General features: G+C 40.5%; 7 protein-coding genes, 1 long non-coding RNA gene and 3 other non-coding genes across 15 annotated transcripts; 7 read left to right on the top strand and 4 right to left on the bottom strand.

Annotated features, from left to right (window-relative positions):
* Positions 1-30,834: 30,834 nt before the first annotated feature.
* arf2a (ADP-ribosylation factor 2a) lies at positions 30,835-37,162 on the bottom strand. Its single transcript, XM_046036667.1, has 5 exons — positions 37,006-37,162; positions 33,690-33,844; positions 33,439-33,549; positions 33,199-33,323; positions 30,835-32,845 (listed from the first exon to the last, which is right to left on the bottom strand). The coding sequence occupies exons 2-5, from the start codon at positions 33,832-33,834 to the stop codon at positions 32,684-32,686; spliced, it is 543 nt and encodes a 180-aa protein (XP_045892623.1). The 5' UTR covers positions 33,835-33,844; positions 37,006-37,162; the 3' UTR covers positions 30,835-32,683.
* A 2,010-nt stretch (positions 37,163-39,172) lies between these two features.
* Positions 39,173-45,483, top strand: wnt9b (wingless-type MMTV integration site family, member 9B). The gene is made up of 4 exons (XM_046042179.1): positions 39,173-39,368; positions 39,888-40,141; positions 41,859-42,124; positions 43,459-45,483. The coding sequence occupies exons 1-4, from the start codon at positions 39,283-39,285 to the stop codon at positions 43,918-43,920; spliced, it is 1,068 nt and encodes a 355-aa protein (XP_045898135.1). The 5' UTR covers positions 39,173-39,282; the 3' UTR covers positions 43,921-45,483.
* LOC123965854 lies at positions 42,370-54,615 on the bottom strand. The gene is made up of 6 exons (XR_006823794.1): positions 54,386-54,615; positions 53,601-53,699; positions 52,756-52,874; positions 48,097-48,249; positions 43,485-43,904; positions 42,370-42,538 (listed from the first exon to the last, which is right to left on the bottom strand). It is a non-coding gene; the product is annotated as an uncharacterized LOC123965854 (long non-coding RNA).
* On the top strand, positions 54,449-58,124 carry gosr2 (golgi SNAP receptor complex member 2). Its single transcript, XM_046042188.1, has 6 exons — positions 54,449-54,647; positions 54,892-54,956; positions 55,523-55,631; positions 56,173-56,305; positions 56,572-56,712; positions 57,222-58,124. Exons 1-6 carry the CDS (start codon positions 54,619-54,621, stop codon positions 57,381-57,383), a joined length of 639 nt encoding a protein of 212 aa, XP_045898144.1. The 5' UTR covers positions 54,449-54,618; the 3' UTR covers positions 57,384-58,124.
* A 644-nt stretch (positions 58,125-58,768) lies between these two features.
* Positions 58,769-87,379, bottom strand: gpatch8 (G patch domain containing 8). Of its 3 annotated transcripts, XM_046033862.1 has the most exons (8): positions 87,237-87,379; positions 82,890-82,967; positions 75,668-75,740; positions 67,866-67,933; positions 65,697-65,783; positions 65,369-65,512; positions 65,097-65,227; positions 58,769-63,849 (listed from the first exon to the last, which is right to left on the bottom strand). In XM_046033862.1, exons 1-8 carry the CDS (start codon positions 87,279-87,281, stop codon positions 60,000-60,002), a joined length of 4,476 nt encoding a protein of 1,491 aa, XP_045889818.1. In that variant the 5' UTR covers positions 87,282-87,379; the 3' UTR covers positions 58,769-59,999. The 3 variants fall into 3 exon arrangements, with proteins under 3 accessions (XP_045889818.1, XP_045889826.1, XP_045889836.1); XM_046033870.1 differs by lacking the exons at positions 82,890-82,967; positions 87,237-87,379 and adding an exon at positions 78,765-79,641; XM_046033880.1 differs by lacking the exons at positions 82,890-82,967; positions 87,237-87,379 and adding an exon at positions 70,983-71,024 and having other exon boundaries at positions 75,668-75,736.
* Positions 87,380-91,537: 4,158 nt separating this feature from the next.
* map3k14a (mitogen-activated protein kinase kinase kinase 14a) lies at positions 91,538-104,218 on the top strand. 3 transcript variants are annotated; one of them, XM_046042828.1, is made up of 16 exons: positions 91,538-91,651; positions 96,764-97,033; positions 97,117-97,198; positions 97,403-97,625; positions 97,964-98,332; positions 98,428-98,562; positions 98,651-98,780; positions 99,237-99,365; positions 100,582-100,686; positions 100,785-100,942; positions 101,039-101,189; positions 101,761-102,081; positions 102,164-102,273; positions 103,004-103,142; positions 103,250-103,350; positions 103,477-104,218. In XM_046042828.1, exons 2-16 carry the CDS (start codon positions 96,778-96,780, stop codon positions 103,636-103,638), a joined length of 2,571 nt encoding a protein of 856 aa, XP_045898784.1. In that variant the 5' UTR covers positions 91,538-91,651; positions 96,764-96,777; the 3' UTR covers positions 103,639-104,218. The 3 variants fall into 3 exon arrangements, with proteins under 3 accessions (XP_045898784.1, XP_045898789.1, XP_045898776.1); XM_046042833.1 differs by lacking the exon at positions 91,538-91,651 and adding an exon at positions 91,682-91,806; XM_046042820.1 differs by lacking the exon at positions 91,538-91,651 and adding an exon at positions 95,206-95,335.
* Positions 104,219-105,003: 785 nt separating this feature from the next.
* LOC123967477 (apoptosis regulator BAX-like) lies at positions 105,004-108,100 on the bottom strand. The gene is made up of 6 exons (XM_046043585.1): positions 107,990-108,100; positions 107,238-107,286; positions 106,989-107,147; positions 106,748-106,883; positions 106,510-106,614; positions 105,004-106,391 (listed from the first exon to the last, which is right to left on the bottom strand). The coding sequence occupies exons 1-6, from the start codon at positions 108,018-108,020 to the stop codon at positions 106,287-106,289; spliced, it is 585 nt and encodes a 194-aa protein (XP_045899541.1). The 5' UTR covers positions 108,021-108,100; the 3' UTR covers positions 105,004-106,286.
* Positions 108,101-110,303: 2,203 nt separating this feature from the next.
* Positions 110,304-112,780, top strand: rps11 (ribosomal protein S11). Its single transcript, XM_046043573.1, has 5 exons — positions 110,304-110,420; positions 110,887-111,027; positions 111,251-111,326; positions 112,081-112,210; positions 112,594-112,780. The coding sequence occupies exons 1-5, from the start codon at positions 110,406-110,408 to the stop codon at positions 112,715-112,717; spliced, it is 486 nt and encodes a 161-aa protein (XP_045899529.1). The 5' UTR covers positions 110,304-110,405; the 3' UTR covers positions 112,718-112,780.
* LOC123967534 lies at positions 111,100-111,183 on the top strand. Its single transcript, XR_006824259.1, has one exon. It is a non-coding gene; the product is annotated as a small nucleolar RNA SNORD35 (small nucleolar RNA).
* On the top strand, positions 111,854-111,937 carry LOC123967535. The gene has a single exon (XR_006824260.1). It is a non-coding gene; the product is annotated as a small nucleolar RNA SNORD35 (small nucleolar RNA).
* Positions 112,424-112,507, top strand: LOC123967536. Its single transcript, XR_006824261.1, has one exon. It is a non-coding gene; the product is annotated as a small nucleolar RNA SNORD35 (small nucleolar RNA).
* Positions 112,781-116,294: the final 3,514 nt, after the last annotated feature.

Below are 116,294 nucleotides of genomic sequence, written 5' to 3'. Positions count from 1 at the left end.
ACACACACACACACACACACACACACACACACACACACACGTACGAATGCAAAGAGAATCCAAAAGCAAAAACTGTTTCACACTGCTGTGTGAAATGTTCTCTTAGGCTCCACTTGGCAGACAAAGTAGGCCTAAATGATTTATGAGAGGCAACAAAGCTGCCAAGCCAGTTGTTTGTTTTAGATAAATGCTACACAAAGCAGAAACTAACAACCTGATGATGGCAAAGAAAGAAAGATGAAAGTTTTTGGCCCTCAAAAGAAGCACCTATTTTTCATGAGCTCCACAAAGCTGTAGGCTATGCAAACCTCAGTGCAGACAGAGGTTTCTGTAATGTAAGTGCAAAAGATTTAAAAATGGTCAATCAATCAAAATCAATCAACAGAAGTGATTTATGTCGAATTTTAAGTGGGATGAATCCCTGGTTACCTCCTTCAGCAGGATCCCTGTGTCCTCGCACCAACACCTGGCCAACTGCCCGCCCATCAGATATGAACACCTGGGAGTCCTCACCAAACATCCCCTCCCCCTGCTCTACCAACAAACACTCTCTATCCATCCGTTCAACCTGCATAGCTTTACTCAGCTCAGCACGGCTAACTGAGTGATGCATCCCAGTAGTGTACTGTACTGTAATCTACTGTACAACACTATTTTTCTCCCACAGCAACATCACGCATCAGTGATTATGTTTATAAGAGACACAAAAGTTAGAATATAGCAGAGGCCTAAATAGGGTGACTTACAGGTTATACAGTGAACACACACAATAGGAGAGCTTCACTGACAGCACCTCTCACTCTTTTTCACACACACACACACACACACACACACACACACACGTTACTATTCAACATCTGCACTCTTCATCAGAAGCATGCTTATTCACAGTCAAGATTGGAGATGAGCGCTCGGGGCTGCAGAAGCACTTCCCTTCTCCTTGCCTCTGCACTCTCCATGTCTTTCTTTCTCTCTCCCCCCCTTGATCTCCCTCTTTCCATCTTTCTCAGTCTGAAAGGTTTCTGTGAAAGGCCCGAGATGAAAGGCTGCCCTCAATGGGAGCGTGATTGCAGAGACAGCGCTAGCGGCCCAAGGTGCTACCAGAAATGCTCACTCAGAGTCGCTCCACCCTACAAAGATGCGCGCTGCCATTGTCCACAGTTTGTGCATGTGCAACATCAGAGAGATGTTGCACATGCACAGTTTTATTACACAGATTTATTTTCCAGCAGCATGCAGACAGTATTTGTGCACAGGAAATCACAAAAGTATGAACGTCATGCCATATGGAGATGATGTAATGTGCAATGGCACACACCGGAGAAACACAATGAGATACATACCAACCACGCACAAGCAGTAAAATGTAGATATACACCTACTGCATAATACCTGGTGCTGTTATTGTCAATGTAATTAGTTTCAGCATATTCACACAAACACACTGTCAAGCATGCACACGCATTCTAAGAGATACACAAATACAACTTTTTTCTTATAATGAACCGCTTTTCTAATCTGCTAATCTACTAGCAAAATGCCTCGGGACTGGTGCAGAGAGCAGCCAGTAGGACACAAACGTCTGCTTACGTAAAGTTGAGTCCTTGGAGAGGAAGCAGGACAAACCAGACAATGGCCACTTGACTGACAAAACTGCCAAGAGGATTAGATTTTTTAGTCTGACAATGGCCAGAACTCCAGACAACAAAAATCTATATCCACCTCTCTCTGTGGCGAGTGGAAATGTTAACTTTTGTGGGCGAAAGCCACAAGAAAAGCAGATTTTGAAATCAATGCGGAGCACACTGTGATCTATGTCTGTACAGCTGGCCTGCAGCTGTCAAGAGTTCAGATACTGCACAGTGTGTTTGGTACTTTGGCACAGGATTGATCATGACAGGCTTACCACAGATAACAAACAAATCATATAAATCAGGAACATTCACTTCACTGTGACTTTCACATCGGACGCTTACATCGGTGGATGTGGTAACTGTAACAAGTAGCTTTTTCAGCCACACATGGTCTCAACCAATCAGAGACGGATACTTTACAAGTGGTTCTCCTCAAGCTGATGTGAGCAGTCCAGTTCTGGATTTTCTGTGAGATATTAAAGATAAAAACTGAAATGTAGAGTGCCCCAGTAGCTCACCATGTGGAGCGCGCACTAGGTATCAAGGCTAAATCTTTACCACTGTGTCCTGGGTACGAGTCATTCCCCATCTCTCTCCTGCTTTTACCATCTCTCTCTACTATCACTTTCAAATACAGCAGAAACGCCCAAAAAATAATAAAAACAACAAATATCTAAAATGTAATGATATCCTGCAGTCATATAACAGAACCGCATGGCAGCACAGAGAGTCCATGATATGTCTCGGTTATATTAATAGTGCACCCTTGTTTGTTCCATAATAAGCAAGGCTGCAGATCGATAATGCAGAGTGATGTTGCTGTAATATAACTACAAACTTACTTCTTCCAGCGTCAGGATGAATACAAAACACTGAAATGTACCAAAGATGCTACAGTGAAGTGATTCAATCCATCGGATGTGACTGCAATGAACTGACCGGCGTGCCAGATTCACAGCACATGTGTTTCTGTCATGAGACATGAGTTGTAGAGTGTAGTGAATTAGATTTCCAGAAGTGAGAGAGAAACGAGTACTCCAACACAACATGGCTACAGCAAAAGACTGTTGTCAAAAGTACAGAGGGACAATTGCTCCTCTTAATCCCAAAGATAACATGCAAACACACAGACACACATACATAACCCCTGAACCTATTCATATATTTGAGACAAAACAGAGGATTTTAAGCCCGGTTCTGCCAAATGCCTCTCTTATCTCCTATCCACCACAAATTGCCTCTTTTTTAGCTTCTGTCCAATTAAAGTGATTATGTGTCAGAAAAGGAAGCGTAATGTGATGATTATGATAATGACAGTGAAAACCAGACGTGACTCTTTGTGGATGAGGCACAGGTGCAAAGCTAGACCCAGGCAGTTATATCCCATGCGGAGGATTTAGCACGCAAGAGCCAGGAATATGTTGCCGTATGGGGCAAAGAGTCATGAGATAAAGCTGACCCGTGAACTCCCAGAGACAGTAATACACACCCGATGTAAAGAGGAGATACAGGTGTGACAGCCCAATAGCTCTTAATTGCTCTTAGGCTGATTTACAACTGAAGCTGTGGGAACTGGCGTCCATTTAAGTGGTCTGCAGGGTTTGAACAGTACATGGAATTTATTATGATAGTTGACTAATGTGATATTAATTTAAGCAAAAGTAAGAAAGTTTGAAAGAGAGTGAACCTTACCAATGGAGCATCTGATAAAATCCACAGCTGTGGTCTTACATCACTTAATATAAAATGTCATTTCAAAATTCCTATCAAAATTTCTTAGAGCCCCAATGTGACAGTTTTAAACAGACCTTGAGTTATACTGTATTATTTAGGCTTATATATGCCGATATATATATATATATATATATATTTGAGATTTTCTAAAATCTGCTCAAGTATTTATTTATTTTTTTTTTTTACCTAAACACATAACATGCACAAACAGTTTTGACAGAAGAACCCCCCCAGAAAAACTGTAACTACGATATTTTCTGAGCGGAACATTTTACATTTGAACAATTTGTCAGTGTCCTCTGGTGGACAATCTATGTCATGGTGACACTGTTTGCAAATTAATATAGATGTAATTTCTGTACTGCAATTTGTTGTCACTAATCAGGTGACATATACACAGATATGATATATCAGCAATAAATCAGACATCACACCAGACATCAGACAGGGCTGAATGACAGGTCGGGCTATAGTCTTAAACCTGGTGATTATAAAGTGATAGTTATCGAATATGCTCATGGATGGAACCGGCAAATGTCCATCATATTGAATGATAAATGAGTAATTGATTATCAAAACATATCTATCAGTAAATGAAAACAGATTTCACAGGGCTCTATCCATGGTCTGGTCATCCAGTATGTGAATGTAGTACAACTGTAGCAAGCTCCATCTGGAGGTAATAACTTTAGCGGTAAAAATGTCAAAGAAGAACGGAGATGGACACAAACCTAAATAGGCAAAAATTTGTGTACCATGTCTAGGACGACACCACAGATCAACGACAAGCCTGCTCTGCGACACTAGTAGTTGCAGGGGTCTACCACCTCACCTGAAAAAAAAATCCTAGGGGAAACACTACCTTTGTAATAATATATGTATGTAGTTTGTTCACCAATGAGCATTGACAGGGATTATAAAATAAGATATGCCTTTATTAATCCACTGTAAGGGAAATTCATAAGGGATTACAAAAAGAATGTTTGATTGTGTAATTAAAACATTGACCAATATATCGTTATATAACTATAATGTTGACATCAGTCTCTGCCTCAAATAATTATCAAGCTCTCCTAGACATATATTCACTACAAATTTAGAGTGACATAAATGATTCAAAATACAACCCTGAAGCATCACTTTTGTCACAGAGAAAATCACAGTGCCTCGCTGATTTCCTTACAGGAAATATAGCACTGTATATAAACAGTGTGTTGCCTGCTTGCACATACTGCTACCTACATTCTCCGTCTTGCAGTACTGACGTTTTTTATCTTTGTTATACCAGTAAATAGCACATTCTATGTACACTTGGCTCTAATTTTGATTCAAGTAACTGTATCAACAGCCATTTTAAACTCTTTTAGTCCACTGCTGAATTTTCACATTTTCAAACTGTTTAACATACATGGATTTCGAAGACGTTCTGGAATCAATCACTGGGATCTTTTCTTCACCATTTAAAGACACTGCAGAGATTTCAGTGCATCCTGCTGCTCAGGTGGAAAGTCCTGCAGGGCCAGTGGGCTCCAGACTATGACATAAGTACGGCCAACATTCAGAGGGGGTCATGTCAGGTGGGCGACACTCAGAGATAGGGCATTTTTGTGATGTATGAAAAGGCTGGACCAGAGTGAGGATGTGGAAAAGGAACAAAGGGCCACAACAAAGCCCAGCGTGTCCCTGAACTCCTGCGTCAAACACCCACCAAGTGCAGAGGAAAGAGAAATCAATACCAACCCATGCTATGCCCAGGCAGCATCAGGTATACTCAGCCGTGAAGACGAAACAAGAAAAGGGGGGGGGGGGGGGGGGGGGAGCGCAAAGGAAGAGATGAGGATAGGAAGAAAGCGATGAGGCACATTTTGAAGGCCAACACTGCTCCATATTGTTATTAGACAGCTCCCTAGCCTGCCTTCACTGCACAATACTGATGTTCTTTCCACCCATGACCTTCTTAGATCTTGTTGCGCTCTCTTCCAAAACAACTCATCTTTTGTAGAGCGTCTTCAGAAATGATTAATCTATTTCAATTTGCTCTTCATATTGCTTTCAATCATGTATGCATTGTGCAAGTGTCAGAAATTACCATAACAACACACAAAGTTAGAAAGGTTAAATTAAGTCTGGAAGAAATAGGAAATTAAGAACTTGCTGCACCAGTTGGCATTTTCCATGTAGCTTCTGTTCGGAATCGGAATCTGAGATGTGCAGGTGACCAACATCCCCGAGGGCTGAGTGACACCTAAAGGGCACAGCTTGGCTTCTTCGAGACATCTGCAGCATGTCTCATTAGTATTCAGCTATGAATCATTCAAACACAGCCGGCTGTCATTATCAGCAGAAGAAGGGGACTCACACACACACACACACACACACACTCACACTTGGGGGCACAAAAAAAAACTATACCAGAAAATGCTCAGACACAAATCTGCACAGATATGGAGGGAAAGGGTATACCAGTGCTGAAACAAGTCATTCTGCAGAAAATTATTCGTAAAGTCATTTAAAAATGCTGAACAATCACTGGTTCCAGCTTATCCAATGTGAGGATTTGCTGCTTTCCCCCATTTTATATAACTGTAAATTGAACATCTTTGGGTGTTGAACTGTTGGTTGGACAAAAGAGTCTGAAGATATCACCTGAAATTGTGATTTTCACTACACATTGCAGACTCAGATATGGACCAACCAAAAGATACATTTGAAAATCCCAAAAATATTTATTTTGGAAGAAAAAGAAGAGCAGCAAATGATCCCACACGAGAATCTAAAACCATCATGTTTAGCATTTTGGTTAAAAAATTAATTGGCTGTTTGATTCATTGACTAAACTTTGCAGCCCTTGCCTTCAGACATCTTGTTTTATCCAACCAAAACCAAATAATATTTACTTTACTGTCACTGAAGGCTAAGAAAACCAGCAAATATAGTTACATTATGGAACCAAAGAATACTGGGATTGAAAAAATCATAATAGTAGTCAATTAATTTTCTGTCAACTGACTAATCAATTATTTGACTAATCGTTGCAGCTGTAGCTGCTGCCCTAGTATATGCCGAATAAGACTTTTACAGAGTCTATGCAGACAGTAACACACTGGAGTGCAATGAAGAAACATTCAAGAAACACACATAAAAAGATGTTTATCTGCATGCACAAGGTGAGACCTCTCTCCTACAGATCTGCATTTGCATGCTGTGCAACAACTGTTTGTGGTTAGCGTGCTTACACACCAAGCCAGACCAGACTACTAATGCAGGAAAGATCAACTTCAAATAAAGATCCTTGTCTCCATCTCTCTTCGCCTCTCTCTGTGGGTTTGTCAGAATGCACATGCTCAGTGGAGATGCAGAACTACAATAAGGCACAACTTCGTGTTCTTGGCATTTCATCGGCATACTTGACATTGACCATCTATAGCACTGTGCTGTGACAAACAACAGTCAATGATAACTCACTGCAATTTCAAAGCTAATACTGGGTAGACACAAAGCAATAAAGAGAAGTCCATAGTGGCTTCAGCAACCTTTTTCTGGCATTTTTCACAGCTGAGAAACAGAATGTCTTAAGGAAACCAGTAAAATACAAACTTCCCCCAGAGCACACGATGCATTAATAATTCTGTAGAAGCTTTGTTTCTAGTGAGTGTCAGTGAAACTTGTGAATGCTGAAGAATATGAGGGATTAATGATAGTAAAACAAGTTGATGCCCTGACGCTGACTGCATAACGTGCCAGGCATCATATACGGACAGAGAAGCAATCTTGCAGGGAATGAATACAAATAAATACATAGTAATCTTCATAAAACTTATCTCTGGCACCACCCACATTTAGAAATGACATTCCTGCATTGATGGATTACTGAATGGGCCAACCGGACATAGGCCAAGGGACCTGCAAAGCGTCTCTGAGAGAGATGCAAAACATCCACAAAAGGGACACAAAATCAACACATCCATCCATCCATTGTCAACCGCTTATCCTGCGTACAGGGGGCTGGAGCCAATCCCAGCTGACATCCGGCGAAAGGCGGGGTACACCCTGGACAGGTCTCCAATCCATCGCAGGGCCACACATAGACAAACAACCACTCACATCCACACCTAAGGACAATTTTGGAGACACCAATTAACCTAGCCTTCATGTCTTTGGATGGTGGGAGGAAGCCGGAGCACCCGGAGAGAACCCACATGGACACGGGGAGAACATGCAACCTGTTGCTGTGAGGCGACAGTGCTAACTACTGCGCCACCCCAAAATCAACACAAAGAGATACAAAACAACTAAAGCCCAGCTGATAGATCGGCTGATAATAGCTCATTGCAGATATGTTGGTATGAGATGGGTATTATTAGACGCAAAACATCCACAAAGAAATGTTAAGAGTCACAAAATGCCTACTAAGAAACACAAAACGACTAAAAAGAGACTTTTCACAAAAAACAACTAAGAGAGACCACAATGAGAAGCAAAAACAACCACAGGTGACACAGCTTGCTCTTGTCTAGGACGTAGGTCTTTTTACATGCTGTGTCCAGAGGTCCGTTGTATTCCTAGCAATATTTAACTCAATGAACAAATATCATAGAGGTGGAATGACAGGCAGCAACCCATCTGTGTACGCTCCTCCATCTCCAGAGCATCTGTTTGGCAGTGGGAGGGAGTGGGCCGGGCTGGATAAGCCCCGCTGCCAAGCTTCTCACTGCAGCTCTGCAGCCGTCAGTACAACATTCCCGCTGCCATGTAGAAGGTGGAACTGATGTTTTACTGTGATGGCCCTTTGGCATCCTGGAGTGCCAAGAGGAAGGAGAGAATGCAGGACAAATAGCCAGTGCCCAGTTCCTGGCCAAGCAAAAACACATTTGCCAAATCAACATGAGCCTGAAGGAGCCACACCTACCTCTCTCCAGAGAGGAAAATAAAAGAGCTGAAGAAACACTAAAATCTTGCATTAGAACTAACTACAAAACAACAAAATAAAGGGAGGCAAGTACACATGCATTAAACATATAAACATGCACATGGGTTTCCACCAACACAGACAAAGATTGTAAGGTCAGGACTGCAGCACTTTGTTTCCAAACACTTGGAAGATCAGTTGCTTGATGTATGGCTGGCTGATACAGCATGCATGCACAATGAGTTTAATGCATCAGTGTGAAAGAACTGGTAAGTGGGGTCATTAGAGATATGCACACATTTATCACACCAGAGATAGCATGAACCTACAATGTGAGAGAGAGTTAAGGTGTGTTTTAGGGTACAAACTTAAGCAAATGCACAGGAAAAGTGACTGCAGAGTTTAAGAGCTAAGTAGCCAAGATGGCAGCCGTTGGGGGTGACAAGTGTCCAGCATTACGCACTCAACTTTTTGACCATTATGAGTACAACATCCAGGTACTGAGTGCAACTGTCAGTGTGACTGGATTTATGCACTCAAAAAAAACAAGTGTTAACTTATGTGTAAGTTATACTTATGTGTATGTGCAATGGTATGTTGATTCACTGTCTAAAACAGAGTGTTTTTTTAATGTACTGAGCATCTAGCATTTACAAAGCGTTTAACCCCAGAGCTTCCCTTCTTATTATCACGTTACCCCTCGCTGCTGGTCTGCCTTCTCTCCATACCTCCACAGCCTCAACAAGAGACTCTGTGAGCCTCTTGTTTCCTAGTAACTGTGGGAGGAATGTAGGGCTTTGTGATAGGATGTGCTTTTCTAATCAGTCAGTTGTGTGCATGCATGCATTGATTTCCAAATTATTACATATGAATGTATTGAATTATACCGTATTATATTCAGAAGTGTTACTAATATTTTGAACACAGAATTAATATCAATAAGGACAAACTAAATATTAGAAACTCCATTCAGTATAATACAATTCAGTTCAACAGCACCACAAACTACATCCTCCAAAATGTCTGTAAAGTTGATTCAACATCTTTCTAAACAAAAACAAAAACTGATTACAACGCAGTATTGTAATATTAGGATGCATTGTTGATAAACTGGCAACCTGTTTAATTAATTTTGCCATTTTGTAAAACAAATCTGCCAAACATTCCCTGGTTCCAGATTCTCAAATGTGAGGACTACATAATTGTAACTTCAGTCTTTGGACTGTTGGTTGGACAAAACAAGCAATGTTGGGCTCTGGGATTCAATAATTAATAAAAACAACAACAATAAAAGCCACTGATTATTAAAATAATCATTAGTTGCAGCTATAGAAAATGTTATAACACAAAATAAACAGAAACTAAACTCAAACAAAGCATCCATAGCATGACAACCTTCAGACGTCCTTGTTATAACCGACAGGCTGAGCTCAGGCTTTGGCAGTCATTACCTCTGCGTGCAGTCCTCACAGAGCTCTAGTTATTGAACAAGGTCAAACATTGGAAGGCAACTCCTTGCTGCTGAAATGATGACCACTGTGTGACTCACCACCACCAGCAACAATATCCAGGCAAACACATCCAGTTATACTCGGCACAGCCATTTTCCTCCCCCTTTCTCACCCACTACTCACTACAGTCAGAAAGCCAATCCATCCTGACACTTTCTCTGCTCATAATCTAAGAAAATATCAGCACAGTGTTGTCCAGCCTGTCGTGCATTTCTTGCACACTGGCCATGTTTCAGAAATGCCAATGTCATCCACTATGTTAGAGCCCGTGCTTTCCCATTAATGCCTTGAAGTGCGGAGATGGATGCCACCCAGGTAATCCATCAGGAGACACAAACACACGCAGCATTAGCTGAACCAGAGGGATACAGGTCTGTCTCAGAGGAAAACAGGGCTGACCTTTTCATACTCACCGCTCTAATAGTTTATGGCAGTGGGTTTGGGCTCATCTGTGGATTTCACATGCAATGTTTATGGCAGCAGTGGTTACAGAAAATCCATCTTTTAAGCTCGGCTGGACTGCCGTAAAATGCAAGTCCGTATCTGCTTCCCAGCCGGTTACAAGTCATTACATGTATATTAGTGGGCGATAAAGTGGGAATTGGTTTCCTTGTCAGGAAGGTAGCTCCTAGTGGGGAAAATGAGGAAGGAAATGAAAAGTAATCCACAAGGTTGCAGCAGGACACAGCCTTTCTTACTGCAGAGACTTGCAATGGCATGAAGAAGTGCAGCACCGAACACACACATACACACACAAACAAGGATATGGACCTACTGAAATGCATGAGTGATTTAAGAGATTCAGACTCTTACACAACTGACAGTACAGGTGATGGAGGTTTAAATGTTGACTGGGATCGAGCAAAGATGGAAATCTAAATTGCAGCCGAGCCCCGAGGCAGAGCAGGCATATTTGATGCTTCAATTCGCAAAGTGAGCAAGCTAAATCTCTCATTACAGTTTGATAAATCAACCTTTGGTATGGACGCAGTGTCAAGCAGAGAACAGGGGCAAAGAGGGAGATAGTGTAGGAGTGTATTGAGACAGAGACCAGAATGAGATGGGATATTTGGATCCAGTCAGGAGCAGAAGGAGGCTAATCTGCCCGAAATCATCAGAGCCTGCGCTGCCTGCTTTGTATTCCTGCCTGGGCATCTCGGGAATGAAAATCAGAAGTGATGGGAGGACGTAGGAGGAAACAGTTTGTGTGAGAAGAAAGAAGACCATTACTGCTTCTTCTAGCACCTCACTTACACCGCCATCCTCATTTCCTCTAATTCGTTCCCTTTTTTCCTTTCTCTCTTTCTTCTGGGGAAGTTTTAGGGAACAACTGTTTCCCTCTTTCAGGTTTCTCAGTTGCTTCACACTTAAATGTTACACAGATGCCAGAAATGAGTCTTTAGCCCAGAGGTGTCTGAAATGTAAGCTAAATGAGGTTGTCCCTAATATGAAATACACTCCATCCGACACTCAGGAGTCTACACGTTCATTAGTGATTCACCTCAACTCTCTCTGAACCTGTTTAAGCATTCACCTGACATTAAATGTTTAATAATAACCACAGAAACATGTCCACGTAACAAAACACAACCTTGCGGGAAAGAGAACAGTGCAACATGATCTGCATCTCCTATGTTTAGACTACTGCTGTCCCATGCAGAGAGGAAGCAGATGTATTTGGATCTGACACTGTGTGCCCCATTTCTACTGAATATTAAAAGCAGAGTGTCACGCTGCTATTTCAGGTACGACAAAACACCAGGTGAGGCTCAAATGGATGTTGGACTTCTTTGTTCCACAAAAAGAGATACCATTTAGTTCTAGAGGTGCACATGTTGCCTCCTTTCTTTTTGCATTCTACATTGGACAAATGATTTTAATAAACTGGAACAGGAACAAATTATGTTATACGTTCCATAAGGACAAATACAAATGAGTAGCCTTTTTAATCTCAAAACAAGCCCAAAACCTTTCATAACTACACTTCTGGATACACTCAGTGCCCACTTTTTACAGGTATACCTGTAAAATCTAAGGCAATCTATATGGTAATCTATAACTATATGTCTGTTACTGAGATTGTAGTATGCAGTGGTGTTGAACGGAACTGCATTAGATTAAGAGGTGTGTCTGATATTTTGCCCACAACAATTACAAACAAGAGGGGAGAAGAATATTAGAAAAAACATTTCAATATAATGCAGTTCAGTACAACACCACCACTAACTACGACCTCAACAATAAAGATCTAATTTAATTAACAAAAATTGAACATTAAAATCCAGGCAGTGTGCCTAAAGAGATCCTAATATTGCCTTGGGGTTGTATTTAATTTCCCCGTCTTTACGGATGTGTGTGTGAGTGAAGACAAAGCAACAGAGAAGGCAACTGATTTTTGACTGACTTGACAACTCAAAGGCTTACTTGCAATAAATAAACACAGTGATGATTGCTGTAACGTGTCTGAGGTAAAAAAAATTATATTATATATATATATATACATACACATACACACACACACACACATCACCATTAGCAACACTGTGTTAACACACACACACACACACACACACATCACCATTAGCAACACTGTGTTAAACAAGTGTTCAACATTTTGGGAAATGTGTTTACAAGAGTTAAATGATAAGATTGATCCAACTGTCACGTCTCTGCAGTAAAGATTTAGCTGGAATCAGCAGCCGGTTAGCATAGCTTAGCCTAAGGTAGGCAGAGTTACCTTTGGACAGAGCGAGGAAACCAGTTTCCCCTTGTTTTTTAGTCTCAGTGCTAAGCTAATTTAATGGGCTGCTTTTACCTTTGAGATATGAAGGTGGCATTGATCTCTTTCTGAGCATGAAAGAAAATCAGAGCATTTCCCAAAACGTCAGACCATTCCTTCAAACCACCCACATCAAGCAAAATGATTGAATTGATGATTAAAATATGATTAATATTGATTTTGGTCCCAATGGCTAAAAGTCAGATGGTTCGGTTATCTCCAGTTGAGAGCCTGCATTTTGTACAGCATCCAGTGAGCTCGTGTTGGAAACATCTGTTCATTTAATTACAACAAAAATAAACTGAAAACAAAATTTACATGCACACACCCACTCTTGCAGCACAATGATCGGCAGGTTTTATAAGTTGATGTCTAAATCAGCCAAAGTACACTGTGTAAGATGTCACGATCCTGAAAATAATGATAGGCTGGGTGGGAGGGAGAGGAGAGACTTACCTATTTTACCAAAATGAAAATGCTGTCATCTACTGTGAAGTCTGTATTTCAACTTAAAATTAAAAACTATTTTCTATTGAACTGGTTTCAATTCACTTTTAAGCAGAAAAACTGTTTTTAAAAAGTGTCCATTAATCACTGCAAAAGTAAACCTACTGCCTTCTGCCTACCACATTTGAATATTTACCTCATTAGCTACTACATTTTCACAATTTGATCTGCACTGTACCAACTGTCATTAAAGCAGAAAATAGATGCTGCCATCAAATACTGTCTTGAAGTATTGCAATTACTGGCAAGGTACAATCTAACCAGCTAATAAACTTTCAAATATCAAACAAATGGAAGTTGAATTTTTGAATCCGTAATATGCCAAGATGTGTTATCTCATTATATGACAAGTTTATATGCAATGACCTTTTACATACATACAAAACCACCTACATATATGGACCTTTTCTTCTTCTTTCTCCTGCAGCAGCACAAAGTAGCTCTGTACCACTCGGCCTCTCAAACAGTCAGCAGAAAGCTACTTTTGATTTAGGGTCCATTTTGTTATGTCTCGCTACGGAACTCCTTAATACACAACAAGTTGTTTTTATGACTCACAGGCTGCAGCTTTCAAGGAGCTTGAGACTGTGATCACTGTGGACCAACTAGAGCTATGTGAGCAGGGAAAAACTAGAGGATAATGAAGTAAATATTGGTCTCCTGGACCCACAGTGCAATCGCTTCAGGATCATGTTATACAAGCTGCTGTGGAGTCGTTTTACTGTAATTTTCGGCCCTTTTTGGAATCTAACCAACCAACTGCAGCCACCTCAGTTGTTTAAGCGAAGGATGACTTGAAGTTATACCATCTAACTTGATTTGTGTGCTAACACAAACATTACCAGCCGACAGGAAGTGATTGTTCCTGATTGTAATAGACATCAGTTTGAGGAAAGGCTTTATTCATGTTTTAGTAAGTTGAAAGTGATTCAAGGCTGCCATATAAATACTCTTCTAACATGTTTTTGTATGAGAAGAACAACAGTATCCACCATTTCAGCAAGTACCCAAAAAAACAGCATATGTAATGTAACGTTCACGTGACAAAGCCCACTAGGATCATAATAACTATGACAGGAGCAAAGGAGGGAGCCATGTGACTTTACGTTAAGGAGGCTGGGGTGGATGGATGGGTCAACAAGACATCGTACTTAACATGGGAAACTGCTGTTTGTTTCCGGATTCCAACTGACAGCCATAACCACGATCATTCCCTTAGCTTAACAAAGTACTTCATCATATGGCTGGTCGATATATTGGCATAATGAGGTATACGATATCATTTCAAAAGAGATATCAAATTAGACAATACCGCTCCAATATAGTTTGATGCTGAATTAATTAATATGTTTACGTAATGTCCTTTCAGCGTTTGCTCCCTTACCACGCAGCCCCGCCCCTCCCTCTGCATCTGCACACAGCCGTCTACTCATAATTGTACACTGTAGCATTTATCAGAGAAAAATAGAGTGATTATGTTACAACTCGCGACACGGTGGATTTTTTACAAGAGCGGACCAGGTAAAGCGAAGGTGAACACACCAGCCAGATGTCATTCGTTAGCTACCATGTTGGTTTTGTTTTGATAGACTACGTCGTTAACACACCTCCTCAACGTGCAGCGCAGCTGCTGCTGTGAACAGAATCGCACATAAAAAACCCCAGAAGACAAAGTTCTGTTTTTTCAGCGACTTTATACAACATAGCTTACTACTGATGGAGAAAGTCACCGGAGCATATATTCAGGGAGAAAGAGACCGTAAGAAGCGGGGCACGCTGACGTGTTTGCAGCAGAGGTACGTTAGGTCTGAGTGTGAAGAGAACTGAAGGAGGCAGATTCAATAAGTGAGTGACACTTAAGATGGAGAATGAAGTATAATTAAAACTGTGAAATATGAAAATAGCTAAGTTACTACAAATAGTAAAAACATGGCTGCTAAAACTGCTGCTAATCAGTAATGTATCCAAGCATGACGTTTTTGCCTTACTATTTTAGATACATAAGTGGGAAAAATAACTTTTACATTAACATTTAACAGAGTGACCAGTGTGCTTCTAGAAAACAGAACATTATAGGACTTCCTAGCAACTGTAACTGCTCAGTATCCCTCTTTTCAATTTTCTCTGAAAAGGTCAACATTAAATTAAACTAGACTTGAATGTTTCCTCATTCTATCAGAGGCCAAAAAATACAGTTCTACTGATTTTATTATAATTCATACATCCATCGGTCATAACAAGAATCTATGTGAATGGCTCGGATTATTCAGCCCATTTTGCACAGATATCAAACTCTGCCCTGCACACAAGTGTGGCAAGGAAACAAAGACTTTTGATAAATGCATGAAGTATTTAAACTCAATCATTAATGACCTTGAGAACTAACTAGTGTGCTTAATACCATGGCTGTGAGTGGCTCATCATATTGGCCACAAACCCAGGGAGTAAAAAGCACAAACCATTCGCAAAGAGTTAGATTTTTGACTTGCAACCTCAGTTGACATTAAAAATTCCCTCCTAAGTACAAAACTGGAAAAGTGCAAAAACAAAGAAAACTCTTGAATGAGATGTGAAACAGTCCGAGCTCCGAGGTTTTTCACCGAATAATTATTGAAGCATGCCTTAATCAATTTACTCCTTAAATCCAAAGATGTTGCATGTATATGATCACTCCACTGTACAGAACGTAAAGTACATATTTGCACACATGCATGCTGGTTCACATATGTGACAAGGACACTGCATGAAACAAACCTAACATAAGGACCAGCTTGCTGGTTTGAACAGAGAAGTCTGGCATTTTCCCACCCATCTCCCATCATTATGTGCTCAGCCCCTTTTATGCACTCGAGGTTGTGCCCCAGAATGTGTGCAGTCTGTATATCATGTTAATATTTTGTTTAGCACATTTACTTCAATATCAGTACAACTCTGGCAACGCTATTCCCAGCAGGGTCAATTACTTCGGAAATGCCCTCAAAACATGTAGCTCCTCTGCCATAAAACATTGCATCATCATCAGCCAATCACAAGGTGGCATTCATGGGGCTTTGTGTGGCACAGACCTAGGGAACAAGCAGGTGCATAAGTAAAAAAACAATGACTCCACAAACATACTGAGAGCCAGATGACTGCTTGCTGCTATAACAGATGCTTATAAGCTTTGAACTGAGTTTTTGGTCTTAGGTAAACATTCATACCAAAAACTCTTATTACTAGCGATCTGATCAGCAGTCAAATAGACTAAAACAAAGCCAAGTATATAACGTGGTTTAATTGAGGTTGTGTCCTTGCATGTTAGATAAATAGCTGACGGGACCGTAATGACATGACCCTCTACAGTCCACCTGTCTATTGCTGCCAATATTGTCCTCTGAAACAAAAAGATGGTAAACAGACCAGCAGAGCTCAGCTGGTTTCAAAACAAAATCTATTATCCTATATTATCTGCTTTTTTTCATTAATGCCATCTTTGTGCAGCTTATATTAGCTCTGTACTATGACGTAAATACGAATTTATTTCAGACTGAAATATAACGGAACTAAACAAAGTTAAAGTCTATCCTCCACCATCCATTTTCCTACAGCCACATTTATTGTGTCATGTTGCCGACATGTCAGTGCAAATGTCAAGACAAAATCCTCCTATATCAGAGAAAATACAGAAGGGTATTATGGCCAAGAGGTCATAAGATTACCTCATACTTTCAGTCTTAGGCCAAATGGTACTGGATACACTATGTTACCATACAAATACATCCTATTATTTTTACATTTATGCCATGTTTATGTCTTTGCCAGTATTTTCCTTTCATACAGTAGCATTGCTTCAGCATGTAGTATAACAACATCTCAGTCACTGCCAGCCCCTCCTAGACACCGTTCTGGCTTTGCCTCGCTAGAGAGGATCAGCAGATAGACAGACGTGTGTTGACATAAACCTCAGCTGAACATACTAGGTATAACATAGAGGCATAAAGCTACCAGGATCTGCTGTCTTTACACAATGGCAACATCACGATAATCATTAGCTCTCCGGCAGGCTAATACTGGACTTAATGCTTGACTCTGCTTAATCTATTCTTTACGGTTTAGTCTAGCAGTGTGAACTGGTACGTCTCTAATGGGCTTATAAAGATGCTTATATACAAACACATGCTGATATATTTGAGGTGACAGGCAGTGGTGGAGCAGTGACTAACAAGTGTAAATTATATACTTTACTGACCATATTGGTAAAACAAAGCTGATGTGTCAATTTGCTGGCTTGCTGGTGGCCTGAATGCACAGCTCAAACGTTAGCATGGTTTGTGGAAGAAGTCTTTGTCTGCATTAACTTAAATTAGTACCTCAAATTGCCACCAACAGCAATGGCAATCCTAAATACAATCCAGCTAGACATCGTTTGATTCAGCACATTAAAAACTGTTGTGAAAAAGAAATTTGTTGCTTTAACATTCAGCTGACTCAATTCGTTTTTAGAAAAAAAAAAGAAAGAAAAGAAAAAAAAAAAGACACCCATGGCTTAGTGTTCAGCCTAATCCATGTCAATCCCTCTAAAATAGACACTGACTACAGACAGAACTCCAAGGACAAGTTTTACAGTCATAAAGCAAAAAATCCAATAGACACACAGACATCTGGCAGGTGCAAAATGTCTCATGACACCGTAGCTTTTGTCTGCCATCACCTAAGCCTCAAATTTCCTCTGCGTTTGAAGTTTCAAATATCAACTTGGAGAAATGAGAAATGAAACTTTCCAAAGGTCATCCAGCCAAAAACTGACCACACAAGGTGAGGGTGTCAATATTCTACACCAAACACATCTGAGAAGAAGCTCACACTTTACTATTCAACAGCTGAGCCCTTGCAATCATCCAAGTAATGACCCACCGCAAGACCTTACCATCGCAACTTACCTGTCCATCTACGCAACAACCCCTTTTTTGTCTTTTGTTCTTTCAAACTTCCACTCATTCTTTCACCGTCTTTCATTTCTGCTATCTTTTGTCTTTTTCCCCTTCTCCCCACTAGCTACCACACTGTCCCTGGGGGAGAGGCAAGCAAAGGATGAAGAGGAGGGGAATAGGAAAGGAGGGAGAAATAAGTGAGGGAGAATGACGAGTTAGAGAGGAAAAAGAAGGTGGATGAATTCCCAGAGCTGTGCTGTGCTGCCCTTTTCTCTGAAAAGTGAGCATTTGCACCTTCGCCCTCTTCTGCCCTCTTTATTTCTTGGCATCTTGAATACTTTTGCTCTGTTGCCCCCACCCAGCCTTTCACTCCCAGGAGTGTTTTAACATGCCTCTAGTATATTTCCCTCAATTCTTTCTTACTTTAACCCCCACACCCTTTGCACTCTTTTCATATGGTTTGTCTCTACATTTTACCCTCCCTCTTCCTGAAACACAGGTTTCACACATGGACACAGATGAAAATCTACAGTATTCTGCATGCAGATATATACACACATTCACATCTAGAGGCAAATATGCCCACCTCTCACCAGGTATCAGAGACCTTCAGTTCATTTTCAAGCATAGCATTTTCAGGCTGCAAAGCTTTCAACTGGTAATTTACCAAAGGTATTGTAAAAGAAAGTCAAATAGAGATTTAAAAAAGAGAGCTAGAAGCCCGAAGGGAATAGAGAGAGCATCACATGAAGGAGTTGACCCACCCAATCATCTATTTACAATACCATCCCCCATTCACTCAAAGCAAAGCTGCCTAGCCCCCTCATTAAGCTATCTTCACATGCACCAATTCTTATATTTGTTGTATCAATATCTGTATTAAGACTAACATCTTATTGTCTTTCACACACACACACACCCTTAGGAGAGCTTCACTTCCAAGAGGTCATCCATCAGTTGCAACCACCACACACACACACACACACACACACACACACACACTTTGCACTCAACTACACACGACAAAAATCTCTCTTACTAGTCACCTCCTTCTCTCTTTCACACCACACACAGACTCACACCCACCAGCACCACCTGCTTCAGTGATTGTACTTCTGCTCTACACTAGCCCCCTCCCATTTTTCACTGCTCCCACAAATGGTGCCTCCACCCAGTGTTTCCAGCTCCTCCAGCACCTCATCCTCGTATTCAACATCCCTGCAAGCCTCTCCCGAGGCGCCTCACTTCTAACCTACTACCCATTAACTCATGCTACCTTACAGCATCACTTTCCTCAAGCGATGCCACGCTCCACAAGCCCTCAGCCCAACCCCCATCCTTTGCTTTCACAGAGTGTGACAGGAGGGCAGCCAGCTGGTTGGAAAGCACAACATGCAGAATCAAAAGATACCTGCAACACAAGTATGCATGGAGATAGGGTTGACATGCCTTGGGATGGTGCATTGCCCATGCTGCGACACGGACCGCTGCAGCTGAAAGTGATCGCGTTTCCTGTTCCCCCTCCTCTTTTTTCCTCTCTCCTCCTCCCTCCTCCTGTCGCTTGCTTTCCGTTCTTCACTAAGCGCTGAGTCTCTCCTTCCTTGTGCCGGTCCCAGCGCTCCTATTCGCTCCTCTCCTTCTACCGTCCTCCTTCCCTTTGTTTCGCTCTAGCTTTCTCTTCCCTCCGCTGGAACCTCCTTCACGAGATGGCTGTGGTCCACCAGCGGTGCTCCTGACAGCACTGCGCGTGTGTGACTGCGAGCACGTGTGTGTGTGTGAGAGGGAGAGCCTAAGTGTGTGTTTGTGTGTGTGTGTGTGAGAGTGAGTGAGTGAGTGAGTGAGTGAGTGAGAGAGAGGGGGGTTTACTCTTCAGCAGTATGAACCCTGGGAGACTGTGCATGCCGGTGCAGGGATGCTCAGCACACAGCTAAGAATGAAGCACAAATTTTTCTCATGATAAATTCACACTCCCTCACCCACTCTCTCTCACTTGCTCGCTTCATTCCTTATTTCCTCCCCATTACACATTATACTCGCTCTCTCACTCGCTCTCTTAAAGATACAGGCGGCACGCTGCATTGCTACACGCCTAGGGCGCATCTCATGATATGGTAATAAAGGGGAGTCCAGGGACATGGTCCTGTGTGGGGCTCAGCAGCTGAGCTAGCAGGGGGGACGAGTGGAAAAATGCTTGAAGCATCTACTGTACCAGGAATGGGGGAAGGTGGTGCTGGTGATGCGAGGAAGAGAGCGAGTAAGTGTAAGGGAGGGACAAGAGTGAACACTTGAAATATCCCCTAGTGACAACAGCAGCTAATGATGAAGCTGTGTTGGGCTTGAGGCGAGGTTGCAAATGATTGGCATGGCAACCAGAGCGCAATGGCAAGTGAGAATGATGAGAAGAACGCCACAGGAGGGCAAGCTCAGCATCGCTGTGGCCTGTGGCTCTGCCCTGCTGGATATTTGTTTGCAAGCATAAATTATTGCTCTTTTGAGTCCTGGCGACTGACACCTACACCACAGTCCAGAAGTAGGGTCCAGCATCATGTCAGCTATTCAAGAATGCCCTTGAAACACAATGGGGAAAGAATCCATACTGAAATCAATCATGTACAATACTGTATCTGATAGAGGACCAAAAGAATTCTATAAGTAGCTAAGCGAAGCAAACGGATGGAGTGAAATGAAGGACACATAATGAAGACTGGAGTGGAAACTGTCAGGTGTTGCGGATGAGAGAGATTCAGAGTACTGCTGTCAAACAGAGAGAGGCTTTAGTTGCTAATGGGTGCTGATGAATTAAGAAAGTAAGGCGAGAAGAGTGAGGGAGAGAAAGTAAAATGCCAAGAGATGGAGAGATAAAAGAGGAGGACCATGATGAGAGTGATGAATAATGTATGGACAGGCTGCACACTGGCCAGTCCGTCATGTCCAGCTGGCTCGCAGGCTCAGGGAGAGGATACATCAGCTTGTCAGCTGGCACCTGTCCACCTGAACTACAGACAAGCCAACAAAACCCTGCAACAGTACAAATGTACACATTATTTAAAGTTAAAGTAAGGGAAGTTTAAAAGACTCTTATTCTAGACATCAGTGTCTACAAACGGCTTTACAAATGGAAACATCCTTTACAAGAGTCATGAAATGCAAGAGATGGCCAATCGCAAATGCCGCAAACGCAAACGAATGCCAAGGAAAATAAAAGGTCATTCTGGTTTCGGTTTGGTGTCATTAAGAGCACAAATCTGTCAATGTGCGTTAACAGAGGTGTAACTATTGTTAATGTGTGTGTGTGCAGAGGAACGAGGTCACGCTAATGTACAATGTGCTTAACTACACTGAGTGAAAGACCTAAATTAAAGCCATGCTGTCCTGGGTGCTGCTACTGGTGCTGGTCTTGAAAATGATGTTGCCCAGTTGGTAACTATTTATAGCAAAAACATTGGGATTGGAACATTTCTGAAATCAAATTAGTTTTCAAGTAGGGCTGGACAATAAAAAAACGAAAAACAATAATTATCGCAATATAATTTTTTTCAATAACAATATAACAAATTTTCAATAAATATTCAATAAATGTTTGATTTTATTCCCTTGAACCATACACTAATTAGGACTTAATTTTTGTATTAAGATTTTTATTTTGTTGAGGACCTGATAAAAGCTTTTACTTAATTTTACTCACGCATATTTGTTGACAAAGATTTTATCATAATTGTTTTGAATGTTCTACCTCAGATTTGTGAAGTGATCCACTGTTTGGCCTGAAGTGATGACTATAAAGAAGAGTTTAAAACCACAATAACCATCAGGTTTCTTCAACTTTCACTCAGAAGCAAAAATCAGCCCTTAAACTCAAAAGAATTAACGATTTGATACTTATCGTGATAATTATCGATATCGAAAGATATGAAACTTTTTATCGTGATAACATTTTTGCCCATATCATCCAGCCCTATTTTCAAGTGGCAACAAGTCACATTTTACTTCCCTTAAAGCACATAATGACATGTCTTTATGAGGACTGATAGGTTCAGTATCTAGGCGATCAGTACCTTAATTACATCACTGATTCCATTTTAGCAGCTTGTATTCCCAAAGGCTCCAAAAAAAAGGATTGGAGGCTACGCTAGTGACAGGCCACTACTTATAAAATAGCAACTTAACAGGTGTTTGATTACATACTGCATTTAGATCTGCACTCAAATATCTGTTCAGGAACCTGATATCCCTGTGTTATCTATTCGTACTATCTTACAGCAGCACTCCAGCACACTTGCAGGAATATGGCACTCAGTCACAGTGGAAGGAGCCTTTGGCTTGGGGCTGCCTAGTTAACCATTTAAAGCATATCCTCTCAGAGAGAACAAAAGTGATGACGCCTCAGGTCAACCTGTTATAGGAATGTCCCGATCTGATCCCTTAATCCAATCCTTACTACTTACATAACAGCATAAGATAACCAATGTTGATTAATAATATCTAGACACAATAAGCTGTAGCCTACTGACTCTGTAGGTTGACTTTTTCTTGTAGGTTCTTATTTCACCATTTTGATTGTACTTCATTCTCCACATTATTTTAGTGTTTTAGTGTTTATTCACTACTTGAATCTGCTCATTTCTACACACGCACACACAGCTCTGGTCTGTTAATGCAAATACACCGGCTTGCCCCGCCTCTTTCTGTTTCTCTCTCCCTGATGTGTCCTGCTCTGCTGACTTTCTCTATCAGCAGTATGTTTTTTTAAAGTCGCTGAAAGACACAGAACTTGTCTTTTGGATTTTTCCATCCGCGATTCCGTTTTTACAACAGCAGGTTCGCCGTATGTGCAGGAGGCTTGTAATGACATAGCCTACCGAAATGATCAAAACCAACATGGTACCGAATGACATCTGCACAGCTGTGTTCACTGTTCATTCAGCGTGCTGCAACGCTGGCTGAGATGTCAAGACACTGTAAAGGATCGGTTATGATCAGCTTTATTCTAGTGGATACTGATCCTTTAAAATATGCCTATACTGGCCCCAATACTGATACTTGGAATCTGTATTTATCTGTAATATGCTGTTATTAATAACACAAGCGGGCTGCTGACAAGAACATGTATTTTATCCCTGGCTTCTATTATTTACATGCTGCTGTGGCTTTCTCATTGGTACATTTTGTGTAAAAACAGTATGTTGACGTAGAATACATCACACCAAACATGTGCACTTGGGACGTAATACGCAATGTATATGCCAATTTTAAATTTGATTACTCCTCATATACCACCGCTGTGACTATATTTCATGTTGTAAAGCTGCACACCATACCTAGCATACAGCTAGTAAACAAAGAAAAACAAAGCTGCTGCAATAGGTCTAATCAGTTATCAAGCCAAGGACATTGCACTTGTCATATTGATATAATTTCTTCCCAGACACATCAACAAGGCGCGGGACCCAAACACTGACAGGAACTCTTAACTCGCATGTGTACAAATGTGGCACATTCTCTGGTCAATAAACAGTACAGCTCTCTTATTTTAAATACTGATATACTGAACTTATTTGTTTCATATTTTTATTGTGGATTGTTCTATTTCAATTCATTTTCTGTCAATTGCAGTAGCCTACTTGCTTTTTGTTTTATATTTACTTACTATGTTTATTGTTATGCAGCAAACACAGAGGTAAATTCCTTGTATGCTACAACCTACTTCGAAAAAAAACTATTCTGATTGCTATAAACTGCATCAGCTTACCATATTACTTTCTGATACGTTTAAGAAAACAATATTGGAGATTATGTAGTGATGATGTCATTTTTTCAATATTTCACTGAGCAGAAAGCTATTCATTGCAGAGGTGCAACTTGCTGAGTAAGTAGCTCTAGGACTTCGTGCTCTGCCACTATAAAATTACATCTGCTGTTTTATTGTTGGCTGTGCAACTGACCATATTGCAGTGCAAATTATTAGGACGCTCAATCTAAAATACATTTTTGGTTGTCCCTAAGGAGTTAAAGGAACCAAGTTTGCCCTGGTTGTCCTCCTTACTCCTCTCCATCTCAGCTGTACGAGCTCATCGACCCAGAAACCCTTCAGCACATTCAGTGGCACAATACATCTGCCCTCGCTTCAGAGGAAACTGGCCATCTGAGGTTATTAGGTGGGGGGTGGGGAGGAATGTAAGAAGACAGGACAACCCGGACATGCAGGAGGCAGAGGTGTTCTTTCTGTATATGAGAAATAGAAAAGGTAACTGTCATAACACATCAATCATCTTTCAACCTTCCCTTCACAACATCAAGAAACACTCCATATGCACTCACATGCACTAATGCACACAGTTGCTTAGGTCTCAAGGCAACCTTCAGAGCATTATCCAATGATACTGTACAGTCAGAGCTAGTAGTGCAGCAGGTTGGATCCTCTGGGTACAAGGAGGACATGTGAGAGGCAATGTATTGGCCTAAATATCTATAATGATGGACATCACTCCATTTCATGTCCGCTAAACCTGCAATACACAGTGTACCAAGGCTGTTCCAATTATATACCAAATATTCATCATCTAACCATGTTAAACTTTGCAGAAATACAGCAGTGTTACTGCTCCTAAAGCATGTACAAAAAACTGTTGATTAGAGTCAATGAGCCATATTCAGTCAACCAACTCACACAGTGTGATAATTAAGATCTGCTAAAACTGCTTCAGATACAGAGCCTGAAACACTGAAGAGTGAGCATCAGCTGCCCGTTGAGATAGATCAGTAAAACACCTGAGGAACAGCAGCAGGCTTAGACACATCAGCCATGCTGAATCAGAATCACTTTTATCGGCAAAGTAAACACATACAAGGCTTTCACTCCGGATTCTATTGGCTCTCAATGTACTCAGACACAGTTCCAAGTATAAAGCACTATCGTTAAAACAAGAACAACTATATCTATATTGCACTGTAAACAGGAAAAAAAGAGAAAATATTAAATTACGGAATCCATACAATGGCTGCATGCAAGACAACAAACATGTTTATATCCCTTAAGTCAGCACACATCATTACCCTCTACCAGACACCAAAGTTTGCCAATGGGCATGCCCAAGAAAACCGCAACAACTGATGGGGAAACATACTGCAAAAGCACTAAAGCCCATAACCAGTGGTGAGATATAACTAGGAAAATGTACTCAAGTTTTGAAATTCTGTACTTGTTACTTGCATTCATTTTACAACTATACATTACTGGTTGCCAAATAAAATTTTACAGAAAATTTAGGATTATTAACATTTGATCCCTTGCTGGAGATTAAACTGCCTAACAACATTCAAATTAGCTCCACCTAGACCACCAACAACATTAAAATGCTGCATGTACACACATGTATGCATCAGTACAAACAATTCAATAATATAATAATAATATATCTCTGACCAGGGCTTTTCTGCTTCAAAATCAACACCTTTACTTTTGACATTTTAAGTAAGTTACACTTTGTTGATAATACTTACTTACTTCTATACTTTTGCTTGAATAAGATCTTGAATGCAGAGCTTCTACTGAGTATTTTTAACCTGCGGTATTGTTATTCTTACTTTATGTGCCAAACAACCACTGAAAAACAGCAACTACAAGAAATTAATTCACAATTGATATAAATGAAAGTATAAAGTAACTTACATTACAGCATAGGAGCAGAGATATTAGATATTAGTATCTGCCAGCTAGCAACTAACGTTAGCCTCATAGCTAGCTAATGTAGCCAAGCACAAGCCCGTTGTTAAAGTTAGTGTTAGCAGAAACAAATACTTACCTTAGGCCATGAGTACTCTGCCATTTGGCTTGAAGTGTGTTTGAGTCAACTGGCATGAAGAATAACCGAATTGAGCTGGGAACAAAGTTGTAAACAGAGGATGGAGCGTCCCGCCTTAACTAGACCGGCTCATCTCAAAGGGTACGTTGGATATATGTTACAGCGAGTACCGAATATAGGCTCAGGTGTGACTATTTCCTACTTTTGTCAAATTAATAATCCAACCTGTACACTGCAATTAGCGCACATGACATATTTCTATCCTCATGTATAGATTTCAGCTAATGGCATAATTGGTATGCTAGTGTATGTTGTAATATATTAGTACTGCTGTGTTTTTGTGCGTGTTTTGTTAAATTGGAAATAAAATGGTGAATGGACTGCATTTATATTTTTCACCTGAGTAGGTCAAAGCGTTTTATAACACCTCTCATTCAGCCATACACACACACACACACACACACACACACACACACACACACACACACAGCGATGGCCAGTGGGACAGTAAGCCACTCATATTTTTGTATTTAAGTAAAAATAGCAACACCTGTGAAGAAAAATACTCTGTTACAAGTCCTGCATTGAACATTTTACTTAAGTAAAAGTACATTAGCATCAAAATATACTCAAAGTACCAAAGTACTCATTATAGCCTACAGAATGGCAGATTTCTGAATCATATATAGCCTAGTATATAAAAATATTATTAGATTATAGTTATGGATGCATTAATATGCACTTTAATGTTGCAGCTGTTGGGGGTAAAGGTAAAGGTGGGGGTAATGTGGGTAAATTAAAAAGTTAATTAAAATGTACTATGTTTTGAGAGTCCTAACTACCACAATACAATGGTGACTGAATTTATTTGGCAGAGGTTTAAATGATCTAGGGTGGTCCTTTCTCCACACACAGCAGGCATCTTTCTTCAACTACAAGACTACAGATGTTGTGAAATCAAAGAGTTCTTGGCCTCGCGTTAGTCCACTGCCAATCAATTGCACAAATCTTGTGTTTCCATGGCGATGTGAAAGGCTAGAGGTGACTTGTCTTTATAGAGAAAGGTGCAGTCACTGGTGAACTCTGTTTCCTTTGGCATGTGTGGGTGGATGGGCAGAATTTAAAATACCAACCCAGCCACAAGCACACTGCTGAGCACCTTCTGTGACTTCTGCATGCCAAGAAATGCAACTGACCATTAATGTTACACATACATGCGTTGAGCACATAGAAAATGTTGCAGTGGATAGAAGAGCCACCCCAATAAACAGAAACATATTTATATTAACACACATAAAATGCACAGTCACACATGCATAGATCTACAACAATCTTTTTACACCTTTTGTTGTTTATTGTTGCATTCACACCAGGCAAAGATAAAACAGATGTGAGATGCTGGATGATGTATATGTGATTGCTTCTTCACCTACTCCCTCCTATCGTTTACACTTCATTATAATATCCTATCATTGATCTTTTAAGGTTTATCATTGATACAGCTGATCAGTGACAAACAATGATGCAGTGCCTCCACTCTCCTGGGACGGGAGTCATCAGTAGTACCTAGATCCTATGAAAGGAACAATACAATGTAAGTACTCCGCAAAGGTCCATTAAAAATCTTACAAGAGTAAAAGTATTATCAGCAGATTGTGCTGAAAGTACAAGTTCTGATAAAACAAAATGGCTAATATATTATTATAAATGACATAATATATAATTAGATTGCTAATTAATTAATAATGACAAGCAGTATCCAGTACATTCCTAACTACAGTTAGGTAATTTAATCCATTGGCCCCCAAGATAAGGGTGACGATAAAAATTGGAGGGATCGTGAGACAATTAATGTTGTTGGAAAGAAATAACAATGTTCTCTATGCAAATTTAAATTCATTTTTGGGGACTTTTCTCTAATCTTTGCTTTAAATTTCTCTTGCAACAATTCACAGACATCTAAGACATGACAAGGGGCCCCAACAAAAGCCCTCACAAAGTCAAAAAGATTGGGGAACCACTGGTTTAATAATCAACAACGCATTGAGTTTCATAAGCTCGTCTAATTTTCTTAATGTAATATCTCAGTCTTAATCAGTATCTGATTAATCTGCCAAATAAACTAGTAGAGTGAAAAAAAGTTCCCCTCTGAAATGTAGAGTAGCAGTCTAAAGCAGCTTAAAATGGAAATACTCAACCTTAAAACTGTCCTTCAGTACAGTTAAGTACTTGCCACCAAAGGAGGTCATGTAGATGTAGTAACAATGTTAGTACAAAGAGGTATGCTGATAAGTTGACATCATTGTGGGGTGAACGAAGGGTTAATGTGCTGGGAAATTAAAGTGTGATGTGACACATCAAGGTAAGATTTAAAGGATCCACAGAGAGCACTCGCCAAAGGTCAAGTGTCACGCAGTGTGTGCAATTCTACGTATCCAAGGTTTGAATTATTTAATTTCAGCTTTATTTGAGACTGAGGTACATTATGGTCGGAAAGATGGGATCTACTTCAGAGTAGGTGGTGCTGAAGCAGTGATAGTGATTCAGATCCACAACGCTGTAAGAAGATGATAATAACCTCAGCTCAACCTCAGTTACAAAGCAGGATCTTTCAAATAAAAATCAAGATCAGGTCAGCAAGCATCTTGTAATTCCAACATAAAGGGCAACCGGTAGCCGCTGAAAAAAAGAAAACCTGTATCACAGTGCATGTCTTGTCTCCTGCTCTCCCTTCTCCAAGTCTGCTCTATCGCTCTCTAAATACATAAGGTGCTGTTTCCAAGGTAACAACTCTATGGAGAATTAGCCACCTGAAATCAAGATGGAGTGGAAAAGGAGGGTGAGCAGTGGTCTGCAGGCTCTTGTCAGGAAAAGACCCTCATCTTCACTGTGTCACCATCTGTTTCTTTAGACTATCAGTCTTCATTAACCCAATACATCATCCCACAAGCTATATCCTAGACCAGAGCCAGAGAGAGGCATGTCTCAAAATGACTCCCATTAGCGTCAGGATATGTGTTTGGTGTTTGAGCTGTAGCTGGAGGGATCAATTGTATATCAATCTTGTTGTCTAACTCTCAGCCCAAAATATTCCTGTCTACATGGTCTTTTGCACATTTGCTGCAGTCCAGAGCAGGAGATCTCTCTTATAGACAGTGCACTTTGAGGCCATAAATGCCTACTTATTAGGAGATTTGAAAGTCAGACACCTTGCCAAAGTGCAATTTGGTATTAGTGTCACTATCACAAACAACAAAAGTAAAATCTAGTATTAGTAATAATTGTAACAATAAAGACCTGTTTTAATAACAGTTTTCTGGTGTGGAGATCATCAGGTCTATACCTGCTAATAGTGTTGTAGTACTTGAGACCGGTCTTAAGACCACTTTTTGATGGTCTTGGTCTCGTCTACGTCTCGACCGCATTTGTACTCGGTCTTGTCTCAGGCTCGGATATAGAGGACTCGGGATTTCATTTCAAGACCAGTCAAGGCTGTAACTTTGGGAATATCAATAAATTGCTTTTGCATTGTCAGATTTGTTAACATCCTAACTTTGATTGAAAGTAATACATATTGCTTCAAATGCAACCAATAATCCTAATTAACGACTGTCACCCCTCCCTGCGATGCTTACGTTGATTTCAGCTCTTAGTGTTTGTATTTGGGTGTTTTAATGGGAATGTGGATCTTTCAGATCAATTTGTGAACTACCTATGATCTCGTTCCACATTTTATTGCGTGCCATGCAATGCAGGGAACTGGTCTTGGTCTTGACTCGGTCTCGCCCTCCCTTGGTCTTGGTCTCGACTGCTCTCAGTCCCTAAAAGTCTTGGTCTTGTCTCGGTCTCGATAAACACTGGTTTTGTTCTTGACTTGGTCTCGGTTTGGGCGGTCTTGACTTCAATACTACCTGCTAATGATGTTCATACCTGCGTCTGGGCAGACATGATAGTCTAGTAACACTTCCGGTGAGTAGCCTACCTTGTCTGTTTTGACTGCTTTATTCTTAAAGTTTTGTAGCGTAAGCGGCTCTTGTCCACTTTACTCGAGTGTATTTATAATCATGAGATTTCAGTGCCCTCCAGTGGTCGCAGTAGGAATGCAACACTACATACATTTGTCAGTTCAAAAATATGCATATTTCTCATTCTAATTGGTTACGACATTTCTTAAAAATGTATTTATATAAATTATTTATTTATTCATTTTCAAAAGTTAAATCCTTGTTTGGGCAAGTAGCTTGAGTTAAGAAATGATGGTCAAATGATCCTGTTTATTGTTTTCCATTGGTCACAAAAAGTCTACAACTCTACATTCTTCAGTGTAAAACAGATCATTATAGCTGCTGATAATTATTATTGTGCAGAGGTATCAAATATTCATATAGAAATAAGGTCAGAGGTATCAGGATTTGTAATTATTGATTTGCTTCTGGTGTGGAGACCAGTCTACGTTCTTAACATGGTCATAGCAGAGGCGGACGTGAATGTTTTCAGTTGTTTTCAATTTTGCATTTTGCATTTCCAACAAGTTTTTATGTGTCTGCTTCTCCTGATTGACTTGGATACAAAGCATTGTTTAGTCAAGTGTCTGATGGCATCTCATACTGACCTACACACAATATTTGATTTGTCCAAGCAGAGCAGGCTTACACACAGAGCTTTAACAACAGCTGTTGGTCCACTATGTATTCATCTCATTGATGCCATATACGATGATAGCTCTTACTAGTATCTATTGACACTACTAGATCTTACTTTACTGATGCTTGTATGTTGTTCCTCAAATGTAAGTTGCTTTGGATAAGAGTCTGCCAAATGGGTAAACGTAAACATCTGTGTGATCCTGAATACACACCTATCCTATCCTTTATGTGAACTTCTACTTCAATGTTACTTTAAAAAAAAATATATATATATATATATATATATATATATTATGAAGAAATAAAAATTACATTCATAATTGTAAGGCATTTATTTCTCATATACCTAGAAATTCATTTTCCCCCAAAGTTAATCCAATGAAAAGGCCCGTAAAGGAGATGTACAATAGAGATCTCTTTATTATAGTGCATTTATCAGATGTTACAAGATGAGTTTAAAAAAGCGTAAAAGGTAATTAAGAAATACATATGCACATACCTTGTCATTTGTACAGAAACGATCTTGAAAATTAAAGCTTCACATCTGAACAAGGGTAGGTGGTGGATGATGTCAAGTTAAAATACTTTCTTAGAGATTATTTTATATACATTTGTATTTCTCGCTGTATACCAGATCAAGTCACTTATCCTATGAACTTTATAGATGCTTAGGAAATACCTTAATGTATGGACAAAGAAAGCCCAAAAGAATACTCGATCAGTTACTCAAACTTTCCAAGAAAACACCTAAATGTCCAGTTCTAGAAAAACAAATGAAATTTACTTTAGATGTCAGTGTGATATGACCGTAATCATCTTCACTCAGTAAGGGATGTGCACAGTTCAAGATTGGTTTCATATTATTTGCAGGAGCCTTTGGGATCAATGGATGTGTGGGAAACTATTTTGTTATTGGGTTAACAGGTGCCATTTGTATTTGCACATTTTCACTGTCTGCTGGTGTAGCGCAATGGAAAGGGTTACTGTCTATGGATTAGTTGCAAGGGCTGATGGATAAACTGCTGTGTTAACATAGACCAGTGTTGTGCAAGCTGATGAGGTATACTCCAGGGGAAGCGCCCTGGCTACATGCAGGAAAAACACCATAAAGCCTAAAGCACTGAGGAAGCATTTACAGTGCTTAGTCATACAGTAGGCCAGAGCAAACACTTCCAATTCAACTGTACCGCTTATCATCGCGCTGGCAATTTGTTCAAGAGTGTTGTGTCCTCTGGAGAACACGAGGGGACGACCTCACGCTCCGCAGGCAAATCCAAAACTGAACCAAACACAATGAGCCCTTTCTGAATCCAACCAATTGGTCCCAAGAGCATTTCACTCAAAAGACTGCACACCTGGCATGTCAGCTCATGCTAAAGTAAACCAGGTCATGCGTGCATTAACAGTAAAGTAAAAAAAAACAAAAAACAAAATTACACACAATACAATAGAAAACAGACCCTAACCCAAAGAACTACATACAAGACAAGACGACCAGTAAATAAAAAGCCAGAGTGGGAGCAACTCTAGAAAGGCCTCACCATTCCAGTTGACTGGATGTAGCTGAAACCCTCACAGCACCCGAGGATACACACATTAGAAAATAAATACCATGTGTAATGGCCATGAGAGGGATAACGTTCAGAGGTGGGACTAAATTGAATTTAAAAACTGAATTATTTAACAAATGGGAAAACTGATCTCCAGGAACACATGCTGACTGAACCTATTCAGTGTTCACTGCAGTAATCAAAACTCACTTTCAAAAGAATGTGAATTCATTTGGGATGTCAAGTATTTTATTGTCTCAAATATGACAGTTACACTGTGGTATACTGTGTTGTGTACCTGGCTTTTAAGGGTGAATAAACAGTCATCACAAAAGCCTTAATGTTACCAGCAGAAGTTAAGACTGAATTATTGTTAATTTGTAACAAATATCCTGGACAGATAACACGCTGGGCTCAGCATCATGTGTCACTTTGTGGAGACCAGTGCAGTTGGATGAGGTGCTTGAGAGTTAACTGATCAAGGCACAGCAGGGCTGCTCCCACTCAGCTCACACACATTCATTCATCCAAAAATATTCATCCAAACACACACACATACAGTACACAGATGTAGGGGAGCACTGGCCAAAGGTCCAACACTTCAGATGAAAGAGGAAAGGAGAGGAGAGAGTGAGACCAGGACCAGTGCAGTCTCCCATCACACTGCAGACAGAGATGACAGACAGCAGATGGGTGATGGATCATTTTGCGTTCTTTAGCTGGTTTGAAAGCCAGTCGAGACCCTCATAGAGACCATCTCCACTAGTGGCACACGTGGCTTGGATATACCAGCTACGCTGGCGCAGCGAGTGCAAACCCAGCTTGTCTGTGATCTCAGCTGCATTCATGGCATTGGGCAGGTCCTGAGAGTAGAAAACAACACTTTATTAACGAGAAATAGAACAAGTAACTGACATTCACTGTTCAGGTTTGCACAGATTATTTTTTTCAGGTCAGTTGCAATCACCAATTGGTTTTTCAATATAATTAGCAGACAATACTAATATTGACTTCAATGCTGATTGAATAGTATCTGACATGCAGAACAACTGTAGCTACTAAATCTGACACTTAAGTATTTCTAGTAGCACCAGAAAAATAAATGGTCCTACATTTAAATGCTGAAATTATTGATATAGTATGAATGAAAGTTGGGAGAACGTGAGGTGATAATTTTGAGTGAATATGTATCACTGTTGGAAAAAACAAAAATTACCTGTTTGTTGGCAAACACAAGCAGCACAGCATCCCTCAGCTCATCCTCAGCCAGCATTCGCATCAGCTCGTCCTTTGCCTCACCAACTCGCTCCCTGTCATTACTGTCCACTACAAAGATGAGGCCTGAAAATGGAAAAGAGGTTTGTATGAAGGAATCTCCATGTCTCCAGATGTAATAGAGGATTGTACTGACCTTTGGCTAATGCATGTACAACAGACTTTAAGAAACAATGCTCACCTTGTGTGTTTTGGAAGTAATGCCTCCAGAGTGGCCTGATCTTGTCCTGACCACCGACATCCCACACTGTAAAACTGATGTTCTTGTATTCTACTGTCTCAACATTAAAACCTGCAGATGAAAGGAAAAACAAGAGAGATTAACAAGAGAAATGTCTGAGTTATCGCACAGCATGGTGGTCTTAGCAATGGCAAGATATCAGTCACTGTAGGTGTTAAGTTGTGAATTTCTCATGAAGATGCAGGACTCACCGATGGTAGGGATTGTGGTAACAATTTCTCCCAGTTTGAGCTTGTACAGGATAGTGGTCTTTCCAGCAGCATCCAGTCCCACCATCAGAATCCTCATTTCTTTCTTGCCAAACAGTTTACCAAACAGGCTAGCAAAATTCCCCATCTTGGCTCACCTGCAGAAGGAAAAACAATATTGAGTCGTCAGGTCTTGTGTGTTCACGTTCCACATTTATACACTGATGTTGTTGCCGGACCTGTCCCGGCCTATAAAGTGGAGGTGTCTCAATTAAGTTTTTGATCCCGAACCTTTGCTATTATACAATATATTATACAGTCGAACCTGATACTAATATTTACATAAATGCTGATTAAATATATCTAACAAACAACAGCTGCAGCCTCCTAAAGCTGACACATCTCATTCTTTACAAGCTACTTGATCCAAATACTGGAAGTACTCATTCAAAAATATTAACTTTATAAGCTTAAATTCTTAATATAAACCAAAGTTTAATTGGGTATGCAACTCCTGAAATTGACAGGAAGTGAACAGCTGGAGAGAAGACCAGTCCTTTGAAATATGCTCGTCTGGACCCAGCTCCTATCTTTAGGACAAGCTCGGGACATCTCTACCATAAAGCCATTCAAAACCAAGAAAGGTGTAATATTTCCTATTTTAATTAAAAACAAAACAAATCAGATCTTTGTTTACTTCTATTAAACAGGTTTCTGCAGCAGGGAAAATATAGCTTAGAATTATCTATTTACATATCAATTTCTTTAGTAGGATAGAACAATCATTTCTAATGAGATATTTAATTAAAGGAATGCAAACTAGACTTGGATATGTGGCAGAAAATAGATGGATTAACCAATTAAAAAATTTAAGTTGTTTCTAAATGACACATTATGAGTTGATGAGCATCTTAGCTGTAGTTAGCTGCAGTGACAGTGTGAGGTCTGCTGGTTCTGACAGAAGCCCCACAAAATAAAGACTGAACAGCCTCCTGCAGCACAATGCACTGCTGCAACAAGATGTAGACAAGATGAACCATACTTGAGTAAAACCTGCACCCACTGTATCTGTCTGAAAGGTGTTTCACGTACACTGAACAGTCAGGTTAAGCTAGTTTATGACCAAGTGAGACCAGACAGGCTTTGCTTGCCATGTTTGAATGTAGAAAAACAGATTTTGTCTATAAAACCCCAGAATTGACAAATAGCTATCACAAAATTTAAAATGCCTACATGTCAGAAACATCAAGTATTTATTGTACAAATACGTTAAACTGAGAAATGAATGCTATTCTCCACACTGGAGAATTTGATTGCAACTCATGTTTATCTTCATTATCAGTTAATCTGCCAATTATTTTCTCAACTAATCTTTTAACCGTTAGGTCTATAGACCATCATAAAACAAGTGAAAAATAGATTCCACGGTTTCCTATAGCCCACAGCAAGCGATGTAATCAAATCGTCATGTTTTGTCCCACCAACAGTCCAAAACCTATAGTAGTAAGGAACCATCAAATGTTTGGCCTATCAGTTGACATTGTTTGTAGTAGCCGACAACGAAGTTGTAACTCCACACAGTGGAAAATAGAAACCCCACCGCCAACTAGCATTTTGCCGGTGTAATTGCAGCGCTACAGCCATAACAAAGCATAGGTATAAATTGGCCTTTAAATGTGAAGGTGAAGAGTAACAGAAATAAGCCTAGGAAGTAAAAGAGAGCACATCGTTCCAGTTCAGAAACAGCAAGTGAGTAACTACAAAAACAATGTGTTGTCGGGCAGATTGGATTCTGGACAACTGCATCTATTGTCAGTGAAGGCAGTGAGCCTGTATGATTGTTGGTTGACCCTGCAAATGCCCAGTCTAGAAAAAAAAAGCCGACACCTGAAGGGCTGACACCAAGACCTGCTGTTTACAATTGTTTTGGATAGGCAGACATTCTCTTGAAATTACACTCCACTGTGGCTGTATCAGAAAAACTGGCATTACATCACACTGTCCAGTGTCCACTGTAGGGCTGCAACTAACGATTATTTTCATTATCGATTTATAGTGAAAATTCATGGCAGACCAATCGATAAAACGAACCAGAACAGACTTGGTATCAGTTTAGAAGGTGCAAAAAATAAATAAATATATATATATATACACATACATATACACACACACACACACACACACACACACACACAGAAAGTGATGAATGGGTATTTTCTTAATATTTTCAGATTTTTTATTTTTTTACATCATTGATTAATCAGTTTAGTAAAACAAGACAGATAGATGGTTGAAATTAATCAATACTTCTTGCTTAGTATTAGAATAATTTTCAATATCGATATCTTGAATCATTCATCTAGCATTAGGGTAGTATCCAGCCTCTCAGAAAAATGTACTGGTAAATAGCTCCTTTGAGTAAACAGGACTGACAGGTTTTTGTTAACGCAATAAGAAACAATGTGTTATTTTTTGAGGTTTTTGGACAACACTAAAAAAAAAAAAAATAGTATTAAAAGTCTGGTAGTGTCTAACAGATTATTTAAATCTAACGAGATAATTTTGTGAAAACACACTGCTCCATGTAAAGGTTAGGTTACCTTGTGGACTATTAGCTTAGAGCAGATACCGTCAAGTACAGCACATATCTCACTTTAGTTACCCAATACCTTCGGATAGACGTCTGGGACGCTGATATGTAACGTACATAGTCAAATAAAAAAAATGTTATTTCTCTGCCGCTCGGTCTGTTGACTCCAACGCCCTTAAAATAAAATGCTAACGTCAACGTATATAATATCCATTTGTTGACACTTGTACTCTGAATTAAGTTGAACTGATATCACAAGGTAACGTTAAATTACCCTCGATAAAGTACTTAATCTCAGATTATTGATGAGCAAACGTAAACTATAAAGCAGGAAGAGGAGTTAACCCAAGAGCAAGCTCGTTCATGTTAGCTAGCTGGCCTAGCCAACGTATAGGAATAATAGATTAACAGTAACATTAATTAATAATGAATTAATAACCCTGTGCGTAAAATCATGACAATTACTGATAAAATCGCTGTTTAAAAGGTAGGCGGAGTTTATATTTAGAGATAAAATTACTAAAAACTTCCTGAGCAAACACAGTCGCGCTAAAGTTAAACTGCTAAGGAAACCGCTAGCGAACTTCAAGAGTCCGGCTCCGAGCTTCCACAACTTCCAGCAAGCTGTAACACTGAATACGTTAACGCATTCTCGGTCTCCCTCCTTATTTTAATGAACATCATATCTATAACATACTAATGTTAAATGTTTCCAAATAATATTTGTACCTTTTCTATTGCTTCTCGAGCCTTCCTTCTGGTCCGGTTCAACAACAAAATGGCGTTTTCCGGCGTCGTCGTCTTCTTCGCCGTCGTCATCATCTTGCCTTTCATCTTCTTCTTCTTGGTAATTTATGGCGGTAACAAACGTCGAAACGCTACATTAGCGCCGCCAAATGGTATGGAGTGTGGATAGGAATTATAAACTTCGGATAGTACAGAGAAACTGTAATTTTCAATCAACATAGTTCGTCAATAATGTAAATAACACTGATCTCCCGAACTTCTCAGCAAAATATTTTTAAAAACTAACATCAACAAATGTATCCCATTAAGAAGTTACAACGTATACAAGTAACAACAAAAAGTAGCTAAAAGAAAAACATCTAGTCGAGAACATTTGATTAAAGTTCAAAGGTGCTTATTCCAGGTCAGACCAGTGTTTTCGAGTCATAAAACACCTGCAGGAGGAGAGGAGAGGGAGGGAGAGAGACAGATAGAGAGAGAGAGAGTGAGAGATATTTTACTAGGTGGTTTTTAATGCCAAACATCACACAACAAAGAAATGTGGGCCTGTTCCTACATAAATCATTTGTCAGTGGGTGGAAAAACTGATCCAACATAAGATCCATCTGACAATAAAACACTGATATTAGAGAAGAAGCCTAGAGCAACTTTTATGTCCTGTCTGATCATCAGATTACATACTTGCACTCACACACAAACCTTGATTTTTTTTTACATAGGCTACTGTATTAAGAATAATGTACAAAGCTTCCCCCTTCATTTATGTGCACAGCCAAAGCCAACATATGTTTTATATGTGTAATGAAGTGTCACACTTAAGTTGGCTCTATTTCTCTATTGTCAAACGACAAAAGGTGGTCCCCAATTATTTAATATGTAGGCCTAGTAGGTGATTACAAAAGTACTACAAAATACTGATCTATCTATACTATCGAGTATATACAAAATATTTACACTGAACTCTATAGCATCTTTTCTTATCTGGATTTTGGTGGACGGAAAGTCACAGGAAAATCAGGATTAAGTTTACTTACGTAAATTACTAAATTATTCAGACAAAACAAGATATCAGAAGAGTTTAGGAAATTTTGATGTGAATTTTCTGATATTTTATTAACCAAATCATTAGTCAAGAAAATAATCTGCACATAAATCAATAATGAAAATAATTTGTTTGCACCCCAGTGACAACTATATGGTGTATTCTTAATTTTACATCACCTGGGCTTTGGTCTGACTTTGGTCAGCCTTTACAAACTTTAAAGCCATAAATCCATTCATGATCCCAGATTTAATTTTTATACTGAATCCACCAGATGGGGCTCAATCCATGGTTGGTTTTTCTTTTAAGGACCAATGAATTTTGAAAGAACATGGTGGTGCAGTTTGATTGGAAGAACAGGCTTTAGAGCCTTTAATTATATACTTTTTAGTTTTGTCCTTTAATCTCAGACTTCGTGTTCTTCTCATCCATAGAGTTCTCTTGAATGCTGTGCTTTAATTTCCAAGATTGATGGATTTATGCTGCCTAATCACAATTATTATAATGTAATAACCAAAATGTAGAGATTTTCTATTGCTTTCTCTTCTTCATGGCCACAGATCCAACCTGTTGGCTAAGGACACTTCAGAGTGAATGTATGCTGCCCTTGTGGGTTAAACTTGGGGTTTGGTAGAACTTCAAACTCTGATCATGAAACCACCATGCTGCTTTTAAAGATTCTGAATATAATTTGTAAGACTTCTTACACTATTCACACAACTCGGAAATTTATGCAAAAATAAAGTCTTATAGGAAATAGTTAGTGGATATGTAAGGAATTGAAACAGACCGACATCAAAGAAAATAATTTTTTTAATGCCCTGCCCATAAAAATGTACTCGATTTAAGTTTTGATTCCGGTGCGTTCCCACGATGGCTGGAGACCTGAACATCCTAGTGATAGGTACCCAGGTGTATTCGAGATTTCTACATCACAGCAGGTAAACCCAGTCATTTTGCAGCTCCGACCACCTGGGTGGCGTTACAGTGGGAGGGAGCCTACAGTAACAATATTGAGAGAATCCAATGAGGACGCAGCAAGACATATAACACCCCCACTCCCAAGGGCCCTGCCTCCCAGCGGACCACTGGGCCTGGCATACTGGATTGAAAGTCTGTGTGCATGTGGGGCCCCTTAAAGAGGTGCGCCGACCCGACGGCACAGACTTTCTCCGTTGAAGAATCAGCGAGATGAAGAGCAGCGCCAACCCGGCACCATGCGCTCCAGGCTCCCACGGACCGCCTGCTTATTGCGAATCATTGCACTCTGCATCCTTCTCTCGCACACTGCAGCTTATTTTGGGTCAGCCGATTTCCTTTTTACTTCTGCCCATCACATTAATTGAGACCTTTGTTATTTTAATCCCTAGAAGAGATCATAACAACAACCTTCACAAACCGTAGCCAAATTTCGCACGTGTAATTGTGCACAAACTAATGCGGCAAATTGTTATTGCGTTGTTCGTTGTTATTTGGTTAGTTTAATTTTAATTTCCGATTTGTTGAATTGATTTGATTTTCCTGTATATGGATTTCTAATGTTTACAGTATTGACATCAATCAAATTAAAATAATACTCAATGTTTTCGATTAAATTAAATTACAGAGAAATTAACACTTTCAGGTGCTAAGACTGAGTAAACAGCGTAAAACAAAATAACTACAGCACACAAATTCATCATTGCAACATATTTTTATTAAGTCTAATAATAATGGCGGTAGACTTATAGTTTATTTCAAAGAAAGAACATTGCATTGCCTTTGTGTACGGATTACTTACAAATGCAACTCACTTGAATATGTTTTTTCTTTCCACTCCAAGGCTGACAGGTCGGGAACCCTTGGTGTTTTTACCGGGTCCGTTTTCCAATGAACCCCCGACAGGCAAGGCCCACCTGAAGCAGTGCGAGCAGATGACTCTGACCAGGCGGCAGAAGAGACTGTGTCGCAGGGAGCCTGGTTTGGCCGAGACGCTACGGGAGTCTGTGCGCCTCAGCCTCCTGGAGTGTCGGTATCAGTTCAGAAATGAGCGCTGGAACTGCAGTTTGGACGGCCGGGGAAGTCTTCTGAAAAGAGGTAAGCCATTAATTCAGCCTATAACTTCACCGCGTTTTACAGTTTTAATTTACCTGTTTTGGGTGCAAAGCAGCTAGTGCTGAGTTCTAACCTTGGACAACCCAGTTACTCAGTCTCATTGATCTTTATTTGCCTTTATTCTTTTTAACCTCAAGTGAGACAGGTGCATAGCTGCAGGACTTGCAGTATGCTTTACAGGTAAGCATCTGTGAGTAAGTAAAGTGTCTCTAAGCAGGAGGTCTCCGAGCCATATCTGTCTGCATGGCCCTGAAGCTGATGGCTACATCAATATCTCTTAAAATCAAGTAATTATCTGAGAAGCGGATATATGTGACAGCACTACAGCAGAAGAAGTGAGGAAAAAGTAGGAGAAACAAATTGTTAATCTCTAGCTCCAACTGGGGCCAAGAATGGACACAGCAACCAAATATGTCCAACTTTAATAAAATATTTACCTTGAAAGTTTTTATTAAAGGTGTGACTCATACACAGTCTGATCACAGTTACCTTTCCAATTTTTCAAATAAACATTCTTATATAAAATAATGTTAGTTATCACAGAATAGTATTACATTAACATCAATTAATTTATTATGTCTGACTCTTTAAGAATAAAATGCAAACAAAACAGTTTTTAAACTATAAATCTTTTTTCCATTGGTTGTTGCTGCCTTATGATCACACAATCTTTAAAGTAAGAACCAAATTCATCTACAATTTCCTTGATTTTACAACATAGAAATGAGCAACTACTACTACTATTTATCTGGAGAGACTGCTAAATTTGTGATAAAGCAACTGTGCTGTATGTAATTTAAAGTCACATTTACAGTCTTTCTCGCGCACGTCTAGCAACTATAATCCCAAAGCATTTGTAACCAAAACACCAGGTGACACTTCTAAACTATTTTGTGTTACTTAAGATTTCTTGACATATCATGCCTCTTCATTTGTATAAAAATCCCTGAAAAAGCTTTCCAAAAGTTTTCTGGTTGAATCCTTTTTCTAGGAACTGATACAACAATTGATTAGATGCACTTGGAAAAAAAGATATGCCAATACTAAATCACCATATTACATATAGCTCAAGTTCACTGCTGGTCTGCTGTGCAGTAAAAATGCTTAAGGATTCCAGGCTTTATGCATATGGATATCAGTGTGTGGGAGAACATGAACAGGTCAGCATGGAGGTAATGAGGGAGTGGAAAGCCAAGAAATGTGGTGCGGTGGAGAGTGTTCAAGCCCGTTGTTATTTTTATCTCAGGAAAGCGCCCATTCCCAGAGGAAAAGGGTGGCATGATTACTCACTTTCATCTGGGAAAATCCTTCCTAGTCAAAATAATAATTAATTGGATCAAAATATACCCTGGTGATGGCTCTGGGTGAAGCAAATAACAGTGTGTAACCAAAAGAACAGGTCAGAAGAGGATTTTTGACACAAGAAAACTTGCAGAATAATGCTGAGGTTGTAGTAAACCATGACAACGTACTGAGCTCTGTGTAAACATTCTGGCTTATAGGCTTACTCAGTGGCACAAAAGATGTTTTCATGATCGCAAACTATGAATTAATCCCTTAAACTATAAACAGTTTGCACTCACTTTTTTAATACCACAAATCAGTCTTGCATTCAAAGCTGTGTAAATTTGGCTCTGATGTACATTTAAATTTTTACACAAAGTGATTCCACCTCTCATGTCTTTTGCATCTATCCCAGCATTCAAGGAGACTGCCTTCCTGCTGGCAGTGTCCTCTGCGGCGCTGACCCATGCACTCGCCAAAGCATGCAGCTCAGGCCGAATGGAGAGGTGCACATGTGACGACTCCCCCGGCATCCAGCATCGAGAAGCGTGGCAGTGGGGGGTCTGCGGTGACAACTTGAAATATAGCACCAAGTTTCTCAAGAAGTTCCTCGGCCAAAAGAGGGTCAGCAAGGACCTGAGGGCTCAAGTCGACTCCCACAACATCAACGTTGGAATTCGGGTGAGTGGGAAAAAACAAAAACCCAAATGAGTGGAGTAGAAATATTACAAATCAAATGTGCCTCTGTGAAATAGCCCCCACATCCCTTTATGGTGAAATGGCCTCCCAAGCCTAAAGGCATCAAAAGCATCATTTATACCTGAGTCACACTTAGCTCAATTAGTTGGGCTGCACTTTAACATGACAATTATACCTTTGACACACTCCAGTGCCATCAGAGGATACAGAATTGTGATCCTCACCTGCATATTTTGCACAGTGCCAGCCAGACAAACGCCCCCTTATTTGCTTCCGTCGCTGGCCTTGGTGGATAATACAGAGGCAGAGGGTGAGGCGGTGTAGCAGGGAGACAAGATGGCTGTGGGATCGTTGGAGCCAGGTGTTCTCAGGCATGATAAAGCTTGCTGTGCGGGCCTACAGAAAATTAAAGATCTCATGTCAGAGACAACGATTATAACCGTGGCCTCTTTTTAATATACGAGCGAGCATTTTTTCCCACTTACTGAATCACTATGCTCTTCATAAATCCACCTAATGTTCATAACCACTCCTGTAGCTCACACCTAGAGCCAGAGGAAGAACTGAGGGCAACTGTCAGTGTGGCCGAGAAGAGAGCATGAGCCGGGTTAACAAAAGAGGTTGGCGCCTCCCACCCCCATCTCTCAGTAATGGTGCTCTGAAGCCCCTGAAGGGTTCATACCTGCAAAGGGAGGAACTGAGCAGAACTTTTCAACCCAGAAGTACCCTCTGGCTCCCTCTGCATGACCTGTCTGTGGCCCCCACAAGACAGCAGCCCTGAGTGATCGCGCTGTCTTCGCTGACCATCAAGCTCAGTGAACTATTAACCTACATCAGGGGCACCATCACAAGCTGCTGCTCCATATAGTTTTGGCACTTCTTGCACAGAAATTCTTATCAATGTTTTCCATGAGCAGGCATGTACAAAAAAGGGTGGAGAGATTCCACTGTCTGCACTGTTTGTCACCTATGCCTCAGGCTTTAGGAAAGAGAGACAGGAGAGAAGCAGACAGAGCTAGTTTGAACACATTCAGAAAAAAAATGGCAAGAGCTGTCCAAGTGAGAAATGTGAGGTGACTGAAATACGACATGCTGAGCAGTCCCCCTCAATCCATTATGTCAAAATTTTTGACTGAGGTGGGCTAAAGGCTCACTATCTGTAGACCACCATCCCTAACCCCCTACCCACCCTCCAGGAAACTGTCTCACTCTGTCGAGATAGACCTCCCAGATAAGAGGCCAGGTAATGAATCAAACTGAAGGAACTGACATCTCTCCCTTTTCCCCTCCCTTGCTTTCCCCCCCTCCTATCTCAGGCAGTGAAGAGTGGGCTGAAAACTACCTGCAAGTGTCACGGTGTCTCCGGCTCTTGCGCCATACGGACTTGCTGGAAGCAGCTGTCTCCTTTCCATGACACTGGACGGCTGCTGAAGTATCGATATGACACTGCAGTGCGAGTGCTGAGTGTCACCAACGCAGCCACCGGGGAGACAGAGCTTGCGGGCCCCCGTCGCCACGGCCAGAGCCTCCGCACTACTGACCTGGTCTACCTGGAAGACTCCCACAGCTTCTGCAGGCCCTCTCGCTACTCCCCGGGCACAGGCGGCCGATCATGTGCCAAAGACACCAGTTGTCAGAGTCTGTGCTGCGGACGTGGTTACAACACAGCCATGCGCCTCACCAGCCTGTCCTGCCACTGCCAGGTACGCTGGTGCTGCCACGTGGAGTGTCAGACATGTGTGAGAGAGGAGGAGGTCTACACCTGCAAAAACGCATAGCAAATGATGCAGTATGCAAAAAAAGAAAATGTGAGAGACAAAGAGTTCATTATTGACCTGACATACTGACATGGCTGAACTATAAGCTCCTATAGACAAAGGGAGGGATCTCACAGCGAGAGCATGTCTTTGCAGAGCACCATTCTGACCCGCATGTTATTTGGGGAGGAACATAGATTTGTAACATTATAATATTGCTGATTATTTGCTAACCATCACCGATTTGATATGCAGCAGCATACTGTAGGTGAGGATGTTTTCAAACTACTCTGCTTTTCTCTCGCTGGATGCACTGAAATGCCACTCTTCTGGGACGGAGGGAAATGAGCTCTTAAAACAGATACTGGTCTGGACTGGATGTCATCAGCAGTACGATGTCAAACCCCATCTGCAGTGGAGCTCTGACAGTGACTTTGTTGTATTGTAATTGCATTGGCCCCTTCCACTTGACTATTTATTGTTTAAGTCATTGTGCATGTTGTACTGCTGCTTTATACTTTAATCCTTCTTGCAACTGAGTGTTGCCACTGAGGCTAAAATGGCCTTAAAAGGAATCCAACTGTCTGTTTTTCTGTCTGCTGTGTTCTGTTTTCTGCTGTGGAGTAGTTCATTTCTGATTAAAAAGCACTTACGTTGCTCTTGCTACATATGATACAAAGTGTATAATTAATCATATAAGGTAGAAAAACTGTTTAGGCCTAAATATATTTTAAACTAGAATCACTGGAAGCTTTGAGGGAAGGTTGATGCCACTGATATACATTGTAACTACATGCATTAACAGGGCTATTGTGTAAAGAAACGCACTGGGTTTCAGTTGCTTTTATGGAAATGTCTATGGAAATCTCTACACAGCCTAATGTGGGCTCAACAGAACAAAGGGAAATACCAGAGGTAATAGCAAGGGAAACACCAAACATTGTCTTTGAAAAACAAAGAATGAAAAACACTTAATTTCTGAACATACCAGCCCTCCTCTTGTATTCCCTCTATTTATAGAAGCACACTCTAAGCTATTGGCTATACTTTCAAGTTTAAAATTGCCTGACTAAACCATTTGGTCTTCAAAGTCGAATTTAGCCCCATCTTTGTTCTAAACGCCTTTGAAGTGGGCTTAATCATGCTCCTTATTTTCCCAAATTGCTAATCAAAGAAATTCACGTTTCATCATGTTTACTCCCTTATCCTTACATACAAGACAACTCTTATGTGTCCATGTGTGCAGGTCAAAAGTACACTTAGGAACCAAAAGGCTTATTTTATTGGCCAGTTTATGTTTTGTTTGAGTGATTCTGAACTGCACATATTATGTGAATATAACTCATGTCAGGGCTCCAGGCGTAATTCTCTACCTCACTTCATCTTTTGGCAAATATCAGTAAGATTTATGAGCTATCTAGAGTTATATCCTATCCTTTACTTTTGTATTAAAGATCATACAGTTCTTTTGAATTTGATGCTACATATCTCCAAAGGTTAATGTTTTAAAACAAATATTGTTGCATTACATTCTTATTTAAAATAAATAAGATTAATAAATGGACATAAATTTGTAAGAGCTGTGTTTGTTGTGTTTTGTTCAGTTGCCGCAGGCGGCTGCCCTCAACTGTGCTGTCGCACACACACTCCACATGCAACAGGGAAGCGAGTGCAATACACCTGCCTGAAACGCTGCGCCCTGCGTCTATCGAGCAAAACCACTTCCTGCTGTTACTGCCCTGCCCTCCTTTTCATCTGAAAGGACTGTGGTCTCGATGCATCACCCTCAACCGCCCAGCGAAAGGCGAGGGGTGGGTGGGTGGAGGACACGCTTACAGGTGTTGTGCCTCTAGCGAGTACACCAAACATGATGACAATCATAATGATGATGATGACAAAGATGATGACTCAGAAGAATGCCGTCTTACAGAGCATTTGACCCCCAATTCACCATTAGAAAGTAACACTCGGCTGCCCCAGAATGAGAGCAGTTTATGTGCTATTATCCGTGAATCATAACTTTCCACTCATTTGCAAGGCATCACTGAACCAACAGTGTACAGAGGGCTATTGTGTGAGTTATTTGTAGTGTGTGTTCTGGTGCTTTTGATGTTGCTCTCTAATTACTATGATTACACATTATTATTCCTTATTAGAACATCAACTAGAGACCCCAAGTATTGCAGTGAATTATAAGACAATTTCAATCTTTCAATCAATCTCAGAAAAGTTTTTCTAACAATTTTAATGGCCTTAAAAACCTGCACAGTGGATGTACAGAACACGGTAGTGTTGGAGCAAATTATCTCTCAGTGTGATGAGTGATGAGGCTATACTGCATGTTTAGTGCACAAGAAACAGCCACTTGTGTAACTTTTAGGAAAATCTTGCAATGAAAAAATGTGATAAAATAGGAGATGGGCCAAATGACAAATGACAAGAAGTAAATAAGTATGAATAAAACGTTTTCATTGTGCACCTGCAGAAAAAACATGCTTCTTGAAATTTTTCGTCCTAAATCTACTCAAAATCAAACATTGTCAATTATGTACAGACAAATGCTTGGAAACTTTTTTAGATTCCTAAAATGTAGTGATCAGTGCAAAAAAGGCATTTTCTTCAGTATTAAAATTCTTATCTTTCCAGAATGAAAACCATGTATGTCCAAAGTAGGTGATTATAATTATTTTTAGATAAACACATTGTGCTCCTTTATGGGTTGAGAAAATTCTCCCACTTCTAAAGTCAAATTGTCACAAAGCAGTTTTTCCTCATGAAAAGTTGGCATGTTTTTTACTGGACAGCAACTATATGTTTTTGTCTATCAAATAACATAATCATATTACTAATATAAACCTTTGCTCATATCAATTGCTTCAATATTAATTTCCCATACATAAACGTGTCAGCCGTCTTTCTGATGTCTGAGGTCAAACACACATATGTATACATATGTTGAGACTACTGACTCATTATGTGAACTATTGCGGATCAGTATTTAGCTTTATTCGGTATTTAAAAAAAAAAAGAAGCAATGTTCTTCTCAGCAGAGCTGTGGGATAATGAACAAAACAGAGGAGTGTGTCGCAGAGAGCAGGCTGGACCAGGGTTGAGATATTGAGGGACATAAAGGAAAAAGATGAGGATGGAGGGATGAGAAGGAATAGTTTTTGGCCCCAGGAGGCCTATCCCCTGCTGGTGCTGTTGTTGTTTTATAATGAACTCCTAAAGCCTTCATTTCCCTCACTACCCTGAGTGGAGGGGGTGCAGCGATGGGGGCTGCTGAGTCCACAGCCGGATTCGCACGCACAAGGCCTGAGGGTGGCTGCTTTGAGCAGGGTGGGGGGTTGGACGGAGCAGGGGTGCAATAGCTCCTGTGTGTGTTTGAGACAGTCCTGACAGGAGACAGGTGAGGGCACAAAGGTTTTTGCATATGTGTGTGTGCACACCTGCGGTCATTTCAGTGGGAATGATATGTGTGTGCAAGTGTGTGTTTATAGTCAGGTTTTCCTGTACGGGTGTGGGCTACAGTCGGCCTGCTGTATGCTTGAGCTGCTGAAGCTTCTGTCTGTTAGTCTGAGACACTGAATGACATAGAAAATGAAGGGTGATGCTGGTGGTAACACTATCTCTTGTGTCTGCTTGGGCCTGGTTCAGGTAAAGGTTATGACGCCGGGCTGAAGATGAATTAACACGCAGGGGATTTTTTGAGATATATATTAGTTTTATGTGGCTTAGCCAAAATATATTTTCCAAAGCATCTTACATAGCTTACAGGTTTATACATCACTCATTTGTGTAAGAACAGTAGATGTTAAATGAAGCATAGAAAGCTTGGTATATACTTTGCTCAAGGACACAAAGCACAGGCCCGTCCTGTAATCGGAACCTCTGAGCCCCAGGTCAAACATCTAACCCCTACAAGACTTCCGCCTCTAAAGAGAAGGTACTTAGATAGCATCAGTGCTGGGCCTAATCCCCATGCCCTGACATGGTGCAGAGAGAAAATTAAATGATGAAGAGACTGAGGGAGAAATGGATTTTGTGCAGAAAAAGAGGGAAAGAGAGAGAGAGAGAGACATAGAGTTGTAAATACGGCATGGGGTAGGTATTTGGAATGTGAAATGACTAATGCAATTGCTCAACCCACAACAAGAACATGCACTGCCTAGAGCTATGACAAAGCTAAGTGCATACCTCTATGGGGGGGCCTAACTCAGAGGCTGGGGTGGACTGGGATGGTGGCTGAGTTCCTCACAATAGGTGACGAGACACATGGGTGTAGAGAAGGTTTATACATGTGTGATGGTCAATTGAGCAGGCGGCAGGGTTGAAATGATGGATTTTTACCTGAGGACAGAAAAAAAACATTAGAGTAGATTAGTCATAGAAAAAGAACTTTATTACAGTATGAATAGTTATAAATTCTAATACACAAAATGGTAGCAGACAAAAAAGAGAGATTTGAGTAAACTATTGCAACAAAATACTGTTGACACAGATTCTCTGCTTCCAGAGGCATCTTGTAGCGTCTACCAGAGCCAAGCCTCGAAAACCTGGAGAACACAGCTTCCTGTGTGGCACGCAGCACCTTCCTCCTCACCCTCTGTTCCAGAGCTGAAAGGACTAGTTGATTAAGCAATGAGGAGCTCGAAAGAGAATTCATCAGCATCTATCTTGATGATCAATAACAGCGAAAAACAGCTTCTGTCTTTATTTTAAGCAAAATGCCCATAATTCTTTGCTTCCAGTTTTGCACAAAATATTAATATTTACTGGTTTTCTTAGTCTTCACTGATATTCAACAAAATATTATTGGCCAGCCACATGGCTTTAGGGATGGCATTGTTGATCAGTTGGTCAGCCCACCATTTATTTGGTCCTGACTAAAATATCAGTACTTGACACTATTTGATGCATTGCTATGAATACATTTACATTTACATTTATTCATTTGGCAGATGCTTTAATCCAAACTTACATTTGAGGAACAACATACAAGCATCAACAGAGCATCAAATACAGATCTACAACTGACAATACATACTAGTAAGAGCAGCAATAAGTACTAGTAAGAGCTTATAGTTCATATCACATCAATGGGGTAAATACCTAGGGAAGGAAGTAAGAGTTAACAAAAAAAGTGCTATTAATACAAGATAATTGTAAGGGGATAGAAGAAGAAGAGCACAGGAAGTGCATGTTAGAGGTTAGGAGTTAGAGGTGTTTTCAGAAGAGATGAGTTTTCAAGAGCTTCTTGAAGAGGGACACCCCTGCTCTGATGGCGTGTGGTAGCTCGTTCCATCATTGTGGTGTCACAGACATTCAGAGTTCCCACAGGGTGAACTTACTTTGGTGAATTTTCCTATTTTCATATCCTATTTTCATCAGGTCAAAATGCTGTACGTTGTGTTTGCTAACATCCTAACATGCTAACATCCTAAACTATGATGGTGAACATGGTGATCATTACACCTGCTAAACACGAGCATGTTAGCTTTATTGTTGTGAGCATGTTAGCATGCTGAGCTTAGCATTTAGCTTTAAGCATTGTTGTGCCTAAATACAGCCTCAAAAACACACTAGCATGGCTGCAGACTCTTAGTCTTATTTATTATTTTCTGATATTTTAATGGACCAAATGATGAAGTCATTAATCAAAAAACAAATAAACAGATTGATCGATAATGAAACTAATTGTTAGTTGTGACTCTACTATGTTCACAAAGCGACTGTTGCTCGCTGTGGCCATCATTTTAGTTTAGTGGTCACATTGACAACCCTTGCTTGCAAGTTTGCTTTCTTAAACAATAGGGTGTAAAATTAACATATTCAATACGTGTTTTCAAAGACAAAAAAATTGAAAATGGTAAAAAGAGGGCTTGATCGCTAAGGATGTGACTAACTGCTGGCAGCAAGACAAAGCATAGTACAAGAGATAGGGCAGCATACTACACAAGTAGTGTTTGTGAATTGATTTCACACAGCAAAGATGCCTGCACCCTTGACTGCACCTCTGTGAGCCCCCTCACTGGGAAGCTCCTGGGGGAGGCTGTTCCCATGCAGCTCCACACCTGCAGCGCTAACTGAAGGGTTTACATTGCAGCCACTGTGAAAGGACATGATAAGGCCTCATGCACCTTCATAACTGACTCCCCATGCTCAATATATGGTACTCCTCTGCCGTTCTCTCAGCTGCACATACACACACCCACACACTGACCTCCATTACAATCGAAACAAAACTTTCCCAGATCAACAATGTGTAAACACAGATAAAGGGCAGAGCTATGTGTTCTGTCAACCAGCAACATCTATAAAAAACAAGTCTGGTATGACATCTGTGATCATTTGTAATATCTACAGCCATACAATAGGTTGGATTTATTTTCATGAGTGCTCTTACTTATTAAATCATCACTGTCATTAAATGATTCAGATACACAATAATGTGCCGTCAAAATATCTTTTGAGTTCTGTAAACCGCACACTCTGGCTAACTGACACATTGGACTTGATCATGAGTGTAGTTGGGAGCGGGTGCATGACTGTGGGTAGGAAGCTGTCAGGCAGGGGAAGCCCAGTGTAGTGCTGCGTGCCATGTTGCTGTTTGTGTTCCCATTCTGGCTGAGCTGTCATCCAACCACAGGGGTGGACAGCATCTCTCATCCTCAGAGGTCTGGGTGTCACAGGTGGTATTGCCACAGGGCTGTGTGTGAGTGAGTGTCAGACAGCTGTATGATAACTCTATGTTCTTTGAGGTCAGACAAAATAAAGCAGGGAAGAACAAGCACACTGGGGGATAGATTCATGAAGGGGCGCATTTGAGGAATTATTTAAAATGTGTTAAGACAAATTCAAAGCCTTGGTTCTTTGCTATAATAATAGTTACTCTGAGTGTCTTTGTGGCCATTTTGCATCTCTTTGTAGTGATTTTGTGTCTCTTTGTGGTTGTTTTGTTTCTCTTTGTAGTCATTTTGCGTCTTTATGTGGCAGTTCTGCATCTTTTTGAAGGAACTTTTGCATCTCTTTATAGTTGTTTTGCATCTCATTGCAGTCGTTGTGAGTGTCTTTGGGCTGATTTTCCATCTCTATGTGGTTGTTTTGTATCTCTTTGTAGTCATTTTGAATGGCTTTGCTGCGATTTTGCATTGTAGTAATTTTGTGTCTCTGTGTGGCTGTTGTGCATCTTTTCCCAGGCCCATTGCATTTCTTTATAGTTGGTTTGCATCTCTTTGTGGTAATTTTGCATGTCTTTGTAGTGATTTTGTGTCTCTTTGTAGGTTTGCATATCTTTGTAGTCATTTTGTGTCTCTTTGTAGCTTTGAACCTCTTTGCAGTCACTTTGCATCTCTTTGTAGTCACTTTGCATCTCTTTGTAGTCATTTTGCGTCTCTTTGTGGTCATTTTGTGTCACTTAGAAGGTTTCTATCGCTTTGCATCTCTTTGTACTCATTGTGACTGTCTTTGGGGCTGATTTGCATCTCTGTGTGGCTATTTGACTGACTTTACAACTTAAAAAGTTTAACAGTTACTTCATACAGAGGTTCTAAAACTAACAAGCTAAGAGGGTGGGGTTGGGGGTTGTGGTGGGCGGCTGTGCCACGCCTGGCCACTCCTCTGGCCCCACCTCTGGACCCGTTTCCCACCAGAACCCACTGAGATTCTGGGAGTTTATGAGTTTCTCCTGTCATCTCTGACAGGCCCTCATTTGCTTTTATTCAGCGTCTCATCACGGCTTCAAAGATGAGTGGATCATCTCCCTTGGGGGAGTGAGAAGATCAGCATGCCTTCAAAAAATTACTGGTATCCAAAAATTGTTGACCCAAGGCGATTTTGCTCCTCATAATTGGCTTCTTCACTCTGTCTTGGGCAATCATTGGAGAGTTATGTTGTGTTCTATTGCCTGGAAAACATCATTAAGTAGGTTGTGTAAAAGTGATTCAATAACATATAATTTTCTCTAGATGAACAGAACTGTATTATTGAGGGGGTTAGTCACAGAGTACACTGAGTGCTTTCTTCACCAAACAATAACTCGGCTGCCATGTTGTCTAACCAGGACAGGGAGACTGATCCAGTGCTAAATTTTGTTAGGTTCCAGCTTGAGCCCCCAAAGGAGCAAAGCCAGGAATTAGCATTCTTTGACAATCCAGTGAGGCGGCCACACACGCACATGCACTAATAGTATACAGCATATATATATATATATATATATATATATATATATACACCTCAGATGGAAATATTGTACCTTTTACTCCACTACATTCATCTGACAGCTGTAGGTACTAGTTACTTTTCCGATCAAGATTTTAAATGTAAACATATGAACAGTTTATAAAATTCACATTGATATAGATTAAACTAACAAGACTATATTGTATAAAGTTATTAAAACTAGTTCTCCCTTGACAACATTAAAATAGTGCTCATAGGTTTATGAATCGATAATTAAAATACTCTGAATTTTGCATGATGAGTACTTTTACTTTCGATACCATAAGTATATTTTGTTGATAATACTTTTGAATGCAGGAGTTTTATTTGTCATGGAGTATTTTACACTGTGGTGTTGCTACATTTATTTAATAAAATATCACTATAATTTTCCACCGCTGTCGAGCATTAATAATAAGGAAATTGTAAAAACTTATAAAAAAGTTTTAAAAAGTGTTTGACATATACTTATAACTAACAAGCAGACACAAAAACAAATGGGACCTAAGGCATACCTTTCATGGCGGAAGTAATAACTGGACAGAACCCATGAATGTGCATAAAACTATGGCAGTGACATTTAAACTACACATGTGGTCTCTTGGTCAGTTGGAGTGGCGTGATCATGCTCCACACCTGGAGTCTGGATTCCAGTTTGTGCCCGTGGTGCTCAGGTGTGGAGGAAAACCAGTAAGCTCATCTCATCCTTTCCTCAGGGCTGAAAGATAAAGGGCAGACAAAGAGAACCCCACGACCTTGAGAGAGAGAGAGAGAGAGAGAGAGAGAGAGGTAAACGTGCTTCATGTACTGTTTAGAAATGGTTTGAGGGGGGCCTTATTTCACCCTGTCTCTACTTCTTCTCTACTCTAAGCAACAGGTTAAAGCTGTGCACATCCAACCACTGCCCCGGGGATGTGTTATGACAACCAAAAACGGTGAACAGCTAGAGCAAGAAGTGGCATGAACAGATCTCAAGGTTCCTGACGTGGGGGTGGGTGAAAAGGACCTCTGTTGAGAAGTGTCTAGCCTGAAGATACAACCATCAACTCAAGTACCATCAGGCAGCCACGGAAAACTGTCTGGGCTGATTTCTCATTGCTGTGCTGAATGGGGTAAACAAACACAGCTATCACAGCCAAACAGGAGCTTGTCACAGCTCACTGCACTAATTAAAGGATGCTTGACTTTGCTTAGCTTGCTCCTGGTCTCATTGATTCTCCCCTCCCAGTTTAGTAGACAGCACAGCCATGGAGGGTAGGAGCAAGGTGATTGAGATGTGGTTTTGTTATGGTGCCAGGCAGCGCCCCAGGATGATTTTCCTCCCAATAAATCATCAAGGAACTATTGTGAAATTTTCTCAGCTTATTCTGGGAAATCAAATCATTCCACTTTCACACAATACTCAATTCACAAATTTCACAAACAACCCGTCTCCTTCCTCAGACATCCTCTCTGCAGTGATCTGTGACTTGTAATCTTACCTCACTATGAAAAGTTTGATATCATTAGTTTTGGTGTCTCTGACCGCAGGCAAGAAGGACGCCTCTAGATGGACAGACAAGAAATACTCTGACACCTATCTGTGGAAAAAGAGGATAGCCTAATTAGACCGAATCGGGGTGAGCTGACAAAAGCTAGCCCCAGGACATGTTTCACAGGGTCTTTCCTGTCACATGTCTACATGTCAACAGATTATGCTATATGCTGTCAGAGCTTGTCTTGGTAGAGGAAAGGATCTCTGCTATCACAACTGTCAACTATTACGTTTAAGAGCATATCAAATATAATGGAAAACATAGCCTACAGCCTAGATTTAAATTTGGGAAGTTTAGCATCAATTGAACTGAAACCTGACTTGTCCATTCTTGGGAGTTGTGAAGCATCAAACACGATTCAGTGTCTGCATGGCATTCATTGCTAAGATTTGGTGTCCTGTTTCACCTTAGTGATGCATCACAGCATTTAGGATTTAAAACCAATAAGGACAATTCATAAAGTTTATTAAACGATGGAATTTGTATTATGTTTCTTTGCAGTTTATCTACTACTGAGCGGTATTGCCACTAGGTGGTGTTTCTTCAGCATTTATGTAAGCCAAAGATCGTTAATTGATAAACATATCATATGTCATCTTGTTTGATTAAATTAAGGTATTAACTACGGTTTTATCGACGGGAAATAAACCATTTAACCGTCTTTGCCTCTCAAAAATTTTAGAGAAATAGAAGTTAGAGAGGCAAAAGCTTAAGTACATATTTGTAATTACATTTTCAGTGTTCAAAATCCGAGACAGAGTGAGCCCTCTTCATGTTTCGCCTCTCTCGGGTGACGCTGCAGAGCTTCCGCTTTCCTACTTCCGTACACAAAGGCTCGGTGATGACGTGTACACTCCAGTACCGTTAGCTAGCTAGCTTAGCTACCTGTCAGAATAAAGGCGTTTTAAAATAAAGTAACGTTACAAAGCAAAGGGAAACACATCGTTTCAACAAATCACGGAAGATGGAGTCGCTGTACCATCAGACAAACAAGTGAGTGTCTTTCATCTGAGCAAACTGCAGACTCAGCTAGCTCACAAGTGTAACGAACTAGCTAATTAACTTAATGATTTAACTTCAGCCATTTTACCAAACTAATGTCAGCATGTTAAGATTATTGATTAATAAAATATTAACACGGATGTTCATTTATGTTCGTAAATGTTTAAATAATTCACGGAACCGCCAGGTTGTGTTTTGGTTTTCATTCACTATCGTTATGTTTGTTCTGGATTAGGCAAATCCAGGAGGTGCAGTCTTTTATGGGCAATCTGGAGAAGACGGATCGTCAGTCAGTGCACTGTGAGTAGTGAGCTCCACCACCTCCTTTGAACTGTTTCTGAATTTCTATTCAGTACAGACTCCGTGTTATGGCTGCTCTCATATAATGGCGGTGGGGAAGTGGGGGGCTGGTGTCTAACTAGTTGGTGCCTGCCCAAGTTCTGGGCCAGGCTGGTGCCAGGGCAGGAAGAAGTGGGGTGTGTGCAGGGACAGAAGCTGGAAGGACTTCTTCTAGATAATAGTGAGAACCAGGCAGTAGACACCCCCTCCCTCCTCTTTCCTAATTATGACATCAACTTGTGTTTTAACCCAGAGGAGGATGTAGCATGCTAAGCCTATCTAATGAGTGTGGGTCAGTCCACTGATAAACACAGCTGCACTCACACTTGAGTGTATGAAGTTGGGAAAGTAATAAATCCTTTTTTCAAACAAATGTATTACATTTAGCAAGGGTTCATTTTTACCTGATCATATGGAATTGATCCAGGAGGGAAATGTGATGTAATGTTTGCCATCCTGTAATTATACCAAATTGACTGTAGTTATTTTTATGTTCTCTGATTTTTTGTTTTTCCTCAATTTTCAAGTGTTAGAAAATGAACTGCAGGCTAGAATCGACCAGATCTTCAATCATTTAGAACGCCTTGAGATCCTGGCCAGCAAGGAACCACCAAACCGCCGCCAGAACGCCAAATTGTGAGTTTGGAGTGAGTCAGTTGATGGTGACCCTAAAGCCCCAGAGCTGGCAGGGTGAAACATATCTCATAAAGGCACGGGGGAGGGTGTAGAAGATGAGACCCACAGCCCTGTCCTGCCTGTGGCGACGTGGCTCTATGAAAACATTTCCTCAGAAGCCTCGTCATCACCAGCATTCCTGCTGCATTGGGCAAAGATTCACTTCTGAGCTGGGTAAACAGGCCTTAGGGGACACAGTACACCTCATCCCAAGGCACTCGTCTGATCTTAGAAGAGCTCTAGTGGGGCCTGAATGAGGCTAAGGAGAGGGGAGACTGTGAGAGAATCTAATAGTCAAGAAATGTTCTCATCAACCAGAACAATTATTAACTGTTAGAATTACTTATAGGATGAAGTGGAATGATGCATTGTTGTAAAATATATCGAGGTAAGTGAGTGTGTGGTAAAAAAGAGAACATTTTGCACAGTTTTAGAGAGAGCTTTTGTCCACTTCATAACCAAGGTTGAACAGTTTTACTGTATTCTCTTTGCTTTCCCTCAGGCGAGTGGACCAGCTTAAGTATGACGTCCAACACCTTCGGACTGCCCTACAAAATTTCCAGCATCGACGCTATGCCAGAGAGGCCCAGGAGAGAGACAGGGAGGAACTCATGAGCCGTACCTTCACGACCAACGTAAGCCAAATGTACCTTGGTCGGGAAGTAAACTGGATAATAATGTTGCTACCAAGCTCAGGTTCGGGCTAGTGAAGTTTGCAATCACTTTATTGGGCATGAATCCAGCGTTCAGAGGTCAAAGTCTTGGATTGATAAAAATGTGGTAGTGTTCAGTGAACTTTACTCGTCTTTGTCTGGTTGACACACAAGCCAGCTCCCTGGATGCAACATGCAAATGTCTCAAGCTGATTAATGTGAAATTAAAAAGTGTTCTCGTTCAATAGGACGCCGATACCTCCATCCCCATAGATGAAACCCTACAGTTAAACTCCAGCTTGCACAACGCACACAGAGGCATGGATGACCTCCTGGGCAGCGGCGCTGGCATCCTCAACGGTCTCAGAGATCAAAGATCTACACTGAAGGTGTGTGCATATGATTTGATACAAGATCTAGAAAAGTAGCGGGCAGGCGGCCATCACTTACTTTTATTTGGTTTTCTAGAGAAAGGAACCAGTATACAAGGGTACATTCCCAGGATAGATACTGGTTTAAATTATGTTCCCTGACCCAGTTTCCAGTGTCCACATTTATCACAATAGCCTCATTGTTACTGTGTATGTGCTCAGTTAAGAGGGTGAGTCCTTATTTCCAGGGAGGAGATGGTTTTCCTGGTTTTTGCTTCAGGCCTCCTCTTATCAGGGTGTGTCTGTTGATCAGCACTCATAGCCCGGTTGTCTAGCCATGAGAAACTTCTGACGGAGCGACGCGTCAGGGAGGGTGTTGTGCACTCAACGTCTCCCAAAATCAGATGAATTAGTGTAGATAATTACAATGTTATCATGTAATGCCTGGATTTTCCACAACCTTTTTTGTATAGCTGTTATTGCCTGATTTAACCCACAACTCTCATTACTGGTTTGGCTCTGCACAGGGGACCCATAAGAAGATGCTGGATGTGGCCAACATGTTAGGGCTGTCCAACACAGTGATGAGACTGATAGAGAGGCGAGCCACCCAAGATAAGCTCATCATGATTGGAGGCATGCTGTTGACCTGCGTCTTGTTGTTCCTGGTAATCCGATACCTGGGCTGACCACCATCCATCCACAGCCCGGTTTTTGAGCAGTTGTGGACATTTCTGCCGCACATCATCCCTCATGATATGAAAAGTGGCAGAACTGAATTTTTTGCATCAGATTTAAGTAAAGATTTTTAAAAAGAAATTGTGCCATTAAAAAGTTTGTTTCCCATCATTTTAATTAATTTGGGCACCTGTAAAATGGCCAAAAAAGACCTCAATTACATACAGTATTCCACTTGAAACTCTCAAGAGAGAATTGAACTTTATAATAGGTATGCTGCTTTCCTCAGATTACTGCCACACATCCCTACTCTAGTCTTTATCGAAACCCCTCTGATACTGTCAATCACTGTACCCAAATGGCATTTTAAAAATCCTACAAACTGATCTTTATACTATACTTGCCTTTGCCTCCAGTAAAAAAACAAACTGTTTTGTTCCTCAATCTGTCATTAGTAATGTCAGTGTCATTCTGCATTGTCAAGCATGGTTCAGAGACAGAAATAATAGTGTGGAAATACTCATAATGCTCCATGTTTTATTACATTGCAAATTTAGTATTACTCCCTGGAGAATCTTTGTTTGTGTAGCTAAGGTTATACACCAGAGATAAACAGGTTGGCAACAAGGATCAAGCTGCAATTATTCTGTAATTCTTTTACACCTTCTCTTGCATTTATGTGTGGGTCTAGCCTCACTATGTGAGTGATTTAATTCTCTTAACAGAATAAAACATGTTTCATTTCCTTGGTATATCTTCACCAACTGATTTTTGACAAGTTAATTAGAGCCAGGGCTGGGCAATAAAACGATAATTTTCTTTGATAGAAATATAACAAATGTTTGATAATTTAATCGCAAAAATAACACTTTTCTATTATTTTTCTATTAAGATATTTATTTTGTTGAGGGAAAATGACAAAGATTTTACTTAATTTTGCTTGTGCATAATAGTTTTATTTTTATCATTAAAATTGTTTTGAACGTTCTACCTCAGATTTGTGAAATCATAATAAAAATGACTGTCATGTTCTGACCATAAAGAATAGTTTGAAACCACAATTAACCCTCTGATTTCTTCAACTTTCACTCAGGAGCAAATCTTTAAACTTGAAAGAAATACTGATTTGACTGTTTTTACTGAATGATATATTTTTTTATTGTGATGACATTTTTGGCGATATCGCCCAGCCCTAATTACAGCTTTCCCTTAACTCTCCTGTTAACATGCATTTTGTGGATTTACTGCTTTCACAAGCCTTTTCAAGGCAACTAGGGCACCATCTAGTGTTAAATTTTAACAGTGACCTCTGCAGGGGTTGTTTGACTATCCCAGATGAAATTACCACTGAGTGAATTTCATTAACCCAACATAATATGGAGAGAAAAAAAACACATGAACTCAAGATTTTATTTGCTGAAACGTTAAGTTTTTAAAAAATACAGAGTTGCTACTGTTTGACAGGTCACTATACTTTGCCATCCCAGCTTATTTTAGCAGGGGTCCTTTAGAAACAACCTTGATAAAATACGTACGTGACCATCTTTTACCCATCTTGTCATTAATTTTTTCCCCAATGCCAGTCTCAAACCTCTAGAATGTTAATAGGTTAATCTACAGCAGTTTTATTTACAAAATTACACAAAAGCAAAACACAGCCCTTCTTCTGAAGAACATTTTGGAAAATAATTTAAAAACAGAAAAATACAATTATTGCAGTATACTACAATCTTGTTACATGATGCAAACGCACCATCTCGATGTACAGATTTCAGTGCAATTTATTCAGGTGTTCCCTCACCACAGGGAACATGAGCTTTGCCTCAGAGCATCAGGGATGTTAAAACCCCTACATCACATTTCCCCTCGCTTAGAGAGGGAGGTTCCTATGTGACAATGTTATTTCTATTTGGACACCACAGCTGTAATTTCATATGGTCATCACTGATGGGATTCTTCACATAACACACTGATATATGTACAAGTTACTGCATTACAAATTATTTGAGACCAAGGATCCAATAGAGAGCAAGTAGTCATATGACAAGATAAATAGTACTGAACAGAACTAAACTGTCTCTGAAAGTTACATTACAGAACTGGAGCTGTTCCTCTCTAGAACCCCACTTTCTCATCATCCTAACATGATTCTGCTTATAGTTTCAGCCATTACATCTCTCTTTGGCTGCCAAAGTGAGCAAAACCTGTGAGAAAATTATTTTATATGGGAAACAAAAACACATCCAGTGGTTTCTTTGAATTATCATTCAAAAAGGGGTGGTGTTAATATACACCCAGCTGGTACATAAACCAATGTCTTGAGGAAGTCTCGGTAAATCTACACTGTTTTAAAAATTCAGGGCAAAACATGGAGGAAAAAAAAAAACATAAGCCAGAAGAAAATGTCAGTGTCAATTCTGAACCCGACACAAGCAGCACCACTTTGTGGCTACAACTTACTGCACTGTGTAGGTCAGTAATATGGTGGTTTAATGACAGCTTCCTGTCTCACTGCCTGCCTGTTGTCGCAAAGACTTTATCTTAAAACCCAAAACCAAGCCGGTTAGGTTAAGTCTTTCCTCTAGTAGTTGGGTGCTGGGACTACACTCCTTCACTTGCATTTTTATTCAAGAGCCATGATTAGGTGGGTGCTGGAGGTCCTGCCCTGAGAAGATTGGGTGTAGCAGTGGGTGGAGTTGGAGAGCTGCTGCTGCAGCGGCCTGTGAGGGCCGGGGTGTGAAAAGTGTGGGGTACAGGGCTGTATGTGGTACATGGTGGAGAGCTAAGGGGGTGTGGTGAAGTGCAGAAGCTGGGATAATATGTATAGGCTGACCAGAGAGAAAGGCCGTATGGTGGGCAGGAATCAACCCAGCATGTCCGAGTGAGTGTCCCAGAGAATGACCAAGGGAGTGGCCAAATTGAGACAAGGAGATGGGGGTAAGGTGGTGCTGGGGAATGTGGTGTACCTGGGCCAACTGGGCATGTGCAGGATGTGGGTGGTGGGCATGCGCTGGGTGGATGCCCATGGCTGCAGCAGTGGCAGCATGGTGCTGCAGGATGGCGTGCTGCACTGTGGTGATTGACGTGCCGGAGGCTACAGACACAGTGGGCTGCTGAATGTGGATCTGCTGCAGGGTTGGGGGAGGGGGAGCCGGGGCCATGTTGGCTGCGGCTGCAGCAGCTGCGGCTGCGGCCGCAGCAGCAGAGGGAAACGTCTTCACCTGCTTGGCCATAAGCTGCTGTTGGATGTGTTGCTGTGCAGCCTGTTGCAGCTTGCTGTATTTCTCCATCTCCTCTGGTGTGAATGTAATGGGCTGACTCTCTAAAGGAGCCAGTCCATCCTCCTCTGCCTCCATGCCATCCTCCTCCAGGTTGGGTGGTGGATAAGATGGGTAGGCATGCATTGGTGGCTGCTGCTGCTGCATTTCTGGCATGAGGGACTCCAACATGGGATTCTGAGAGGGGTCCTGCCCAGATTCTCCTTGGTACTGGGGTATCATCATGGAAGGCTCCTGTTCAAACAATGGCCTGGGTTCTTGGTGCACCAGGACTTCTGTAGTAGGGTGCTGTGTCTCCTCTTGCACCGCTGTGCTCTGTGGGGCCTCCTCAATCTTCTGGACCAGTGGAGCTGGAGGTGGTGGTGGAGGAGGGAACTCCCTTATAGGCTCTACCAGGATAACCTCCCTCTCAGCCTCAGAGCCTTTCCCTGGTCCTGATTTCTCACCCTCATCAGGTCTGGTAAGGGGAATCAGGGGTTTCTTCCCTGCCTGCAGCTTACCAAACAGCGGCAGCATGGCTTTGTTTCCCAGGGTAGGGGGTAGTTTGGGACCAAAATAGCCTTGTGGCGGGTCCTTAATCTTAATCCCAGATTTTGTTCCTGTGGCAGAATCATCAGTGCTTTTTTTAGACTGAACCTTCTCCAACAGCTGGCGTGCAGTAAGGGTGTTTTTCTGGTCCCCTGCATCTCGGGACCCTCCTGGCCTCAGAGCCTGCGAGCTGGATGAATGGCTGTTGCGGTTAAGGCCTCGAGATGACGATGATCGTGGAGACTGAGAGCGGTAGATGCGAGAGCGGTTGAAGTCTCTGCGTTGTGCGTCACTGTCCCCTCGTCCCCTGGGAACTCGCCGGCGTGGGGAGCCTTTGGTGGAACTGGAGGTGCGGCTGGCAGAGCTGTGGCTGCGGCTGTAGCTGCGTCTCCAGGATCTTGCGCTGGTGCTGCGGCTCCAGCTACTGGAGCTCCTTGAGCTGCTCCGATGGTGCCGACGGTGCCTCTTCCTGCGGCTGTAGCTGCGTGACCGCGAGCGGGAGTCTTCTGAGGACGAAGAGGAGTACTGATGTCTCCTAGATCGTCTATGTCCTCGGCTTCCCCTCCGCTCATACTCCGAGTCTGACGAGCGTTTGGAGTGCCTCCGTCTGCGACCTGCGGTGCTGTAGTCACTGTAGCTGTCTGAGTAGCTGCGGCTACGGTGGCTGTAGGCGCTGCTGCCTGCTGAGGAGCGCTCAGAGCTGCTGGAGTAAGAGTGACTTCGGGAGGTTTGGCCCCGATGGCGCCGACGACTGCTGCCCCGCCTTTCCCCCCGCCTTGAAGAACGGCTGCAGGACCGCCTTGATTCCTCACTATGGTGACGGCGTTGTTCCCGAGGACTTGACCTATGATGACGTGAACGCTGAGCATTAGAGCCCCCTTCTTCTTCACTCTCGCTACTGGGAGGCCTACCAGGACCAGGACTCTTTTGGGCTGAAGTGGAGCAGGAGGCACTTTGAGGTGCACTGGAGTCAGTCTTTTGTCGCTTGGTGCCACTGTGCTCCTCTGAGGAGTTGGCCTTGTCTGTGCCTTTTCCGGTAGCTCCTTCCTCTGCTCCAGACCTGCAAGGCACTTCCTTTGTAGCACGTTTCCTCTTCCCCAGTTCTGCTCCTGTATTTCCTGTAGCCACTCCTCCTCCAGTTGTCAGCTGAACAGAGGAGGCAACAGTTTTTTCTTCTGACTTCGGTTTTGCTTTTTCCTTTTCATCACCTGTTGCCTCATCTTGATCTGGAGCCTTGTTTTTGCTCTTCTTCCGTTTGTGTTTTTTCTTCTTTTTGGGCTTCTCTTGCGTTACCTCAGTCTCTCCCTCTGCATCTTCTTTGGCTGCCTTTTCTTTTCCTTTGCGTTTTGAATGCTTGGCGGACTTCTTATGCTTCTTCTTTTTCTTTTTTTTCTTGGCACTACTGCTGCCTGTCACAGCCTTTTGCTCATCACCTTGTGATTGACCAGTCTCACCCTTCGTCATTAGCTTGTCTTTGTCAGTGCTGGTCCCGGGTTTAGTGGTAGTATCTACTTCAGCTGTTGAGGTAGCCATCTCTTGTCCTTTGCCATCAGACTCTTCACAAGTCTTAGGGGACTTTACTGCTTTCCCACCACGCACCCCTTTGTTGCGGGACAGCTTGAAGTCAAAGTAGAGGGGATTACAGCTGTAAGACAGGGAAGGCTGAGCTTTTGTAAATTCGAGGAGCTCAGAGGGCCACTGCAGGGTGGTGCTCTCATCTTTGCTCAGAACTGGGAAGAAGGGACCTGTTGGGATTTTAGGACCCGAGGTGGAATCCAGAGTATCCTGTGTGCCCTCTGCTTTTTGTATAGGTGAAGTGGGTACGATGGAAGCGGTGTCTGCTGAACATGGAGTGACATCCTCTGTCTTCAATTTTGGCAATGGAGGAGTTGGCGCTGGGTCAGGGGTTGGAGAGATATTACCATGTTCTTTTTCAGTCGTGGCCTCTGTAATGTTGGGTACTGTCTGTTCAGAACTGTCTTCAACCTTTTTCTCCTCCTGCCCCTCTTCCTCGTCTTCCTCTTCTTTGCTCGGACACTGATCAGTGGCTTTCATAAACAGCAAAAACTGGAAGTGAGGCTTCACCCGGCAGTGAGCTGGAGGTATATAGTGATAGTACTGAGGCTCCTGTCCAGCATACCCTTCCTCTTTTTTCATCATCATCTTCAGTTTGTTGAGAGTGGAGGCTAGAGAGGCTCCATCATCAGGCTGCTGCACCTCTTCCGTCCCTGCCACACTACTGCCGTCGCCCCCTTCACCTCCTCCTTCACCTCCCTTAGAGCTGTCTGTGCTGCAGCCAGATGTGTCTTCTTGCCCTCCAGCCTTTTCTCCCTCCTGGATCTCCTCTTCCTCCATAGCCTCCTCTCCATGATCAGCAAACACTGCTGCTGCTGTCTCCAGCTTTACTGGGGCTTTCTTGGCAAAAGAGAAAGACACACTGACTTTGGATGCACCACTAGGAGTTGGGGAGGAAGAGCTGTTCTTCCCCAAAGAAAAGCTGATGGTAGGGCCTGGCTTCGGTGAGGCTTGCTCAGTTTTATCTGCCACTGATCCTTCCAGGGCACACTCTGTCAAAGCAGTGTTCTCAGGTGTCATGTTGTCGCCATCTTCTGCATTCTCTCCATCCACAGCCACTGTGGTAGTTTTGAACATGGGCCCACTTCCTGGAGTACTGAAACACAAAAGCATGACAATGTGATGTGCGATACATGTTTCCAACTGAATACCAGATGTAACTGCAGTGAGAGTTCAACAGGATAATTACATGCTTGTTGTGTCTTTTTACATCACAAAGTGCCCAACAAGGTCCTGAAAGTCTTCAGTATCAGATTCATTTTTATAAAAAAAAGCAAAAACCAAATCATTCCAGGGAGGCTTGTGACGATTGGATCGCTTATCAATGATTGAAGGGATGATCAGCGATTAGTTTTTCATGTGCCGATATTAAGCGATTTTGACTAACTCACTATCAGAACTAAGATGACATAAAAACAGTCCATCTGCACCACACTGCAGTGTTTCCCATTCACTGATTTATTTGTGGTGACACGACAATATCAACACTGACCACCACATACTATATAGCCTACTATTCAATATGAGTAAAATCATAATTATTATAAAAGCGCATAGAGACGCTCACAGGGGGTTTCTGTGGGAAACTGTACTGTGTATTTTACAGATGTTTCTGGTGTTTTCTCTTAACGCTAATAAGCCTTTTCCCCCCCCCATGCTGGCATTTCACTGACTGCAGCAACGTAACCTGGCGATCAGATTGCCAATCGATGATCTCAAGTAGCCATGATTAGACGATATGAAAATAGAGAAGATCGCCCAACCATAATTCAAGGAATTATGAGTCTGTTATAGTAGGGTGACATGTCTGTTATTATAATATTAAAGAGTGGTGTAACGGATCGTAGTTGATCCGTACAGATCCCTCCACGGTGAAAAACTGCTTTATTGCAGCTTTAATGTGATGTTTATCGCAGCTTCAGTAATATCTAATGCCTTCCCTTCGACGCAGAGCTCTGCTCGCTCACTGGAGCAGCTCTAGTCTCTTTGCCCATCTTTGGCACAGCAGCCTTCAGTCTTGATATGCTGTTACTCGTAACCAATCAGATAGTGCTGTGGGTGGGACAGTGAGTGAGACAAGAGAGGTGACTACAGAAAGAGAGAGTAGCTACATCAATGCCGAAGTTGGGCTTATTAACATGAATTTAATCCTAACTTTATTTTTTTCTGATCCAAAACATTTTCAGATTGGTGACTCAAAACCATGATGTAATCTGAACTGTAAATTGTGGTGTTTGTTTGACCTAACTGGTTACACTGTGGTCATTCAAAACACAACAGGCACACCAAGTTATAGATTTTGAAATCCAGCCAGCAGAGGGCACTCCAGGAATAAATTCTTACATGTCCTGTAGTTTCCTCTGCTCAGCCAGCTCATGCAGCCGGCGCAGCATCTTTTCTTGCTTCTTTCCATGTTTCCGCGAACGGGATGACACATTACGAGCAAACTCTCTCTGCTTCAGCTCTTTAAGCCTCTGCATTACACAGAAGCAAAACATTGACAACACAGGGAGAAACAAAACACATCAGGATCTCTTCTCTCCCAGAAAAAAAGAAACACTTCTCTCATGTTTCTCTTCATTATGAGTGCAAGAACTTTTAATCACAACTTGTACCTGCTTATGAGCGTGATCATAAGAGTTGATGTGGTTGTCAAATTCCTGGTGTTTGGTGTACTGTTTGTCACATAGCTCACAGTAGAAGTTGGCTCTCAGGTCTTCCAGAGCCTTTGCAATAGCTTTCTCTTTTTCCATCTGGTCCTATTTTTGATTGGAAAGACAGGAGGACATGAGTGAATCAAATTAAGAAAAAGAAATTACAGTTACTACAGTACCTGTCTTCCATTTCATCCTATTCCAGATGTATTTACCACAGCAGCTCAACTAATATAGGTTATAGAACAAACACTAATTATCAGAATAACACAAGGCTGAAGGGCCTCACCTTGTATTTTTGCCGCAGTTCTTCTGTATCCTCCTTCTCCACTTCAAGCACTCTTCTCTTCTCTGTGGCGTCCTCTGCATAGTCCAGCTAAAAAGGAGAAAACAAAACACTCCTGAATCAAAGGGAACAGTTCAAATTAATCTTACGCCATGCCATTAATACGTGTGAACAAGCTGTTATTGGGCTACAGGGGCTATGACTGGTCAGTTGTGTTGCTTGTAGGCATGGGCTATTACCGGTTTCAAGGTATCCCGTGGTATGAAAAAGTCAAGGTTTCAAAAACACTAAAATTTTCCGTTATACGGTTGCTGCCGTCAAAGACGTACTGTACTTTACAGGTATCCCGCAGGTTGTGTGTGGCTTAGAGAGGGTAACACGACCCCTCCCCCTCCAGTTGGTGCGAGTAGTCAGTCACCTCTGTGTAGGATGGCCGAATGAGGGGAACCCCTGAACATTTTCCCCCGTTGAAAAACACAGGAGGTAACATGACAAATATGATATCCCATCTATAGGAGTACCATCCACTCTTCGCTAAATTCAAGGTAACACTTTCTTCAAATGAACATTTGCAACAAACTAACAGAGTTAGCGTGTTTAGCGGTGGTGAAATAAATACTATTGGCTTGCTACCAAAGCAGATAACATGGCTAATTAACTAGCTAACATCAGCCAGTTTCACCCCTCACGTTACTTCATAGAGCGGGGAAGAGCAGAGTACTACGTTTCTGCGATTTTGTACAATAATTAAATTTAACTGGTATTATGTCTATATAATGGTCCTCCACCATTGTGTAAATCACAACATTAACAAAAATAATAATAAAAATTAATGCTGGGCAACGATTAAATAAACCAATTAGATAAAATGTATATATAATAATAATAATAATAATTTATTTTATAGTGTTATTTGATATTATTCTTAGCAGCAGTGGTATATGTTGTTGCTTAAAAATAAAATATAGTGTTCAATGGAAAAAAGTTGACGTTTTTCACCAAGACATTCAAAAATATCACATTTTAGAGCTTTTAAACGTGATACTGTGAAACCGTGATTTTGTGCTTAAGGTTATCATACCGGGTAAATCCCATGTCGGTCCATGCCTAGCTGCTCGTGTTTTCTCATATGTGTTTCTGATGCTGACAGATTGTAAAGTCCAGCTGAAATCCCGTTTAAATCACCCCAAATAAAATCTCTATTTTCTATTATCTATGTATGAATACTGGAATGGTGTCCATCAAATCATTGCAAAACTAGTGGGAGACATTATGAAACAAAAAAATGTTAATTATAAATTTGTTTCTTGATGTTTCTGATTTTTTTCTCAAAGGAGAACTGAGGAGTTATTTACCGGGCAGATATATGTGCTGCAGCAGACAAAAATTGCTTTTTCATTTCAGTTGGACTTGAGTAAGATATGATGGATTATAGGAACACAGAAGCAGAAATCTTTCTTAAAGCGGATAAATGATCGAGCAGGAACTGAAATTCCAAGAACATCAGGCATACTGGAGGAAGCATGTATGGGTTTAACACCATTCATACACCAAATTATTCTTCCAGAGACTGTCTGGAAGACAGTAGTGAGCGTTTAAACCGAAGACAGATTTAAAAAATATAAAAGTTTCACCGTTTGGTAATCCTGTTTTGTGACCTCATGTAGCCAAGTGGCCCACAACCTTGCATCTGAACTTCTGTTTCTCCTAGTTGTTTCCACCGAACAGTAACATAACTCACACTTCACCAGGGTGGCTCTTGAAGGGTAGAAATTTGAGTAAACTGTTCTATCTCAGTACCATGCTGAAAGCCACTGACAAATGTTTGTGTTACAACATTTCAACAACACTTAATGATCTTTATTATCATCTTTATTTTATATACCTCTCAGCAAAGATTGTCATCTTATATGTATCCTAATTTTGTTACAGCAAAGTAATATTAAATATTACAGTGGTGAAAACTCTACTAAGAACTTGTCTGATATCAAAACGAGTTCAGAGCAAACGCGTAAGAATAGCTTAAGCTATTGCTGGTCACTGTCAGTGTGTTGTGCCCTGAAGGCAACTGGCACATTTAACTGGACATTTAACTGCGCGGTGCTTCTAATATATTCTCATTAATAAGAACAACATAAATAAGTAATGGGGATGAAATAAACAGCATCATACCTCCATCTCCATCCGTCCCATCCCCATGACATCATATTTGAGGATGATGGGCACAGGGTCGGTGCGACCTGAGGGAAAAGAGACAGAGAGAGGACTAGGTGAGTCTTTGAGACTGAGACGGAGGGCCAGCTCGGAGACAGCCTGCTTTTAGAGCATAGGGTGCTGGGGTTAGAGAATTTTGCCTTGAAGTGCAAAGAGACCAGAAAGCTACAGTGAACCAAACATCAGCCATTCTCACAGCTTACTGCAGCCACCAAGACCAATTTATCTAGTGTTCCTGTTAACCTGGCTGCTAATTTGCATTTTCAATCAGTCAAATTAGCTGCAATTAATGTTTTGCTGGTGAATTTAAAAGAGTAAAAGATATCAGGGTTGTTCAGCACTACAGTATGCCTTACTAGAAAAAGATAAGGTTCACTAGAAACAAGGCTATCAGCTTTAAGCCAATCTGTTTCCATATCTATTCAGTGTAGTTGTGCCACCCACCACCCCTCCTCCACCCGTTCGATGCTGCAGTCCTGGTTAGACCAGAACGCCAAGTTTATCAAGGACGCTACAGCTTGAGGGAGAGTGTGTGTGTGTGTGTGTGTGTGTGTGTGTGAAGGGAGTTGCAACAGGCCTGCACAGCTGCTGCCACTGCTCACAGAGTGCCACTGCGACATCCTCCATGAGGGGAACAAAGCCTCCCAATATTATCTAAGGCCTATTGCATCATCTCTTTCTGAAATGTCTGCAGCCTGGATGACCCTTGAAAGCCCCTTTCACTGTCCTTAGGTCCAAATCTGTCCCCTTGTCCCAGGTCCCCTTCCTCATCATGACTGTAGCTGAATGATTAGTTTCCTCTGTCTACTTAAGCTATGTTATGTAAGCTGTGAAAAGAGCTAGATCGGAAGGAAATTAACTGTAGAAAAATAAACAAACCAAAGACAAAAAACAGAATGAAACATTAAAGATATAAAATATTTAAAAATCAAAACTACTTTGGAGATTGACACGGAATTGCTTAATCCACTCATAATCAGCCAAACAAAGCAGAGAGAAGGACAGAGTAAAATTAAAAAAGGACACAAGCACTGAACTACAGCAGAGTGACGTCACAGGCCAGGTATCGCCATGGTGACAGTGCAAGGGATGGGGATACTTACCTGGTAAAACATGGGTATGGGTAGGAGGAGAAGGGGGGGGGGCAGACAGACAGATAGACATGGGGATCTCAACACAAAAGGAAAATAAAGAATTTGGACTAGTCTGCTGCTCCTGTTGCCAGCCAGATACAAGATACAATAATCAATCTTACTGATAGTGATTATCAATTCAGTTTGGTTTCAGTTTTTTTTCCCTCCCGCATATTCAAGTTAGTTTTTTTTTTTCATGAATCAAATTTCTATGTATACCATTGGGCGTATGGAATAACGACAAGCACCGGGGTTAGAAATGTACAATCAAAGTGTCATTGTTATATCTGTGCCAAGTAGGCCAGGTGGTTTAAATTTCACCCAAATTTGACTAAAAATGAAGGACTTTCTCAAATTATCCACTGTCCTGTGAAAGTAATACTTTGAGCCAAAAAGAGCATGTATAATGTATTAAAAGGGGCTATATGTAGTTTTTTAAATGAAATTAATCACTTTTTAATTGCCTATTTATAAAAGGGTTGTAACCTCACATAAAAATGAATCATTCGCCTGTAAGCTGGTTCCTATGTGAAGAAATCTGATTGTATTTTCTACAAAATCCATTGGCTTAGGCAGTGATGTTCATGTGCACTCCTGAGCCTCTTGCCTACTGATTCTGAACTCAACAGTGACAACACCGCAGGCGACACCTAAAACCGACAGGCTCCCAAGCACAACACAGACTCCCAACAAAAATTCCATGCAGGATTAAAAAAACAACAAAAAGGTTTTATGGGCTGAAGGCCGTCAGGCCAAACTAGAATCAGATCCACGTCGGGCGGAAACACAGGTCAAACCTGACCCTGAGTTGACTTCTAATCCTGTTAGACAGGTACGCTGCGGATCACGTGAAATATATTGGGATTGTGTGTTTTAGTTGGCTCAAGTTAGCTAACGCCGACATATTATCATGACGGCTATATGCAATCAATGAAACAATGTCATGCAACAAGCTTGGATTAGTTTAACATCAAGCTGATAAAAATATTACGTAACGTGGGAGTTTACCTGAGTTTCCCGCATTTTGTGTGATGCTGTCTCCAGGGTGTCGGCCTCTGTTTTGGCTCACTCACCTCACCGCTAAAGGCCACTAAAAAACTACACATGGCCCCTTTAAATGCTACTGCATTTTAAGGCTTGGACTGAATTTATTGCTTTAATCGGGGCTGCTTCCTGGCACATTATTACCTTTCTGGACAGAGGAAGGTAAGAACATTATTGGAAGTAAATATCTGTCATTCCTGTGCTTTCCTTGAGTAATTTAGTCATCATAGCCCAATGACATTAATTCTGAAATCATAGATGCATGGGCATTGTAACATATAATGGCCTGCCTTGACTCTCCACTGCAGTGTCTGGCAGCTGGGTGGGCTTTTAGCTAAAAACGTAACACTGATTGCATGATTTGAAAGAGCTTTTTCCACTGAGGAACTGAGAAGAGGACTGATTATGTGATATCTGGATCACAAGACTATCTATTGACAGACATGGTCACACTCTAGAGAAGTGAAACCAAAAAAGGGGTTAGTCTGTTAGCCAGCCACTGCAGTGGTCTGTCTGAATTGAGTCACAAGCCAGGCCCAGAATTAAAGATTAATGAACAATTACAGTCATCCCAAACTATCACCAATCTTTAAACACAGTGACAATACTTCGACATTACCCATTCCAGTGGAAAAAAAAAGGACCAGACAAAAACAATGTGCATCTAAATCACAGGGTGTAAATCACAAGGTTTAAAAAAACTGAAAACAAACAAAATGACAATGTTCTAAGAGTAATACATATGCATGATAATATACAAGCAGCAGAATGACGACTAATACAGAGAGAATTGAAAGCCTATGTAGCATTGGTGCTCTGATGAGAGGAAAACAAAAAATGGGAGAAATTAAAATAAAATAAAAAAAACAATTCAATTGGGGGATAAAATAACATTTACCACTAAGTTTACCATCAGCACAACATGGGCAGGATCAAATCGCTGTAAAAAAGAAACACCAATTGGTTAAGCAGGAAGATTGAGGCACATAGAGAAGGGAGGGTGGGGTTGGGAGTGTGGTTGTGGGGTGTAGGTTTATTACCAGAGGGGCATCAGTGTGTCACCCCCACCCCCCTCATCCCTTCACTCAGGGCTAGGTGCTTACAGGGATTTTCGCTCACCACTCTCTCCCAACCACTCGTCCCAGTCCCCAGGCCCCTAGCCTGGCGTCTTGCTCCCTCAACCAGAATATGCCCCAAACGTACCAAACTACCTAAAAACTTAAAAGGCCTGCAAACCCTCACTTTTTATCTTCACAGAGTGGAAACTAATTTATTTGAAACCCCATCAGATAAGTACTTTTGAGGAGCTGTACTGGGTGAGGGAATCATTAAACAAACAGCTGAGTCTGATGGAATATTAACTCTGACAGGTAAAAGGAAGTGCATCGTCTAACAAAAGTTGTGAATCTACTTTTGGAGTGTCTGGTATGGGGAAAAGATTTTGCCTTTTATTTAAAATATTTCTTTTAACATGTGGTCAAATATCTAGTCTGACATGATGCCTCTAGGGATGACTACCATTTTCCCCCTTTGAGCTTTTTTGCCTTGTCAGCCCAGTTAGCAAATCTCCCTGAGATTCTTTCATTTCCTCACTAGCCTACAGCCAGCCAGCTTGTTTTGGGATGTGCTTAACCCCGGAACAAGTGAACACATGACACATAAAATGTACCTGAGGAAAGAGCCAGCAAGGCTTTGAGCAGTGCTTAGAGCAGGTTCTGCATTGCTATGCAGCAGCGGTTTTTACCAAAGTACACTTAAAATTGTGAACTGTGCGCCCGTCTGGAGTGTTACATTTCACTCCATCATGTGAAAGTGGTAGTTCAGTGTGTTACCTCCAACACTGCTTAAAGCCCCAGGTGAGTGTGACAGTTTGAGGCAGGCAGGAGTGCACCTCTGGGACAAACATGCTGTGCAGGAGGGGCAAATAAACAGGGGGAGGACGGGAGCACGTAACCATGGGGAAAGAGACATTCGGGGTGTAGAAGGGTGGTGAGGTTTTCCCTGTAAGTTGACTCTATGGCCCGGTCAGTAACATACGCACACATATCTCAGTCCCACGTAATGGCCACACACATACACACAAGTTTCACAGGTTTGGAGGTAGAAACAGGCAAACAAGCAGAGGGGGAAAACTTGTCTACTCTGCAAGCCATTCAAAGTCTGAGCCGTAGTTACAGCCAATCAGATACCCGTGAGCAGCAACGGAAACTCAAAGAGAAAAAAAAAATCTAACATACGTGGAGATGATGATTCTAAGGGATGTGATGAAATCATGGCTTCCTAAATCTATCTTGATTTCAAATGGATTTTTGTTCTTTGTTCAAATCGAAGCACTTTTCACTTGCAGATTGAAATAAAGGTTTAGTGATTATGAAGCAAAGAGGAGGAAGCTGACAGAGGCCATTAGCCTACGGTACACTGTAAAAAGGGGTGTTACATTGAGGTCAACTGCAGAGTGGGAGAAAAAACACCCACACACACACACCCACAAACACCCATACACACACACACACACACACACACACACACACACACACACATACAGAGGGGATCCAACAAACCTTACCTAAAAAGGGGCAAAAAGGACAAAAGAAGAATAAGAACAAAGTCAATACAGTGAAAAACTTAAAAAAGGGGACACAATGCTTTCACTTCAAAATTCAAAACCTTCTCTTCTGGCAAGGAGGACAGTTAAGGAGAGGAAGATTATAATAATTATCCAGCAGGCTTCAATGTGATGCAAGGGTGCAATTGTGTTGTGAGCCTACTCCTAATGTGCATTAGCAAATTTGAACAGAGATAGTGGGCTCCACCACTGGGCCATTAATTCCTACACAACAACTGGACACACTTTGCCGCAGTCTCATCTGCCCACAAAGCAAGGTGCTTACATAACCACACATCAGTGGTGCCAGCGGCAGAAACAAGAGCACAGTCAGCCCCTGCAACTTGTTCTCTCCTCCACACAAAGCACGCATCCTTATCACATAATATAGATCGCTATTCAGATGTTCAAAGCCAGATAGCAATAAACAATGACGGACACCAAATGCTAAACTGATGTGTTGTTTCTCTCCATACCCTTGTCAGCCTGCCCAGAATTAAACCGCTTCCTTGTCTACTCTGGTCCCTGGACATTGTCAGGCCGACAATAACTATGTGGCAACACATGAAAAAAAGCCATATATGTACACGAACAAGAGGTGCTAGGGCCGGCACGACACAGCCACAATCAACATTTAATGTCTAAATGTCAGACCATAACATATCATGGCTCTTCAATCAGATTAAAACCAATGTAAGCAGATATAAATAATATGGATATAATGTGAGCAGATATAAATAATATGGATATAATGTGAGCAGATATAAATAAAGATACAAGTGATTTACCTGCATGTAAGACTATTTCCACACTACACAATTAAATCTGATGACACACTTTATATGTGAAAATTACTTCTCAGACCACACTAAAACACTATAACAATAGAACACAGGATAAACTTCTTCTTACTCTTACTCTTTTGGTCAGGTAATAACAAAATTCTTTAACATAGCCATCATCTGGGAAAGTAAGGACACATGCAGCCTGGTTACTCTGCTAAATCTCAGCAGGTTAAACCTCTTGTTTTGCGAACACCTGCTCCAAATGAGCATGTAGACATTACTGTATGTTTCAACACAGTAATGCAAACAATTCAGGAATTCTCAGACCTAATTTTTGGTGTCTAGTATCCGAAATAATGCACAGAAAACTGAAATCTCATTATCAAAACCATTAATACAAGGAAAGCATGGATTTTTTAATAATCTAACTATGCCGCCTACAAATCAAATTAAGGAGTCTGAACACAGGTAACTCTATTTACATGTAATTTAAGTGACTCACTTTGGTAGCTCTGCTACATGTAAGGCTGTAACCTGTTTATAATTTGGGCATGTGCTGAAGACTCGATTTTGCAGAGTGAGTGGTGTTTCCCATTAAAATGCTAATACTGAGCACATGTTACTGCTGGGTTTACAGGGAGAGCAATGCACTTGAGTTGCAATTGAGCAAGACAGGAAGAAATGACTTAATGAGAGATTTAGAAATGAAACAGGTAGATCTGTGGTTAAAATGGTCTGAGAGGATAGAAAAGAACATAGTGGAGGAGGCAGGGAAAACTAAATGCCAGAAATTATATGGAGACTGCAAAGACTCAATGGCCTGCCAGTGATGACATCACTCATGGACAATGCTATCCACATTATCCTCTTTGGAGAAAGTGCAGGCAAGGGTGAGGCAATGAAAACAGAGATAAAGCAAGAAAGAGAGAGAGAAGAAAGATACTGATAAAGAGAAGAAAGAGGGTGAAGAGACAGGAAGAGGTTCAGTGGAAACATGCCAGGTCTCTGCACCACTGCCTCCGAGCCAATGGGCCTATGAGAACAGCAGGGCTGAGCTAATAAAGTGCTGACGTTAGCCAAGACCAACCCACACACTCAGCTCTGTTCAGCCTGCTCCCTCTTACAGCAAGTCAAAATCAGCTACGCCATCCAATTACAGCTGTCTCCAGAATGTAAACCTATTTAATGCAGCTTTCTAGTCAAAAGCTTTCTACATCTTACAGAATGAATTCAATGTGCAGAGCTTACGGAGCATTTTCATGGTACAACTTTCACTACACTCAAGAGACGATCCTCAGTCTTAAAATAAAGAGAAAACTTTTAATGCACATGATCTTTTGTTAATAAAATAGATTTTCAAAAGAGTGAATGTTACACAGACTATAGAGATTTATATCAACATTGTGAATTTAGTAAAACCTTAAGACACAATCGAAACAGACTCTAACAAATCCAGACCGTCTAGTGTACCTTAGTTCTGGATTGAGTGCAATTTCATTTCCACAGGGGCCTGGTCCCAGACAAGGCCTAAGAAACGTCTTCTATTTTGCATGAGGCAGCCATGTTGGATACAGTACTGGCTAACATGTTTGTTGGTTTGCGTTTCCAGGATCAACCATCATCACTTATCACTGCCCAGAAAGAAAATAAACGGGTTCAGAGAAAGATCTGGTGAAGGTACGAGATATACATGCTGGCACATCAGCAATCCACGTTCAAGTACATATCCACTTTTTCTTTAAGCTGGTTGGCTAAAACAACTGGGTGTGAACAAAACTGTATTCAATTAAACTGTGATTTCTAAGAGGGAATTATTCGGAATTGCTAAACTAAATGCGTCACTGTAAGACAAAGAAACACTTCACTTCCATCTCCCAACCCCGAGGATCTCTTCCCTGACTCTTAAAATCCTTTACAAGGCCTCTGGAAAATTCTCCTCGCTCTTCCAAGATCAAAAGAACAGCAGCACGAGAGCGACAGGAACAACTGGAATGACGTTTGTTTAAATGAAAATCCATTTACCAAGCAATAGACACAAAAGGAGAGATCAGAGAAAAAAATGTGAAGATAACAGAAAATTTGCGGATATAAAAAAAACCCTGGAAATACAAGGGGAAAGAAAAAGACAGTGGGTTGTGGCCCAGTACCACCAGCATTCATTGATCATAGGTGTACAGAGGAGTGAGTCCTTACCCTGCATGGTTTTGCCAAGGCCTTGCCCCAACTTCCAGCCATGTTTCTGAAGCAGCCGGTGCCCGATGTTATCCTAGCAGAGAGAAGACAGGAGAAAAAAACCAAAAATATTCCAATAATAAGAGAAGCTTTTCCCTGTGGGCACTGATCAAAAAACAAACAAACAAAACAAAATAAAACACTCAGATCACGCTATCATCATCAGCACAACCACCACCACCATCATCATCATCATCATCATTATCGTCATCCACATCACCTACAGCGTGTAACATCAGTGTCTTCCAGCACAAGGAGTGGTAAGGTTGGGGGTGGGGGGTTAGAGGGTGGGAGACTGAGCGGAAGGGTAGGTTTTCCACTATGATGAATACATGAGGCTATGTGTTGCCTGTAAACTGCAGGATACCCTCCTAACTAGGAATGCAGATTAAAAACCTTTTTCTAAAAAGGCAGAGAAATTGGGCATGACCATTTCTATTTTTTTTGGATGATAAAAGATAACACATCAAATCACATCCACTAACTGATAATTTAAGGGGAGGAGGGAGAGGGCAATATATGTATCACACGCATACATATATGAACCACTACAGAGCAAGATCTTAGTACACAAAGAAAAGTGACACAGAACAGGTATGGAAATCTTGCATTAACAAAACAAAGACCAGAAACTCCAAGCTTGCTGTGATTCTGTAACCATGACAAGGGAAGCACCATGAAACATATGCAGCTGTCACAAAAATATAGCGAGAGGAAGAGACAGACGTGGAGCTAGTGGGCCTTGGATTACCATTACAAGGCCCAGGGTGGACAGAATATGCACGTGTGAGGGGATATGTGGGTGTGCAGGTGAAGAGAGGGAGACATCATGTGCATGTAGCCCTATAAGATATACTAGAAATAACTATTGTGCATGTTTTTGGACACCTCCACCATCTCTGGTCTGTTATCAGTGGCCTGGTCCTACCCACGTTCACACTTTTGATTTTAAACTATTAGTATTAAACACACATTTATGCTCTTAGCATGCCTCATCATTGTCATAGATATCATTAGTATTCATAAACTACAAAACATACTTTACAAACTAGATGGCTTTCACCCAACTGCAAGGCTGTTTTTAGCTCTGCAACAAGAGAGAGTGAGACATTTTTCACACTGGATCCAAAAAGTGTGCAAATACAGTGAGGCCATCCACTTTAAAGTATTAATTAATTTTCTTTTAATACTAATGATTGCTATGACAAAGTATTTAAACACAATACATGTGGACAAGATCAGGCAACTCATAATGAATCAAAGAGGCTAAAGAAGAGTGCAAGAATATACACACCAGGAATTCCTAGCACACTCTGGGGCCAAATGTGAAAGTCTGAGACTGTTATATCACTAGTATGGGTCAGCAAGAAAACAAAAACATTAAGTGAAATGCAAGACCGTCCCACCACTACACACTACAGTACATCCTCAGGCACAAATAAACAGGAAATAATGAGATTTCTTAATAAGCAGTGTTTTTCTGTTGTGATTATAACTATTCCAAGCTTGTCTAACATTCACCAGAGTGCTGCATTCTACCAAAAACATACAAACCAAACAAAAAGGATATTTATAATCACAAAGAGATTGACATCAACTTTCACAAACAGAAAGTGAAGGGGTTGGAACAAAACAGCATGCAGCTTTTTGTTAAAGAGTTTTAACAAAAAGGATCGTCGGTGTGTTAGTAGCGCACTGTGAATGGTACACAAACAGAGAGGTGGGGCGGGCTGGGGTTGGAGGGTGGGTTAACAAAACTCCAATTGTGTTAGTCTCAGGTGGATCAGGCACAGAGAGGAAGGTGATGGCTCAACAGGGCTCAATTAATTCTCTTTGGCAAAAGAGCGGGTCAGGACAGAGGGCAGAACACAGCAGGCTGAGCCATGGTGTAGGTGAGATTCTAGGGTGGTGTAGGTGAGCTGGGCTTGTATGGGTTAGTGCATGTGAAGGGGAGTGGTAGTCACACACAGCACACACTGCATCTCCGCCCACAAGGTCTCATTTGGGATACATTTGGCGTAATCCTTTTGTCAACCACTGTTGGTATTTCAGAGCAAACTGTTGCCTTCCTTTGCCCTATTTAGTACTTCTGGGGACAAAAAATCATTTGTAAAAAAAAAAACCTGTGAAACACCACTTCACTGTCATGATGACTAGAAAAGATTTATCCAAAACATCTGGCTGATGTTTGCCTCGAATACCCACGAGAGAGGCTGAGCTGCCTCACTTCCTGTTTCTGTTAGGGTTTGGTATTTTTTCCCCTCCATTTCATGGATGTATGAGCTGTGCTTACTCTATGTGACTGTCAGATCCCTTCAACTTTGAGATGAGATAGGAGAGGAATCTGTGCTGGGCCTCACATGGTGGGAAGAGAATTGGTGACAGCCTGTCTGTATCAACTCATCACTAAGACCTTAAAGGCTACATTAACATGCTGTCACTGTGTATAAGATGTTGCTGCCTGGCAGTTCCCAGGACATGTCATAAACTACGCAGAATTAGAAGCTGTATGTCTGAAAGAGTGTGTTGCCTCCTCTCTGGTGGACAGCATGTCCCCTGACTTCATTGTGAAAGAAAACACTGCAGAATTTGCTGCAGTGAACGCCTCCCCTCCAGCCGACATTGGATATGCTTCTGTCCCTTGCTGCAGTATTATGGTGCAATAACACTCTACACATGAACATTTATATTGATTTGGGGGCTGGGTTAGCTGATCTATTAAACCAAAGAAAATAAAATGAACCTAAAATATCCACCTAAGAAATACTCTTGCTCTGCCTCTACACAATCCCTGTTTGCTGATTTTGTTTATTTTTCATCAAAAAAGTTACAAACCTTTTAAATTTGATTTATTTACTACTAGGGCAGGTTGGATGAGGCACCAGTCACTAATAAAAAGATTAGTTCAAAATGGGCACAGCAAAGGTCGGAGATGAGGCGCAGGCTGCGTGTTGAACACCAGATGAGTGCACCAAAAGAATAGACAGACAGACGGATGAAAGCAACGACGGCGAGTCCAACAGCAGTGCAAGTGGAGTGAAGGCATTTCCATACGAACCTGGCTTTAAAATACTGGGCTGTCAAAAAAACAGTCACACGTGACACAACGTAAGAAACCGGCCAAACGCTTTCAACTGCAATTCTGCTAGCTTCTCTAGTTCTTAAAAATGCAAATCTCTCTCTGCTTTTAAACAAACACAACACTGTACAAACAGAAAAGGTAGGCATGTCAATAAATCGACCAACTGACTGTTAATACAGGAGAAAGAAAATTAGAAAATGTTATCCAAACAAAAGAAATCTACAAGAGGGGGTGTTTTTAAAAGTGTGCACTGTGCTGTCATTGGCACAATGCATGGCAAAAGATATAGGTGAGGGAAGTGATATGCAGGGGACCCCACCTAGAGACCTCAGAGTACTTGGGAATCTTTTTGCTTCTGTCTATGCAGCCATTTAGATGTTTACAGTATGGATATGTTTGTGTGTCCCTGCCACTAAATTGTTCTGCTTCAGATTACCAAGGGGGATATACCACGGAACAAGCACATTAATCCGCAAAGGTGACTAAACCCACATTAACCAAAACTACGCCTCTTGCATGTTCTGAAAGAAAATGGAAGAGACCCTTTAGGGAATGCTCTTGCAGAAAGTAAGTTGCTGCAGTTACTCATCATCCTCTCTCGTGTCCCTGAGGAATGTCAGTTGGCAAGTGCTGGTGGTGGACAGGGCCTGTTTCCTGCTGCTCCCCATAAACTCTTACAGTCCCTGTGTGTTTGGTGCTCTGTACATTCCTGGTCAGTCTCAGCTACTGCAGGTGTGACTAAATAGAAACAACTGTCTCAGTGCATCAAGAGCCAAACGACTTAAACAGAAGGCTCCTGCTTCCCAGTGAATGGAGGCAAGTGTAGGTGTGTCAGATTGAACGTTAAGGGATTAAATCTTTCATTAACTAAGTGAGATGGGAAAATGACAGAAGCACAGTCCAATTAATAAAAATGTTTAAACATAATAATTTAAAAATACATACTTACCTCATAATTCTGAAGGCCCAATTCATCAACTGGAAGTTTATCGTTAAAAACTCTGAAGGGCAAAGTCTGAAGGGGTTCCCAACGTCTTTCAACAGAGACTGACACTGACATTCCCACTGATTGTGAGGTAAGGTGGTCACACTCGTTTACTGACAAGTGCTTATGGTTATTTTTTATCTCCTCTTTTATCTCTTTTTACTCCATTGCAGACTGAAAACATCTGAAGGGCCACAGCAATGACATTGGACCCATCACCCTGCTGCTCACTGGGTAAAGAATGGTGCTAAATAAAGAGCTTGCCGTAGAAAATGTTGGTCGGGATTTTAAAAGGATTGGGTTTGACCTTTTTTTTGTGTTCTTCCTTCCCCTTACTATGTGGCAGAACAGTTAACAGTGACACACAGCGGTGTCAAAAAATGTCTGGCTGTACTGCAAAAAACTACGCACCTTATAATTCAGTTCCTGGTGACACACTAATACCCACTAAATGTAACCAGTCCTTATAGGCCTTTGTAACTGCATCAGAGATAATTAGTAGTGTTTTCAACGTGGATAAAAAGAAGTACACTGTCTTACAATAATCTTCCTAAGGCCTGTGTGTTTCTTAGATTTCCAGTGTGTATGTGTGGTTTCTGTGGCTCTGAGGCAGCCCGCTGCATATCGCTCTGGGACAGGGTCAGGTAAGAGAGGGGAGGACGGAGGGTGGGTTGGAGGGACTGGAAAGGGGAAGGAGGCGTGGGAGGACTGAGTCTGAGAGGAAAATTGTAGTAGTAATTAGGACAGAGTGTTGAGAGAAAATAGTACTGAATGCTACCAAGTTAACACATGCAATGCAAAAACAATGTTAGAGAGAAAGAGCAAAGACCAAAGGGGAAAGACAGAAAGAGAAAAAAGATCCCAATAAAGTACCACAGACCTCTAGCTGCCTATAGATCACACACAATTAAGTGGCAGGGGAGGGGCTCCGAGTAGCTGGGCCGAAGCTTTAAGTAACCGCAACACTTTTGGACAACAGCTAGAAATCCTACCACCTAAAAGGTATGCACTACGGAGGCAGGGACATACCTGTGAACCTAACAACATGGCTACATACTCTATGTTAGTCTACGTGGAGACCATTTTGAGGCTAAGCAGGAGTAGGTATGTTTCTTTTTGTCTTCTGTTGATACTGGCTAGTGTGTTGGTACATTTTTTCAAACAAGAACTGTGTAATTTGCAATGTGAAAATGTCTCCATATCATCTAAAATGATCTTTAGGATTAACAGTTTTAATTGGTGGCAAACTTTCATGGTTACTTGCCTGTGGATAAAAAGTCCACCACCTTCATCATGGGCCATGCACTTTCCAAAGACAATATGTCAGGGGTGCAAATGTTACTACTGGTGACTAAGTGACAGCTGACGGCACTTGTGATGTGAGAAGAACTGCGTGATGCTGCAGCGCGGCCCTCAGCGCCCCTCCACAAATAATAGCGCAGGAGTAAAGGAGCCACTCAAGCCAGGTAAGCAGGCCACCTCTCTCATATTCCTTTCTCCCTCTCCACCACCTACACACGGTGGGGTGTTTGTGTGCCTGTGAGAAAGTACGTAATACATAGAACTCAACCAGGATATAAAATTTTAATGTTCTCATTTCACTAGATCCTAACTATGGAAATCACACGTTCAGGCTACAAACATGATGATACACTGTGAAAATTATGAACAAACTTATGTCAATTGTGTTTTTCTATTTTTAAGGACAGACAGCAAGGACAACGAATTTTCTCTTGCCGCTGATCTGATTGGGTCACAAAGCATGTTGGTAATGTAGAGGAGAGGAGACCCGACACTGTGTACATAAGAGGAGTTTGGGCCTGCTCACCACAGTGCTTCAGAGACAGAAGAGGGGATGGAGAGAGTGGGAAAGACAGAAAGAAGAGAGCTGCCTGCGCTATTATCTATGTGCCTCTTCAGCGAAAAATGCAGTCCCAGTTGCACAAGCACCATGCCAGCACAGAATGACAGAGGGTACTGTACACCGAATCACTGTGTAGTAGGGAGGGAGCGAGAGAGGTAGAGAGAAAATAGATGCAGAGTGTGACAGTAGTGAGAGAGAGAGAGAAAGACAGTCAGAGAAGCGTTACAAGGACCCTAAAGATAGGAGTAAGAAAGCAGAGCGTGCAAATACAAACCAGGTCATTGCTGCTTAGCTAATAGGGGCCAATTCGCTGCAGGAGAGAAATGTCGAACACCCCAAGTTGTGTACAATAAGATAACTGTCCTATAGACATAAACACTATACACTAACACATAATTTCTAAAGCTACACAGGAACACACTCTCTCAAACACAAATGTAGCCATTCACACCATCTAATGTGCACTCTCTTGTTTCCTAAATGGAGCGGAATAAGCACTGCCCACTTTTAATTAACAGACAACTCTGAGCCACTGTCAAAATAATCAGATATAAAAATTGTAAACTTTAATCAGACTGTTTTTAAATCCTAATCTGCCCGGCAACAGGTGTTTATTATGTTTGTTCTTGTATAAGAGGGTTTTAAATTTATGATCACACCCCTCTGAATACATTTCAAATAACACATTGGTTGAATAGGTGGCTCACCAATGGATCATAGAAATATAACAAAACTGCAAGGCTCTGTATAGAAACCTCACTGAAAGTAGTTATAACTAGTATCCAGAATAAAACCTGCTCATTACCAAATATGGAATTTCATCTGAATGAGTTTAAAATGGATGAACAGCTAGACTATTCACAAAACAGCCATTAATGACAGTGCTTTATCCACTCCATGCTTTCAGAGTCATCTCATAGTGCTAAGATGACTAACAATGACTAATGGGAGACTGATACAAAAATCAAATGTTTATCTGTAGCAGGAAGATCTATATACATAATCATTTTAACTGTCATACAGAAAATGGAGTACGCAGAGGGCATGGGAAGTGGAAGGGACTTAAAGGGTATTAATGGACATGAGGCAAATGATTCTACAGGTTAGGTGGCATGTGTGTTCAAGAAAACACTGGATGCATCTACATGGACAGAATGACTGGAGTAAAAAGGTGTGGTTCTTATTCCTCCCTGGACCAATCATCCACTCTCACAGCTGGTCCAATGGTGCGGGATGACAGATGCAGCCTTACCGATTCGATGGGCTTGTCCAGGGACGCCTGCTCCAGCTCCAACTGTCCCTCTTCATACTGGTCAAAGTGATTCCCACCCTAAATGACACACATTTAAAAGCTTATTTTAGAAATATATAATTTAGTCCTGCTTGATAGGTGGCAGAGCTGAAACAATTAATCAGTTGACAGAAAAATAATCAGTATTGGTTAAGGATTTTCTGCTTTTCTCTGCCTTATGTTACAGTAAACAAAAATATCTGTGGGTATTTTGAGCATTGGTTGGACATAAAAAGCAATTTAAAGACATGTGGAAATTTGTAATGAACATTTTTCAGAATTTTCTGACATTTTAAAGAACAAAAACGATTAATAAAATAATCAGCACATTAATATATATTAAAAATATGTCGTTGCAGCACATATTGGTAGTAATCACACAGAGTTCCTGAAGAAAGATCCAACACTTGTTTAAACCCCATCAAAATCAGCATTTTAAAACATGACACTGACTGAGTTTATTTTAATCTGAGAAGACGGTACAAGGAGGCATGCCTGCTGCCTGTAATTTGCACTGAATTATAGTCAAATCACATAGAAGAGAAGGACTGGAAAAAGTTGTAGTGGCTATATTACCCAGAGCACAAGATAGCATGATCATCAAGAACCAAACTGAAGTCAGTATCTCAACCAGTGCTGGAATGATACAGATGTGATCAACCAATACATCCATAAACAAGATGTGTGCAAAAAACATGCATTACATAAATATACCATTGACTGTAAATAAAGACATATTTATGTATATACAATATATTGAAAACATACAGTGAAAAATCTCCATAAATTGCAGCACTTATGCTAAACAGAATCCAGAGGATAAAAATAAACACTTGCTAAGTTTATTTAAAGCCACGATTAAAAATTGACTTGACATACTTAATTTCTATCTCTTTATTTCTTGTTAAATTTATTACAGCAGTGTCAGCAGTGAAGAAAGACTTTCTCCTCAGGCTATTTGTTGTTTGAATTAGAAGCATATCTTTACTTATTCAAATTGGGCATTTATGTTTAAGTCCATGCCCTGGGTGGGACAGAGAGTGAGTAATGGGCTCGCTACCTCAACCAAATGGAGTGTGTTTATAGAGCAGTTTCTGTCCTGAGACAGCTGGCTTCCTCTCTTTAGCAGCAGAGGAGAAAAGGTCGTGTTTGTGAGTCCGTTTTCTCCTGATGTTTACACAAGCAGAAAACTGAAAGATTCCAAAAATAGTCCATGTTATTATATTATTTTTCTAGCTGCTTGCAGCTACTAGAAGTAGGGCATGTATAGACAACTACATCTAACACAACTGCACACAAAATATATCACAGAGTGAGTTTTTCATTCACCTTTGCTGTAAAAAGACAACGCTAACATTTGCTGGGCCATGCAAGAGGCTTTATCCCCCACATTCTCTGGGGGAATGCGGTTTTGCAGAGATAAGAAATTGCTCAAATCGGCACACAATAATGAGGTGATATGATGCCACACTTAATTCAGATGAAACAGGACCGCTCATGAGCATGAGTGAAGATGTAGAGGTTGGGCAAAGGACTTATTTACGAACAAATCGATGGCTCCCTGCTCTGCCCACACACCATCTCTCCTCCTCCTGACTTTGTGCTCAGACCACTTAATGTGCTATCAGCATGGCCCCCACACACCGCAGTGACTTCTTATTTTAATTTCTGCTTGCTTCCTCAACACCCTGGCTCTGGAACACAAGCTGCCCAGCAATGCTGCACAGAAATGACACATTCACTTAGTCCTCTGATATACATTACAAGAGTAAATTACCATTTGTTCTACAACATTGGAATGGATGCAAATGGATGCGAGAGTGCTACTGCTGGCCAGCTCTGTGGACGCTCATAAACTGCCTCGTGTGTTTCTGCAACATAAGCTTAGCCGCATGCTAGATTTTCTACAACAATGCAAATCAATAAAGCAGACAGAGCTGTCGGTGACTGGTTGTGCTTTAGATATTAGATAGACCATCTGTGGGTGTTTCCTGCGCTGTGTTGCTTGGCAGCAGGCTTTAATCTATGGAGTCAGAGAGAAACTTTCTGAATACTGAGCATATGAACGCCTTCCCAGCAGATCTCGCACACAGAGCTCCACTGTGCTGAGCCAGAGCTGCCCCTCAACTGACTCATTCAGACCACACAGCAATTCACCTCTTACTGACAAAACAGCAGAATACGGAGTTCCCACTGGACACCAAAACAGTGGGTATAGATGAAAATACACAAGCAATTCACAAACTGTTTCTTATACACATGTGTAAACTTTTAATGGGTTTCATAGCATGTCCGGTATTTCACCTACTTCGTCACATCATTCATCATCTACAGTAAATAGCTGAATACATCCAAAACAAACAGCTAAAGCAATTGCAGCAATGTTTAAGATTATTCTCTCCGATAGCAAAAGGTCCCATATTTCATGAACCAAAAAGCCTTTAAGTCAAACTTCGCTTGCTTCACTGTCCTTGTTCAACAACAGAACAAAATGCCGTCAGCAATATGTAAGGAAGAGTGGCCGGGTTGTACTTCAAATTATTCATGCAAGCCCTTTTCTCTGACCCTGGACATCAGTGTTTATACAGCAACTTTCCTCTTCCTTCACAAACCACTGGGAAAAAGCACACAAGGTCACACAGATGAGAAAAAGCACCAAATTTGGTCACCAAATATCTTTACTATCTAGTAATTATCCTCACATTCATAGTGACGTATATGGTTTATAAAATAACATGATGATGACACCACAACCTTTCTTACTGGAGAATGATGACGTATGAAAGGAAAAATGTTTTGAAAATGTTAGATAAATGACACCTGTGCTGCATAACTAAGCACATGCATTAAGAAACAGCCTCCATGCAATCCCACAACTCTTGAGTGAAGTTTGAGCCTAGTTTTATTTGATAAAACCACTCCAAATTACTGCTAAACACTGTACTGCAGATATTAAGAAGAGAGGGATTGAGACACATTAACTTGCTTCTGAGACAACATGTGCAGCAGAATGACATCTGGTAAAACCATTACTTAAAACTGTATGGCTTGTACCTGCAGATTAGCCAGTAACAAGTATGTCAAAGAATTAAAAACTTGTTAGGTGGCTTAAAAATATGTTGGGATACAAAGTATGACTAATGCTTGGGAGAGAAGGAAGATTATAACGCCATATGAGGGATTACAAAGAAAATAAGTGTGATGAATGATTGATAAAAAAACTACAAATATGGATTAATCTTGTTTTCTAGTCTGGTCAGTAATGCTGTGTTTGGCTTCTACTGGGTGTGGTCTTTGATCACTGATAGGCAAGTGAAAGACAAACAGCTCATCTATGGGTTATGAAATTCAGCAACACAGCTCTGGCACTAATGTTGCAAATATACAACCTGAAACACTGTCATGTTGCAAAAAATGTTATTAATGTGATGTAGGGACAGATTTATTGGTATTACTAATGAATAGCTTCACACAGCTGAAGCAAAATAAGAACCCCTTGTTACCATCTCAGTGCGTCCATCCTACTTTTGTTTCCAGTGAGGAATTAATTTAATTCGCATTACAGAAACAAACAAAATCAAGTGAAGTAAATCTGTCTGGCAACGTCACAACCACAACAACGAGCTGGAAAAAACACGTTATTCACGCTTTTATAAGGAGGAAATTCAGCAAATGACATGTTGTTTATCTGAAATCTATCGATAACTACTCCACTTCAAACGCATTTAAATAAAGAGATATTTAGAGGTAATTTCATTAAATGGCTGGACCAACAGATAGCTGACAGTAACTCGGTTAATTTCAACGTGCTAACTAGCTTCATTGGTTGTATTCTAATTATCAAAATGATACAGCCATTTCTTGCTAGTGCTAATATTGCCCAATGTGCGTACGCGTTAGCTATCTGCTAGCTAGCTATGCATCGTTAGCATATGTCGATAAATAACCAGTCTACCCAAGGTCACTAACAAGCTAGTTGGACTTCACTAGCTATTATTGTTGCATGGTTAAGATGCTTGCCTGGTACTGTGCTTAATGTTACAGCTCACAACCAACAACAGGAGTCAAATTTAGCACGCAGCCAAACGTCAGGGAAGTTAAATTCAAAAGAGACGCAGTGCACTAGCCTTATTCACTAGTGTTAGCTTGGTTAGCTTGCAGTGCTAGCAAGCGATATCTACACCGAAATGCACGATGCAGTTTGTAATAATTCTTAGCCGTCCGTGACGATTTATTCCGTATTTGTATGGTAAAACATCTAGACATTGTAAAATATATGCACTCCGTCAACTGTCTAACATGGATTACCTGGAAATCACGGTCTTCGTTGAACCTAGAAAATCTGTCGGCCATTTTCTTCACACAGCAGCAGCTTCTCTGCTCGCTCCGTCTGTGTCCGACAGAAGCGCGCTGTAGTGGTGGTGTGCACTTCGCAAACGATTCGGTCCTAGTGAGTTGACCTTACACAACAATTTCCACCAAGATGTTACAGCGTTACCTTTGGGAATTTAGTTAAGCCACCTTGATGCTGTAATGTATGTAGATAACATGTATCAGCATATTTCACTTTACACAAAGCTTTGTTTACTGTGCTGACAAAGCTGCAATTTTGTAGTAAAAATTATGGATGTAGCCAAGACTGGATTACACACTAACGTTATTCCACAAAAGTATCTATTTCACTTGATTGCAATTGTGAAATTAATTGAAAACGTGCACCAGTAAAGCATATCACTGATGCATTATTAGTTAATCATGTGGCCCTGTCTTGTTGAGGGGCAATGTTTCACAATGTAGTTTTAAGTCCTTTATTATTGTATTGTGTTTATGTTGTGCTCATATTTATTCAAATGCTGGTATTAAAATAAGGCCAAATGTATGGCCTAAGTTAAGATAAGTAAACCCAACACAATATAAATACTTAATTACAAGTAAAGGTCCTGCATTCAAAATGTCACAATAGCATTAGCTAAATGTACTCAAAAGTAAAAGTTGCCTATTCGCTTGTCAGAATGGGCCCTGTCAGTGTTATATCAGTAGCCTATAGGCTATTACTATTATTATTGATGCATAAAGGTGCTCATTTTAAATGCTTTATAAACTTTTGGGTAGCTAAATCTATAGTACAGCATCATGTTTTAATTTCATACACTAATCATGTGTTTTGTTGTAATATCTTGATCTGAAAAGTAACTAGTAACTGTTGAGTACAAAGTACAGTATTTGCATCTGAAATGTAATGGAGTAGAAGTATAAATACTCAGCTTGAGTATAGTACTTGAGTAAATGCACATAAATTACATTTCACTGCTGCTCAAATTACAACAAAGTAACTGACAGGTCTATAACCTGGTGACAGGTGGTATCGTGTTATTCTAGCATTTTATTAAATTATTTCATACTATTGACCATATGAAACAGTAAACATCAATAAAGATTTTGATATATAGATCTGGTTGGTGTCTGTGTCATATAATGAAGTACCAGTGTGGAGTCTGTTGTGTGCACTAAAATTGTACTTCAATGGTACTTCATAAATTGTATACACAGTGCATAGTGGATGAAAAGTAGGGGGTGGGGAGTCAGTGTAAAAGGATTTAATTTAATCTGGCTATGGATGTATGCATCATAATACAATGGAAATAGTTATTTATGGATAATAAGAGATAGGCATTTTTGCAACAGCCTAAGAACATTTGTAGTGTACATGCTACTGATGACATATTTGCTTGTTTGGTGTGCTTTCCTGAAAAAGTGGGCAGGGGGTCAGGAGGTTTGAAATTTCTCACACTAGGGCAGCACAATGAGTGAGTTTGTTGTTCATCGGGGAATCCTGCCCCATCATTTCTTTAGGCCAAATTAGTTCAAATGTGCCTAATCAAAACGGGAGACAAATTTTGATAACTGGTCAAACTGGGGGACGAGTCGAGTAGCTGTGATGGTATGACTACAAGAGAATGATTTCCCTTAGTATCAGATCTGTTGTTTCCATATTTTCTCCTCCAAACAAATGCTTGCCAGGAACAAATGGCAGAGTGTTTTCTGCTCGTGTACTTGCTTTGTTCAAACAAAATACTTCCTTAGTTTGATTTGAGAATCTCTTGGCTTTTGTTCACACAAGTGTAATGACAGGAAGCTATCCAGAGATTTTTTTGGTATTGAAAAAACGGAAACTATCCTCTTTGTTCTCTATTCACACATGACACAGACTTAGAACACATAGCACATTTCTGGATGAAGCTGCTTAAACAACTTTCAGCAGTGGAGAAAGAAGTATTCAGATTATTTACTTAAGCAAAAGTAGCAATATTGCCGTAAAAAATACTAAAAAGTCCTTAAGTCACTTACTTAATGTATCTAAGTAAGTAAGTACTTATAATGCGGAGTGAAAACTGTCATTATGTGATGTTGTTATGTTATTGGATCAATATTGATGTATTATATGTAAACTGAACTTTAATGTTGTCGTTGGTCAAGGTGGAGTATTAATGGATCATATTTTACAAACTGATCATGTGTTCAGTTTGTAAAATCTTCATTTGTATTAACTATAACTCTTAAATATATGTAGTGAAAAGTAGAACATTTCTGTTTGAGATGTGGTGAAGTCGAAGCATTAAGTAGCATTAAATGGAAATACTGAACTAAAGTACAAGTACCTCAAAATTGAGTAAATGTACTTAGTTACTTTCAGCCGCTAACTTTCAGTATGTCCATATTGATGTAAGAAACAGAGATCTATTTCAGTCCAGTGTTTATGCAACTGTTGTCAACATTGATGGACTAAGTAAAGGCAGGTTAAAACCAGGTCATTGTGATACTTTGTCTATGTATATTTTTTGTTCATATTTTGTTGAGATTTGCAAATTTGCACAATTTAGTCACATCTTACTTCAAAATCACAGGATATGAACATCAGTCCTAAACTCAACAATTGAATGAAAAACACCAAAAGACACCAATTGCTAATTAATTAAATTGTAATATAACATTATATGTAATGTAATATTATTACCTTAGCTTGCAGCCTATAATGTTAAATGTAAATGTAGTTAATGATATCAGTACGTGTGTTGAAGCCATAAACTGAAGCAGAAAAGCCTTTACCCAGTAGTTTATGACTCCATCTTGTGGTGAATCTGTGTCAATACAGATGACAAAACTACAGTACTTTAAAAATCGTTATCATTAGCCAATAAGAACAGGAAGAAAACAACACCTGAAAAATGGAAGACAAACAGGAGGATGGAAAATTGGACGGAAAACAAAAAATAGAACATTAATAAAGCATGTTTCTGCAAATTATTAGAGCACTGTTACTTGAAAAGTATCTTCAGTTTTCACACCTTATGATAATTTCCTTCTCTTTTTCTTCAGAAAAATTATTCCATATACAAAAAAACATGGCTTTGAATTTTCACATATTACAAAAAGGACCAAGTGCATATCAAAAGATAGGGAAAAACAAACAAACAAAAAAGGAGAGAAAAGGAAATTAAATAAAAAGGAAAAGGCTAGGGCTTTTTAATCAAATCATATTCTGCTATAACACTAAAAAGTCTCGATTGCATGACATTAAGGGCTTTTGTAAAGGAAGAAAACTCGTTATGAAATACACAAAACTTAGGTTTCACTTTCGAAAACTTGGATTTGTGAATATAAAATTTCCCAAGAATGACAATGTTATTAATCAGAAAGTCGTCTTTGTTGTTGTCCCTGACACAACCATGTCCTTCAGAGAAAAGCTCTTGAGGTGGAAAACCTTTGGGTAAAGCCAGTTTCCAACAGATTGGCAACGTAACTGTGGCGGGGGAGGGGGGCTCTCCTTATTAGCTAGGCTCCTACATGCTGTTTTGAAGGTGGGTCTACGACATTGACAGCGTTGTGTTGGGCAGATTTGTGCAGCAGTGTTTATGATACCAATCATTCAGTTCACAGACGGGTCTGTTGTCCGTGTTTGCGAGAGAGAGAGCGACCGAGTGAGAGGATGTGCGGAGCGAATGTTCGCTCGCGGCGCAGAGCTGCAATCAAGAACGGTTTTAAAATGAGTCGCCAAATTTACCTGGGCGCCTGTTAATCTACCTGGGCGCCCGCCCAAGTAAAGCCTATGTATTACTGTATTAAGCCATAAGGCTTTACAATATATACAATGGAAAAATTAATGAACAGTAGTTTCATTGTCATAACAAAATACACAATTATTGGTTTCTATTCCAAAACGCTGCCGTAACAGTCGCTGAATGGATACACACCATTTAAAAATTTAAAATGTATTTCTTTGGCTTTGGGAAAAATAGGGAATTTTAAATATTTGGTTCGTAACGAGTGAATAGTACATTTCGAGTAGAATTGGGAAGAGTTTCTGAAGGATATTGTAGGGTATGGGAACCATAGACTGTATATAAAAATATGGGAACTCATCACATAAAAAACTGGCGCATGCAGGAAGTTTAGCCATTTCAACTTCAAAATAAAAGCTTTATCGGCACTTACTAAAAATGCATCTATATTACTAGAGCGCAAGCTGCAACAAAAACATATCAAAACATTAAATTATTAATAATATTAACGCCAAGCCTATTTTTTATCTTGTTATTTTGAATACCATTATAGTAATATTAAGGGAAGCTTATATTTACTTTGACAGAAATAACCGGAAGCCATCATTCTAGCTAGAAACCGATCTGATCACCATCGGCCGACGCCTTCTAATTGAAAGCTCGGTAAGTAAAGAGTCTACTGTACATATTCTTTCTCATTAAATTAAATAGTTTAGCTAGTGACACAGGTGTCCGACCTAAGTCGTTTCTTCGCTCTTTTGAGGCAGCTTTTTTATATCCAAAAGTTCGACTTCTCAACGAATGGGAAAAACATGTCGGTGAGTGTGGCTACAAGGAAGTTATTGTTTTCAGTACAGGGAGAGCGCGTACACACTCGAAGAAGAATAACACAGCTAACGGTGATATATGATATATTTATATGGTTATATGTTGCCAATTTATTGACAATAGCTAAAAACAACAAAGGTCGGCCCAATAAAATGTAGGCTGCTGTTACTGTAAGTTTGGTCAGGACGTTACAGATCACCAAACTTTTTCAAAACCGCACATACGCCTGTTGAAGCCAGATGTCTGTGATTAAAACAACAGTTGCACTCCAGCTTGTACGTTTTCCAGTGCTAACGTTACTAGCTGAAGATAAACCAATTGGCCTATTAAAATCTGAAAATAATGCAAGTAGATACAAACAGTACATTCTTAGCTCCAAGTTACACATGCAACACGTAAGAAAACAAGAAAAAGGTGTGATTTTTCATATGTTTAGCTTTACTAATTACTAATTGTACCTACTTTTCCGGCTATCATGTTCCGGTACGCTATCATGTTAATTTCATGTTGTCCAATATTATATTATAATATTTGTTGTTATGCCATTATCAGATCATATCTGCCTGATTGGTATATTTAACAGTAAACCATTATTAGTTCATGTCTACCAGATTTATACTGTAGTTAGTCACACTTGACATTAACTGCATAAGTTTAGTCCTAGTTCTGCTGCTTCTCACACATTGCACAAATGCATGCATCCATTCTTGGCCCAGAGTCAAACTCCTGGCATGCATTTACAGCTAAGCAACGGTGGCCTGGGTCCATCATTGAATAACAAAACCAATGGTGTCCTATTCTCCTTTCCTCTGCAAAATAGAGAGAAAGTGAAAGTGGAGAAAAGACATTATATAAAGTCTGTTCACTACATACAAAGTAGGCTGCCACTCCTGTGCACTCCTATACCATAGAGTAATGGTAATAGAGTAATTCACTGCATAGCTATATTAGACTACGGTGTAGTCTAACATAGTATACAATATGTAAAATACATGCCAGATTACAAGTTATACATGACTGAAATTACACCAGTGTTACAGTTTAGAATGTCACCATCATTCATGTAATTTGGTGTTAAAATATGTGAATTATTCCAATTAGTGTGTTTCTGATTTTGTCATTTGTCTTAATATCCTGGCATTTACAATAGTGATATTGGAGGGGGATACATGCTTTTTGATGAATTTTCAAGTTATTATGTTGAATGAATGGCTGCAACTAATGATTATTTTCATTATAAGTTATAAGACCATTGTTTTCAAAGTTCAAGGTGACGTCTTCAAATGTCTTGTTTTGTTTGACAACAGTTCATAGCCCAAATATATATTCAGTTTACAATGATATAAAACAGATAATTGTCAAGGGAATTGATCATTTTCAAATATCGACAATTAATGCACAGAACGTGATCAGTTGAATGGAAATTGGTAGAAAACGTTGGAAACAGAGGACTCTACAAAATGTGTGCACCCAAGTGAATATTGTTTTTTTACTGTCAGGACACACATTTCTTCATTTCAGCTAATAATGATGAAGTAACAGTGAAAAGGGAAGTGACACAGAGAGGTGTGACTGGTCAGTCTGAGTGCAACTTTAAGTCATATGGTGTCTTAAACACTATGGACAAAGTAGTCAAAGACTGGGACATTTTCCTGAGAAGCAGGCGATGTTCCTTGCTTGGCTGTATGTTCTCTGTGGCCGACTTCAGAGTGAGTCCCTTTTCCCCATCCTTACTAAAGGCATTGGAATTTCATTAATCTGTGTGGGTGTACAGCAGAAGTTGGCTCAATATAGCTACTGACTGTATGTGGAGTTAATCTCAGGATTTCTCTGCAACATTAGAATACAATAAATTGTTCAACTTCATATTTAAGACTTAAGGTTATTGTGTGTTATGAGTTTATTAGGTACCCATGTCCAATCTCATGTAATCCAATGCAATAGCCCATAATAATTGCTATCTCTGTGAAGCTTGCAGTTGTTCAGTTCCTGTTGACACTGTCAGAGAGGTGTAGGTTCAGCGTGATTGTAAATTTCAAGGCAGTAGTTAGTGATTGTATTGTATTGCATTTAGAACTGAAACAACTGATTATGATCTCCAAAGAACATTCTTTGACGTTATGTAATTTTAAGTTGAATATCTTTTTTCTTTTAGACAAAATAAGCTATTTGTAGACATTACTTTGGACTTTAGGAGCTGTAATTAATGATTATTTTCGTTACTGGGTATCATTCTCTCAATTAATCTATTAATTAATTAGTCTTTACTTTAGAATGCCAGCAAGCTCATCACAATTTCTCACAGCCCGAAAAAAATCACATTTGAGAAACTTTAAAAATGACTTGATTGCTTAATGAATGATTAAGCATTAATCAGAGTAATTTCAGATTAATTTCCTGTTGATCGATTAGTCATTTCAGTGCTAGGCCAAACCATTAATTGAGGAAATGATCAATGACAATAATTGTTAGTTGCATCCCTAACAGCATTATCTTAGTTTTATATGTTGTTTGTGATTTGAGACCATTTCTTGGCTATGGTTCATGGCGGAGCCTCTCAAATGGTATTCTGAATTTCCTGTGTTCTGAAAGGAAGAGCAATGCGAGATTCTTTCAGATAGCCAGATAAAACACCTCACATTTCAAGTGACAGCTCATATGCTCGCTCCAAATTCTCTTGCTCGCAAATATTTTCTACAAGATGCAATTAATATCAGATCCCATTTTGACAGACAGACGTTTGGTCTGTGTTGTTGTTGTTCTTTTTCAACATAATGGAGAGTGTGTGGGCGTGTGACATGACATGTGTCATATATATGTTAGTTGGCCACAGGGCACATGCTCATTAGGATGTCAGAGGACTTGAAAGGTCACAAAATGCCGACATTTCATTTAGTTTTGTGGGTTCGTGCAGAAGGTCAGAAACTCATCCCAAATTACAGTTAACAACATGCTCATAGTGATGTGACAGTTCTGTGGTGTTTTTGACTTAATTAAATTCAAATTCAAATCAGCTTTATTGGCATGAATGTATAACAACAATATTGCCATTAGCAAACATTTATTTGTCCATATTCTACTTTTAATTTGTTTTTGATGCTATGCTGTAAAGATCACAGCCATTGTTAATTCTTTTCAGAGTAAAACCTGAGTATATCTGACTAGGCGTAGGCCACGGAGATCTGGTGTTCTGCTTCATCAAAAGTATAACCAAACTTGTTATCCTTTAATCTAGTCAGAGGGAAGCGCAGTAAGTTGGTGGGAGAGGAGGGAGGGGGAATATGGGGAAGTGGAGAAGCATTTCCCATAAGTCATTGTCAGCCCGCTCCTCCCCCCCAGTTGGCTGAGAGCCAGCATCATGCAGAGCACTGAGCAGAGCCGGAGCTGAGACATTACTGAGAATCAGGGCATGGAGGACGAGGCAGACCACAGCACCTAGTTTTACTAATGTAGTTGACAGTCTATTCAGAGCGGCTACACAAGAGAGAGAGAGAGAGCAGTCCAGACTGGCATCTTTCGGTACGTGTACGCACCCCTGGGCCTCACACATACAGAGTTGTTTTTGTGGTTGTGTTTATTGCAGTGGGTTTTTCTCCATTTCCTTTCCACGTATATTCATTGGGGTGTGGTGTGCTGCAGTGCTTTCAGCACCGGTGTGGCGTCTTAAGAAGGAAGTGACAGTTGAATTGCTTTGTTCTAGATAATCTTGCAGTGCATGAAGTCGGCACATAAGGTAATGTCGCTACTAAACTTAAATAGCTTTTATTGAAATTTGACTACTGTTTGATGTAAGTTTACTTTAGTATTACTTGTGTTAGTAACGTGTTAGTATTGTCAATATGCAAAAATGGCTCTGGAACGTTTTTGGCAGCCATGCGATTATTTTAACATCTCAGGATTAATCCTGGTGCAACCTCTATCAAGAATGTCTATATGTATATGTGCAGTTAGCTGAGTGACAGGGAGAAGCTTCGGTAAAGTGTCATGGACACACTGACGCAACATGCTGCAACTCAGTTCTAAGTCTGAACCTTTTGAAACTGCATTTAATGCATAGAACCAGTGCTGAGAGGAAAATGACTGTGGCAATTTTACAGTTATATATTTTGTGACAATTATAACCCCCAAGCCATCGGCAGTCAATTGTTCAAATCTTTATTGGAAATTCAGCTCGGCTGTGCCTAATGTGCTGTAGTTACACTTCCTCTGACTGAAACAGAGGACTTGCATTCAACGACACAGTTGCAACTGTCAAAACAAGGCCAGGGTTGCGTTTCCTGTCTCATCTGCCCACCGCAAACTTTCAGAGTTTCAGTTTATTTCAGTTTGTTTCAGGTCAAGTGATCATTGTGATCCTGAACTTGCTTGACAAAGTCAAATATGTTAACCTTTAGCTAAGCTATAAAGAAGCTGATTAATACATAACTACAGTACAAAGTCTGTCATTGTTGCATTGAAGTGAGTGTATATTTCTTTTGACAGAAGTAAACATTTCATCTTAAGTTGAGTCAAGTTTATGAGCTCTCTGCTACAATTGGTGATCCTGAAAATAACAGAATGAAATATTTGTCAGTCAGGCTAAAATAAACACATAAAACATTGAGAACTCAATTAATCAAATGAAAAAGAAAGTTAGGGGTTAGTAGAACATTTAACTTGAAAATGAGACATTTATTTGGTTATAAACGTCTTTTCATTTTGAAAAGTCTCATCAATGAAACACAGCCATCATGTCTTCAGTCAACTCTAAAAACATATCTGATCAGTTTCTTTCAGAGACACAAATTGAGAATTGAGGGTTTCCACCAAGATTTCAGAAAAGAGGTTCATGCACATGTGATCAGTTTTTATACAAATAATACTTATTTGACATTAATGTTGTTATTTGGACAATTGGAAAGAAAGCACTTTTACTTATCAGTCAGTTATGATGTTCTCTCTTTCCAGATCCAGCAGATGAAATGGCTGTGAGGCAAAGGATTTTTAACTCAACATCACCGTTCTCCGGGTCATCCCAGTCTGAGCTGAAGGGGTCATACCCGGCATGCTCAGCTTCAGACCAGGAGACGGAGGATGAGGAAGAGGAGGGGAAGGACTTCAAAATGGACTACATAGCCTGTTTAAACCCTTTAATAAATAAACTCCTGACACATGGGACTGCAGAGCAAGTGGGAGAAATGCCATTGAAGACATCAACCTTCATTGCCCAAGCTGAATGTAATTATGTCTTTTTGATAAAAAAAGAATCACATAACTGTGCATGGACAGATAATCTAATATGAACACTGTGCTCTCCTCAGGTGAAACCCAGGACTCCCAAGAATTCAGTCCATCCGGTTTTGAACGTTCCTTTGTTCCCTCCCCTAACTGCTTCACCAGCAGGTATGACATTACCATGACATACACACGACATTGTTTCTGCATTTCACACTTCATTTTCTCAGTATGAAAAGTGCAATGAGATAACTCCTGTTATTAATTGGCGCTATATAAATAAATTTGAATTGAATATTTGTTCACAAAGGCTATACTGAATTGTTTAATGCCATGTCTGGAATTTACATCGTTGCCGTACTTCTGCTTCAGTCTTTCCTCAGAGCACAACAATGTGGCGTGCCCGACCACAGCCTCCATCCAGGAGCCAAACAGTTCATCAGCACAGTTCTCCCCAAGAAAGAAAACCAGGAAGAGACAGAAGCGCAAGGGGAAGAAAAAACTGGAGAAGAAGAAAGAGAAGCAGCGACTCAGACATCGAATGCGCTCTGGTGTTCCTGAGCAGGAGAGTGGACGTTCTTTGGTCCAGATCCTGGTAAGAACATCTTCACATCTCTTTGAGTCTTGCATGTGAAATAGCTATTCACACTGCCATTAAGAAGTAGGCTGGTACATAGTATACTCTTGTATCCTTAAACGAACTGAGCGTGCTTGCAGTGTTTTCTTTGTGAGTCATCTTCTAGTATAAATTGCCACATTCTTTGGTAGAGGCTCGATCTCTAGACATTTCTGTGCAAACATTCAGTGGAAGTGAATCACTGAATTCAGACAAAGCTGCCTCTCATGGCCTTAAATGTTTAACCCCTAAACAAACTCAACTGAGAATGTAAACATCAGTCTGATCAATCCTGCTTTTTTGGTTGTCTCCTGTAGGAGGAGTCGTCTCTTACTTCTTGCTGTAGCAGCATTGAAAGCACAGAAGAGCAGGACAGAGGGCCGTCTCTCTACAGCAGACCGATCTACAACACAGGCTCCAGCTGCTCTCCTCTGAACTGGAGGGATGAGGTCTGCGGCCCCCTCTCCACTTTCCATTCCTATGGGCAGGACAGCGACTCAGACTCCCTCAGCAGTCTGGGAGACTGTTCGCTGGCCCTTGCTGGCCTCAGGGGCAGCGTTAGTCAGGGGGACCCGTGCTACGCACACCCCTTTTTCAAAGAGGTGGAGTGTGATGCAAGAGAAGAGGAAGATGAGTTCTCAGGAGCTGATTCTATCAGCAATGAGGGAATAATCTTTTATAACGACGTACGTTCTGCTTTACGTCAGTCTACTTCCTGTCTTCTGTCTTGGTTTAAAATGTGGTTCCACCAAACTAACTTGTTTCTCTCTTATTCTATCAGAAAATCCAGCCTGTGGACTCTGAATACAAGGAAGGAAGAGAGTATGTCCTCTCACATTTCATCAAGGAAGGCTCCTATGGTGAAGTACACAGTGCTAAAGATGTCAACACAGGCTTCAAATTTGCTGTCAAAAAGGTAACTCCATCCCCTCCAGTTTTTTCCACCGCCTGGTTTCAAAGTGTGCTCTGATTGCTGACTCTTTTGTCCATGCTTTTCCTCACAGATCGCCCTGAAGAGGTTCAGCAGTGAGGAGGTGGGTGCGTGGAGTGCCCTCAGATCTCCTCGTGTGGTGGAACTCTTTGGAGTGGTCAGAGAGGGGCCCAATGTTTTCCTTTTCATGGACCAAAAATCTGGTAAACAAGCGTCACTTGTGCCTTTCTCTCTCTCACACACACACACACACACACACACACACACACACACACACACACACTTTGTCAGTACTTAATGCTGCTGCTGTTTAGATCGAGGGTTATACTTGAAGTTGTTTAGGTGAGATGTGATCATGTTAAGAGCAAACACATGTACAGTAGGTGCAACATTAGGATAATAAAGATTACATAAATACGGATGTGATTAGTGTCGGGATGTGGAAGTGGGTGGTTCTGGGGTGCCAGAAATGACTGTTGGAGCTTCCTTGAAGTTATGGTCCAACTCACACTAAACATCTGTGGTGGGATGTGCCTGTTTGATAAACACAATGACATATCTCACACTTTTCAAATTCCAGTCCATAATAGAAGGAATCAGATATGTGTATTAGTAAATATTAATGTGGTCTTTATGCTGGTCCTTACCTGTTATTCCAGGCTCCCTGGGCCAGCTGTTAGTGGACCGCGGACGGCTGCCAGAGGACCTAAGTCTCCACTACCACTTGCAAGTCTCAACTGCTCTGGAGTACTTGGGGAAGAAAAAAGTTGTGCATCTAGACATTAAAGGTATGTTATATATAAAGGATGTTTTGCCAATTTCTTTTTCACATATTTAAATATTTACTAATGCTCAAATATCATCTGTGTTATACTAAAAAGTAAAAACACAAATGGTGACACCAACTGATTTGACCTCTTGAATGTGTATTTTTTAGCCACAATTAAGGGGCAATAACTAAAGTCATAACTAAAATACACAGTTTTATAAAGACGACACACTAAGTGTACCCTCATATTAACCATCATCGTTAGTTTATTCAAGACAAGTAATCAAAAGTATTCGAGTAATCATCAGTATTTTATAACAAATCTTTTATTGTCTAATGCAACAGAAAAACATTTTCTGATTTCTGAATTATCTAACTTATGAATGTAAATGTCGGCCCATAAGCACTTTCAGGATGAATTTTACAGCAGTAAACCGACAGATCAAAGTAACAGTAATAACAGTAAAACTAAATGTGTCAGCTTGACTTCTACTTGTTGTGGTAACTAGTGGAAAACAAAAACATACAGAGAAAGTCAGATTTCAAATTAGTTCTCATCAGAGGATTTTGTCTTTGTGCAGCTGTTGTGTGGAACACAAGTGTCATAGATACACAGATCAAGCACCTGTGTTGTGAAACCAGACTACCAGAAGACAGGCTGGGAATTTCCCACAGTGTGACTCACGCTGCTTTTTAGAAACGGCGCATGTGCACAGAATCAGGAGAGTTAAGAAAGGGAGAACGAAACAGAGAGGGGGGATGGGACGAGGCAAGCAGGAAGTAGATAGAGACAAAAGTGAGAGAAAATAAAGTACAGATCGAGACAGTTAAGACCAAATAAAGGCAGAAGATGAAAATAAAATGGAAAAACGTATATCAAAAAGAAGGAAAGAGAAAAACTGGAAGGAAACTAAGTTAGAGGAAGAGCCAAAACAGACCTAAGCTTATGGACAAACAGCATGATTATGCTGCTGCAGCTCAGACGCCACCTGGTGTCTGTCAGGAAAAGCAAGGCATTCATTCCACATTAAAGTGTTTTCTACAGCAGCTGTCCCCCTATGACCTCATATTTCCCTTTTATTTTGCTCCTTTGACTGTTTTCTGTCTGTGCAGCTGCCCTGTTTCTAATTATGTAATCCATAAACTATACTGCGCAAGTCATGGAAATCAACCAGGTGCCATTGAGAGAACTGGGGAATGTCAAGATTAATGCAGTGGATTATTATTTCCCACAGCTGACAATGTGTTGCTGTCGGAGGACGGTAGAGACACTTTCCTATGTGACTTTGGACATGCAGAGAGACTCGACAATCAGGGACTGAGCCTGAGTGGGTCCAAAGGTAAATACTGTGCAACTTTAGCGATTCACTTAAATAGATGGGAAATTTGTCCACTTCCATGTCTTAATTCATTGTTTTCCTGATGTAATTCAATGCAGATCTGAAGGGTTCAGAGACCCACATGGCCCCTGAGATTGTAAAAGTTGAACCCCGTGGAGCCAAAGCAGATGTGTGGAGCAGCTGCTGTATGTTACTTCACATGCTCAATGGCTGTCAACCTTGGACAAGATACTACACCTGTAGACTTTACCTGAAGGTATACTTCACAGCAACACACAGATTCTACACCCAGCTGTTTCCTCGCAGATGTTGAGTCCGCTCTTCACAGCATACCTTTTCGTGATGGTTACAGATTGCTAACGAGCCTCCGCCTGTGAGAGAGATCCCACCTGACTGTAGCCCTCTCACAGCTGAAGTTATCAAGGCGGGACTTCAGAAGGATCCAGTAAAGAGAGCATCAGCATCTGACCTCAAGGAAAAAACTGCCAGAGCTCTGAAAGAAGGTAACTATATATGTACTGCACTTTTTTTGTTCATATCATTGCGAGTAAAGTATCCAGGGGCATAGGTTTGGTTTCAGATGGTTTAAATCAAATGAGCAAATAAATTATTTTTATGCTATGTATACCTCTGGAATGTAATCCCTTTTTCCTTTGAAGAGACCTGATAACTTTCTGATTAATAATGTTGTATTTGCATATTTACTCCAAAAGACCTGTGCTTTACTGTTTTGCCTTAGACTTATGTCCAACATCTTTTAGGGCAACATTAACTGTAATTAAAAATATTGATGTTTTTTTACCTGGAAAAAGGTAGTTTGCAGTACCTTTTTACAGCCCTGAGTAGTGTCTGCAGCCCCAACAACCTTCACCAATAAGGTGGGGGATGGCCTGTATGTAGCCTGAGAGGCAAAATGGAGGGCAAAAGTTCAGAGAGCTGCATTAAGAAAATCAACCTGAGAATATAAAAGAGAGGGGGACATGTCCCTCCTATCCTCAGTTGAAATTACCCCCTCGGAGGCACCATCATTTACATCTTGCAAAGACTTGATGTGTTGTGTTTGTGTATTTGCAGTGGGAGGACTCACCAGCTCAGTGAAGGGACCCTACACAGAGCCCCTGTATATTGCCAACAAACCTCCTGACTCCCTGCAACTTATCACTAGCAGCTTTGACTATGAGGATGAGGGGGAACATCAAGACTCTGTTGAAAAAGTGATCACAGCAGGGAGGAAGATGAAGGAAGTGGACGATGACAATGAAGAGGAGGCTTATTCCAATGAGTCAAAGCAAGGATCACCTTTCTGTCCACAAATGCCGATCTCTGAGTCAAACCACAAGAGGGTCAACAAGATGACCACTGTTTCTGAACTTGAGCTACGGAAACTGGAGCGAGGTGAGGTTTCTGTCAGCGCTCTGCTTATTTTTCTTGTGTTAAATGTTTGAACTCCACTCATTATTCACCTGCGTGTTTTCAGATTTCTACCTAAGCAGTCTGTCCCAGCTTCATCCCGCTGAGATGCAGGAGCAGCTATTGTCTTGTCTCAGCAGCGACCCTTATTCCAACTGGGAACCATGGGACAAAAAGGTAACCCAAAATTTGCAATTGGGTGCATCTTTAATTTACCTCAAACCATGCAGAAAGCTAACATTTGGAGTCTGATTGAAAGGTGGTAAATAAGGATCTGAGTTATCAATCAAGACCCAAGTCATCACTTCGTCTAATCATCGTGGTGCTACACATGGATCTAAAAATGTTTTGCTGATACATCTCGATTTTTTTAAACCATGTAGCAATCATGATGACATCATTATGATTTATTTCAGCTGTGCACTTAATCTGCCTGAAAGTAATTCAATAAGGAGAGATTAATTAGAAGTGTATAAGAATATTTATTGAGGTGTGATGTGAAACATCTCCATTTAAGCATAGAACTATATGAAGAGAGGAGGTGATGAAGGACAGGAATAAAGGCTGAAAGATCTTCCTAGCTTCAGTCTAGACCTAACCTTTTGTCTAAAACCAGTGCCAACCACTGACACCCACTCTTGCACATTACAGCTAGTTATAAGCAGACTTTGTGTAGCCATCAGAGACATCTAGAAAAAACATTTGAAACAAGTTTGTTAAGGTCTGCCAAGTGTTTTTGTTGAAAACCTGTAGAGGTCACAACAGAAAAAGAATTTTTGTATTCTCTGTAAAAGGTTCAATAAATGTGACCTGTCCAAATACTTGAAGTTCCAAAATAGGGTTCATTAATTTTTGGTGAAAGTATTAACAGTTTGGCTTGTGTTGCTCTTTAAAATTGTTATTCCAGGATTCTGGCCGCTGGTCCCTGAGCTTGGGAGACGACTACAGCTCTGGTGTCTACTCTTATAACAGTCAGCCCGATGTACAGGTTTTCAGCATTGATTTGCTGAGCCACACACAGCTACCGCCACCCTGCTGCTTTGAAGGTGAGATAAAACCTCTCTTTTTTCAAACTATTTAATGTACTACCAAACATCACACATGATATAAATTGCCCTTACACACGCATCTCTCTGCTCTGTGATTGGCACAGGGGTGGATGTCTGCATCAGAGATTTCAACAGGAGAAGCATCCGCATCAGAGAGACGCGGCGTGTGAAGGTGGGCCACATCGCCACTGGAATCAGTGATCAGGTGAGGGCCAGCACACGCTCATGTGTCAAAACAGCTATTCATGTTAGTCTGTTAAAGTGTTTGTAAAGAGTGAGATTACACTAGTTTAAGGCCTATGTGTGTCTTTATTTTTTTTTTTTTTTAAAGATCTCTGAGAGGGTTTTCACCTTGGAAACCCAGCAGGGCCTGCAGGTTGCTCATGATGAGGAGGTGCAGGAGTCCGGTTTGGAGCTCTGCTGTGTTCCTGCTCCAGACTTCAGCTCTGCCTGGAGGTGGAGGATCAGGGAAGGAGTGCTGGAGACGAGATAGAGACCACAGCTCTCCTTCCATCGGCCGCAATGTTATCTTAACCGCTGTACATGTGGTCGTCTGTTGAATTGTCTCAATGTGAGAGGGTCCATGTTTTCATGAATGGTTTAAATGAATCTAAACCAGAATTGCCTTTTTTTTAGCAAACATGTTTTAAATGCAATGATGTTGCCGTTGTGTAGCTTTCCGTCTGTAATGTGCTTGTTACTCTGTCAAAGCACTGAGCTTTTTTGGCTGCTCTGTGATGTTGCAGCTTTTCTTATTGCATATTTACATTGAGTCATTGAACAGTATTTGAAACTGTGTAAAGTGTGTGACACACCATTGGTCTCACTAATGTCCAGTCTGTAATACTATATTGGTTAATTAGTTCGCAAGTCCACACAGTGAGTATAAACTTTTCTACTGTATTTTAATAACTATATCTGGGATTTGCTTTGTCTCTCAAGAACATTGACATTTTTCTAGGTTATAAATGTAAAAAATACAAACACAATTTTAATCTGTTTACACTGCGAGCTATATCTTAAAACCAAAATTATGCCCAGCAAAAAATAAAGTCACTTGGTTGTCATGTTCATTAAGTCCTATTTGTGTTCCCACTTGTGGCAGGGCTGAAAAGATGGAGATGTCAGTCATCTGCCAAAGTTCAGAGCAAGACAAGTACTGGCTAGATTCTCATTATATTTGGTACATTATAGTCCACAGAGAATGATATGTATTGATCTGATGAACCTCTGAACTTCCCTGTGTTGCCACCATGAAATTATAAAAAAAAAAAAAAATTGTCTTACTTTAAATGACTGCAACGCCTGGATTTCCACAACATTTGTAGAGGATATTCTTGAGCCATAAAGGTCGTCACTCAGTGATTCTAGTGATCCAACCTTTCCCCCAGTACTGTCCGCAGGCTACATTTACTACTTGTGCACAACCAATATCAATTTTTAACTAAAGAGATTACCACTACATTTAGTAAGCATATTTAAGACCCCCAAAAGTTTAAGCCCTTTCCACTTTGGAGTCTCAAAAAAAATCAGCATCTTCACTACCAGATTGTCATGTTATCTGCTGAGCGCATATTTACCTTATTTAAACTTTATATACTGTCCTTCAATACCTCCTACAAGACAGTTTGAATTTTTTACCCTAGTACTGTTAATGCAGTTAAACTGGAGGAGTTTGATGCTAAGATATAGAATTTACCATGTTCACCATCTTCGTGTGTTAGCGTGGCAACCAAAGAGCCGTGCCACCCACACGGCTCCAAATCACAAGTATGTAAAAATGAGTTAATTTTGTTTGGTATCCTGCTATAAGCCTGTATATAAACCTTATTCCCATAAAACTTATACATAGCCACAGTAAGAGTTAAAAGATTTATTTTCCATATTACAACTTACAAGATCACTGCAAAAAGATTTTCAGGGAGACTGGAAACTAATTTCAATTTTACAAATGTGATAGAAAAAAGGTGAAAATTTGAGATTATCAAAGTGATTTCTTAGTAAGAAAAAACACCAAGGCACTGACAAACAAGAAAAAATGTATAAAAAAAACCATTTTGTGTAGGTAAGATTGCAGTTTGAATTACTTACGTAAAAATACAGTACTTTGAATATGTGTGAAGTGAGGTAAGCATCTGTGAGCAATCCAGCCCCTTCTGTGTCTGCAACGGGACATCATCCACAGACCACAAGAAACACAGGTTCATGACAACCGGCTCAATACAGAAATCAGACAACATTTTCTTTTAAGTGGGATCCACATTAAGGTCACACTGCTGGCCTAAATGCCCAAAGGCAGCATGTGATTACATGTTACACAAGATAGGGCTTTAGATTCAGTTTACTGAGATCATGTGACTTTTGTTCAACACGATGATTCATGTTGAACGTAAACATAACTTTGTACAACTACTGTGGCACTTTCAATATTCACTGAAATAAGGTTGAGCTGTGCGTTCGAGCGGATAAATTATTTTGGGGTTTTGAGCCCAATATTATTTGAGGAGTACTTTTTCTTCATCTATATTATTTTGGTAAATTTAACCAGTGTTTGCCAAAATATTTCTTTTTAACTCAATGGGATGTGACCACCCTCCAAAACGTTCATTGCCAGCAAATAGATAGATTTACACCAGTAAATGCTCACAAATACATATAAAGATGGGTTCTCTAGAATGTTAACACCATGTTGAGATGAATGGAGAGAGTGGGAAGATCAGAAAAGCAATCTGAGTGGAACAAAAATAAAATGACATTGATAATAATGTGGAAAGTAAACTCTTAACAAGTGTTCTGTCCATATATTTTTTAGAGCAGAAAGCAGAATGCAGTGACTTTAAAAAAAATCTGTACCAAGTACAAAATAAATTACTTAAAATGCATTCCCTGTTCCAAGTCTGACAAAATTTCCAACCCCACTCCCCCTAATGTTGCACAGCTCACGTCCTCAGTGGCATAGGGATCATGAGTGCATTCGTCTAACTCCCAATCCTTGGAAATGAACGGGAGAAAGAAACAAAGAGTGGCTCCTGTGTCCAAATACAATCTCTTCCTGATCTCGCTCAGTAGTTCTTTAATGTTCTTGTTCCTCTCCCCATTTCCCTCAGACGTAGTTCCTCCCATTTTTCACCGGTTTGCTCTTCATGAACCAATTTTCTGAATGACTATAACAGTGGTGAGAACACCAGCCAAGAAAACCCCCACTGTCTGCCATGTGGGTGTGCCAAAGTAGGAACGAATACCCTCCTAGAAGTTGTAAACAACAGACACAAATATTAGCATGTGTCATGCCAGCAATCAGGAGCAGAAGTGCAACTACTAAAAAATGATGAATTTGAACTGCACTTGTTACGTAGCTACTTACCCAGCCACCTTGCTCCCGGATCCAGTTGATCACATTTTCCCGCAGGTAGTCCAAGGTCCAGTTGATGATTGTTCTGATGATATCAGGAACTTTGGTCACAAGAGCCTGAGAAGGTTTGAACAGGAGATGCTTCAGATGTAAGGTATTTCCTATTGAATCATAACTCCACCATACAGATATGTCTTACTTTGTTTTGTTTTTATAAAAAGGTTAGGTACAATAGAGTCTCTTTACTCACTTTGATGACAAGTCGACAGGCAAAGTAGAACAGTGCAACCACCCTGCCCCAGTTGAATTTCCCATCTGAAAAGATCTCAATGGCAACCTTAACGAACATCTCTTTTGTGGGACTGAGTGAAGAGTTGTTTATCATACTGCAAAACAACATTATGAAATTAGGGACAAGCCAATTATACAGTTATTACCAGTTAAACTGTGTAATTCATAATATCTTAGGCCGGGAATTTGATATAACTGACCTTTGGAGCTCTGCATTGCCATCCAGCTCATCTCCAATCTGCTGGAGGCACTGGGCAAGCTTCTTGTGGTTTGGGTCACACAGCTCTCTTCCACCCAGCTGATCCCTGGTTACAGCAGTATGGCTGTCTCCATACCGCTGAACCCGCTGATAAATGAAACTACACAGGGAGACACAGATAGTAATAAGTATGATCCAACTCTTTACCCAGTCAAATAATATATAGTTCAACTGAATATTATATACTCACTCTTTTAATAAATCAGCTCCTACTTCCAGTATCTTATCTGTAGTATTTCCTAAAAGACAAAGGTCAGTATTCATCATCCAAATAGAAATAAATCAGTAAATTAGTTTATATTTCAGAATGTTTCACTGTAATGTTTCACTGTTATGTCACTTTAATCTCAATCACTAAACTCACACTTTACTATGAGTTGAATTAAATTAGCCACATTTAAAATTACTCATAAGAAAGCATACTTTGTCGATTATACGTTTATAATCTTATATTTCCTCCTATGCTTCACTCCTTTTACCTGCTGTGTTTATATGTAAAATTACCTTGTGAGAGACATTTACAGTATACAAAAGTCAGCACATAAGCCCCACAGTCTGTTAGTTGTTAGTTAAGTGAATTAGGCTAAATTATTTTACCGAAGTTGTTGCTGTGGCCAACTTGAACTAGCTTTAACTTTGACATTTTCAAGGTGAAACAACGTAACGTTAATCCGCTGATATCTGTTTCGGTTTTGTTCTTACACATTTTTCTAACTCACTCATGTATAGCTATTTATGCTAGCTAACCGAGTTAACGTTCAGGGTTAGCTTTCCTGCTAAACTCAGTTCAGCTAATGTTACTGCTAGCAAGCAAACACGCAAGAACAACTAAACAATAGCAAATTGTTATAGTGTCATATTATCCATGTCTACCACAATGTTGGTGAAACTGTCAAAGTGAATTTAATTTTAATACTATTGTTGAATCTAGCAAGGAGCTACCTTGATCGCCTCCTCCCGGGTGTGATGCCATCTTGTTGTTTGGTCGTAGCTGCTTCCGCACCGCACAAACACATACGACAACATTTGTTCATGGTTTTCCCCCCACCCGGTTTTCGACACCTCTGCCTCTGATTGGCTAGTACACACAGCGGCAGCGGACTAACGTGATGACGTAATGTCATGACGTTAAAGTGAAGGTGAGATCACCACCTATTGACCAATGCTTTGTGACCTTTTTATATACAGTCTATGGCTGCGTTCAAGACTTTTCTTGCTTAGGAAGGTTACTAACTGAGTGAAGAGAACCGGAAGTATTTCAGTGGCAGCCATGATAAGAGCAGTTCGAATTCTCTAAAAAATAAGGAAAGGTGCCTCAATGTTTCCTTTAATATCTCCTTTAGCATAGGGTACACCGGACCATCCTTTATGAAAGGAAAGGAGAGAATGCCGTCCCACAATTCCTTGCGGCGGCAACATTTAAAGAGGCGCACGTTCTCAAACTAAAGACCCTTGCAATACAGACGCACATTATGATACTTTAATAATACTCACAATTATCTTCTTTCTTTTGGCTTTTTTGTAATCTAATACTGTATCAACACCGTGTTATGTTTCGGGTTGTTGAAATAAGCCATTATGTGTTTTCTACAATAAAAAAAAAAATCACCAACCATGACGGGTTAAAGGAGGTTGATCACCATGTAAGTTACTATTGGCTAATAAGCCTTTTCTCTCTTATGCCATAACATGCTAATATGCATATATCTTAAACTGTCAACAATAACTGAGACCCATGAGCTGTTACTAGTCTTGTAACGTAATCAAAGTGAGGATAATGTTGCAGCGTGTAGCCTCAGGTTATGTACTGCAGCCTTCAGCAAATTAATACTTCAGTCACAGATGCTGACACACTCGCCTTAATAAAGGCAAAGATTAAGCTGGATAACTTCTTCTGTAGGCGTTTCCCACCCACTGATTTATTTGTGGCGGCCTGCCAAATTATCATCGCTGATTTTCGATTGATTTTTTTACTATTTAAAATGGGTAAAATCGTATTTGATGACAGAGCTCCGCGCAGTGCATATATTCTCTCAGCATCTCCTCTCGCCCCGTCGCTCCCTCTCTCTCTCTCTCTCTCTCTCGGCACAGTTACGCTGTCATTCTGTGGGAAACACTGTATTTACATACAATTGAGATTCATGTTGATAAATACGCCTATGGGTGGGCAGGAGGGTGAGTGTGAGCAAGCATTCTTGATGTGACAACCCTGTCCATTATTTAGTGACTGGTAGGCTACCACATTCTGCCTTTTTGCTATCTTGGTTATGAAGTAATATATTCCACCGTGTTGTCCACCTTTAGATGGCCTGCATTACAACAACATGGGGCGCAGTGTCAAAGATGCGCTTTTTGTAGTCCATCTTCGGAATGTTGTAGTTTTATCACGGCAAGCCACGTCAGTAACATCCGCCGTCGCATAATTACGTCGCTAAGAAAAGAGCAGTCGGATTCTCTGAGCCCCGCGGCCCGCTTTTCCTAATGGATTCTCCTTTACATCTTTCCTTGACCTCATGACGTTTTCCGTCGAGGTCAAGGAAAGGAGATTTTTTTTTGACAGCCTATGTTTGACACTTGAATAGTCACGTCGAGGGATTTCTTTATCAACCCCTGTTTTTCCAGCTTTGATACCTGTGAAACAAATTTAAGTGTTATATAATATAATTATACAATAATAACATCAACATGATACTGTCAGTGTACCTCATGAATGGTATCATGGTATTCAATGCAAAATAAACTTTACCATATAAATATCTGTTGTCGAATATGTTGGGAGAAGTATCATTTAATATTCTGCATAAATACTATGGTCAAATTTTTTCTTTCTTCCGGATCATTGACACTAGTTGCTCTTTTTGTAAGTTTAACCCTGAAACAACTGTGGATTTGTTTTGGACTTGTGTCCCTATTGAAAATTTCTGGTCAGATGTTTTTGTATTTACACAAGTATTCTTTAATGAGTTGTATTTCTCTTTCTTTTAAATACATTATTTTGGGGCGTTTTTGTAAACAAGAAGGAGAATGTAATTTTTACATTTGACTGATTCTATATTCATAAGTGTAGACTATTATGTCCTGTTTTCAAACTTGTCCTTTCAATATTTTGCCATTTTCTGATTGTATGTTCTTACCGTCCGTCGTCTGTGGACGAGGCTTTGGGAGAGCTCGCACTGCGAATAAACAATGAAGGATGTGTTTACACTATTATATCTATCAGTTGGTGAAGTTAATGAAACAATTAAAAAACGTGTTTTTCTTTTGAGCCTCGCCTTTTCATAAACGTCATTTCCCGTGCCTCGCTGTCTTCCGTCCGTCGCGCGCATTCATAGGCCTCTTTACGACTCGGCTGGCAAAGATGGCGGATGCACAAGTACGTTCAGGAAAACGGCGTGGTGAATTTAAATCGATATTTGTACATCTAAATGAGCACATTTGTCAGAGTTTATTGAGTATGTAGTATTTATATTCCCTTTATACACGGCCCTGGGCCCTTTCAATTCACATCCAGGCCTTTTTATCTGATATTTGTTGCCGTTCTGCATACCCTCGTGTAACGTTGAACTAGCCGGAATGCTAATTCCGTTAGCTTTGCCTGCTACCGGTTAACTCTCTAGTTTAACAGTGATTGCTTTGTCTAAACTGCAAGAAGTAACGATTCCCATCAACGTATTTCCCCCTATAAATTGTTAAACGATAAATTGGTTTGTCCTTCGTCTCCGTCATAAGAGGAAGTTGGTCTATAAGTAGCTGGCTAGGCCGGGTGGTGTTGAGTGGCTTCACATTGCTTGGTTGTATGTGTTGCACGGCCTTAACGCGCTGATCTCCTTGTTCCACAGACCGAGAGGGCTTATCAGAAACAGCCCACGATCTTCCAGAACAAGAAGCGTGTTCTTGTCGCAGATGGTGGCAAGGAAGTCAAGGAAAAGCTCCCCCGCTACCACAAGAGTGTCGGGTTGGGCTTCAAAACCCCAAGAGAGGTAACGTAACTTGAAACGTCCAGACAAGTATCCGAACTAATGTATACAGCTGTTGCATTCTTCTTTTTTAGCTGCAAATGATGTCTTTCTCACGATGGTCTTCCAAGCCCTTAGGGTTCTGACGATAGTGCCTTTTGGCAATGCTGATGCAGTCATAAATTAGAAAATTACCTGATTTCATGGCTGGGCAATGACACTAATAGTAATTTTTGGTTTTGACCAGGCTATTGAAGGCACTTACATTGACAAGAAATGCCCCTTCACCGGAAATGTCTCCATCCGTGGCCGTATCCTCTCTGGTCAGTATAACACCTCACAGTATATGAAACACTACCACACTGGCTTGGGATGCTAAAGTTGTTTGCACATGAATTGTCTGACATTGATCACACTGCTGTAATATAATGAACAGCACAAATTGACCTATCAATACTCAGAAGCATACAGAACTGCAATATGATTATTGATGCAATCATCTTGCACTTGATCCAGAAATAGTGTGGAAACAGACGCACAAAATGACGAAGTACTTTGGTAGACCATGCAGTGGATGTTTAGTTTTACTTGGTATACAGTTAAAGACTTCATGTCTGGAGATGCAGTTAGTGGTTTAATTCCAGTACTACAAGAGATATAATGCCCAATGTGGTTCTGTTAGTATAGATGCCATAAGTTTTTTGCTCGGTTGGGCACAACATGAGCAACTTTCCTGACTGCAAATCAACATATCCTTGTTACAGATGCAGGTGAAGCAACCCAGGCCCCAGCCAGTGTATTTAGAGGCCACCAAATCTGTATTGATCTCCCCCATTTCTTGTCACAATCCTGCAAATGATGTTTTTCTCACGATGGTCTTCCAAGCCCTCAGGGCTCTGACGATAATGCCTTATGGCAATACTGATGTAGCGGAGTGACAATTATTTAAACCACCTCACCCCCAAAATGATCAATTTCTTAAGGCCTTCTGGTGTTTTCTCCTGTGATTTGAGTGTTCAATGTCCTAGAAGACTGAACACGCCTCTAAAATTAATCCTCTTTTTGTGTGATCTATAGGTGTGGTGACCAAAATGAAGATGCAGAGGACCATCGTTATCAGACGTGACTACCTGCATTACATCCGCAAGTACAACCGCTTTGAGAAAAGGCACAAGAACATCTCTGTCCATCTCTCACCTTGCTTCAGGTACTACACCTCATTTAATGTTTACGGTTCAGGTCTGGAAAATAGTGCAGTAATCTGTTCCCCTCAGCCAAATTTGAAATCTGTTTGTTTTTTTAAATTATAACTAATGCATATGACTTTTCTCTCCTAAGAACAATGTAATTGTTGTAATACAGTTCTGGTGTCTAAATGTCCAAGTAAATCTTTGATCTAGCCAAAAAGTACATAATTTGCTGCAAATGATGTCTTTCTCACGATGGTCTTCCAAGCTCAGGAAGCTCTGACGACACTGCCTATGGCAAACGCTGATGCAGCTTTCCCCTCCTGTACAAATGTTAAGTGCTTGGACAGAGGTACCCCAACCACATGTTAATATCTATCTTGGTTGTGATGTTTTTCTGCAGAGACGTCACAGTTGGAGACATTGTGACTGTCGGGGAGTGCCGACCGCTCAGCAAGACCGTGAGGTTCAACGTCCTCAAAGTAACAAAGGCTGCTGGAGCCAAGAAGCAGTTCCAGAAGTTTTAGTTGAACAGGAAGGCTGCTGTTGGCTAACTTGTCTCACTGTCAAATAAAGAAAATCTTGTTTAATTTGCCTTTTCTGCTATTTGTCTTGTCATCTTCTTTGGACCTGGAACTAAACAATACATGACATAATCAGCTCAGCTACCTCTGGTTTTTGTGTTCTTTCTTTCTGTTCATAGATGAAATCAAGAGATAATTTTAAACGTCAAATTAAGACTTGCGGAAAGAGGGCATATTCTGAGCATTTAAAGAATGAATCAGGAAATGTCATTGTAGTAGAGAAATTGGTAATATCTAATGAGGCACTTCAGCTATTTTTTTTTTCTCAACAGTAATGTAAATATTTAAATGTAAAACTGCATGTTAAGCTTAACAGTAAACCCATTTGAAACCGCATTTGTTTTCTCTTTAAGATAGTGGTCTAATGTTCCTTGGGAAGTAAACTGATTATTTCTAAACGATAGTATTTCTTTGCTCATGGAGCTCAAGTCCAGTAAAAGAAGCCAGTAGAGATGTTGCTTGAACTCCTGTTCCCTCCAAGCAATTGTCGGTCTCTATTGCCATTTAAAAAAAAAAAAGAAAGTCCCCAAGTTAATCAGTAAGTCCAAGCATATGCCCGGAACTTGGAAGAAATGACAAATATCCCTCTCACCCATCTTCCACCTTGACATACTGAGTCCATAAGAAATGTAAATTTTTAAATTATGATGGGATTAAGGATGTGAAGGCTTAGATTAGATGGACCATTGTGGAAAAAGACTGGTAACTAGCAAATTGGGGTAAAAAATAACCGTTCTCTCTCCTGATATATCTCAAGCAATACAGAAAACAAGATTTGTCACGTAAAGGTAATTCACATAAAATTTTGTGTTGTTTGGAGCATGTGGAATTTACAGCATGTACAAGATACTGAGCACCACACTCATTCTCTGAGGCCAGCAGGAAAGATTGCGGCCAACCCCTTCCCACCCGGGACACATTTCACAACCTCCCCTCTGGCAGGAGGCTGCGGTCCATCAGGACCAAAACCTCACACCACATGGACAGCTTCTTCCCGTCTGCAGCTGGCCTCATCAACAAGGCCAAGGACCCCCACGGACACTCACTCTCTTGCCCCCCAAACCTCCCCCTTTTACAGTACACACTGTTAATGTTTGCACAACATATCAGGTTTTTTATGCACATGTAAATAGTAAATGCCATATTGCACATAGTAAATGATTCTTCTATAACTTTTGTCAATTTCATATCTTTATAGGCCTATATTATGCCAATTGTTACGCACCTAGTCAGCAAAGCAAATTCCGTGTGTGTGTAAAAACTACTTGGCAAAAAAACTGTTTCTGATTCTGATTCACATCTCAGAAACAGACATTTTGACAGAACTACACCTTTTGAAATCTATGCAAGACAAGATGACATACAGAGGTGACTGGAGTGCGCACTAAAATTGAAGAACCAGATACAGGATATATATATATATATATATCCTGTATCTGGTTCTTCAACAAAATATTGTTTCATATATATATATATATATATGAAACAATATTTTGTTTTCTCAGTAGAAAACTGGGCATATATTCATATATGTAGAGTATATTGGTAGGAGGCTGCACGCTGGATCCACAACAAGAATGTCCTGGTTTCAGTGTTTCAGTTCGGATTAACACTCAGTTCGCTATTATAAATACATGGTGTTGTAGTATACCTTGATATTTAATTACTTTTTTAGGATATCAGCAAACCTGTGCACAGCAGCGTCTCCCACTGTTTCACAAATTCACAACCTGATTTTCCCATAAAAGAAATATGTCCAGCGGATGGCGACATATAATATATATTGAAATTTGACTCTAACACTAAGAGATGAATCAGGAGCTACTTTTTTCTAGTTTACCTTCAACTGGTTTAAAACAGCCTCTATCCCCAGGAGAATAAAACCCTAAAATACCCAAAATGAATCAGGTATAACTCCTCAACACAAACCCTATATGCATATTTCTAGCCTCTTTCAATGGGTCAGAATAAGAAAACCATTTTAAGTAAACCTTTTTATTAGGGGAGTAAGGAGACACAATATTGGGTTCACGAGATTGAGAGGAGACAAGATTTTTAAGAAATACACTACTTTTTCATAAAATCTTTATGCTGAATTGTATGAAGTTTTTGAGCATTAAACACCTAATTCTGGTGAATTCTTCTGCACCAATTTATGGTGGGATTTTTTTTTTATTTGTGTAAAGGGAAACATAGAATTCAGGTGGCAGGTGTGACAATTGAAGATGTAAAAATATAACAGAATAGGCTAATGCAGTAAGGCTCTCAGACATTTTGTGGTGCTTTCAGATACTTCATGTTTCTCCTGTGGGTCAACTTTTCTCATGTAATGTCATCCCTGCTGTCAGTACAAATGCAGACATGATTCAGTCTTCCCTCCACTTTTGTTTCTTTGTTTGGGAAAGTAACCTCTTTATATGTGCATGTGATACTTTTTCATCATGATAAATTAATTCAATGGAATTCAACTTCTGGACTCTCCTGTGTTTCAGCAGGTTTTCAGCTCATGTTAAAAACTTTCTGCACATTCAAAATCTATCCCACATATTTGTGTTCTCTGACATGTGACAAAAGAGTTGCATTACTATGAGAATTCGTAATATTTTTGTGGCTTCATTTTCTTTTAAAGTTGAAAGCCTCATGTAGTAGGCTACAAAAGTGAGACAGTGTCTGTGAAGAGGGTGTAGATGTTTGGTACTAAAGTTGCCTGGTATGAATTCTAAATTTTAAGGCAATATCACCGTTATAACCAAGATCCTGCAGATAATAATTCAACTGAATGTCTTCTCCTACACCTCAAGTACAACTGTAACTCTACATTTGATAAAAAGAAACTAAAATACAACATTTATGATTTATTTATATATTTATAATTTATAAAAGTATACCCAGGCAATCTCTGTGTTTGCTATTTATATGTTGACATTCACGTGAGTCTTTCTTCAAAACACACACACGTGTTACACATAACATTAATCTCCCCAAAACACTGAAGTATTAATAAATACAATGAATATTGATAAATGTTCCTATGACCGAAGAACTCCATTTTATACAAACAGATAACTTCAGAATAAAAGGTCCCCCAGATATAAAATTACTCATCTCAGTGATTATTCTTGTTTTTGGGTGTCAGCACTACGAGCCAGCCACACGATGGCGAAAAAGACCATGTGACAGAATGGAACATTGGGGTGCCGTTCACTTCAGTCCCAGAGGGCAGAGGGGCAGTCAAAGTGATACATCCTATCATACATGCTTCATAAAGTGTATCACCTATTTTGCATAGTCAAGGAAGGAGAGGAGGGCTCTGCAGCAGGTGATTAAAACTGCTCAGAAGATCCTTGGTAACCATCTAGCGAGCATCAGTGATGTCTATGATGTGAGGTGCCTACGCAGAGCCCAAAGGATACTAGAGGACAGTACACACCCCAGCCACAGCCTGTTCACCCTGCCCTTCTGGGAAGAGACATAGAAGTTTCTGCTGCCTCAACACCAGACTGCAGAGCAGATTTTTTCC

The sequence above is a fragment of the Micropterus dolomieu genome, linkage group LG02 (assembly GCF_021292245.1).
Source record: "Micropterus dolomieu isolate WLL.071019.BEF.003 ecotype Adirondacks linkage group LG02, ASM2129224v1, whole genome shotgun sequence".
Classification (NCBI taxonomy): Eukaryota; Metazoa; Chordata; class Actinopteri; order Centrarchiformes; family Centrarchidae; genus Micropterus; species Micropterus dolomieu.
The sequence above is the reverse complement of the archived record's forward strand: the minus strand, read 5'-3'. Positions and strand labels throughout refer to the sequence as shown.

Coding starts and splice junctions, on each gene's coding strand:
- gpatch8 (XM_046033862.1), bottom strand. CDS start 87,281: ATGGCCGACAGATTTTCTAGGTTCAACGAAGACCGTGATTTCCAG. Junction 67,934..75,667: donor CCTTGGCAAAACCATGCAGG/GTAAGGACTCAC, acceptor CTTTTCCCTCAG/GTCGCACCGACCCTGTGCCC. Junction 65,513..65,696: donor AACTGCGGCAAAAATACAAG/GTGAGGCCCTTC, acceptor AATCAAAAATAG/GACCAGATGGAAAAAGAGAA.
- gosr2 (XM_046042188.1), top strand. CDS start 54,619: ATGGAGTCGCTGTACCATCAGACAAACAA. Junction 54,648..54,891: donor CTGTACCATCAGACAAACAA/GTGAGTGTCTTT, acceptor GTTCTGGATTAG/GCAAATCCAGGAGGTGCAGT. Junction 54,957..55,522: donor GGATCGTCAGTCAGTGCACT/GTGAGTAGTGAG, acceptor TCAATTTTCAAG/TGTTAGAAAATGAACTGCAG.
- rps11 (XM_046043573.1), top strand. Junction 111,028..111,250: donor GCTTCAAAACCCCAAGAGAG/GTAACGTAACTT, acceptor GGTTTTGACCAG/GCTATTGAAGGCACTTACAT. Junction 111,327..112,080: donor CCGTGGCCGTATCCTCTCTG/GTCAGTATAACA, acceptor TGTGATCTATAG/GTGTGGTGACCAAAATGAAG.
- LOC123967477 (XM_046043585.1), bottom strand. CDS start 108,020: ATGGCATCACACCCGGGAGGAGGCGATCAAG. Junction 107,287..107,989: donor CCCGGGAGGAGGCGATCAAG/GTAGCTCCTTGC, acceptor TTTGTCTTTTAG/GAAATACTACAGATAAGATA. Junction 107,148..107,237: donor GGAGCTGATTTATTAAAAGA/GTGAGTATATAA, acceptor CTCCCTGTGTAG/TTTCATTTATCAGCGGGTTC.
- wnt9b (XM_046042179.1), top strand. CDS start 39,283: ATGCGCTCCAGGCTCCCACGGACCGCCTGCTTATTGCGAATCATTGCA. Junction 39,369..39,887: donor CACACTGCAGCTTATTTTGG/GTCAGCCGATTT, acceptor TTCCACTCCAAG/GCTGACAGGTCGGGAACCCT. Junction 42,125..43,458: donor ACATCAACGTTGGAATTCGG/GTGAGTGGGAAA, acceptor CTCCTATCTCAG/GCAGTGAAGAGTGGGCTGAA.
- arf2a (XM_046036667.1), bottom strand. CDS start 33,834: ATGGGGAATTTTGCTAGCCTGTTTGGTAAACTGTTTGGCAAGAAAGAA. Junction 33,550..33,689: donor TACCACAATCCCTACCATCG/GTGAGTCCTGCA, acceptor TTTCATCTGCAG/GTTTTAATGTTGAGACAGTA. Junction 32,846..33,198: donor TTGTGTTTGCCAACAAACAG/GTAATTTTTGTT, acceptor TTCTACTCTCAG/GACCTGCCCAATGCCATGAA.
- map3k14a (XM_046042828.1), top strand. CDS start 96,778: ATGGCTGTGAGGCAAAGGATTTTTAACTCAACATCACCGTTCTCCGGG. Junction 97,199..97,402: donor CCTAACTGCTTCACCAGCAG/GTATGACATTAC, acceptor CTTCTGCTTCAG/TCTTTCCTCAGAGCACAACA. Junction 103,143..103,249: donor GCCACCCTGCTGCTTTGAAG/GTGAGATAAAAC, acceptor TGATTGGCACAG/GGGTGGATGTCTGCATCAGA.